This window comes from Sciurus vulgaris (assembly GCF_902686455.1).
Source record: "Sciurus vulgaris genome assembly, chromosome: 3".
NCBI lineage: Eukaryota > Metazoa > Chordata > Mammalia > Rodentia > Sciuridae > Sciurus > Sciurus vulgaris.
Window position 1 is genome coordinate 120747293 of NC_136463.1, and position 144179 is coordinate 120891471.

A 144179-nucleotide genomic window follows, 5' to 3' on the forward strand; every position below is an offset into this window, starting at 1 on the left:
AAGATGAATTGTATCCTGGGCCATAGAACAAGCCTCAGTACTCTTACAAGAATTGAAACTGTACATAAGGTGTTCTTTGGAGACAATGGATTTAAAATATAAATCAATAGCAAAAAACAACTGGAAAATTTCTAAACATCGCAATGAAACAACAAACAAAAATAACACATGGGTAAAAGATAATACCTTAAAAATAGTAAAAATATGTAGAACAGAATGAAAATAAATATGTATCAAAATATGTCAGACGCAACTAAAATAGAGTTATTAAGAAAATTTAAAGCATTAATACATAAGATAGGAAGAAATGTCTCAAATGAGTAATCTAATTCCCATCTCATGGAATTAGAAAATGAAAAACAAAATAAACATAAAACAAGAGTAAAGAAGGAAATACATTAGCATAAATCAATAAAATTGAAAAAAGGAAACAATAGGGTAAACCAATGAAACTAAAAACTGTTTTTAAAAAAATTCAATAAAATTGATAAACCTCTAAATAAAAGTGAATGCATCCCATATCAAATGACGAGAAGATTCAATATTGCTAATGAGGCAATAATCCCCAAAGATCTGTAAATTCAAAGTGGGTCCTATCAAAATCCCAGGTTACCTCTTTGCAGAAATTAACAAGCTGATCATAAATTGGTATGGAAACATGAGGGCCATAGAATAGCCTAGATTATCTTGAAAAAGAGACCAAGACTGCAGGACACAAACTTCCTTATTTCTAAGCCTATCACACAGCTTCTGTAATCAAAACAGTTTGGCACTGGCATTAGGGTAGACATAGAGGTCAAGGGAATAGATAGTTCAAAAATAAACTCTGTGTTCATGGTAAACAGAATTTCAAAAAGAATGCCAAGACAACTGAATGATGAACGAAGAGTCTTCAATTTATGGTGTCAGGACCACTGGATAGCCATACACATAAGTGTAACCTTAGGCTCCTTCCTCAAACCTTACATGCCAAAAATTAATTGAAAAGCATAAACCTAAATGTAAGGATTAAAACAGTTACAATCTCAAAAGAAAACAGTAGTAAATAATTGTGCACTTGGATTAGGCAAGCTTCTTAAATAAAATACTAAAATCATATGCAAAAGTTGGACTTCATCAAAATTTAAAAATTAACGTATTAAAAGACACAAGAAAGAGTACATGACACGTTATAGGCAAATATTTGAATATTTGCAAATATGACATCTGATACGTATGTACTGTATGAAAAACAATGATAGAAAAACAAAAAACTAAATTTAAAATGGGCCAAGAATTTGTGTAGACATTTCTCCAAAACAGATATATATAGATGAAGAGTAACATGAAAATGTGGTCGATATCATTAGCCACAAGGGAAATGCAAACAAAACTATAATGAAATATGGCACATTCATAGCATGGTTACAAACAAAATATAGATTGCAAGTGTTGGCAAGGATGGGGAAAATTGGAACTTTCATAATTTCTCCTAGGAATGTAAAATGGTGCAGCTACTTTGACAAGCAGAACAGAAATTTTCAAGTAATTAAATGTAGTGCTACCGATTCCACTTTTACGTGTGCAGCAAGGAGATTAGAAAACATGCTTTCATACAAAACTCGTGCTGTAATGTTCATAGTAGCATTATTCATCATAGCCCCATGTGGAAACCACCCAAATGTCCACTGAGTGATGAATGAATAAACAAAATAATGTATGCTATCACTACACAGAATAATATTATTCAACAGTAAAAAAGTATTGGCTTTGACATGGATGAAGTTTGAAATATTATGCTAAACAAAAGCAGCCAGTCACAAAAAGAAATCACATATTGTGTGATTCTACACATGTAAGCCATCTCTAATAGGTAAATCTATAAAGTAAATTAATGGTTGCCTAGGGTTGGGGGCAGGGTGGAATTAGGGGTGACTGTCAACAGTGATGAAAATATTCTAAATGTAGTTTAAGGTGATGCCTGTGCAACTCTGTTATATTCTAAAATCATTTAATCATGCACTTTATGGGGAGAATTTTGTTGTTAGTATATTTATTCTCAAAAATATTTCTTAAAAAGTGGTTGACTGCCAATATGGGCAGTCCAACATGTAAGATAGTCTTGGTTGGTGTCTGATAGAACACACTTAAAGTGTGCTTTTGAGTATCTCAACCTTAATGTTCTTGAGTTTTCAACATTTTTTCCCCTCATATGAATACACCCTAACTTCCAGGGTTACCCTCTTTGACCGTGAGTGCTTTTTGCATGAACCTACAAGAAGAGAGACATGATTTTTTTCCTCTTTTTTTTTTATTGTAAATAAATGGGATACATGTTGTTTCTCTGTTTGTACATGGAGTCAAGGCATACCATTTGTGTAATCATAAATTTATATAGGGTAATGTTGTTTGATTCATTCTGTTATTTTTTCCCTTCCCCCCACCCCTGCCACCCCTCTTCTCCCTCTATACAGTCCTTCCTTCCTCCATTCTTGCCCCCCTCCCTAACCCTAACTCTAACCCTAACACTAACCCCTCCCATACCCCATTATGTGTCATCATCGGCTTATCAGCAAGATCATTCGTCCTTTGGTTTTTTGAGATTGGCTTATCTCACTTAGCATGATATTCTCCAATTTCATCCATTTGCCTGCAAATGCCATGATTTTATCATTCTTCATGGCTGAGTAATATTCCATTGTATGTATATGTGTATATATATATATATATATATGTATATATCACAGTTTCTTTATCCATTCATCAATTGAAGGGCATCTAGGGTGTTTCCACAATATGGCTATTGTGAATTGAGCAGCTATGAACATTGATGTGGCTGTATCTCTGTAGTATGCTGATTTTAAGTCCTTTGGGTATAGGCCAAGGAGTGGGATAGCTGGGTCAAATGGTGGTTCCATTCCAAGTTTTCTAAGGAATCTCCACACTGCTTTCCAGAGTGGCTGCACTAATTTGCAGCCCCACCAGCAATGTATGAGTGTACCTTTCTCCCCACATCCTCTCCAACACCTGTTGTTGCTTGTATTCTTGATAATCGCCATTCTAATTGGTGTGACCAGACTTCCTCAACAGGACTCCCATAGCACAAGAAATAAAAGCAAGAATCAACAACTGGGATAGATTCAAACTAAAAAGCTTTCTCTCAGCAAAGGAAACTATCAGCAATGCGAAGAAAGAGCCTACAGAGTGGGAGAAAATCTTTGCCATTCATACTTCAGATAGAGCACTAATCTCCAGAATCTATAAAGAACTCAAAAAACTCTACACCAAGAATGCAAATAACCCAATCGACAAATGGGCTAAGGAAATGAACAGACACTTCACAGAAGAAGATCTACAAGCAACCAACAAACATATGGAAAAATGTTCAACATCTCTAGAAATAAGAGAAATGCAAATCAAAACCATGCTAAGAGACATAATTTTTATTAACAGTTTTTTAAACCTCTGTATTTGCTAGTATTTCAACTTTGAATTGAAATTCAACTTCATTATGTTCCCTGAAAACATCCCATCCTTTAAAGAACTCAGTTCAAGTCCTAGCTTTCCCATGAAGTTCAGTAAGACTTTCCACTACCTTCTTGTGAAGATTTCCATTATAGGAAAGAATTAAACAAATTGTTCCAATATATTTTACCTGTCACAGTAAAAAAAGGATCTTTTAAGGAAAAGGGCAATTTCCTTTATCTCTGAATTGGTGTGCTGAATTCCTAGGAGGTGCTCAAAAGATTTTTGTGAAAAGAAAAAAGGGAAAGAGAAAAGGAAAGATAGTTATGGAATTTTGCAAGAACTTGAATTCTGAACATATAGATCAACTGAACACTTTCACCTGGCCTATACTAGTATTCAGGAATACAGTGGTGGTGGGCCAACTGGATGGTTAATGGAAACTAGGGCTGGAGTTGAGAGAAAATTCTATGAGCTCAGATGTGATTTTTAGGTCAATGAAGATAAAGGTTTACATCCAGATAAGGAGATGAATAATGTCTGATCCTGAAAGTTATGGTTCACCTACCAAAGATGAAACAAATCCCTATTTGTGGATTTAACACTCAATTATTTGATGAAGTTCATTATTGACCATGTAGCTGAGAATGCACACCCAGTAGAGGGAGGAGAGAATTTAAGAACCAACAGGAAAATTAAGTATGTCTGAGAAGGGATTTGGGGTGCCCAGAGTAATTCTGCTCAAATTTTCTTACTAACCTCTGAGGTGCAAGATTCATCTCCTCCTTTTTGCATTCCTCACTCTATCTTCCAGTAGGAAGAACTCTGAGTTGTAACCCCAGGTGTCATCTCCATGGTGGACTCTTTGTAAAAGTCCCTCAGTGTGGAATGAAACTACTCACTAATTAAGAAAAATCTTCCTTTTTCTCCAGGGGTCCACTTTACTAACTTTATCTCCAATTTCCAATGTAGTACTCACCAATCCTTCATGTATATGTATTGCAATTCAGACCAATACTATAAAAATTACCATTTATTGTAACCAGTTGCAGGGTTATGCTTCCCCCTCATAGACAGTTAGCTCTTTAATCTGAGATTTGTCTTTCTATTTGAGTTTAAACTCTAAGTTTGTGCCTAGTATCGAGCATTTAATCTAGGTTGAGTATCTAGCATTTAATCTAGGTTGGATGAAAAAGACTTCTGTAGTTTTATCCCTTGTGCTTCTCTTCTTTACATTTTAAAATTCCCTTGATCAAAAGGGTTGGAGGAGGCGAGAGAGAGCGAGAAAGAGAGAGAGAGCGAGAGAGAGAGTAACCCATTAAATTCTGAAACTGAACTTTATTTTGTGTCCTGGCTTTGTCTCTTACAAGTTTTGTGTCTTATAAAAGCTGTTATAACCTTTCTAAGCCTATTGTTTTTGATTTATAAACTGAGAGTGGTCACTTCTTCATTCATGATAAATGCTTAGCACAAGGCTGGACATAGCTCCCAGCTGAGTAAATAATAACTATCACTGTTATCTTTAAAAACATTTCAAGTATATCATACTTATTAATAAAGAAGATATAAAATTTTTTGAAGAAACAAATTGATAACTAGCACACCAATAAATTTAATTCAGTATTCTATAAAGTGAATTTTAATAATTTTGAGCTATAGCTAGTAATATTGAAGTTATGATTTTGGTAAGAGGATTGATTTGTACATTTTGTCAATGTATAGGGGCCCTGGTAAGTATATTAACATTTACTTTACAAAATTAAGTGTGTTTCAAGGAAACCTAAGTGTTTCTAGTCCTAAATTTTGAGACTGAATAAAAGATTTTTGTGTAAAGGTTATTTTTTGTGATACCATAAAAATTGCCAATCTGACTTATCAAATAAAAAACAAACAAACAAATCTTACTGTGGTTAACATATTGTCTTTATTATTTTCTATAGTATGTAAAAAGTAGACTATGTTGTAATATTTTGTTAAAAATAAACCTTTACACAGTTTTTGGAAGGTTACTGGCAAACACAGTTTACAAGTAAAAGCGATAACTTTCAGACTTAAATCAGTTTTTTGGTCTTTGTGGAATTTATAGAAGCAAGTTATAATACAGTGTCAGTTTCTGAAGCAATTTCCATATTAAAGCATCCCAAGAAATGGAAAGCATAAAAACCTCAGTAAAGCACCAGCTGTTGCCATGTTATAAGTCAACACCGATTGCTCTCTGGACCCCATCTTGGGATGGAGAGCAAGAGAAGAAAGGAAAGGAATATATATAGAAAAAATGAACCCTGAAATTACATTTACTTAGGGGTCCCCCCAAAGGCATCTTGGTAAGGTTATTAAATTTCTGAGGAGCAAAAACATAATTGTTAAGGCTCAAGATCATGCATTCATAATAAAATACAATTACCAATATGTAAATAATAGTCAATGTCGTACTATATATTTAAAGCTCATTATTTAAGTCAACAGTATACAGATTTTCCTTTTTACTCCGTTAGGGCTTTATAGGCACACTGAAATCAGCTTTCATACAAATGGGGTAAATATCAGATTCTTGAACTACATGGATGTAAATGACTACTCTTTTATGAATAACTCCAAAACCAAATCTTTCTAACTCAGAATAATTTCAATGGTGAAAACTGATGTTTAAAATTCAAAAGTTTCTCAAATATAAAGTGTTTTACAGAGTACTTCTGTACATGATGAAATTAAAACAAAATACTTAGAAATGAGTAAGTGAAACTAACTGCATATACTCATGCTATAAAAGGATGACTTACACTCTCATTTCCTAATTCACAGCACTCAGAGTTTGAATGATGATTTCCTTTCTTTAAGCTATGAGGATATAAGTACAGTGAAAAGCACTTTGAAGTGCTTAGTTTCCCAATTAAGATCAAGACACAGAAAAATCCCTACACATACTGGTAGGCTTCAGCTCTTCTAATCCATATTATAGCCAAATGGTACTTGCCAAATGGTACATACTCAATGTTATATTAAGGATTAATGGAAAAAATATCAGTTTTATAATAAGGCAGTGCTGAGTTCATTAATGTATTACTTATGATATCATTTTAGTAAGTGTATACCTAAAAAAAAAAGTGTGAGATGAAAATGTAGGCCATAACAGCAGTTTCATGGATGTTTCTTGTTCTATGAATCCATTTTGCTGAAGAGCTGGGGCTTAGGTAGAATTAGCCAAAGAGATGAGAAACCAGGAACTAGAACAACGAACAGCATTAATCTCCACTACCAGTGTCCGGGCAGAAGCGGGGAAAACAAAGGAAAGGAAAGAAAGAAAACAAGAACAAACAAAAACAGAAGGTAGGGCTTCAGCCAGTCTTTCACAAACATGGATCTAATTAGCTCGAGAGTCTCTGGGATTTATTTCAAAGGCACTTCCTAAATAACTGCACCCTCCCTTGACCCAATTGGCATTGGTTTAGGCAAATTGATGATTTAATTTTGGCCTGTAGGATTTCACTAGTTTTAAAACACCATCCCATATTAAGAAAGCCCTTCTTTACCTGTAACAGAGTCATGGTAGGGCTACTAGAAGCCCATTAAAGCAGAAGTGAAATACACAAGGACACCTCCTTGGTTGCTAATTTTTACCACCACCTGCCTCCATCCTCTAGCATGGGCACACATCTAAGGAGCTATGCGGGGAAAACACTGGTTTGTCAAAAGGTCACTTACCTACTTCCACTGCAGCAATATTTAGGGACTGTCTTTCTTGATAGATTGGTTACATTGAACACATAGTGGTGAAAAAGTGGGTTTGGCATGAAGACTTGTGAACAGAAGCTTAACTTCCACCAAGTGTAAACAATTGATAGCTATCTTTACTCTCTCTGATGTTTAATTCCTTAAGCTTTTAGCATTTGAGGGATATATGAAGAAAGTAAAGAGGTGATAAATGTGATTAGATTTGGCTTTGAATAGTTGATTTTTCCTTAACTTTGTCAAAATAGATACCTTCTTTTGCAGCTTGAACATCTCCGTCACCATCTATTACGTGAACATCTGATGTATTTTTGTCATTTTGCCTCAAGCGGTAATTTTTATAAGCACGCTGAATAATGGTGGCTGAAACTGCCTCTTGTTTTCTTTTCAGAGTAGTTGTAATTGGTTCATACGTGATTTTAAAAGGGTTGGCTAGTACAAACCCTGATTCTACCTCCGAGAGGAGTTTTTCCACCCTCGCATCTTTTCCCATAACTCGTTTAGTAAAAGCAAGTAAGATGTCAAGGCAGTGGATTCTGTCTCCAACAGCCATGGGAAGATCCATAGCAATGAGCTGGCCCTTGTTTGGTTTTGCCATGAAAAGAGGAGGATCAAGAGCAGCTGCAAAGTCTGAAAGTTGGCTGGAGTCTATATACTGTGTCCTATCAGGGTCAAACCTTTTCCACACTTGAAAGAATTTCCTAAAATCATCTTCACTCAAGGTCCTAGCTTTTTTCTTAGAAGCAATACTTAAAAACTCCATGACCACAACAATATACATATTAACAATGACCAGCCATGCTATAAGGATATAACTGACAAAATAGAAAATCCCCACTGAAGGGTTACCACAATCACCTCTAACCTGAGTGCCAGGGTTAATTTTATCAGGATCACAGTCAGACCATTTACTGTTGAAAATTGCATTGAGCATACCATCCCAACCAGCAAATATTGTAACTTGAAAAAGACAGAGCATGCTGCTGCCAAACGTTTCAAAGTTGGACACATCATTGATTCCAGCTTCTTTTTTCACATAGGCAAAATTATACATTCCAAAGATCGCATAGATGAACATAATCAGGAAGATGAAAAGACCAATGTTCAACAATGCTGGGAGGGACAGCATCAGAGGAAACATCAGATTATGGAACACCTTTGGTCCTTTCCCAAGACGCAGGCTGTGGATGATCCGAGAGAGAAGAATCAGTTGAACAAGTGAAGGAGGCACAAGGTAGTATCCTACTGTCATAGGCAGTAACAGTCCTAGGTATGGGAAAAGAGAAAAGATGAAATAAAATTGTTCAAATACAAGTGTATTTGGAGGGACAAAAATTATTTTAATTTTAATTGCTTTTTTCTGTATTTTGTTACTCCTTTATTAATCCTTCATGTTAATCAGCATATGAAAAGTTTGGGGATTAGTCATATACTAATGGTGCTAATGATAAGTGTACCTAGGAAAATTTGGAGAGAATTCTCGTGAACTATCATCTTAAGAATTTTATGTATCAAGTCTTTCTAGAATCACAGATGATTTGAATTCATGATGTAGGACATTAGTCATATGTTTTTTCCTGATTACTTTTGGATCAAGAAAGTTGGTTCAATCCAACTTTCCACTGAAGGCTAATAAAGGAATCATGTAGACATGCAAAGATGAAGGACATGATTTCTATTCTCAAACACTCTGTAATCTGGTACCAGTTACAGACATTTAAAATAATTATAATGCAAGTTATAAAGACATAATTGATAAATATAATTAGAAAAATGTCTGGCATTCAGATTTCAATTTATTTGTTTGATAAGGTGTATTTGAATCCCAGGAGCTGAAGTGTGAACTGAATAAAGAAGTCTTTCCTTGGTACTTAGGGATGGTTTGCTTTGTGTTGAGGTGGTGTAGGGGAGAATCCTGAACAGTTTCTAAATGCTTGCTGACAGGAGACATCCTGCCTCACACTGCTGTTAAACTTGGTCATGACTTCAGGTGACCTTCTTCCAGCCACCCCCTCCTTTCTCTGCAGTGTTTTAGAGAATCTTCCACTCTCACCCAAAGTCTCATTTCTCCTCAATCTCCCAAACTCATCTTATGCAGGAAGTATCATTTAATTGTAAACAAATATCTTCACATTCTTACCATTAAATTTGAAAACTCCTTTTCTTTTCTAAATCTGACTTTATCCTTATGACATTATTTTCCAGGCACTAATTTCAAGTGCATGTAGCTCATCACCCACCCCTTTCAACTCCATGTTTCTCAGGGAAGAAAGATGGTATAGCATCTTTCTAGCTTTGCAGTGAGATTTCCAGACACTTCTCTTTCCCATTATTTTTCAGTTAAAACATAGAATAGATTTATGAAACTCTGGGTCACATCATTCAAGTACACCATTTCTACCATTCCCTGGCTCTGAAATCTACTCAGTGCGCTTCATTTATACTCATTGAAGACTTCAGTAACTGGGTCGCTTCTGTTTCACCTCAGAATCTTCTACAACAACTGGCTCAAAGGTCAGTCTCTGGGTCTCCAACCTTTCCAACTTTTATCATGTTTTTTATCATTTAACTTCAGTAGTAGTCCACATTTATAACCCCGTTCTTGACCCTGGATACTTGACCACCTTGAAATCTCAAACTTAGTTTTCTTTCGGTTATGTTGTTTTTTCCTGGTTCTCTGATTAAGTGACTTCCATTTCAGTCTTACAGGGCTCTTTAGTTCTTTAATTCACCTGTTTTCTTCCTGTTACCCCCTCCTGCCTTTATGTACTCTTCTATCAAGTTCTTATACTTTTTTCTCAATAAGTAGTTGCATTATTTCACTTATTGACTGAATTTTCTGGAAGTACAACTGGGCAGATTATTTATCTACATTTTCTAACAACAAATACATAGAACAGTGCTTGACACAATAAACTCTTAAATATCGTCCCCAGTCTCATGGAGTTTACATTCTCATGAGTGTGACATGGAGAAATAGACAATAAAGAAACATTTTTTCTGCCTGAAGCACTTTGCTTCTACATTCTTTGCTTGACTACCTCCTTATCCATAGGTTTCTATTTGAATTTTACAGTTTTCTCTGACCTCTACTTACTGTTTAGGTACTTCTCCCTGTTATGCTGCTATAGCGTCCTGAGCCTTCTTTACCAACCTTAATAGCACAGCATTTAAGTGCACTATTCAATTATGTGCAGCCTTTAATAGACTATGAACAAATTATACCCATCTTTTTGACCACTGTACTTTCCACATATAGTACAATATTTATTCACAAAAAGATAAACAAAAAAATGTTAAATAATTGAGAACTCCAAAGTAAGAGAAAACCAGGAAATAAAACCTAAAATTCATTAAAACCTAAAATTCTCATGTGTTAAAGTAGTAAACAGTGTTTTTTTTTTTTTTTTTTTTTTTTTTTTTTTTTTTTTTTTTTTTTTTTTTTACTATTAGAGGAAAGAGAACAACAGTGAGTTTGACAAGTCATATCATTCTAACACATAAAGATCCTTAAGTGTCAATCTGGAAAATGGATGCAGTTTTAAACTGAATGTATAATCAAGCATTTATCTGGTGGTTTGTGATATGAAGTCTATGTCACTGGTTCAAGAAATGTATTCTTCAAGATTTTATACCTGTTAGGCGTGTGCATATGTATGAAAGCAAAAATGTGAGGTTTTACTGTTGTAAATTTAAAAAAAAATCCCTACCTCTTTCGCTTAAGAGAACATATCTCTTAAGATAAGACATTTATTATGAGAGTTTTCTTGAACTGGTATTACTACAAGTGAAATTGTAACAAAGCAAATCTTACCTGTAATGGAGAAAATTACCACCATAAAATCAAAAATGTTCCATATGATTGTGAAGTAGTAGCAATGGAAAGAGATGAGTTTCAGTATACATTCTATAGTATACAACATAACAAAAATTGAGTTGATCCAGTAGACAGCTGTATCCATTTGTTGACTCTGTTCATCACTTTGGATCATAATGGTTATTGCTTGGACATAGATAAGAACCATGACGATAACATTAAAAACTTGATTTGTTACCAAATCAAAAATAAAGCCTTGGAACTTATTCTGTGAATAAAGAAAATAAGTTTAATAATCTTATTAGTAGGATAAATATTCATAGTTTTAGATTCTACAGCTTTCCTCCCAAAATAATTAGGAAAACAAACAAGAGTATAAATTTTTGCCAAACTAAAACTACAGTGTGTAGTCAAAACAATGCACATACAAAAATATGGTCCTTAAAGGCTTTGTTAAGGAATATATTTTACAAATATCATCAAAAGAATTTGTTAATAATTTTGGAAGCACAGTTTCCTTTGTAAAATATAATAAAGTAAATCTTTTTGAAGCTTCAAATAAAGATCTAGACTTTTTCTTACTCCTGGGCGAGGTACTGGTCTATGGGAGTCTTCATACATCAGCCTCTTCAGTTTACGGTATTGTTTCCTCTGTTTTACTGTTATAAAGATATTTGAGCCTCCTTGGTAAAGAATTGAAAGAAAAAGATATTAAAATGACATATAATCAAAATTTTCCCTTATAGAAAATTTGAGAATTATTGATCTAACTTTGCCAAAAGGCAATGTGAGGAGCTAAATCATGTTTGAACATTTCCAACTTTTCACAAAAGTACGTATAAAACATAATTCTGGCAATGAGTGATACTGAAAAATCTTTTTGTGTATTTCCTGTGTGCAGCCAATCGTATTTTTCTCTTTTCATTCTACTGAGGCCTTTCCTCTTTTCAGAAGACTTACTAAGAATGGCTGAACTCAGTAGATAAAAGGAAAGCTTATTTGTGCCTTTTAATAAGCAAGGATAAAGAGAATTTGCCAAATATCTATTTTCATATGTTTATATGTTGCTTTTATTTATAGATGCTATCAGAAAGTATTTTTATTATTATTCCAAAAGTACCTTGTACTGACTTCTTCATTGCATCATCTAGGGCTGAGTTGTTTTTGTGTTTCTAGTGCTAATTTCTGAAGCTTGTACAAAATATATAAAATGAATTATGTTATGCTAATGTAGGAATCAGGAATTGTTATATTTGGTGTATATACCAAATAAAAATGACATTGAGCTAAACTCAAAACTGATTAAATGAATCAGGGCATTTTTATAAATTTTTTTTCCAGTCATTGATGAACAATAAAATAATATTATACTTATCTTTATTTTATGCTTGTTGAAATTAGTAATAATAACACTGATCAGCATACTCAGAGGGAGAAATAATCCAAGGATAACGAAGCTGATAAAGTAACAATACATATAGAGGTTGTACTCAAAATCAGGCTGCATATTTACCTAAAATTGAAATTTTAAAAAATTAGTAAAATATTGATAATAATTTTTGAAAACCTGAGATTTATAAAACAATTTATGATAAGAAAATCTAAGAACGTTATTCAAGGTAATATTTTCTCTTTGTTCTCTGGTGAAAAATGCTTTGTTTGTTTATTTGATTGATTTAATTATTGTTTCAAAATATGGCAATCCCTCCAGTGGGCCTGTTGGATCTCATTCATTATGTATATTTCTGGAAGGATTTTGTTGCCCATGAAATACCCAACCTGAAAAAAATTTAATTTCTATAAATTACCACCTGTATCTTGTACTTGAGTTGCAAAAATGACTTTGCTTGAATCTTAAAAATGCCTTTAAGATTAAATGGTACTTACACCAACAGAATCAACTGCTGAATTCATAATGGTGATCCATCCATTAAATGTTGCCTATAAAAAATAAGATATATTTACTTCTTAGGGAAATCTATGTTTCATGGAAAATAAAAAGTACAATTCAATTTTCTATGAACACTGAAAAAATAGGGAATTGTATGGTAAACAAATACATGTTGCCAAAAGCCATAGTTACTGGTAGCTGTTATATGTGATTTTCTTGAGATAAATAAGAAAGAAATGTCCACAACCTAATATCTGCTAGATACTGGGTTTACTGAGTAGCCATTTCTAAAACTACTAAATGGAATAAAAATAACAGCAACTCAAACAGGACCAAAGAATTGTAGTCATGTGACCAGTCAGTGATGGTGGAAGCAGGTTTGGCCAACACCTGCTATTTCTGTTCAACACTACCTTCTCTCCATTTCTTCCTCCCAACTGGGCAGGCAACTGTCACCTTTGTCACATCAAAGTATAGTATGTCCCATAACACTTATGCATTAAATAGTTATTGCTAAAATATCTTATAACTGAATGTAATATTAGTCCATATTTTGTCCTTGACATTCAACTTACAATATGGATGAACATATAATTGATTAAAAAAAAAGTCAAAAAGTATACTCACTACTTGAAGCAGAGAGAGGAAACCATTTCCAACATTATCAAAGTTCAGTTTTGCATTCTCCCATGGCATGGATTCATTCAACACAAGATTTTCACATTGACTCCTATTCATGACTTCAGATACAGGAAACCTTTCCTCACTTGTTGGGTCAATGCATTCATAGAATGTGCCAGCAAATAAGTGTACTCCCATGATACTAAATACCAGCCAGATCATAAGGCAGACCAGAAACACATTCAGAGTGGATAAAGTTGTTTTTATCAAACCTCTCACAACAACCTAGCATAAAAAAATGAACATGCAAACTTTAGATCAGAAATGTGAAGTTACTTTAATTTCTAATTACACATATAATTTGTTATAGTTACAAAATTCTGCTTGTTTTCCACTATTTGGTTTAAAATCACAGGTAAATATTACCATATTGCAAACCTCCATGATATGGTTAATAAAATCTGTTTCATAAGTTATACTGTGTTTCTGTGTTATACTGTGTTATAGGTATATGATAATTAGAATCTTTCTGTATTTGCTACATAAACTATTTCTTCCCAAACTTCAGTAAATAAAATACATTTGAGGAATAGATAGATCAGACATAAGTCCTGTTATAATCAGGCTTAAGACCTGTTATAATGAGTCAACCAAAAATTCACATGAATTATAAAAATAATATCAATCACATACTTAGCATATATGTTAAAATATAATTAATGGGAGCTGGAGATGTAGCTTAGTAATAGGGCACTTACCTAGCATGTGAGAAGCCCTGAATTCAATCCCCAGAACCAACAAAAAACATACGCAAATGCTTATGAGTTACTTATGTGTATATATGTATACACTCATATAAAGATGTTACTATTAAAATGTCTGATTTTTAAAAATATATATTTCAAATTATATTTATTTCTATTTGAATTTCTCACTTCAATTTTGAAGTAAAAATGTTTTTTGATCAAGTGCAAAGAATTTAGTGTTATGGTTTCTTAACAAATGGCAGTTCAATGTTAAGATAAAGTATATATATTACAAAGATAATGCAGCGTAAACACAAACATGTTCCTTATTCAGTTCTATCATAGTATTGAAGGTGTAATAGTGGGTATTATTAATCAAGTACTGAGACTAATGTTAAGTAATTCACATAAATAAAAATACAAAGCCCATATATATGCAAATATGAAACAAAAGGTACAATTGGAATTTTCTTTAACTTCTGCACACAATTGACCACTGTTTATTTGCATACTTATACTATTCATGTTGTTCATAGTCTCCATTGATTTTTTTAGGTTGTCATATGGGATTTCTATTACAGGTGCAAAAGATGGAACCCTGGACATTTTATATGGATGAATCTATTAGTTCTATTCACATGGGTTAGAAAAGTCTTTAACATGGAAGTGGGGGAGAGATAGCAAGTAAAAATTAATAATTAGTGATGTCTGACTTTTGAAAGTTATTTATTTTAGAATTCAAGCTTTCCTTTATTAAATAACTACTTTGTGTGTACAATATTCTCACCTTAAAAATTTAGCTATCAAAGTTTCATTTTCTGACAGTTACATTTTCAAAAATTGAGACAACTTCACTAATATTTACTTATTTGAGTTAGAAATATGCTGTTTTTAGCTGGATGTGGTGGTGCATGCCTATAATCCCAGCAGCTAGGGAGGCTGAGACAGGAGGATTGCAAGTTCAAAGCCAGCCCCAGCAAAAGTGAGGAACTAAGCGACTCAGTGAGACCTTGTATCTAAATAAAATAAAAAAATAGGGCTGGGGATGTGGCTCAGTGGTGGAGTGCCCCTGAGTTCAATCCCCAGTACCCCACTACAAATACTATTTTTGAAACAATATTTTCCCTCTCAATGGTTATGTCCTGTTGGCTCAGCTTTATTAGTTTTCACATCTTATGAGCAATAATAACCTAAACTCTGAACAACCATAACAAATATACACATTCTCCTCTATTTTCATGCTCTAGAATATAAGGTTTTTGTTGTATTGAAATTGATGAAAAGACAACAAAGTCGGTTAATTCACAGAAATTTAGTAATCTCAAATAAAAACCCATATATCAGTTTAGAAACTTTAGATTTACCTTCATTCTTTCAAATTGAGATAGAACTCTGAGTGCACGAAGGAATTTAATGGAAGTTAGTGGTTTTAGATCTTCCCGAGTTTTGCCTAATAAGCTAAGACAAAACACCTGTAATATTTAAAAAGAGTTAATATGACTGTTTTAATTTAAATAATATGTAAAATGAACTTCGCATTTATTATAAAAACAATACAAAACTGGCCAATAAAACTTTGAAATATTTTAATATATATTTCAAAATGTTATTATTGGCAGAATAAATTATAACAAAATAATTGTTAAAATCACTTAAAAATATAAAAAAATTATTTTCTGTAATGAAGAGCATATAACAATATTGAGTCAGGTGTGGTGGTGCATGCCTGTAATCCCAGTTGCTGGGGAGGCTGAGGCAGGAGGATGGAGAGTTCAAAGCCACTGAATGAGACCCTGACTCTAAATAAAATACAAAAAAGGAAGGGATGTGGCTCAATGGCTGAATGACTCTGAGTTCAATCCATGGTAGCAAAACAAAACAAACAAACACAAAACTAACAACATTGAGATATTTACGTATTTTATATTCTTTATGATGAAGGAATAGATACCTAAGGACATTGTTAAATTTAAAATTAAAGAAGCAGTTTTATAATTATTTGTAATACAGTATTTGTGTACAATGTATGCATTGAAACAAGATTTGGCATATATTCACATATTCATCTGTGTGTAATTATGATTAATACAATATACACAATAAGATTTCAGAAGTCATGTCTCAAGAAGGATATGAATATTATTAAATCAAAAGTACAAATTACAAAAAGTGAAACTAGGTACTAAAGTAATTTTAAAAGTAAATATGTATGGATAAAAATGATTAAGGATTTGAGAAATATTAATCAAAATTGAGCAAGGTGATAGAGCTATGATTATAGTTGATTATATCTTCATATTTTCTAAATGTTCAAGCCAGCATAGATGGACATTGTTTAGGCTTTGAAGCATGGGAGTCATTTACGTAAGCACAGAGGGATGTAGGCATGTAAGAACAATGGCTAGAAAGCGGGAAGGTGAGTTTTGATATAGTGCAGTTTAAATGGAGTAGAGGGTTAATTTGTAAGAAGTAATTTAAAAGACAAGAGGTCAGTTATTGCAAGTCATTAATTGTAGACTGAGGAGCTTCGGCCATTGGCAATAGAATGGGAAGTCATTTGTTTCATTAAACACAAATTTAGAATCTACTGCAGTGATCCTAATGAGAACTTCCAGTTGCTTTAGGGAGCAGATATTTTCAAGATATTGTGCAACAAATCCATTCTGTTAGCAGTGGGTTCATAGGTATTACAATCATCCAGGAGCCTTAGTGCTGAACTTTTAAAATTTTAGAATGATGAGATAAGGATAGATGCTAAACACTGCAGGTAGAGAAAGACAGGATGTTGGTCATTGAAAATGTACAGAGAGGAAAACAGGAGTTAAAAGGAAGTAAAAGAATGAGAACAGGAAGAGTAAAAATAAGAGTAAATCAAATAGCTTTCAATTTTTTTTTTTCTGTAAAATACATACAATGACAACCATGAAGTCCAGCTTGTACCATACATTAGAGAAATAGGCTTTGAAACCATATGCCATCCACTTTAGAAGCATTTCCAGAATGAAGATGTAAGTGAAGATCATGTCTGCATATTCCAGTAAGATTTTAATAGTCTTTCGTTGATCAATATATATATCTTCAAAAGCCTGTGGGTAAAAAAATTAAGGATTTGCATAATACAATTTCTAAAACCTCTTTCACATATAAGGGAATCAAATTTTATCTTAACAATAAAATACATAACTAAAGAAGAAGGGCATTTCACAATGATCAAGGGATCAGTCTCATAAGAATAAATCCATGTGCACAAAATAATGGGTAAGAAAATATATTTAAAAGTGAAACTAGAGATTGCTCACTGACAGGTACCTATCATCCGTCATTTTCCCGCCTCTCGCCTGTCCATCGCCTGCCTTACACCTATCCATCACCCAACGTGCAAGGTTCACCTCCCAATCGTCCGACAACAGTCAGCAAACTGATCGCCAACCACCAGTGGAGCACCAGCTGCCTGCTGTCGCCTGGAAGCTCACTGTTAACAGTACCTGCAGGTTTGATTACACGTGACTGCCGCCATTTTGAGACAACAGCCAGGCCCCGTAGGACTCCTGGCTGGACTGACTGAGCCCCATCTCCAGGATTCCTCAGCCCAACCGATCACTCCCTGCCTCTGGGGCCCTCACATCGACTGACTGCTCCCTGCCTCCAGGACCCTCAGACCAACTGACTGCACCCTATCACAGGGACCCCAGACTGATTGCACCCGGCCTCCAGGATCCCACAACCACACCAAACACACCCAACCTCTAGGACCCCTGCTGGACCAACTGCATCCCGTCTCCAGGACCTCCAGCTGACCACGTCCACCCCTGAGCTGCAGCTCCCCATTTCCCAACACATTTGGAAGCCAGAGCGGCCATCTTGGATAATCCTGGAAGCCGTAGCTCCGATATTTGGGTGGGGCAAATCCCATCCTGCGATGCCTGCTGGAGGCTTTAAGCTCACTGTCAGGTACCTCTCGTGCATCAGGCTACTGAACACGGGGAGGTTTCATTAGTATATGACTGTTATACAGTAGATCTTCTTTTTTGTCCTTTTTAAAAATTTTAAGTTTTTATTTCTTTACTTTTCTTGCTCTCTTTTCCTTTTGTTTACCTGTTCCCTCAGAGTCTCTTTCTCCCTTTTTTGCATGCTAACATCTGATTTCTTTTGATTACACTCTCACCCTTTCTATTTTCTAGAACTTCTGTATATTCTTTTCTTATTCCATTAACAGCCACATTCTACATCCCTCTGCATCCTCTTTGTCCTCCACTAGAAACTGCAGACCTTATTGGAAACATGTTTGTTTTACCGAAGATAATATTTGAACTCATTTTGTTTACTATGACAATTTTGTTATTGTCCCCATAGGGGCTATTTGGTCTAGGATTGCATAGTGTCTGATTTAGGCACTGCTAATATTGATCTACCCTTAAAGAAAGGGTTTCGGAAACCTATAGGGCCACTCTAAGCCTATAAGGGAAAATCTGCAATACCCCAGATCTGCACTGCTAGAGCGGAAGATACATGAACAACATGAAAAAACAAGGAAAGAAAATGATCCAAACAAATCTAGATTCTATAGTAATAGAATCCAATGACAGTATGTTAGAAGAAATGTCAGAAAAGGACTTCAGATTATACATGATTAAGATGATTCATGAAGCAAAGGATGAGATAAGAGAGCAAATGCAGGCAATGAATGATAATACCAATAAGGTGAAAGAGCACCTGCAGGAAGCAAAAGATCATTTCAACAAAGAGACAGAGATTCTCCAAAAAAAAAAAAAAAAAAAAAAAACAACCAAACAGAAATCCTTGAAATGAAGGAGATACAAACCAAAGGAATGAACAACCTATTCAATGAAATAATATCAGAAAATTTCCAAAACCTGAAGAATGAAATGGAAAATCAAATACAAGAGGCTTACAGAACACCAAATGCACAGAATCACAACAGATCCACACCAAGACACATTATAATGAAAATGCCTAACATTCAAAATAAAGATAGGATTTTGAAGGCTGTGAGAGAAAAGCATCAGATTACATATAGGGGGAGACCAATAGGGATAGTAGCCGACTTCTCAACCCAGATTCTAAAAGCTAGAAGGGCCTGGACCAACATATTTCAAGCTCTGAAAGAACATGGTTGCCAACCAAGAATCCTGTACCCAGCAAAACTAACCTTCAGATTTGAAGATGCAATAAAATCCTTCCATGATAAACAAAAATTAAAAGAATTTACAAATAGAAAACCTGCACTACAGAATGTTCTCAACAAAATATTCCATGAGGAGGAAATGAAAAACAACAATGGAGATCAGCAAAGGGAGGAACTACCTTAGAGAAAAACCACTCAAAGGACTCAAACTTAAAAACCACTCAAAGGACTCAAACTTAAAAACCAAAAATAAGCCAAATGACTGGGAATACAAATCATATCTCAATAATAACCGTGAATGTTAATGGCCTAAACTCCTCAATCAAAAGACGTAGACTGGCAGAATGGGTTAAAAAGAAAGACCCAACAATATGCTGCCTGCAAGAGACTCATCTCATAGAAAAAGACATCCACAGACTAAAGGTGAAAGGATGAGAAAAACCTACCAACCACATGGACTCCGTAAAAAAGCGGGGGTTTCTATCCTTATATCAGTTAAAGTGGACTTCAAGACAAAGTTAGTCAGAAGGTATAAAGAAGGACATTTCATACTGCTTAAGGGAACCATCAATCAGGAAGACATAACGATAGTAAATATTTATGCCCCAAACAATGGTGCATCCCTGTACATCAAACAAATCCTTCTCAATTTCATGAATCACATAGACCACAACACAATAATTCTGGGCGACTTTAACGCACCACTGTCACCACTAGATAGATCTTCCAAACAAAATCCAACCAAAGAAACCATAGAACTCAATAACACAATCAATAACCTAGACTTAATAGACATATATAGAATATTCCATCCATCATTGAGCAGATTCACTTTCTTCTCAGCAGTACATGGAACCTTCTCGAAAATAGACCATATGTTATGCCACAAAGCAGCCCTTAGGAAATACAAAAAAATAGAGATACTGCCTTGTGTTCTATCAGATCATAATGGACTGAGAGTAGAAATCAATGACAAAGTAAAAAAAGGAAATTACTCCAACACCTGGAGACTAAATAATATGCTATTGAATGAAACATGGATAACAAAAAACATCAGGGAGGAGTTTAAAAAATTCTTAGAGGTCAATGAGAACGATGATACAACATATCAAAATCTCTGGGACACTCTGAAAGCAGTACTAAGAGGAAAATTCATTGCATGGAGTGCATTCCAGAGAAGAATGAAAAGTCAACAACTAAATGACCTAACATTACAGCTCAAAGCCCTAGAAAAAGAAGAACAGAATAACAGCAAAAGTAGTACAAGATAGGAAATAATTAAAATCAGAGCCAAAATCAATGAAATTGAAACAAAAGAAACTATTCAAAAAATTGACAAAAATAAAAAGTTGGTTCTTTCAGAAAGTAAACAAAACAGACAAACACTTAGCCACACTACCAAAGAGAAGGAAAGAGAAGACTCAAATTACTAAAATACATGATGCAAAAGGAAATATCACGACAGACACCACTGAGATACAGAACATAATGAGAAGCTACTTTGAAAATCTGTATTCCAACAAACTAGAAACTACCGAAGACATTGACAAATTTCTAGAGACATATGCTCCTCCCAAACTGAACCAGGAGAACATACACAATTTAAACAGATCAATATCAAGCAATGAAATAGAAGAAGCCATTAAAAATCTGCCATCCAAGAAAAGCCCAGGACCATATGGATTCTCAGCCGAGTTCTACAAGACCTTCAAAGAACTCATTCCAATACTTCTCAAAGTATTCCAGGAAATAGAAAAGGAGGGTATCCTACCGAACTCATTTTATGAAGCTAATTATCACCCTCATACCAAAACCAGGCAAAGACACATCAAGGAAAGAAAATTTTAGACAAATATCCTTGATGAATATAGATGCAAAGATCCTTAACAATATATTGGCAAACCATATCCAAAAACATATTAAGAAAATTGTGCACCACTATCAAGTGGGGTTCATCCCTGGAATGCAAGGATGGTTCAACATTTGTAAATCAATAAACATAATCCATCATGTCAAAAGACTTAAGGATAAGAATCATATGGTTATTTCAATTGACACAGAAAAAGCATTCGACAAAATACAACACCCTTTCATGCTCAAAACACTAGAAAAAATAGGGATAGTAGGAACATACCTGAACATTGTAAAGGCTATTTATGCTAAGCCCATGGCCAACATCATTCTTAATGGAGAAAAACTGAAACCATTTCCTTTAAAAATAGAAACAAGACAGGGATGTCCTCTTTCACCACTTCTATTCAACATTGTCCCCAAAACTCTAGCCAGAGCAATTAGGCAGACTAATGAAATTAAAGGGATACGAATAGGAAAAGAGAAACTTAAGCTGTCACTATTTGTGGATGACGTGATTCTATATTTAGCGGAGGCAAAAACCTCCTCCAGAAAACTTCTAGACCTCATCGATGAATTCAGCAAAATAGCAGGCTATAAAATCAACACGCATAAATCTAAAGCATTTTTATATGCAAACGACGAAACAGCTGAAAGGGAAATGAGGAAAACAACCCCATTTGCAATAGCCTAAAAAAAAAAAAAAAATAAATAAAATACTTGGGAATCAATCTAACCAAAGAGGTAAAAGATCCCTACAATGAAAACTACAAAACATTGAAGAAAGAAATTAAGGAAGACCTTAGAAGATGGAAAGATCTCCCATGTTCTTGGATAGGCAGAATTAATATTGTCAAAATGGCCATACTACCAAAAGTGCTATACAGATTCAATGCAATTCCAATTAAAAATCCCAATGATGTACCTTACAGAAATAGAGCAAGCAATCATGAACTTCATCTGGAAGAATAAAAAACCCAGAATAGCTAAAGCAATCCTTAGCAGGAAGAATGAAACAGGGGGTATTGCAATAACAGAACTTCAACTATACTACAAAGCAATAGTAACAAAAACAGCATGGTATTGGCACCAAAATAGAAAGGTAGATCAGTGGTACAGAATAGAGGACACGGACACAAACCCAAATAAATACAATTTTCTCATAGTAGACAAAGGTGCCAAAAATATGCAATGGAGAAAAGATAGCCTCTTCAACAAATGGTGCTGGGAAAACTGGAAATCCATATGCAGCAGAATGAAACTAAACCCCTATCTCTCACCCTGCACAAAAATCAACTCACAATGGATCAAGGACCTTGAAATCAGACCAGAGACCCTGTATCTCATAGAAGAAAAAATAGGTCCAAATTTTCACCTTGTTGGCTTAGGATTAGACTTCCTTAACAAGACTCCCATAGCACAAGAAATAAAAACAAGAATCAATAACTGGGATAGATTCAAACTAAATAGCTTTCTCTCAGCAAAGCAAACTATCAGCAATGGGAAGAGAGAGCCTACAGAGTGGGAGAATATCTTTGCCACTCATACTTCAGATAGAGCACTAATTTCCAGAATATATAAAGAACTCAAAAAACTCTACACCAAGAATACAAATAACCCAATCAACAAATGGGCTAAGGATATGAATAGACGCTTCACAGAAGAAGATCTACAAGCAATCAACACATATGAAAAAATGTTTACCATCTTTAGTAATAAGAGAAATGCAAATCAAAACTACACTAAGATTCCATCTCACCCCAATTAGAATGGCGATTATCAAGAACACAAGCAACAATAGGTGTTGGCGAGGATGTGGGGAAAAAGGTACACTCGTGCATTGCTGGTGGGGCTGCAAATTAGTGCAGCCACTCTGGAAAGCAATGTGGAGATTCCTTAGAAAACTTGGAATGGACCTACCATTTGACCCAGCTATCCCACTCCTTGGCCTATACCCAAAGGACTTAAAATCAGCATACTACAGAGATATAGCCACATCAATGTTCATAGCTGCTCAATTCACAATAGCCAGACTGTGTAACCAACCTAGATGCCCTTTAATTGATGAATGGATAAAGAAATTGTGGTATATATATATATATATATATAGATAGATAGATAGATAGATAGATAGATAGATATATACAATGGAATATTACTCAGCTATAAAGAATAGTAAAATTATGGCATTTGCAGGCAAATGGATGAAATTGGAGAATATCATGCTAAGTGAGATAATCCAATCTCAAAAATCCAAAAGGCAAATGATCTCACTGATTTTGCGGATGATGACACATAATGGGGGGGTGGGGGGGCAAGAATGGAGGAAGGAGGGACTGTATACAGGGAAAAGAGAGGTGGGGAGGTTGTGGGGAAGGAAAAAATAACAGAATCAATCAAATATCATTACTCTATGTAAATGTATGTATATCCAAATGGTGTGCTGTTACTCCATGTACAAACAGAAACAACATGTATCCCATTTGTTTACAATAAAAATAAATTAAAAAAAAGTGACACTAAAAAATCTAGAAAAAATGCTTCATAGTGGGAAAAATTTACCTTCTTTTTATAGCTAAAAGTACAACAGAAACCAAGTATTTACTACATCAGTAAGAATATAGCAGATAGATTCAACAGAAATAATAAATGACATAATTGTACCCAACACATCATACGACAGGATAATTTTCCAGAATTAAAACTGTTAGGTCAAAGGGTAAATAACATTCACAGTTCAAAGGCCCTTAAAAATCATATAATACTTCCTTTCTCTTATTGAATAGGAACTTGAGTACCAGCAAAATATTAGCAGTTTTGGACATCTAAATTATTAAGCTGTCTCACAATTAAAATGTTATTAAAATCAGAAGAATCAGTTATTTCTTTTTATTTCCTTTTCCTGTTGTAACTCATATATTTTGAAATGACATTATTGATTGAATTTTGATACTTAAATTTTATATTCATAGTAAATGATGCATTGTAGTCTCTAAAACTAAAATTACAGAATATGAAAACTGGTGCTATACTATGAATTCTGGGAAAAGAAATCTGGCAGGGTGACTTTCTGAAAGCAGAATTATGAAACATTTGTTCCCATTAAAATATCACTCACCCTATGTGCTCACTTACCAGGGCACCTGTGCTGAGCAGAGTTACAAGGCCAATGAAACACTTAAACCAACTGTTTTCTACTATCTTGCAGCAAGTTTTCCTTATGTTCTGCCAGATTTTTCCTTTCTTGGATACTCTACTGATTTGACCAGGTGAAGATCTCTGTTCAAAACCTGTCAAGAATGAAATCATCCAGAACAAGCATGTAGCAAATTCATGGAAAGAAACATCTCAAACCTTCTGCTCTATACCTCAGTAAATATTTATTTGTATATTCTAATACAGCTGGTCTCATATTTATAAACACTGGATTGTTACCTCTTCTGTACTGCATGTAATCAATAAGAAGAAAAAGAAAAGCTTAACTTGTTGGTTCATTTGTAGTAGGAGTAAAGGAGTTGGAAAAGGCAGGGTGACTTAGGCCATCCCCTCACCATGCAGGACAATCTGAGAGTAGAACCAATCCCTTGCTCCTACAATATCTTCTGAATGTTGCATTTGGATATCATGTAACATTCCTATTTAAAAACACAAGTACCTTTAAGATGTTAAGGGAATATAATATTAAGTGAATTGTTTCAATTTTAGTTCTTGGTTGGCATGGGAATGGCAAATTGGATTGTGGCAAATTGGTTTAAGGAGGCAACCGGATGATGGAGTACTCCGTGGGATGTGTGTACATGTTCAAAGCTGAACTTTGCTTTCCCGTCAAAAGGGCTGCAAGAAGAAAATGTGAGGCTTAAAAAGGGAGTGATTAACAGGTGAGAAAATGAAGAAATGGGTGTGGGTGGAATTTAAAGTAAAAACATTTCATTTTACAATTTTGCTCAGTGTCAAATTATACTTCTCTAGTCAAAAAATATAGGACATGTTACTTCCTTTGTCTTAGATGAAAAAATCCTAGAATTTAAGCTACTGAGAACAGATTATGATTTTGAAAATAGGAATTTGAGTACTTTAGCAGTTACCATTTTGATGACTTTCCAGTGATGTCAAATGTCCAAACCTGTGATAATTCATTAATATTGCTAGGAAACCAATTTGAATTGTAAGTCACTGAAAGTCACCTAGTGTGTCAGATAACTGACTGGAACCATATAGTAGACAATTCTTATTATTCATGTGAAATATAGAGGATCACCATCATTATTTGGTTTTCTATCAAAGTTGTAGGATATTTTCATGAAGATTTTAAATATTGACCCCAATTCATGAGATATAAAAATATTGATACTGCTGGTTATTGGTGACAAATTCTGCTTCCTCAAATGTTGAAGTTTTGAATGTTATAGAAGTGCTGAGGCAGGTGTAGAAAGCAGGTTTTATTTAAAAGGAGTGACACAGATTTCTCCTGGGAGGGAGAAGGCAGCCGTAAGTGGTGTCCTGGTATCCAATAAATGAGAGTGTCCTGCCCCTTTTATACATTTTAGACTTTCTTTGTTCTCCTACCCTCTTCCCCCTTATCTCTCTCCTTCCTGCATATGTGGCTAGGCCCAGAAGGTGCCGGTGGAATGCTCAAAAGATGAGAAGCAGATGGGAAGAGGGAAGGGCCAAATGGAGTGATCCAAACAGGGAGCAGCCCAGGAGGCATTACTTAACAACTCCCTGTCTGCAACCTTTTGGGAGGGGTAATACAGGCAGGTAATCTTGGTAATCAAAGGCTCTGGAGATATTAACATCCCAGTCTCCCAGGGGTGGTCTCCAACTTCCCAGATCCTAACTGGCCTCCGTTTTCTGGATCTGACCCAATCACAGTCTACACTAACTGCCTGTCTTTAATTTTGGCTTAAATACTTCACTCCAACTTCTATACAATATTACATACATATTCACTTCATTGTGTGTGTATGTATGTGTATATGTATATACACACACCTATATACATATATATATGCACATATATACTCATACATATATTTTCCAGTGCTCTAGTGTAATGCATGTAGTTGCATAATTAATAGTTAAAATTAAATATGGTCATCATGTGTTTTATAGTTCTTTATAGCATGATCAGTGGAATCAACATTATTATGAAATCACTCCTTTACCACCATTCATAGTTCTTTTCTCCATTAACTATGTCAACATCTCTATAAGATGATACAATGAAGGCTGCTGCTGCTGATGGTGGTAGTGATGATGATGATGGTGGTGGTGGTATTTTTGTTGAGTGCTACTTTTTTCTTGAGTCAGGTTCTCTTTTTCTTCTATGCACACATGAACATATACACTAATTTAATATTTTTAATAATCCCATGAGGCTTATCATTCTGGAGGTTAGGAACCAGAGAGAAGATAATTAAATAGTACACAGTTGTCTGATTCCAGAGTCAACCTTTGCAACCACTGCACTAGTCTCTCTGGGAAGTAGGCTCTTTCCCTCTTTCTACAATGTGGACTTTTTCTCTTGAAATTTTTATAAATGTCTGTCAGTATTTAGGTCGGTGTACATGCATGTTAATGTCTGTATCCCTTTGCAAAATTAATAAACTCTTTAAGATAAAAGTAAATCCAATATTTAGATTAAGAGGCATTTAGTCAGATTTCCATAAAATTACCAGAGACTTTTTTCTTACCATTTTTAAGATGCTTTGACTTTTCACATTCATATACCATTTCTTCTTCTTCAGAGATAGCAATATCAACTGTACTGCATTCAGATGAGCTAGATTGTTTTATTTTCTAAAAATAAAAGAATAAAATGAAGTCCGGCCATGAAATCATCAGTTTAATTTGCTCATTGTTTCTAAGGTTCATTTCATTTTCAGAAGTGAGAAAAAAATATGTACAGAAAGAATATTAAAGAGTTTAAAAGACTTCAGGCCAATTTCATGATTCATATTGAAATGTACATTTATTGGTGTGAGTTGATGTTTTAAACAAATAATATAAGCTAAAATGAATTTAGAGTAAAAAGACCATTTAATTAATAACACTTTGTTCCAAAAAAAGGTTCAAACTATCTCCCAAGTTATGACAGGATTTGGGATCCAAAGTTTTATTAAGACTATTAACAAGGGTGCCATATATGCTATTTCACTTAGAGGAGTAGCATCCAAGTAAATCATTCCTTGATGCTAAAGAAGAATAGACAACCATTAGTGTGAAGTACAGTCCAGACAGTCTTGTGTTTGTTGTCAGTTGATGGGATTGATGAGAGGCCACTGTGAAGTGAAAGGAGGGAAAGGCACAAGAAATGCACCCAGAAAAGACATGGGAAAGTGGCAGGAGCCCTGTGGAAAGAGCCTTTTGCAGAGATGAACCTTATTTCCCTCTCCACTTGTGACTGAAATTCAAGACTGGCGAAGCCAAGGGTGGTCTCTGCTTTGTACATAAGATAATAATGCAAATGACATGATATGTCTTTAATTAAAATAATTTTTATATAATGTTTCATTTTGCCTTATTTAAAAATGAATATGCAACATATCACCCAACAAGTCACCAAGATCCTAAAGTTAATGGCATATATTGGTATTTTATAACATTTGTAAGAAAACCACTGTTTCTTGGGTAGACTGCAAACAAAAGAGGAAATTATAAATATTTCGTCATGCCTTTTGGTTTTCACTAAGCATGAAGGAAATAACAGAAAGTTTTGCTTTAATCCTTATAATGCCAGTTGTAAGTAAATGATTATAGTGCTCAACTAAACAAAATTAAGCATCCAGAGAAATGTTACTCAATGAAATTGATTTTTAAAATGTTATTTCAATTCTCAGTTCTGTTCGTATTTTCTTTATTGATTTCTAATGAGATAAAAACTACAGAAATGTATTTATTTAAGAGTAGGGAATTAGTAAGAAACATAATATTTTGGCACTCAATTATTACAGTTATACACCTTACATTTATATTTTTGAGTTTTTAAAACCCTTGTTCATATACTCCTTGAAGTGAACTTAAAAATATTTTTGTAGTTATAGAGACATAGCATGCATTTTTTTTTATTTTTATGTGGTGCTGAGGATCAAACCCAGTGCCTCACATGTGTGAGGCAAGTGCTCTGCCACCAAGCTACAGCCCCAGTGCCTCTTGAAGGGAATTTTTCATAAAACCCTGTTTTCTAAATTTTAAAAATAAATTAAGGAAGATCAAAATTACAAATAATTTATTTTAGTAGATTACTTAATGGCATAAAAATTACCCTAATATATTGCTAGATTATAAAAAATTATAAAATCTGATGTAAAATGTATTATTTTACAGTAAATACATATTTTAATTAAAATTTAATTAAAATGCTAGAAGAACAAATATAAAAATATAACATTGTATGAATTATTGGATCACATGTATGTTTTATTCTTTGGTTTTCTTAGATCAACATATCCATATATACTGAATATAGAATCCAAAATCTGTCTGATTAATGAAATTATATGCATAACTAAACATAAAAGTAAATGAATACATTTCCTGGGAATAGTTAGTTAACCAATTAATAGGACTAAATAATTATGTAGTGTACATGACAACTTCTGGAATCTGAACACTTACAGTTATTTTTACTTTAGGCTTTCTCATTATTCTCATACTTCAGACTTTCTAATGATGCTGCGAGAAGTTTTCAGAAATCTGCCAATATGAATTTATATAGAGATGGATGGAAATTGAAGTCTTCAGAGATAATAGAGAAGGGTGTTTGGCAGGAATTTTCCCTGTCTTATATTAATGATATTAATTAAACATAAAGAAACCTGAGAATATTGAGTATGTTAAGGGGAGAAAATGTTTCTCTAACTAAAACAAAGTTGCTTTTGACAGGTGCTGGAAAGACCCTGAATAATTGATATTCAAGTTTTCTTAGAAGACCAATTTGAGAGGTCATTGTAGACAGGATCTGCCAAGCTAGGAAAGTTCTGGGGGAGAAGATGGTGTCAGAGGTGTTGAACTCCTGCAAGAGGCATTCCCTGTCCCTTCTCAGGGTTTTTGAGCAACCTGAAATGATTCCCCAGGTGGGTTCAAAGCAAAAAGTCCATAGTGTATTATGTGATCCTGTAGGTTTGGCTCTCTATTAGATCATACCTCTTATTAAGTCATTATGCTGCTTGCAAATGAAAACTATAAGAATTTTCCAGTAAGGTACATATTTTAGAAGCTAAGTAAACATCATTTGTTCCTTTAAACAACATAACCCCCTTTTTTAAAACCAGGGTTTACAAAGCTACCAACTATTCATCATTCAAATTGTTGGTTTTTCTTCTTCTTCTTTTAGTCTAACTTACTTACTTTATATGTTGCAGAAATGAAATGAGTAGAATCTTAGAATTTGAGCAAGCAAGAATCTTTGCTGTCTATTAATTCAGTCTCATATTTTGAAGATGATAAAGCCCAGGCAAGTTGATAATTTCTCCAATCACACACATTGATTTTGCAAACTCAATTCTTTGGAATGCTTTTCATCACTGTCTGCTTATTAATTTATAGAATTTCACAATTATATTAATGTTTCCTAAGTGATTATGATATATTAGGCATGGTTCTTTATACTATTGGACTATTTTTCTTACTTCTCCCTTGAGTCTTGTACTTCCTTAAGAAGTGCAACTTTATCCTTATTTACAGATGACAAAATTAAAGTTCAGAAGTGTAAGTAATTTAACTAACATGATCAAGAACATCAGTAGCTAGGAATGAAGCTAGAGTGGGGGAGCTAGGGTGGAAAAGGTAATCCAACTCCAAAATTTCAGCACAAACTGACTTCCTTATCAACAACACCATAAAGCAACAATAAGCGATCAGGAAAACAGAACATCTTACATCTCTGCTGTCTCCATTGCCCGACTTGCTCTGAATCTCCTTGTTATCCAGATTTTCTATGTCAGATTCTCCTGAAGCAATTGGTACAGTTTCTGAGACACTGGGGCTGGGGATAAGTGACTGACTCTCATTGTCAGTCATGGTGTTCTTCTCTGTGCCACTGCTTTTCTCCTTATCCTTGAAGAAATCTTGGGTGTTGCTGAGTTCAGAAAGCGTATGGTCAGAAATGTTCTCTTTAATGTATGTATCATTTACATGGTCCGTTGTTTCCTGTGGAACATTTTTCTTTTTGCACAATATTTTATGAAGCACATAGTTTACTCCTTTCTTAATCCTTGCCATTGCAAGCTGGATATTTTTTGCTTCATTGTTCTCTTCACTTGTTGAATCTTTGTATGAACTAAATGAGCTTACCAGTGCCAGAAACAGGTAAAGTATCTAAATGAAAAATAAAGAACAGTAGAATGAATTGGACATGGACATAATCACCCTATGTGTATATATGACTACATGATGGATGTGATTCTATATTGTGTACAACTAGGAAAGTGAGAATTTATACTCCATTTATGTATGATGTGTCAAAGTGCATTCTACTGTCATGTGTAACTAATTAGAACAAATGAAAGAAAAAAAAAGTAAAGGAGGTGAAATGTATCTCATGTGTTTATTTTAAAACAATAATAAGCAATCCTCTAAAAAGGATGACCTAAGACTTGAAGACTGAGCATGTGGACTACAGCCTGTTCAGTTCTTATTCACCATGGCAAGTGTTGTGCTGAACCTGTGTAACCAGGACACTTAGTTTTAAACTCATAACATTTTACGCAACATGATTTGTTTCTCATTTAGAAATGAAAAAAGGCAATGCTTACAGATGTCTAATATCAAAGGTCACACAGATTAGACTCAAGACTCTTAGTACAAAGCTTATTTTATCAGTCAGATTGTTTTGCTCAAGGTAAGAAAATGAGTTGCTGTTCTAGGTGGCTGTCTTCACTTTGAAGATATCCACATACTGAGTGAGAATTAAATGCCCATATGAAAATCAAATAATATGAAAAAGAAAATTTAAAAAATTTGTGAAGTAATTATTTTTCTGATTAATTATCAAGAAGTAAACATGCATAAAAGAGTGTAGCATATATTGAAATGTTTTATTTTAATATTATTCTAGTTATATCTTGACAAATATTTAATTTGGGAATATACACATATATATGGAATAATGCATAATTAGAATCAAATTGCAATTCTATTGTGTATTATTTTTAATTTCTTTACATATTTCAATGCCGTTTTACTGTTTATTTTCTGCAACCACAACCAGTATATTTCACTTGATGGCAGTTATCTAAATTGCAGGTAAAATACTTAGAAAAATATAGGACCTGGTAGGAATTGAAACTTCTAAATAATGTTAAATAATTAGCAACAACCTTTAGATTTGAGGCTGAAATTTTACAGTGTAGAGAAATGAAAATAAATGCTTATAAGCGATTTATTTACATGATGTTGAATAATTTTATTTAATTAATAACATTGTAGGCATGCATTATTATTGTGTTCATTTCTCCATTAAATAGTCAGGTTTAAAGAGGCTTAATAATATGCACAATATTCATAATATGCACTAGTTAGTAAGTGATGGAAACAGAATTTAAACCTATGTTTGTTTGGGTTTGCACTCTGTATTTTTCTACAACTCAACATGACAGCATTTAAAAAAGTATGTTGAATTCTTGCCTTTGCATATGATTTTTTAAACATTTGTATTTACAGCTCTGAATCACTCTTGGAATTTTATTAGGAGAATAAGACAAACTAACTTTGAAAAACTGCAGAATACCCTTTGGTTTATACCATGCACATTCTAAATGTGGAGGGTAAAAAAATCAACAACTTTACCAATTCTTCTCTTTCATTTTTTCCCCCTTTATTTACTCTTGTGTTATCATCATGGTGTCCCAGAGATGGATGACTGCTGAGAGAAATAAAGCTTAAAGGATTTAGAAAGAGAAGAAATAAGATTGTCAACAATTAGAAATGGAAGTTCATGACTTGAAGTTTCTGGTCAGTAGAAACAAGAAAAGTAGAGTGGAGTTCTCTTATTTGCTGATGTATTTCTGCTTCTTTGAGTTTAGACCACAAATGCAAGTGTGTGTGTGTGTGTGTGTGTGTGTGTGTGTGTGTGTGTGTGTGTTATTGTTGTTGCAGTTTCTTTTCTCAACAGCCATGGCCTTCCTTTCAGAGACAGAAATCTACATTTCATTTCACTTGGGCCATTGCCCTTTTCTCATTATTAGACATAGAACTTGGGTTTGGACTGATGCTATCTCTAGCTCCAAGGGAGGGAGGGCTTGAATTGCTTAACATAGGAAATTTATTCTACACCCTGGGCAATAGAGGTTAGTTCAGAAAAGATCATGTAACTCAGAGTTAATAAAATAATAGGAGAAATTTGCGGTGGCGTCTAGGAAAGGAATTCTCTTCTCCATTAGACGAGATATGATATGAAGATGTGAGGCTTTAGACTATAGCGGCTGTCTTGGTAAGACACAGGACACAAGGCATCAAGGAGCACAGGAAAGGCAGATTGGAGAGGTGCAGATCATTCCTATAATGACTCCATTTGAACCTCTGTGCCATACCTCCATGAAAACAAGACCTAGAACTGGTATTCTGAATTATGTATACTGATCTATCAACTTGGTTTTGTTTTCATCATTTAGAATAGTGTTATACATCACTGGGAGTTGGAAATGTATCAGTAGCTACAGAGGACAGAGGATATCGAAGCATTTCTCATGTTGGGCACTGTTCTAGACTTTGGGATATAGAGAAGTGCCATGGTCCCTTCTTTCATGGAGTTAATAGTTCAATAAGGAAATTGACAATCACATCAACAAATAAACACAATACCAATGTGATAAATATATAATACTAAGATTCCCGAGATGAAGTAGAAACAATAAGGAAGGGCACAGAAAAAATTCAGTCTGGCCTGTGATTTATTTTATTTTTTTCTAGTCCTTTGGAAAATGTATTTGATCTTTATGACACATGGGTAAAAAGCAAATATTGAGTCTTTTCTCCTCTAAGAATCATTTTTTATGAGATGCACCTTTTTCTTAGAAGCAGCGAAAGCCAGATTCAATTCACCCATTAAATCATTAGAAAATTTTAAAGTGAAACCTCCTCTTTTACTTAATGGATAACATTTTTATAGAATACTGGTTTACAGTCTCTGCTGCACTATTTAGTCAAGTTAGAATTAAAAAAAAATATTTTGATGACCAAGCTATGTCCACATATCAATAGCATCAGAATCTCTGGGAGTGGGTCCAAGGCATCAGCCTATTATCGCTAACTTACCTGGTAACTCCAATGCACTGGCAAATTTGACAGCCAGTAATAATTTAAGTGCTTCTTACAATTTAATGGGTACACAAATCACCTGAGAATAGTAATGTAGATTATGCCTCTATAGATCTAGGATGGAGTCTGAGTTCCACATTTCTATGCATCTCCCACATGATGATGATGATACTTTTAGTAACAAGGTTATAAAGTATTGCTATCCAAAAGAAATATGATGCAAGTCACATGTAATTTTAAACAAAAAAAAATGCAAAGAAAACCAGTTGAAATTAATTTTACTAATGCATTTAAGTAAATGTGTTTCAATAGAATCATCATTTTAAAATGCATTCAATAAAAATTACTGATAACATAATGTATATTATTTTAGGGATGAAGCCTCAAATTCAGAGTGTAGTTTACATTTCCTGCACATCTCAAATGAAACCAGTCATGTATCAACTGATAATAGCCACATGTGGCTAGTGGTTACCATTTTGGACAACACATTTACCAACCACTGAATCCCATTGGTCCACATTATGAAAACAACAACCTATATTACACCAATTTCTTCAAGGAAAATGTAAAAGCATGGAATACTTACCAGTAAGTTTCCAATTAAAATGACCATCATGTAAAAAGAAATGCACCAGGGTTGGCCTGCTACCTCCATGCAGTCCCACAAGGTTTCTATCCACTCTCCACAGAGAATTCGGAACACATTAAGGCAGGAGTGAAAGAAGTCATACATGTGCCAGCGTGGGAGATGACAATTTTCATCTATGCGGCAGACACATGCTTTGTAACTCCAACCAAACAACTTCATGCCAAATACAGCAGAAAAGAAGATGAATGTGAACAACAGCAGGATCAAGTCTTGCAGAGCCATCAGTGAGTTTCCAAGAGTCAGCATCAGAATTTCAAATGTTGGCCAATATTTCCCCAACTTGAAAATACGCAACTAATGGAGCAACAAAATAAGAGCAATACGAAGAAACAAATAAGAAAACCTAGTCGTTATTCGTTATGATGTAGATTTAAATTTTTATATGCATATTCACACATTATCACCTTCAAATTAATATTCAGTATTAAGCATTATTAATATACTTTAATAATATACTGAATATTTTACATAGGTTCTTAATGCATCTTAACATATTCTATAATTTTGTACACTGTTTATTAATATCCTTTTCTATTGATCTATTTGTCAGTTCCCATTTCATATTATGCTCTTCTTAAACTTATTTATTTTTTAGTTGGCAGCGGATCTTTATTTTATTTATTTATATGAGGTGCTGAGAATTGAATTCAGTGCCTCACATGTGCTAGGCAAGCACTCTACTACTGAGCCACAGCCATATTATGCTCTTACAATTACTATAGATTTATATTTTAATATCTGGTAGGACAATTATCCATTCTTTTTTTTAACCTTTCACAAACATTGGAAATTTTTCCACATTATGCATACAGATGATACTGAAAAGGTTTGTCAGGATCCACTGAATTCTGGCACTGAAGATCTTATTGTATATTTTTGTTTTAAAATTACATATCCAAGATCAAATGCAGCCCTCCAGGTTTAGTCTAAATATTCTTCATTTTTATTAGATTTTTAATTTGTATTCATATAGTATAAAATTACCATTTTTGGGTACTCCATCATAGTATACTTAGAGTCATTTAAAACCCTCACATAATTTTAACATGAGCTATACTGTCCCATCTTTTCTAGTATATAGTTAGTTTTCTGGACTCAAGAGTAAGGCTTTATGTTAATTGAAGTAAAATTTAACCATGTTAGATTCAGTCCATTAGTTACCCTTAAGATATTTCGATATTGTCTTTTAGCAGAAGTGCATTTGCCAGTCTTGTATCATTCATAAATTTGACGACTACATCTTGCATATATTTTTATTACCATGCTAACATTGATGGTGGAGGATTTAAGGCAGGGTTCTGAGGAAGCTATCCTCTAGGAAGTAATGATCTGGAGAAGCTCAACCTGCTTCATTGTTCCTGATTCCTGCTACATGCTTTAACCTCTCTCCAGGGTAGGATAAAACTACTTGTTGGGGCCTTAGCATTTCCATAAACACTATTCTAATACCATTGCTTCTTTGCCAAATTTTCTGCTCACTACCTCCCTACCTTGTAGACTAATATCTTCATACCATCTACTATTGTAAAGTAAGTTTAAGGTAAATTCTGCTATCTTACATTGAGAAACATTTGCCTGATTCTAGCTTCTTAGTCCCATGTGGGCAATCCACTTCGGGGACGTCTCATTGTCTTGCCTTTTTAAACTTATCCAGGTACCTTAGCACTGGTTCCTATCACTGTGTGTCAAACCTCTGTGGCCTTATCCATTTTAATACTAGGATCAAATAATAGTGTTGGGAACTACTTCTCCCCCCCCCCCCCATGAGGTCCTTTGTGCATTAATTTATTCATCTAATTAATGGGAACATTTTATGTTTGAATCATCTCATTTGATGTCTGAGGAAGCTTAGATACACTTTGATGAAACAAAAATCAAGCACTGGTTCTTTTGTACACTGTGAGTCGAAATGCATTCTGCTGTCACGTATAACTAATTAGAATAACAACAACAAAAAACCCCAGGCATTGATTGGATTCTACTTACTATCCTGAATGATCGAAAAAGAGCCAATCCTTCAACATTTGCCAGATAAAGTTCTGCTAAACCCTGGAACACAATTACACTATCAAAAATGTTCCAGCCAACTTGGAAATACCAATATGGTTGCATGGCAATTATTTTAAAAACCATTTCTGCTGTAAAAATTCCAACAAAAACCTAAGTAAAAACAAAACACATGGGTGAGAACAATTCTAATACCTGCATCAGAAACTTTAGGCACAGAAGCTTTAAGATACTATATCCAGTTATACCCTTGAATAAAAAACAAAAACAAAAAGCCTCCTTTTATGGTCTCTTTTTTTAAAAAAAGATACTGTATCAATTGTTCACTCTCATTCTTTATAGCTCCTCTCTCAAGAGCTAGTTTTAGAGTCTATGATGAAAGACTCATGTATTTTATTTACCAATTTAATGCAAAGTACCATATATGGAATCTCTGATTATTTCAATAAAAGTCACTGTTGAAGAAAACAAAAGAATATTTGAGAGTGAAACTTCTGATTTTTAAATAGTTTCTTTTGAAATCTAGGGGACATGTTAAGAAATTTAATTTTTCCATCTGTGAGAGAATTTTTTTTTAAAGTACACGCATGATCCAGGAAAATACCCTAAAGTAACCCTATGGCGACTGTCTTAAAAACTGTATTTGCAAGGTGGTGCACTCCTGAAATTCCAGTGGCTTGGGAAGCTGAGACAGGAGGAGCACACAAGTTCAAAGCCAGCCTCAGCTATTTAGCAAGGCCCTAAGCAACTCAGCAAGAACCTGTCTCAAAATAAAAAACAAAAAGAATAGGGGATGTGGTTCAGTGGTTGATCGCCCCTGGGTTCAATTCCCAGGTTAAATAAATAAACAAAACTGTACTGGCAGAAATAACCAAATTAATGCTTTAATATCGAGTAAATGTATAATTTGAAACTGATAGTCTTGTCTGTATTAGAACCAAGCAACTAGATGATGATAATAAAAGCAGAGAAATTTAAACAGTATACCATTTGTATATTGAATGTTTTTAAACTCACAGAAGCTTGTTCTGTATTTTGCATTGTATGTGAAAAAAGATAGGTAAATCTCAAAAATACCTTGCCAAAATGACAGGCTCCAATCTGAGATAAAGACATGTAGTTAAGACAGGGAGGGCCAGGTACTTTTAGAGATAGGATTCAGAATCCAGAGTTCAGATATCAGTGCCTGTTACTCCACCTGTACCCTACTCTGACCTATGGGGCAGTGGTATCAAGTGAATGAATGTATATTTGGGGAGGCAGAGGCAATGAATTAATTTAATTAATTAATTTCCACTTAATTTCACCATGAAGCCTCTGGTTAGAAATCTTTTTTTTTTTTTTTTTCATTCTTTTTTTTGCACCAGGTATTGAACCCAGGGGCACTTAACCACTGAGCCACATCCCCAGCTCTTTTAATTTATTTTTTTTTTAAATTTTTTTTATTTTGAGACAGGGTCCCACTAAGTTACGTAGGACCTTGCTAAGTTGCTGAGTCTGGCTTTGAACTTGTGATCCTCCTGCTTCAGCCTCCCAAATTGCTGGAATTACAGGTGTTTGCTACTGTGCCCAGCTATTGGAATTGCAAACTTAAATGACGGGATTTCAAACTCCAGTTGTAAATTTATTCAAAGATAAGAACATTTATAAGGTGGAGAAGTGGGGGTGTAGGACAGAACATGAATATATCATCTAATAATAATGTAAGGATGCATGCTTAAATATTTGGGTTATAAAATAATGGGGATAATGAAGAATAAAAAAATGGAATTTGCAAGTGAAAATAATGTACAATGAGGATCTTACCAAGTTGCCAATGCTGAGCAGACAGCTGTTGTCATCACTCATTGGATAGTGCTCCCATGTCAAAAAATATATGTTTAAAATTATACATATGAGAAGGAAAAGATCAGTAAATGGGTCTGTTATAAGCCTATGGACAAACTCTTTCAATTTTAACCAACAGGGTGAACAATTCCAGATCATGAAAGTTTTAGCAAATCTATGCCAATATAACGGGCACTTCTTCTGGGATTTTTTAAATTCTGAAATGAAAGTACAGAAAAGTTAAACATTAGAAAATGGTTTAAATTCTAACTAATAGGGAAATTTTGACTTTTTCATGGAAAGGGAACTAAACTTCTGATTTGGAATTATCAAATAGAAATATTCTATATGAATAAAAAGCAGAGGGAAACAAATTTGTCCTATTTTATTGATGCCTGCTGAGTTAGGCAAATGAAATGAAAATATATGAGAAGAAAAACATAGAAGTACCTCCCAAGAAAACATACATAAAATAACATCATTGAGAACATCAAGATTTAAAATTTCTAGACTTTTACAATTTACAAATAATGTCTTTCAATATTGCCCAAGTAAAGAATTTCCAGTTAAATGTAAAAATACCTAGAAGTGAGTCTAGAAAGGACCTTGAGATATTAATGTTATACAGTTTTACTTTGAACAATGTGGAGATTAGGGACAAAGACACTTGTGCATTCAAATATCCTGAAATGCAGTAAATTATATTCCATGCTGGTATGATAACATCAAATAATCCCCAATATTATTATAACCCTAATGCACTAATAGAAATATTTAAAAGCCAAGATATAACTTGACGGGCTTCAAACCTAAGTACTAATAGCCTCATGTTGACCAGAAGCTTACAGATAACATAAACATTCAATGAACACACAGTGTATATTTTATATGTATTATATATGCTAGAACTACAAGAGATCACTGTTTTCTAGATTTTTTATTGGTGCATTATACTTCTACATAATGGTGGGCTATTTTGCATGTGCAAAATATATAGCAGTATAATTTGGCCAATATAAAGAGACCACTTTTAGCTGTGATATGCACTTTACTGGAGAGACAAACTGCTCATGTGGAGATAAGCATCATATGACATTTTCAGCAGATGTTACCAACTGAGCTCACTGCAACAGCAACAGGAGGTGGCTACAGGATTATTACCATGGTACAATAGGTAATTTTATGCCATTATGATTTAATGTTACATTTTTACATTGTTTTACATTTTCTCAACAGCAAATGGCATCATGTGAGGTCTGTGTGTGTATATGTTTTGACAATTTTAACTTTTTATAATAGATTTGTAGATATTTTATGGTATTAAGCAATAAAATAGACCAAAAACACACATTTCAGACATTCATCAAATACCTTTTTCTTAATTGCTTTCAATATTTCTAGGCTATGAGTCACCTCTAAGGTTTTTAAAATTGTCATAAGTCTTCCCACAAATCTACATGTAAGTCGACCCACACAATTCAAATCTGTTATCAAGGGCCAGCTGTGTGCACTCCAATTTCTAATTTTAGTCACAATTTAATAGTTCAATATATTAAGATTTAGAGAAAATCCCACATTATTCTTTGATGACAAGTCACAATGTTCAAGACACTTTGCTTTTGAAGTTTGTATGTATTGTTCATCCTTATACTCTCACATTTTTCTTAAATTTTGGTTATTGTCATTTAAGATTTGTAAGCTACTGCTTCAGAAATTCTGGTAGCAAGATTTCTTTACAAGAAACTCTTATGAGAAGTAACTTCTATAGTTTGTCTGACTACTTTATCATGTTACCTTCTTTATGTTTGGGGGTATCTTCTTCTTCCAATACATCCAAAGATGTGTTAATGGAAGCTGATGATCTTTTCTTCAATTCTATTTGTGTGGTTTTACTCTGAAAAGAAAATTAGTTTAATACTGGTTTCTCCCTTTTATGCATCCAAGACTTCAACTACAAGAAGGTATCTCGCCCTTCTAAAATGATAATTTTTACCCCCAGGAGACTTTTTGGGTTTTATCATTTGCAATTATTTATATATTTTGGCAATATTAAACTAATTTAGAATTATTTGGAAAACAAATATTATAACTGCATCCAATAAAATTGTGTACTGTGAGCAAAACTATAAAAAGAGTAAATATCAGTGGGTTTTAGTGGTATTATTCATATCTGAGAAATAATTCAATATACAGTGTAGGATTATTGTGAAATGTCACTGAATAATAAGAATATTTTCTTAATATATTAAATTTTTTGTTTAAATATATGTTAGCTTTATGCCTTTGTAAATTATCTTAATAAAATAATGTGATTTGATTTTTGATGATGAAATAAGTCTCAAAGAATATCAGATGATGGAGTGAATTTTAAAGAGTTGCCTGGAATAGGCATAATTATATAAAGGTATCATTTCTTTCTCTTTCTCATGTCTCCTGAGTAATGTGTTTTTTTTTTTTTTTTTTTTTTAAGCGATGCTCTGCTTTACTGATCTTTTAAACAGGTTTAAATAATTCTTGCATTGGAAAGGTGCTCAAAAGTCCTAGGATTTGAGGTAGATGTTACAATTTTTATATATTACTAATAATCACGAGAAAGATCAAAGAAATTTCCAGTGATTATGTAAAAAATTGTACTCATATGACAATGAGTGGATATTACATGGTAGTGATTCCCAATGGTTTTTACATTGGGAGCACAAAGTATGACAATATTTGTGCATTTCTTAATGTGTTATAAATAGGTGAGACCAGCCTTGAATAGAGTCATGGGGGTTGCTGCTCCAGCACTGAGGAAATTGGTTGAGACTCACTGATAACACATACCCAGCACACTCTTGTTGGCAAGTGCTGCTATGGCATATCTGAAATGGCATAGTAGCTAGAAAGGGAAATATGACATTCAGTTCATTCAATATCAGCCAAATCTCCTTCAATTTCATAAATAGTAGAGTTAGAGGAGATTCAAACCACTCATACTGCATGCTGAGATTCATCAGGAAAATGGTAGACATTGTGAATCTACAGAGCTTCATTTACTCATGTAAAAAAATTTTGAAATGATAAGCTAAAACATTCAGGTTGTGAGATTAGTTTACTTACTAAAATGTACTTTTTCAGAAAATATATTTTAGCCAAATTACAAGGTTACACAAAATAGAAGTCAAAATGTATATAATTCCAAACTTCCATGAGATAAAGAGCAACAGAAGTAAAAATTCATTACTAAGCCTGATAGGAATTTTATATTTATTTTATTTTATGTTATTTTTATCACAAAGATGATATTTTGTGATACAGTGCAGAATATCTCAATTAATTCCTGAATTCACAGGAATTACTTCTTATGGAGTTACTGTTCAGATAGCAACAATGTTTGTTGGGATCACACCAATGAGAAATAAATTATCCAGCAAAGATAACTGCTATGTGTGAAAGGGAAGTCAGCAAGAATGTTACTACTACTCAGTTGAGGCTCAATTCTTTCCTAATTTAGCTTGAACTATGAAGATATTTTAGAATATAAAAAGAATGAAGCACATACAAGTTTAGTAATATATTTACCTTGACTGAGTTCCTTACAAATACTGGATGAATGCCCACACTTTGGCAAACTACTAAGGATATAGCTATTTACAATGCAATAGCTTTTTTTTTTTTTTAATGTAAGAGTTGATTTCCTGATTACACAAAATAGAAGTTATAACTTGCCTGAGCTTTAAACAACCCCACATCACAATTAGACTGAGGAAAGGGACTAGGATTCTTCTTTTCATAACTGGTTTAAATTTTCTTTGTTGGGGACTCATAAATGAGGAAGAACACAGGCCTCTTCTTGCACTTGGCCTGCTCTTCTCGTACTTGCTCTTCTGATACAGTCACAAAGGCCCTGCTAATGCTCCAACTCATCCTGCTCCTTTCTCTATTTAGCCTGGATGCTCTCTGCCACCTCTCAGCTCAAGTGTCAGCTTCTAAAAAAAAAAAAACCTTTTTGACTCAGACATCATTTATTAAAGGCTCTCAAAGCATGATGTCCCTCTGCTTTATTGCACTTGGTCCATTTTAATTAATATTTTTAAAAATAGAGGATAATACAGTGAATCACAATGTACCCAGTATCTAGCCTCAAGGAATTTTTTCACTTATTTTCACCCTATTTTTTTCTGAAATATTTTAAATAAAATTCAAACATCACATAATTTTCAGAAAAATCTTTTAAAAAGATATTTATCACAGTTTCATTATTACAATCAGCAAATTGGTAATTCTTTAATATCCAACACCTAGATCATACTATTTTCTTTCATTGCTCAAAAATATTGTTATAGTTGAATTGTTTCAATCAAAATACAAACAAGGTCCCCAGACTGTATTTAGTTCATAGATTTATTAATTATCTTGTGATTTTTATTTATTTTCTCTAATATGATTCATTTTTTAAAGACACTGTATGACCTCTAGTATAGAGTTTTTCATATTCTTTATTAGACATATTGTGTCCTTTCTGTGTAATTTAACAGATGCTTCTCTCTTCTGTCTTTTGTGAATAAAGGCAAAAGGATATACCAAAAGGCTGACTAGATTTAGCTCAGATCTCAGTAAGAATATAATGTACATGGGGCATTGTGTTTTCTATTCATCCTAATTTTTTGTTCCAGAGATACAATTTTATGTTTGTGACAATTTTATAGTTTCTCTCCCCATCAGACCAATAGCTTCCTGAAATAAACACTGTATTTGTATTTATTAAAATATTTTCATCTCCATTTCTTAGTTGAGTTGGAAACAATACATTAATTACTTGAGCTACAAAGATGTCAGTTTAGATGTGAAAATATTTTTTAAAATATTTATATTACTATGATTTTAAATATCTGATTCTCTTCCTGAGGGTTTTGCCAGTTGCAAACAGTAGGAAAGTTTCAGTTGCACACTGTGTAACTGGGGGAATGGTAGTGTCTCAGTGTTGGGCCTCCAGAACAAGGCAGCAAAGTAGGGAATGATGGGTTCTCCTCATTGTTGAGAAGCCTGATACCAGTGAGTGCAGATCACAATTAGAATGGGAACAATGAGGATTAAACTTGAGAATTCATGAGAGCATTTCATGTATCTGTCACACAAGCTAATGATTAATTAATTTGCTATTACTATTATTATTGCTCATGTTGTTTTAATTATGCATACATATGGTCAAAGACTTAAGAATTTTGTACTGATGAACATTTCTCCACTGGAAAAATGGTGCCCACTGGCTCTTTATAATCTTCATTGCATGTGAATTAAAGTTGACAGTGTACAACCATAAAAATTTTAATATTGGGTTTATATTATGGCTAGTTCTATATTTTCTTCTTTAGAGACAAAAACTCAATTTTCTCATATGAGATTTTGGGATAATTCCTATACCTCAAAGGGTTGTCATGTGGATAACATGATCATGTATGTAAATCTTCTGGCATAGAATTTGGCACAGAGTAAATGAACAATACATGTCACATGATATAATATTATATTGTTATGAAATAATTTACATCTGAAATGTGAGTTTATTTAAAGACAGATTTTTTTTCTATAAAGATCAAACGTCTTTAGTGTGGATTGTTGAGTGTGATAGTTTGGTTAAAAGCTATCTTTGATACCAACATATTATGATAATTTTATTAATATTTCCTTATACAAATTTTTATGTTGCTTAATATAGTCTAAACATGACAATATGCTTTACATGTATTTGTTTCATTTGGAATTCCCAAAGACCTATAAGACAGATATTATAATTATATATATCTGATATATATAAAAAAGTTGAAGTTTAGCAAAAATGATAGACTTGGAAAATATCATACAGCTATTAAGTGGCTAAAGTGGATTGAAATCTGTATTTATCTCATTGCAATATGACCTGCAACTTTCCTATCATGTGGGAGTATGAAGAATCTAAGCCATCTGCCTATAATTGCAGCATTGGAATTGGAATCTAATTGATCTTTAATCACATCAGTCATCTAAAGAATCCTTAGCATGTTACATTTTTAATTCTTCTCTCCCAGTATTTTCTTATATATAAAATAAAATAAATCTTAAGAAAATGTTTATTAACTCTCGCTTCCCAGAAAACCCTGCATGACAAAATGTTCTAAGCCTCTTCCAGGAAAAGAAATTCTTTAAAATTGGAAGATTTTAATTAAAACCAGGAAGGCTTTATGTGATCCTAAGTAGCAAAGTGAAAGGAGATATTGGGAAATATTCAGTTCTTTCATAATCAGAGCTAATAGAACATTTCATCGTGGGATAAGAGAACTATTGTTATACTCTTGGATACATTTGTGGGTGCCCACAAGTCCTTGAGATCCTGAAATGCCACTTCAGAACAAATTACGTATTCAGCATATCATTCAGACACTAATCATTCAATCTGAAGGACCCCGGACTCATTTTGGACACAGAAAGCTTCTGTAATTTGTTTTTTTTTTTCTGTGACTTACTCATGAGTGATAATAGCCTCCCTTTTATACGTGCTTTCTTCACAGAGTCCATACTTGCTTCTTGCTCAATGGTATGTACGTTACAGACACAAGTATCGATCAAGCCACTGGATATGATCGCACGTCCTGTCATTTAGGCTCCACCTTTGGATACAGTGATTTTGTGGACCTTCTACATTAATGGTGCCTTAATTTAAAACATTTATATTTGGGGGGGGAGTTAACACTGTCCCCATTTTGATTTAGAAGGGAACTTTGCTATTAATGAACCACACTCCTACACATCCCATTTGGTGTCAGAGTATAGGTTGGCCCTTTCCTTTTCTCTATCTCTTATCAGCTTTATGTGGAAGGGTTCTCAGGTATGGCTCCTCTCGATGTTTTGTCCTCTGCTTCAGCCCAGACCCTTTCCTCATTTATCAGAAAAGGGAAGAGCTGTGAGATTGCCTGAAAAATAATAGAAAGCTAACTATCAGTAATGTGAAGAGAGAGCCTACAGAGTGGGAGAAAATCTTTGCCACTCATACTTCAGATAGAGCGCTAATTTCCAGAATCTATAAAGAACACAAAAAACTCTACACCAAGAATACAAATAATCCAATCAACAAATGGGCTAAGGAAATGAGCAGACACTTCACAGAAGAAGATGTACAAGCAATCAACAGATATATGAAAAAATGTTCAACATCTCTAGTGATAAGAGAAATGCAAATCAAAACTACACTAAGATTTCATCTCACCCCAATTAGAATGGCAATTATCAAGAACAAAAGCAACAATAGGTGTTGGAGAGGATGTGGGGAAAAAGGTACACTCATACATTGCTGGTGGGGCTTCAAATTAGTGCAGCCACTCTGGAAAGCAGTATGGAGATTTCTCAGACAGCTTGGAATGGAACCACCATTTGACCCAGCTATCCCACTCCTTGGCCTATACCCAAAGGACTTAAAATCAGCATACTACAGAGATACAGCCACATCAATGTTCATAGCTGCTCAATTCACAATAGCCAGATTGTGGAACCAACCTAGATGCCCTTCAGTTGATGAATGGATAAAGAAACTGTGGCATACATATACAATGGAATGTTACTCTGCCATGAAGAATGATAAAATTATGGCATTTGCAGGCAAATGGATGAAATTGGAGGATATCATGCTAAGTGAGATAAGCCAATCTCAAAAAAACTAAAGGACGAATGATCTCGCTGATAAGAGGATGAGGACATATAATGGGGGGTGGGAGAGGTTAGCGTTAGGGTTAGGGTTAGGTTTAGGGTTAGGGATAAGGAGGGTGGTAAGAATGGAGGAAGGAAGGACTGTATAGAGGGAAAAGGGGTGGGAGGGGAGGGGGGAAAGGGAAAAAAATAACAGAATGAATCAAACAACATTGCCCTATGTAAATTTATGATTTTTAATAATAAAAAAAAAGAACAAAAAGAAACAATCTAAAGTCAGTATTGGTTTTTAAGAAGACACAAGCTATGGCGAGGTAAAGGGTATCACAGCGGGTGGGGTGGGGAGGGTACACACCTAGGTATAGGACTTCCGTTGGAAAGGGATAGGTTGGTAAGTGCCCCATATTTAGCAGAATGAAGGCTTAGAGATCAAGACTCAAAATATGAATTGTGGAGGTTAACTACTCTGAATTCAAAACAGTACATGAGACAGGTCTACAGACACAGGCTAAAATGAGGAATGAAAGTAAGATCTGAAAAATATTTGGAGAGCCAGAAAAGGGAGGCAGGCTGAGCAGAGGATATGGGGAAGATCGTGTTAGGGTATACGGGCAATGACCCAAAGTGACCAGATCCGCTCCTAGCAGGGGCTTATCTTCAGTCTTGGGCTGTGTGTAAAGACAGAAGATGACAAAAAAAAAAAAAAAAAAAAAAAAAAGAAAGAAAGAAAGAAATCTACTTCTGGCGGCTTTCTTCAGTCCTATTCTTTTTAGCACATTTTCAGCACTACTCAGATTTTTAAAATTGATTTTCCACAACTTCATTAATGTTATTCCATAAGAACTTGCATACTCACAGACTGAAATTTTTTGCTATGAGGCTAGTAATCTGAAAAATATTCAAATACAACATTAATTAAATATCAGAGCAAAAATATTTTTAGTTTTTACTACTCATGGATTTAATTATTCTGTGGGTAAAATAATTCCCTACATTATGAGGCACAGTGTATTTCCTCTTGAAGTAACTAGAAAAACCAGAATTTTCTTTTTTTGTGATTTTGGTACTGTGCTTTTAAATATTCTTTTAGTGCTTCACGTTTTCAAAGTTATGACAGACACTATCGCTTTTGAGTTGAACACAGACATTTTCCCAAGTTATTTAGAGGTGTTGGATGAACTAAATTTAAATTAATAAATTGTAGCTGTATTGGGAGAAGTTCAGTTCTAAAAACGTCTAATATCCACAGTTCAGCAGCAGCAACAATGTAAATTTTGAAACAAAAAAGTACATAAATTAAATATTAAAACATGTTGGTCACTATAACATAGCGTATCAAGAAAGTCAATTCATGTTTCAATTTCTATTATTGAAACCATTTTGATTTTTTGATTACATTCACACACAGATACGGGCATCAGAAAATGATAAACTCCAAGACCTTGAAACAATACCTCCAGCATTGTGATTCTCAGGAGTATAAAAAAGTCATACCTCAACTTCTTCTCTTCCTTCTTGAAGTTGTTTTATAGGCTGTTGAAATTTTGGTTCCCTCTTCTTAGATTTTCCAGCAGTTGCATGTTTTCCTTCTTCATAGACCATGGCAAGTGTGCCCAAGAACAAACTTGCCAAATAAAAAGCAAACCAAAAGCTGACCACAACAAAAAATATCATGTAGCTCTTCCCAGAAGCATAAAGAATCTAAGAAGAAGTGGAATGCAAGAAAAAGGGGAACATGTTAATCATCTTTAAGTATTCTCTTATTTTTAAATAAACAATGAAATTGAAAAATGAAACTAATTTAGTAATAAGTGCAATATTATCACAAGACCACTTACGTACTGGCTCTCTCTGAAGAAAAAAAGAAACAGTTCTTCAACTTTAGACATATCTATGATATAAAATATATGCTACAAAACCAAGGGATTAAATAATTTGATTAATTTAATTAAATTAATTTAGGATGAACAAAAATGAACAAAACAGGGTTCACCGTTATGGAATAGAATTGCATTTAACGGAGTAGCTAACATTTATTGTGTACCTGACATGTGAGTTTGTGGCATGAGCCTGAAGGCAGAGAGTAGGAAACTCAGTAGGGTACAACAAACAAGAAATTATGAGAAACTCTGATTTAGGAAACAGCAATATTTTTATTCATGTATGTGTGTATATATGTGTATAAACTCAAACAGTTTAGATAGTACATACTGGGATATTGCTAGAAGACAAATCTGATGAAGTATGTAGAAACTAGATCTTAAAGGGCACTATTTGTCATGTATAGGGAATTCAAACTTCATTCTATGGACATTTAGAAACCACTAAAGGAGTTTTAGAGGGAGGATAACATGCCAAATTTATTTTAGAAAAAAAAGCTCCTGGTGTTATGGAAAAAAACACCAATACTTGTCAAAAATATTAGGAAATAACAATAAAAATACTAATATAGCAAAATTTGAAAAACAGTTTAAATAAAGAAAAACCAGAAGGAGTAGTTGGGGGGAAGAGAGGAATGAAGGAACTTTGGATGGTGTGGAGGAAAATAGGGTGGGAAGGGGTTGGGGATGGAAAGATAGTAGAATGAAATAGACAGTATTATCCTATGTATATGTATGATTACATGAATGGTGTGAATCTACATTGTGTACAACAATAGAAATGAAAAGTTGTACCCCATTTGTGTACAATGAATCAAAATGCAGTCTGTAAAAATAAAAATTTTAATAATAAAGAAAAACATATTATTTGTAATATGTATTTCTTTTGTCACAATACAGTTATACTACATGTATGTTTAGTTAGGGACTATGCATACTGACTGTGGAATTGTTTTGAAGATTAAATAAGATAGCACACACAAAAGCAGACCTGGCATGGCAGCCAGCTTAGAGTTTGACAGTCACTAATTCTGGTTCTCTTTTCTTCTGTTTTCAAATTCTTCTCCACATAAAAATTTAATGAGTTGTCTTACATTTGATCATTAGTTTAGAAGGGAGTTTTTGGCCCAGTTTTAAGGGCAGTGAACATTCTCTCTGTTCTTACCTGGTGATAAAGTGCTTCAGGGTAATCCTGAGTCATTAATCGAAATAGAGCAAGTAAAGCCCACCCAAAGTTGTCAAAGTTTGTGTAGCCACGATCAGGATTTATGCCAGCTTTTACACACACATATCCTTCAGGACACTGACTAAAGGAGATGAAGAAAAAAAAATGCTTATTTTTAGGTGACTTTCAGATTATGGCCAAATCATAAATATAGGACATTTGCCCACGAATGATAGTGGACTCCCCTTTCCATAAGAAGTAATTAGTCTTCTCTCCAAAACTTTATAGCCAAAACAATGCATATGATTTTAAGTTGATGTACATGAATATTGTTAATCAAGCTAAAAAAAGGGGGTCCCCAAAACAGTTTTTGTGGTCTTTATTTTTTGCATCAATTCATTTAATATAAATGACAAAAACTATACTTTTATCAGGTACAACATGATGTTTGGAAATATATATACATTTTGGAATGGCTAAATCAAGCCAATTAATGTATGTATCACCTCACATATTTATTTTTTATGGTGAGGATACTTAAAATCTAATGCCTTAGCAATTTTCAAGAATACAATATACTCTTAACTATAGCTTTGCTATTCAAAATCAAGTGGGAAATATCTAAATGTCAAAATGAAAGTGCAACTGTTAGAAAATGATACCGATAAAATAAATATGCAGAGGTTGAGAGTTTAATTTTTCAAATGCTCTCTCCTCAAACCCTTAGATCATACTATTTAAGGGCGAGAAAACATTTATCACATCAATAATTGATAAGCGTAACTTGCACCTAGGGAGGATGATCAGATTAACTAATAATTTTCTTTCTTTTCAGGGAGTCCTCAAACTTTTATCTAGTGAGGCAGCTGGATGTTGTGGTGGATTATTATAGTATGGTGCCATAAGTCCTACTTCCTTCTTTCCAAGCCCTTGAATAGTTCCCTCCCACAATTTGGTCATGTCATATGTTTAGTATTTGTTAATGGAACAAGTAGGGTTTTAAAAAGTACTTGTACTTTGAGGTTTACTAAATTGCAGACCCACAGAATATGAGCAAATCAGCTTTTGTTGCTATATTGTCATTAACTCATGAGGTAGTTTACCATGTAATCAAGTATGATTGGTACAGGTGAAACATTCCATGACATTGTCTTCTCATCTTGAAATATATCATTGTGTTCTATATATTCATCCACAGGTACCTTCAAAATGCATTTCAGGTCTTATGAGAGTTAGGGATGCACATAAAAAGAGTTGAAGTAGGATGATACAGACACAAGATGGTTTCATGAATTGGATTTGAGAATATCATGGAAGCCCAGCAGCAACTGAATGAAAAGATTTGTGCTAAGTGGTGATAAAAGTGTGAATCATCTGAACTTAACTAAGCTATAAAACTAATGCTTCTTCCCCACAAATGCCTTTTGTCAATATCAGACATGGGTCCTAATGAAGAGTGGAGCCTGTGGATGAATGTCAAGTCATTTCAATTATGCAAAGCAACATGGGGAGATCCTCAAGTTCAACATTGCTGAGAAGTGCTCTGTTTCTACTTTTTTATTTGTTCCATTTGAAATTATAGGAGTATAAGACTTGAAAACTTTGTTATCTCACTGATCAATTATTTATAGTATTTCAATAACAATTTTATTAATGTAAATTTTAACCCTAAATGACATACAAGACATAAAAAGTGAAATCACAGCACATCTTTAATATTTATGTTCTTTAAAAACTTCAAACCAAAGAACAGATTTATATTGTCTTTCTTGGTATTTCTTATCTCACGAGGGCAGGAACACACTGGAAACAGATCAGACTATAGTTGAAGTTCTAGTTCTTCAATCTACTAAGTTTTAGACCTTGAATAAATCATTTCTGTAAAACTGAATGAATACTACCATATTGTATACTTTTGCTATGATCAAAATTCATATGCTGAATTCTTATCCCCACGTTGCAGCATTAAGGGGTGGAGTTTATAATAAATGATCAGGTCAGAGCAAGGCCTCACGAATATGATTAATGCCCTACAGCAAAAAAGGTACTTCTACAAGCCAATAAGTGGGCCCTTGCCAGACAACAAATTTGCTGGCGTTTTGATCAGAACTTTTCTGCCTCCTGTGAGGAGTAAATTGCTGTTGTTTTGGGAGATATATTTTGTTACATACCTCCCAAAGGGACTAAGAGAACTTCTTAGTCTGATTTAGATAATAAAATGAGATAATGTAATCAATTGGGAAGCAGCAATAAAAGGAATAATCACTCAATAAGTACTCTTGATGGATGTTCCTGACCTGAAAGAAGAAAACATTAGCACCACTCACCCAGCATCTGTTGTGTTGCCACAAAGGAGAGCATATTGTTCCCCTTCCAAGTAGTAAAAATTCTCTGTTTCTGGAAGATAAGAAAGACATGATGTTCTGTGTCTGATCTTGATTTAGCAGCTAATTGGACCTCCATAGAAGATGAGCACCTCTTTACAACTGAGAAGGAAGCAGCAAGTGTCTTGATCTTTTTTACCTACTATCTGATGGACATGCCAAAAGGCCTTTGAGAATGTGAAGCTTCACTGCCCTGGTAGTGAGAAGCTCCAAACAGAAAGGGGAAAATCTCATTCAAAATTAGAGTTCAGGAAAATCAATAAAACTGCCAGGTATGACCAGAGTTCTAAAGGAAAAAATCTCCAAGATTATATTGTTTGAAAACGGAGGACCTTTTCCCCTCAAGATTATTCCTGATGAGCTATGTGAGCAAGAAGTCCAGATTCCAGTATCCCAGTGTGTGATTTACATACTCTTCTCATCTTGAGGCTGATTCTACTACATTGATCCTACAGTGCCATCTATTTGTCACCATGTCTCATAATTTCAACCACAATTCTTGCTAATATAAGTCATAGTCCACAAAATTTATCCAGATACCTTAATCTGTCAATCAAACTATATCAAATGTAAATTGTGTATTTGTAGATAGTAGATACCAGGTCCCATGGTGGGAACATCTTGTTTAGGAGCATTGGCTTTTGATTTCTGAATTCAAAATACATAGACCAAGCACATGGGATGGATGGATGGATGGGGAGATTATACATATGTATGTGTATGTGTGTGTGTATGATTTATCCCAATTCAACTAATGTGACTTTAATTTGCCACCTAAAATAATTGTAGAAGAATTTTCAAGTTATAAATAGTTAAGTAACATTGATCAAGTTTTCTGAGTGGTAGTCACAAAGCAAATGAAAGTTGACATTAGTAGCACTGAATAATATAAAGTATTCTACATGCAAAAACTATGATATATCAATTGCATTAAAATGTTTTATGAACAAAATATTTTCTGTAGTTCTTAATATGTCATTTGAGGAACTGGAATAAATAGAGTTGAATAAATTTTAAAGTGGTAATCCTTAAAACTGATATTTAAAATTATAATATTGCATTTTAACAAATACGAAAAAAACCTGGACTCTGTTTTCTTAGCAATAACCAGACAAATAGCAAAATTGTTTATGGTTAGGTAATTAGCATATTTTTGGTCCAACATCCAAGAAAACAATTGCTATTTTAATTAGAATCTAAGCTTCATTTCCCCTTGTCTTCACTACTAGATTTAGATGATGACATAGATACAAGATATTCAAACATTTCACAAACTCATATACTAATAATTTTGTTACTTGCATCATAATCATATTATGCAAGAAAACAAATAGTAAAATTTGCTAATATGTACTTTAGAACTTAATATAATATGCAAATAAATTAATATAGCACAGTTACATGAGATTTGTTAATACATTATTCATAATAGTTGAAAAATAGGTTTTTATTTTTCCTAAACAATGTCAGGAAGAACTTGATAATCTTAATGTGAGACAAAAATGCAATAAAAAAGCATGACCTGGTGAATATGGAACAAGTTTTAAAGGCAGCTTGAGCTTGGACACAATCCCAGTTTTACTACCTAGTGGTTACAATGCCCTAGAACATTCGCTTAATTTCTCTGCATTCCTATTTCATCGTTTGCAATAAGGCAGGGGATATTATCTTTTCTCAAAAATTATGATGAATATATGAGGCTAAACATGTGAATAAAAGCTAATCAATGTTTTCCTGAATTACTGTTTTATGACTAAAATATTTTCATTACTTAGCAAAGTAGAACCCAAACTAAATGTGCAATAGTAACTGAAATCCAACAATAGTAAGAATTCATAATGTAGGAAAGTTTTTTATTTTTAAGTCATCTCAAAATTTTTAATGATTAAATTTTTATTTTCAATGAACTTTATTGAAAAAGGTTATATTATGAGGCTCATACTTTAACCTCTTTCCAATAAAATTGCAAATTAGACTTACATTATTTTAAAAAAATAATATTTGAAAATTTAGGTTTCCCTGATTTAACTTATCAAAGATTTGGAACTTTGCTATCTTGATCAAAAACAAAAGCAAAACAGACTCAAATTAATCATTCACATAGTCACAGCATTTAAATAATTAGCCCCGAAGTTGAGAGTTCAAACTTCTGTGAAGAGTATTCTGCCTTTAAGAAAGTTTTCATTTTTGACACAGATGACAGGTGATTCTTACCCCGAATATAATATGGGTTTCCAGTTCGGTTGTGCAGGGTTTCATTCTCATTTTCTTGGGGCCATCGCAAGCATTTATGCTTCAGGTTGCCCATGAAGAGTCCCATTCCAATTAGAGAAAATATGCTCAGAAAAAACAGAGTTAGGATAATGGCACCAAAAAGTTTCTTCAAGCACTGGATCAGGGTCTCTACAAGGGACTTCAGGCCTGGAAAAAGGAAGGTGTGCTCTGGTTAGAAAAAGAAATCTTAGTAAAGCGCCATTGACAAATACCTCTGAGGGCAAATGCATGATCCATTGAAATCAACAGATTAATTACCTAGATCTAGCAAAGTGAGTAAACATCAAACTTTGAAGTTTCTGTATTATAGCTAATTTATAACATCTGATGAAATAATTCAGATACAATATTTACTTATGATATTTTGTTTGTTTTTTTTCTCTTGACTAGAAGAAAAACAGCTTTCTCTCCTTTGCTGCTTGTCATGCCAGCCAACTGTGATGACAAGTACAAGCAAAGATGTAAAGTCACAAATCAAAATGTGCTGTAGATGCTAAAAAAAGAAAGTGTTTGAAATAGCATTATTCTATACCATTCTTTAATTTTATAAGAATTCAACTTTGGAGCTAATGAAATAAAATGTGTGACAATAAATTTAATGATTAGTAATGAGAACAACACAACTGTGATAAAAGGTAAATTTTGTATAAGAGGTTTCCTAAGTGAGAATTCCAACTTAAAGCTGGCTTTATTTAAGGATGTTCATTTTTTTTTCAATTATTAAGTAACATATGCTAATTCTGAAAATATAGGAAACAAGAGAAAAACAAAACTAATGTAATTATCCTTCGTAGTGGAAGCTGCTATTAATATTTTGGCGTGTAAATTAACTTTATTCCTCTCCCCTTCTCCTGGTCTTGGCTTCCTTTCTTCTTTCCTCTCCTGCTTCACCATCTGGCTGCCCTTGCTCTCTTCTTATTTGTCTGTATTAGAATCCTAATAGCTGCTCAATTCAACAATATAGGAGAGAATATAGTACTCTGTGACAATGACCAAGTTATCAATATTTCTAGGCCTCAAATTTATTAGCTATAAAATGAGAACACTATTTCTTTGCAGCCTTTTGGCTAAGATCAAGTGTAAAATGAGAGCACTATTTAATTTATTATCATGAGAATTGAAAATCAATTTTCTATTTTTTTTTTTTTTTTTTAAACAGTCTTGCTCTGTTGACCAGGCTGGTCTCGAACTTCTGGACTTCAGTGATTCTCCAGCTTCAGTCTCCCAAGTAGCTGGGACTAGAGGTGTTTGGCATTACACTTGAGGACTATTTTGATTTTTGTATATCTATATTTCCCTTCAAATTTACTGTGATTCCTGCTTTGAATAAACATTAATTTCTTTCCCTAGTATTTTCAAAAAAAATATATCTGTTTTAGAATTTCTGTCAAATTTAATTGTAGTTTTGAACCAACATGTAAATCTCTACATAAAAAAAGTAAGACAGAGCTGCGGGGGGGATTGTAGTTCAGTGGTGAAGTGCTTGCTTAGGATGCCCCAGGTCCTGAGTTCCATCCTCAGCACTGAAACAAACAAAGCAACAAACAAACAAAAAACTGTACCTACTCTAATTCATCTATAGAAGAAAAGAAAATGACCTATTTTTCCCATTTCTCTATTCCCATCTCTGAGTTTTTGTTAATATAAACAGACCTAATTAATACATTATTATATATTTTACCAGGAAACATTCAAATCTTCACAAGAGCTTAAGAGAAAAGTTAAATTCATTCAAATAGGGAGTTGAGAAGACATGGATGAAAACATTGAACTTAAAGGGGAAGCAGCTCTAACTAACAGGGTGTTGCCATTCAGGAATGTGGGTGGATCCATGCTGAATATACATGTGAGATAATTGAGATTTTAATGGAAATTACCACGTTTTTATAATGTTGGTATCTATTTGAAAGTTTTCTAAAACACAAATTGTCATTAACATTTTTTATTAAATTTAGAGTATTTTATTTTCATATTTTTTCCAGCAATTTTTCAGAACACTTGTAAAAATTAAGAAAACTTGCAGGAATGAGAATATTTTTCTGTTGACTTCACAAGTAATGAGGAGCAGGTATGAAATTCCAGTGCCACAACCTTCTGACCACAGTCCCCCACATTCTGAAACTGCCTCCTGATATTTAGTATCACCTTTACATAGAATCTGTTTCTCTACTTTATTGCTTGTAGGGTTCTTATTTTATTATTCTTTAATACTTAATAAAGTTTCATAGTATAAGTGTATCTTCTATTTTTATTTGCTAGTATCAGATGAACTCTTTCCATTTGTAAAGTTTTCCTCCAGTTAAGAAATTAAAAATTTAATTTTTGCTTGGTGTGGTGGCAGGTGCCTATAATCCCAGCAGCTGGGGAGGCTGAGGCAGGAGGATAGAGAGTTCAAAGTCATTCTCATTAAAGTGAGGTGCTAGGCAACTCAGTGAAACCCTATTTCTAAAAAAATAAAAAATGGAGCTGGGGATATGGTTCAGTGGTTGAGTATCCCTGAGTTCAATTCCTGGTACCAAAAAAAAAAAATTATTTTTCTCATATTTTTAAACAATTTTATTTTTATATTTATCCTGGCCTCTTTTTAAGGATTACCAATTATCCATAAATAAAACTTAGTTTTCTCTCCTTCATTAATCCATCTCATTTTTGGCTAATACAGAACTAGTGTTTCTTTACACAGTAAAGATGTTCTTTGATGTACTGGTAATAGTACATTTTACTGTTCCTATTTCCATTGAGTATTCCCTGAGAGCATTACATTTTTATAACTATTTTTTTATCTTCAAGCTATTTGTATTTGTCTATTTTACTAACTTATTTTTATCTTCTACCTGAAAAAGTCTGGGTTTCCTCCTGTTATGAATACAAAATGGATGATTTCTTTTGCTTGTTCCTATCTTCATGAATATTAAAATACTTCTCTCTGTATTGCAAAATATTTTTATGCACTCCATATTGCTGGCATGTGCCGGTGTATTCTCCTTTAAAAAAAATGCAGCAAGAGGTCCTTACCAGCTTGCATGCTCCCAACTCTGGTGAGTGTGTTCTTGTATTAGCTTAAATTCAACTGATTTCTTTTATAATGCTTACCTCTAACGTTAGATGAAGATGAAAGTGATGTGATTTTATGTTCTGATAATTTCTAGGGAGCTTGAGCTGTGGGTATTCTTACAAGGTGACTCGTTTGCCATGCCACAGACCATCTTTTGCTAAGCAACTTTATTGAAATGTAAGGCAGAAACCCTAGAATTCATCTGTTTCATGTGTACAATTCAGTGTTTTAGAATATTCACAGGTTACAAATATGCTATGATCTTCATTCTGTTTTTCTGTTTTGCTCATCCTGGACTCTTATGTATTTATTCATTCAGAACGACAATTAAGAAGATGTTGGTGGGCTCCTGCCAGTATATATTCAGAACAGAAGTTGTAAATTAGTCCTCTGTACCTCCCATTAATATGATCACTTTACATGGAGTTCCAACCTCCCTGCATTTTGTGGCACAGGAACTGCATCCTATCCAAGCACTTAGAGCAAAGAGGAATTTATCTTATTTCATTTTGTTAATTTCAACTGGTTTCTTGATACAACAAGGAAAAGAAGGAAGGATATTAGACATCCGTCTAGACTATTCCTCTTAGAAGTCTAAGGACAACTTTGTAAGTTCATATTTAGTATGTAAAAATAAATAATTATAGCTGATGAATTCATATATTGTGATCATAAGTATTGATCCTATGCCACATAAATGACAAATGTATTTTTTTCCTTGCCTTTCCTGGAGTGACAAATAAATTAAAAGATTAGACGAATCATTGGTTTCAAAGTGGAAACATGGCTTGATTTAACATTTTCTCTGAGCAGCGGTAATAGAATTCAAACAAATATATAGACATACATAAAATATGATGAGTAAAAAGAATTCAACTCCATTTCTTACCTTGGTTTAATGGAATAATTTTCAAAATTCTCAAAGTTCTTACAGTCTTAAGATTTAGAATGAAGTTTAGAGGTGAATACCTTATTATAATCCTGTGAAAGTAAATTAGAGTTATTTAGGAGTCATGTTGAATCTATGCCACTTATCTTTAGCTTTTTATGCTCTTTGAAAGCTACTTAAAAATTATACATCCAAGCATTTTCTTCACTTAGATTACTCCATTTTGCAAACTGTTTTATTATTGATTGGAAGACAAAAATTCTATAGAGCAAGATAGCCAGGTATCTAGAAACATAAGTTACTGGAGTTCCCAAAAAGTCCCAAAAAGTCAAAGGTCATATGTTTTTTCTGATCTGTGGAAGCTGATCCAAAATAAGCAGGTGGTGGGGGTTGAAAAAATAGAAGATTAGTGGACTAGACAAAGGGGATTGAAGAGGAGAAAGGAGGAACTGTGTAAAGGAAGAACAGCGGAATGAATCTGACCTAACTTTCCTATGTACATATATGAATATACCATAGTGAATCTCACCATCATGCATATCCACAAGACACTAATTAAAAATAAAACCTGTAAGTAAATAGTATAAAGATCAGTGGAGAGAATGGAAGGGGGAGGGTGGGGAGAAAGGAGAGAAGGGAAGCGGCAGTCCTAGGAACTGAATTAGAACAAATTATATTCCATGTTTTTATAATTATGCCAAAATGAATCCTAATGTTATATATAACTAAAAAGAACCAATAAAACAGTGTAATAAAAATTACTGGAGTTTATAACAGTTTCACACTGGATACTTTAAATTCTATGTCAAATATTCTATATCACATTCATAAAATTTTGTTATCTATTACTGAAAAGAGTTGAAATGAAATAAAAAACAGCTGCTTTTTGAACAAATGGGATTTATATTAAACATTTAAACTTCTGACAAGGGTGGTGATGGTGGAATGAGTTTGATGATACTGGGGACAGAGGTAGGCTGATGAGGGTTGTGATGGTAGTGAAGGAGGGTGACTGGGGAAGGCAGAATGTATGCTGGTTACGAGCATAGTTTCTGGAGCCAGACTTTGCATGGTGGTGCAGGCTCCACCACTTCCTAGCCATGTGGCAGAAAAGTTACTTAATACTGCTGCAGTCTCCTTAATTGTAAAGTAGGGACTTTATTTCTTGATTCAGAATCTTTTTGTGGGGAAAAAATGGGATAATATATGGAAAGTGCATAGACCAGCACCTTGCAACAGGAATAACAAAAATAATGGTAGTGGCAATAGAAGTAGTAAAGATAATATTTACAATAATGTTAGCTATTATTTTTAATTGCTTACAATATGGCAGGCACTGTTTTTATTCTTTTTTTTTTTTTTTTTTCATTTTTGGTACCGAAAATTGAACCTGGGGTACTTGACCACTAAAACACATCCCCAGTCCTTTTTATTTTTTCTGTTGAGAATGACTTACTAAGTTGCTGAGGCTGGCCTTGAACCTAAGATCCTCCTGCCTCAACCTCCTGAGTCGCTGGGATTACAGGCATGCACCACCACACCTCATCTTTGGTTTATACTCTTTATAAAGGTTTGTTTTTAATCTATTATTTTTGATTGCTTACAATATGGCAGACACTGCTTATACTCTTTAGAACTGTAATTTTTTGATTGACCAAAAACTATAATAATCATTTAAAATTATTTAAATAGAAATTTAAAGGTAGTAAATCATTTCTATAAATAGAAGCATTGAAAAAATATACAGAAATAATTAGAATTATAATAATACTATAAAAATGTGTGTGTTTAAAATATCTTATTCTGATATTTAGCACATTTACTTGCCTCAAGCAATGTAGCTAAATGAAATATTGACTGAGGACTGAGAATCAAATATGCTAGGAACTCCTAAGGCTTCAGAGAATTCTCTACTCACTAAAAAAAAAAAAAATCAATTAAAATGTACAAATTCAATTTTGTCATTTTTGCTCAAGATAGAAAACATCTCATTTCTTCCATTTTCTTTACATATTCTGGGGACTCACCCAGAGACAGTGCCTCAGAGACTCACTATGACTTTGACTTATGAATACTCTTTAATTGCTAAACTTTTGAAAGCAGAAATTTTTGTAGAACTTGATTTTTAAGTGAAAAGCATTTATTTAGCAAAAGATTTAAATGTTTGCAACTTGAAGAAATACTCACTCAAATAAGGTTACACTGAAATCAAGCCAGTTCCATAGATCCCCAAGGAAAGAAAAAGATCCTGCCCAGACGCCTCTTGCAATGATTTTGACAAGTATTTCAAATGTGTAAATTCCAAGTAAAGTATTCCTGCAGAGAAATTTTCACATAAATATTGAAAGTGAGAATAGCACACTGTCAGTTCTGAAATATATATCTGTGGTGACTATCTGATATTTGAAAACAAATCATCAGAATGGTGAAAACATGTCTGGTTGGCAGGCCAAAACAACCTATCAGACAACAATAAAAACAGCAAGTGCCCTTGAACTTGAGTATAGTTTTAGATAGGTCTCCTAGGATGGCTATGTTTTGTGGCATTAGCTGTGAAATTTGACTACCAACTTCTTTTAACTATTTCTAGCTCAGAGATGATAGTCTTTTCATTTATGTAAATGATAAAAATGTCAAATTTACTCAACAATAGGATTGCACAAATTAATAATAATTAAGGAAGTATGCAAAAATTAACTTTATTATACACATATATACACAAAAATTTCTTTAGTGAATCAGTATCAGAGTTACCTTCCAAAGTCAACCAACTTTAAGAATCACAGTTAAAGCTCAGGGGGTAACTACCCTAGAAAATTCAAAGGGTCTTTCCATCATTGTGGTCTAATGAAAGTCCAACAAGTCACACAGTAAAGGCGAGAGGAGCAGAACATTAACAATTCCTTTCTTTCTTTTTTTCCTGGTGCTGGATATTGAACCCAGGGTCTCTGATATACTAGGCAAGTGCTCTACCACTGAAGCATGCCCCCAGCCCTAACAATTTCTTAATAAATGAAAAGAAAAAAAAAGAGTTATTTGAGGTAAAAACAAACCAGGTTTTGGGTTACAATAGTAAAGACCCAAAGCACTGAAATATATTAATCATTAAAATTAAGTTTGAAATTAAACAATCCTTATATGTATTATGACATAAACATTAAACTGAAGTCTCAAGCATTTGTATTATGTTAATCTATTGAGAAATAGAGGTATTTTAAATCTAACTAAGAATAATCAAAGTGCAGAAAAATACTAGTTAGAGTCGACACATACATATGTTTGTTTTTATTTGAAGAATTCACTCATTGTGTTACATGTATAAATACATTATATATCATAAATATTCCATTATATATAAAAGTATAAATACTAAATCATCAAATGTTATAGTATATAATATATTGTATAATTTAATGTTATTACATCAAAATTACAATATGTTAAAAATAAAAATATAATTGTGTATAATACATATAATAAAATTATAGAACTTACTCAATTGCTGTTATCCATATTGACCAATTTTTCATAGACATAAATATGCAATCGATGAGGACACTAATTAAAATTAACAGTCGGAAAAAGGTAAGCTACAGTCAAGGAATAGTGGATAATAAATAATATTATAATCTAAATTTATATAAATTTATATAATCTAAATTTATGTAATTTAAATTTATATAAATACAATAAAATATTTTTGTAAATACTGAAAACACTGATGAAAAACAATGGCGATTAATGTTTGTTAATTTCTACTATTGTGCTACTTGGAAAATATATTTTGTATGTCTTTTCAAACATGAAATAACCAGTGGAGCATTACCCACATTTCAGTAACACTTAATATGAGATACTGATTTGAAAGAGAAAAGGTTGGCAGCAACAATTAAACACAGAATAGTTGAATTTAGTATCAATATAGTTTAAAACGGAGTTCACACAATCCAGTAGGAAAGGATATGGATGCACCAAAACTTTGATAGTTGTTCCTCGGATGGAACTGAAAGGAGACAACGTGCACAAGATGGAAGCAGCATTGAATCTGAAGATTGTTCTATTTTTATTTAACACCATGAAAGTCTATGAGGAGAAAAAATAAAAAATAAATTAGGTGAAACAAGAATGTGGGACTATAATTCCATGAATTATGTCACATTGCCAACTATCATTACCATCTGGGATTCTTCTTGATATCCTTTTACAGATTAAGTTGAATGATAAGATCTTTACTGTTTTCATTCATATTTACCTGCTCACCTACCATTTTCCTTCCGTTTCATCCTGCTGCTGTCATCTGCCTTATAGCACACCAGCAGGTCTCCACAGCACAGGCATAACAGGAAGAACACTATATCCTGATGGCCCATGAAGATGCACTTAGAAGTGCCAGAGGTGGCACATCTCAGGATGTAATGAATGTATAAAAGCTAATTTTATTAAAGAATAAATCAAATGTGGGTTTCAATAATAAGGAGAATTCAGTATATTAAAATATTATATTAGTCATTATTATCTGTTAAATAAAATCTAATTTATTTGATATCACTAACATAAATCTATCCAAAATTTTATATCATGGAAATCTAAGGTATTGGGATATTAAAGCATTAAAATCCCAACAAATGTAATGAATGATCAGAAGTGTCCTAAAATTGAAACTGAATCATATATTTCTATGTGTGTGTATGTTATTGTACATATTTGTATGTGTGTGTGTGTGTATATATATATATATATTTATATATATATTTATATTATGTGGGCACATTTTTATATTTATTTTACTGTAGATATATTCATTGAAATTATAAATACACATACACACACATACACACACACACACACACACACCATCTATGTCCATTGGGAATAGTATTCATTGTATGATGTGCATAAATACATTACAAATAGTAAATATTTAATATTAAATATAATTTATTATATATTCAACTTGTCTATTATATATCATATACAAAACAGAGCTAACTACTTATTTGTGGGTATATAGTAAAATAATTACTTAATACAAACATATACTCATCAGTGTTCCCAATGAAAACACGAGCTGTGCTGTAATTCTTATTTAAATGCATTTTCAACATAAAATCTGTGAATGCTTTTGGTCTGTTATTGTATTTTTCCCTTTTGATTTTAAATGTAAATAGAAAAAAATCTAAAAAGAGCTGAAGAAAATAATCTGATTACTTAAAATGTGTTTTCTATACTGTTTTCCAGAACAATTTCAAATTTTATACAAGTTATCATGTGTATTCAACCAGCAAATTTGTGTAATTGTAAGGAATGAATACTTGCAGATAAAATAATTTTCCAATTTTTCAGGGCTCAAATTTTTATTAATTTTATAATTATTTATTACTATCCTATCTTTAACAGAATAAAGTGAATATAACTCAAGAGTTAAATATCATGGTGTCCTTGATGACAGGACTTCTTACATGAAACTATCCTTGTGGATTTTGCCCCAGATGTTTCCTGACAACTAGATCATGAGTAAATCTGGGTCTTGCTCTATTTTTCAATAACCGTGCCTTTGTTTTCCATAACATGTCTACTTTTGCCTACCATGTTGTATACATGAAATAGTTCTCTTTTCTATGCTATATCACAGATACTAAGGCTACCGGGCCACAGCGATCTTATTACTTAGGCATACTAGTAACTGAATGCTGAGATAATTGTGATGAAAAATTAGGCTGTAAAAAGCACTCAAGATTATGCAGCTGACACATTTTTATTTTTCAACCATGAAAGATATTCCAGAGTTGTATTAATATAAAAAACAAACAAAAAACCACTTTGTCTTCTCTCCAGAGACTTCAGTTCAAATTCATTTCCCTTATTCTATAATATCTTTGAATATTCTACAGGAATATCAAATTACATTTGACCACGATAGAGCTAGACTTCATCTCCCCCAAACTTAACCTGCCTTATAATTTCATTTTTGTCAGTGGCTCCAACCATTCTTCCAAGCTGAAATTCCTGGCATTATTTATCAATCAGATTCTACTGTTTCTTCTCAGGTTTGTTCTCTCCCTCTTCTCTAAAAAACACTTCTATAATCTGGGTTTCAAATCCAGCAGTCTGGATTCTTCTCTTTTATTTCATCTTTCTGACTTTATGTAATAGTGATTTAGAAATCTGCCAAATTGACTTTACTTAATCATACCAGTTCTTTGATTACCACATTAAATCCACGTTGGCATCTTCATGATTTCATCCTATTTCCCACAACTGGCAACATAACTGTGTTTCAAGTTATAGAATCAGAATTTCTTTTCCACATTTCAGAATCAATCTCTGCTCTTGCCTGTTCCTAAAAGGACTTTCCTTTGTGTTATTAAAGCTTTAACTCAAATTTCACTTCCCCAGTGAGGACTTCCATCTTCATCATTTCATACAGATCTGTCTTTTCTAAGTACAATTATTTTCATGTTCAGCATTTTGTGCTTGTTCTGGGATATATTAATAGGTGCCACAAGTCTTTCTGGAATCAGTTGTCAATATATGAATGTATAAATGAGTAAAAATGAATTAAAAACCCCATATGGATTGGATTCACTTTCCTAACTCCTGAGTAAGCTCATTGTTGGTCATTTTAAATAGCGGTGTTTATTCTAAATATTTCACAAATATTTAAAAATTGATAACCATAAATAGCCAATCAGCTTTGCTCCCATAAAACAAATTGTTTCCATGAAGGCACGTTAGTATATATATTAAGAAATAAAGTAAACAATACAAGCTTCCCAACCAGTATATATAAATTTTGATAATATCTCTAATGTGTGCATTCCCCAAATAAAATATCTTAGTCAGGTCTATATAATACAAAATTATCTCTTTCCCTGTTCTCCTCTCTCTTTCTTATCCTATCTCAATTACAGCTTTTGAGTGCCTGGAACTAAAATAATAAAAAAGTAGTCACAATAATTTCAGTTAATTCTCACATTTTTTTTCACATAGTAATATGAGTCCACGTCTTCCAAGGGCTCTGACACCATTCCTCGAGAAAGGTCTCCATAAATGAATGGAAGCTCTTTGCCAACTTCCAAGGCAGGGTCTGGCTTTAAATCATCTTCTTCACATTCCTCGTTGTGATTTTTAGCAATATGCTGTTTTATAAGTTCAAGAGACTCTTCAGTGAAGGGAACAAGGCCCTTCGGTTCTGGAGAATCCAACATTTCCAGTTTTGTACCTGTAAGAAATTAGTTTTCTTCAGTTCCATAAAAAATTGGGTATATTAAGAAAACAATTTGTAAAACAGAATATTTTTAGAATAGAGAAGAGCAAATGGAATGCATATATTTATCGAGCACATCGCTAAATTCTATAGAAATCTGACTTGCTATAACTGAGTATTTTTGAACTTAATATTAAACTTCATTTGTAATTTCATGGGTGACTCAGTTGGCTTTATTCACTCATCATTTGAATGTTCTTTATTTTATTTAAATCTGTCTTTCAACTTCTGCATGCTAATAAGTGTTAAAAGTTTGCTAGAGATCTTTTTATTTTCCTGATCAAATCCGATTATTTTACAACTGATGTATATAACAACTGAACAACTTTTCTTCCCTAAATTTAACCTTCTTTGTTACTGAGCCATACTCTCCTGTATTGCTTTTTATATTTCTGATATTTCCCTTTTATCAATTTTAGTGAGTCAAATGTTAACAAACTTTAACTCTGATATCTTTGAAGTTCTGCTTTCTCCTATGTTATATCCATTATTTTAATGAAAACACCAAGAGTGTTAATTATTCTGTCAATATGGATATTTATCAAGTAAATTTTTCTAAACACTTTCTTTCCCCAAATGTCTCTGTGGGAATTTCACCAAAGGCAGTTATTTAACAGGTAAATGAAAAGTCATTGTCTTTCTGCACAACTATGACTACAATCACTCTTTAACCTCTGAGCCATTGTAACACACACACACACACACACACTTTAATACCTTGAAAATTATTAACATTTTCACTTCTGTAATCAACCTCTCTAACCAAAATAATTATTTGGCTAATTCGTCCTAGTCCACTTCTTGTCAAAATTTGCTATTCAATTGATCTTAATGCCAACTGACTGGTTTTCCTTTATTTATTTGCCTAATTATTTTCTGTAATTTTATTATTTCTGTTAAGAATAAGGAATTTTGTACTCAACGTTGTTTCATTTTTTATCTCTATGCTCTGTCTCTCTCACTAGCTGAATTCAGCACTATTTGAATTTCTTTTATAAGCGTTTTCAACAACAGAAATTACACTCACACAAGCACATGTGTCTGCTTCAGAATTTTCCACCATTGTGAAAAACTGAATTAATACTTTAACACATTGCTTGTCTATTGATCAGATGAAAAAGGCGAGTTAGTATTAATGGAATACCATTTATTGTAAAAGTTAGACATCTACCACCTGCTTAGGTAAATGGTGGATATAAACTGTTTTAAATAAGAAAGGTAACCTCATACATATTTAAGGGGAGAACAAGTTGTACATTTCTGAGTCATAAAAGTACTATAAAAAATCAAATACTGGGTTGACTACATATATCTTTCATGGGATCATAAGTTTTCTGGGTTTTGCATTGCTTTTCATGTTGCTTCATTCCACTGGAACAAAGCTTCCATTTTTACTTTTAAAAATGTACCTACATGAAAAACATTATCACAGTGCTAACTTCATTTAAGTTCCCACTGTGTACGTATAACCTGTGAGTCAAAAATATATGAATAAAAAGTTATTCTAATGGGCCTATCCCAGCCTATGGATTCATTTTCTCTTAAAATAATCATCTGGGCTGTGTTGTACCTCAGTGGTAGAGCACTTGATTAGCACGTGTGAGGCACTGAGTTCCATCCTCAGCATCACAGAAAAATAAAATAAAATAAAATAAAATAAAATAAAGATATTGTATCCATCTACAAGTAAAAAAAAAAAAAAAAAAATTACAAAAAAATCATCTGTGACCAGAAAGAGGGACAACTTCACTTTGGAAATGATTGCTTAGTCCCCAGTCTTCACGATATGTTTCAGGTATTGGTGTGGAACAAGTTTAAATAGGGGAATATGGACTAGGAAGATCAGCATATGTCTACTCAGAGCTTCTTTCCCAGAGTAATGATACAAAAACTCACTCATGCTCACCTTAAAATTTGCTTATTTTCCAAATGTCTTTGTTCAATATCATGCACAAAACTGACACTTACTGAAAGTTGCTAAGAATTATTCACATATATAACATGCAGATACATATGCACACAATAACGCTGTTGAAACTTTTTACTACTGCTTCAAGCTCATTGCTCCTTACTCATCTATTTTGGTCTTTTATATCCTTTCAGTTCACTTTCAGTAATTTATATGTGTTCAGAAATTTGTTTATTTCTTCTAGATTTTTTCATTTTATTGTCATATAATTTTTCAAAATATTCCCTAGTGATTCTATGAATGTCAATGGTATATGCTGTGACATTCCCTTTTTTCATCTCCTATTATATATGTAAGTTTTATCTCTCCTTTGGTAAGTTTAGCCAAGGGCTTGTTAATTTTACTTTTTTCTCCCAAAACCAAATCTATGTTTCATTTATTATTTATATTATTTTTTTTCAAAATTCTATTTCATTCCTGATATTATTATTTCTTTCTTTCTGCTGATTTTGGGTTTAGTGTGCTCTTGCATTTCTAAGACCTTAAAATGCATCATTAGGTTATTTATTTGAGATTTCTCTAACTATTAATGGAGGCACTCATAGCTATAAAATTCCCTCTAAGTATTGCTTTTGGTGTTCCATGGATTGTGGTATGTTGTGTTTGCCTTTTGATTGATTGCAGGAATTTTAAAAAATTTCCCTGAATTCTCCAATAACTCCCTCCCTGATCAATAAAAAGAGTGTTATTCAATATCCAGGTATTTGCATTATTTCTGCAGTTTCTCTTGAAATGACATTTTTAGTTTCTTTCCATAATGATTTGATAAAATGCAGATTTTTAAAAAAATTTTGAATTTGCTGATACTTGCTTTATGACCTAAAATATGACCTATTTTGGAAAAAAAGTCCAATATGATGTTGAAAAGAATGTATATTCTGTAGCTATTGAGTGCAATATTCTGTAGATGTGTGTTAAGTCCATTTGATATGTTGTGTAATTTAACAATCAAATTTCGTTGTTGGATTTTTTTTGTCTGGATGATCAATCTATTGGTGAGAGTGGAGTACTGGAGTCAAATACTATTATTATATGGAGTCTACCTTTCCCTTTTTGTCCAGTAGTGTTTGTTTTCTAAAATTAGGTTCTTCAATATTTAGAGCATCTATAATTGTTATAGTTCCTTGATGAATTCTTTTCCTTTTTATATTAATAGTGTTTGATTCTTCCCTAATTCTTACTTATCCACCATTCTAGATAAGATTTGTTCGTTCCATGCTCTCATGACAGTGTTTATCCTTCCTACTATTCCAGATGTAGAATTCTCTTAAGTATCTACTATAATGAGGATTTAGTGGTAATGAGTTCCTTTATGTTTTTGATTCTCATGGAAGGTCTTTATCATCTCCTTCAATTTTGAAGCATGAACTCTGTTGGATCTAGCAATCCAGGTTGGCAGTTAATCTCTTTCAGAACTTGAAGTACATCATTCAAACACTCTCCTGGCTTTAGAGATTCTGCTGAGGAGTCTGTTGTTATCATGATAGTTTTTCCTTTATCCCCCATTTATTTATTTATTTAGCAGTAAAAAATAAATAGCGTGCCTTACCAATGAGATACATCAACAACCTTTCATAAATTTTTAAAATATTTAGACAAGATCTCCCTTAAGTTGCTCAAGCTGGCCTTGAAGTTCTGATCCTCCTGCTCAGTCCCCAGATAGTTGGGATTATAGATGTGTGCCACTGTGGTCTGTGATTTTTGCCTTTAAATATGACTAAGCACTACACTTTTATAGATTTCTTTTTCCTGAGTTGAATGCTGAGTGTTATGGTTTGGATGTGAGGTATTCCCCAAAAGCTCACATTTGAGACAATGCAAGAAGGTTTGGAGGAGAAATGATTGGGTTAAGGCTCTCAGTGAATTAATCCCCTGATAGGGATTTACTGAGTGGTAACTGAAGTGGTAGGGTGTGGCTGGAGGAGGTGGGAATTGGGGCGTGGCTTGGGGTATATTTGTATCTAGGCATGGAATCGCTCTTCTTTCTAATCACCACGTGAGCTGCTTCCCTCCTCCACAATTTTCTGCAATGGAGTCCCGAGGAATGGATTGGCCTTCTGTGGACTTAAGATCTCTGAAACCATGAGCCCTCAAAGAAACTTCTCTTTCCTAAAATTGTTCCTGTTGGGTCTTTTTAGTCAAAGCCATGAAAAAGTTAAACATCCTGGATCTCACACATGTTAAGCAAGTGCTCTATCACTGAGTATCTACCTCCAGCCCCATTTCACTCTTTCAAAATTCTTTCTTTGTTCTGTACTTCTGGCAATTTGACTATAATATATTGTTGTGAAGCTCTCTTAGGGTCGTGTCTGTGTGGGGTCCTAAATGCCTGGATGTCTGTCTTTCTCAAGATTTGGGAAATTTTCTAATGCCGTATCAATGACTTAGTTTTCTGTGTCTTCAGCCTGTAGCTCTTCTCTCTTGTCTATTCCTATCATGTGCATGTCTGGTATTTTCATGGTGTCCCAGAGATCTTAAATGTTCTGTTCATTCTTTCTTACTGTATGAATGTGATAATTCCTCAACCTCATCCTCAAGTCCTGACAGTCTTTCTTTCACTTGATCTAGTCTACTGGTGAGGCTTTCAATGAAGTTTTTAATTTGACTTAAGAGCTTTATAATTTCTAAGATTGCTGTTTAGTTCTTTTCCAAAATATGTATCTCTTTATAGAATTCCTCTTTATATCCCAAATTGTCCTCTTTAATTCATTCGGCTGTTTAATGTATTCTCTTGGAAGTCATTGAACTTTAAAAAAAAATGTTGTTTTGAATTCTTTGTCATTTTATTGACATTGTGTCTCTGGAATCGGTTACTAGAGAGCCTTGAACTTTACAGGTACCATGTTGCCTTGTGTTTTCATACTTCTAGTGTGTCTTTGTTGAGATTTGCTCATTTATTGGGATGGCTATCTCTTACATTTTTATATGAGAGCTTTCTTTATAAGCAGCCTTCTTTTAATGATTTTCTCTGAATATCAATTTGTTCTGTAGTACTGACTTTAATTCCAATTGGACTTATAACATAGTTTCCCTGTTGCTTCTTTGGCTTTTATTAGTGAATGCTGACGCAATGCATACTGCATTGGAGCCTGAGCGACTCACTTTCTCTGTAGGTCGTGCACAAGAGGAATGCCTCTGGTAGTTCAGGCACTTGTGGTATGAACAGAATAATATATGGGTACACCCTGTATGGTTATTTCTTTAGTCTTGTCAGCAATGTGCAGTCTAAAAGGGCCCTCATAGATGTGGTACTCACAACCATTGTGTTATTTCTCTCTGCTGTTACTAAGGGTGAATATCAGGATTTCATGATCCTCAGTCATGCTCTTTGGGACCACATAAATGACTGGGGTTTTTTATTTCCTCTATTCCTTTTGTTTTTTGTACCAGGAATTGAATTCAGGGGCACTTGACTACTGAGTCACAGCCCCAGCCCTATTTTGTATTTTATTTAGAGACAGGGTCTTACTGAATTGTTTAGTATCTCACTTTTGCTGAGGCTGACTTTGAACTTGCAATTCTCCTGCCTCAGCCTCCAGAGCTGCTGGGATTATAGGCATGTGCCATCGTGCCCAGCCTATTTCCTGTATTCTTTGAGGTGGACTAATCACCAAGACTTGAACAGGGCTAGGTCATTGCTAGAGCATGGAGCAATTTCTCTAAGCTGGACTGGGAGTGTAGCTCAGCAGTGGAGCACCCACTCCATATGCTCAAGGTGCTGGTTGGATACCCAGGACTTCATAGAAAGAAGAAAACAAAAAATAATAAAAGCAACAAAACCAGAGAAAGGAGTAAAGTAAACTCCCACTAAAAAAACCCACAACAACAACAGAAAAGAGAGAGGAAAATAATTTAGAATAAACCAAAAAGTTAAAAAATAGTAAAAAGTAAAATTAATTGTGAAAGGAAGTAAAAAAGAAAAAAAAGAAAAATATTAAGTAGAATAAGGAGAAGAAAAAATACATATGTATATGAGTATATGTAAATATTTAATTCATATACATGTGTATATAAAAGATATACACATTATACAAAATATAACATATATAAAGTGTGTTGAGAAAGTAAAATTAATTTAAAAAGAAAGTTAAAAAGGGAAAAATTAAATATAAGGAGATGAAAAATAAAAATACAAATCTATGCATATAAACAAATATACATATTTGTATATATATTCATTATACATATATGTATACACACACACACACACACACACACACGCATATATATATATATATATGTATAACAAAAAGAGTATTAATGGGAAATAAAAATGTCCTCTCCAGCATGCTGGATTATACAGATAAGACTAGTTGTTTGTGACTTGTGCTTTTCGGAGTGTTTTTCCATGTCTTCTTAGGCTGTCACTCCTTCAAGGCTAGGGGTTACTCACCCTTCTTTCCTATGTGGTGCTTGCCAGGCAACAAGCAGAAGTGATCTGTTGCTGGAGTCAGTTGGAATAACTGAGTTGCTCTGAATGCCCGAATGAACTAGGGTGGAACTCAGAGGTCTCCAGGAGAAGATTTAGTCTGGATTTATTTGGCCTGTGCACTCCAAGAGTGCCACAGACACTGATATTGCAGCATGCCACTAAGCTAGTAGAGAGTGTGGAACTCATCTGATACAAGTACCCTCTGCACTGGGCACTAACAAGGCAGGGCTGATATTGGGCTTTTCAGTGTGTCAAGAACTCTGAGACCTTTTGCGCTGCACACACTGAGAGCAGGTAAAGGTTATGGAGTCACAACTATCTGTGCTAGGGGTTGGCAGCTGGTCCATGCAATCTACTGCCCATGACTGCTGTTCTGGACCTAGCTCCCATGCAAAATCACATGTTGACTGTTCCTTCCCTAGACTCCTGCAGCTGGCTTCCTGAACTGCCAGATTTAAAGTGGAAGCATCCTCAGTTCCAAGTCCAGTTTGCCAGTGCATATAGTTCTCAGCAGGTTTTCATCAGAGGCTCTCCCCAGGGTCAAAATGACTCTGGAGGCAGCTGCCTCCATTAGGTCACTGTAGTATTACCTTCATGTGGAACCAGAGGCTGGAAAATACAGGGACCTTTGACTCAGAACAGTAAGTCAGGAAGGACCTTCTCAAGAAAATTCCCTGAGAAAACACTGCTATGTGTAGAAAACTTCTTTAGAGCAGACTGGTATGTCCATCCCAGGTCTATTGCCTGTTTAAACTGTATCTCTGCAAGTAGTTGATTGCTTTCTGTTCTAGGGGGGCTCTTTGGGACTTTCCCTCTTCCACTTCTGTCCCCACCCTTTGCCACACTCCCTTCTGATGCTGGGGCATCATTTCACCCTCTGTTCCATTATCCAAAGGCCTTGGATTTCTCCAAATCTCTGTCACTATTGCACCTGGGTGTTCTTCCACAGGCACCACCTCTACGTGCTGCTCTCCAGGTGCTTTGATTCTGTCTCCCAGGAAGCAGGTGCTAGGTGCCTCTAATACATCATCTTCACAGATTCCTGTTGATGGACTTTTTCTTTTTACGGAAACCACTCCTATTTGTACTCAACATAGGCCTTGATTTTTTAATAAGGAAAATAAAATTAAATGTTTAGTAAATTAATTCTAAAAATGTCTCACAATATGAAAAATACATGCTGGATAAATACTGTAATAGGATAGGCTTGTAAGGAACTTTATCTAAAGATCCTTTAACCAACAAATATGACATACTAAAGCCTCTGGTTTTCTACATGACTTATCAGACATATCAATAAATCATGTTGTGAAGAAATAAATCAGTGGAATCAAATGAAACCACAACATCATGAACTTTGAAATTGGGTAGACCTACATTCAAATCTGAAACTATTACTAAAATCTGAGAGACGTCAGTCAAATATACTTACCTAATATATTTGAACCTGGCTTTTCAGTTATAAAATTGAGTTAAATAAGAATAATTTTTTAAATGGGTATAACTGGCACCCAGTGATTGGCACAGAATAGGTGGAGAATAAACGTGAATTTTAATTGTGATAAAATTTGATATCTTAGAATGGTGGACCAAATCTAATGAAATAATATACAAAAGCCAAACATATAAGAAATGGCAATGGCAATTTGTCCTAAATAAATCAATCTGCATAATCACAATAGAGAAAAGATGTGCTTTTGTGTCAGAGAAAGCTATCAAGGAATTTTACTTGATAGTAAAGAGAATATAAATCAATGCCAATTTGTGTTTGCCAAGAAAACTAATACAACTTTGTCTGTATTGATGAAAGATGAAGAGACAGTCCCTTTCTGCTCTCTTCTCAGTTTGTGGGTGTGCACAAAAACTTGAGGTTTTTATGTTTTCTTTTTCTTTACATTATTTTTTATTTGTTCTTTTCAGATATACATGATGATAGAGTGTATTTTGACGTTATACATACATGGATATAACTTCCCATACTTGTGGTTGTACATGATATGGAATTACACTTGTCATGTATTCATAGATGAGTATAGGAAAGTTATGTTTGATTCATTCTACTGTCTTTCCTATTTGGGGTATTTTTAAGCGAGGCCAGAATGTTGGTTAAATTAAAATGACTTCATAGAATAACCAGTTAAAAGAAGGAAGGATGTGTAATAGTTGAGGCTGAAAAGTTGCAAATGAACCTTTATTGTTTCCAGATAAGGAAGAAAAATTAGATGTCCATCTTATTAAGAAAGAATGAATTAGGATCATTGAGCTGAACCCAAAACAGATTTGGTTCAAGACAATAAAGAGTTTTCTCAATAGGTATCAAAAATGGAATGACTTGATTTGGGTAACAGACCTTTCTCTTAACTGGCACTGGGAAGCATGGACTTGACAGTTGGGTGGGATGATTGCAATGGATCCAAATATTTACTGGTAATATCAATATCATGTAATTTTGGAACCTTCTAATGTTAAGATTTTTGGATTGAATGTGTTGCACAGTATCAGGTGATCTAAAATTTTGGACTAAAATATTAGCTAGTTACCTATGCAGCATTGAATTAAGAAAATCAAAAGCATTTTTTATGTGGTTTTTCATTACAGTGAAGTACTTCTTAATGATGTTTTTAGGGATCTCGTTTGATGGCTAATCAATATTATTACACCTATGTATATAAAGAATATCATTCTTAAAAGTAGGCAAAAAGGGAGGTTTTAAACTTACTGCAAAGATGCTGCCATTAATGGAAAAAAAATCTATATATGTTTCATTGAAACCTCAAGATTCAATTTGCTAGCCTGCCTTCCTTTTATACATTGTCCATGTATAATCTCTCTTTGCTTTTTCTGTTATCACTCCACAGTAAAATAGTCTGACTCCTCATTTTGCTATCTACTAACTGTGAGACTTCAGTACCATCTCCCAAGTCTTACTTTTCTCCTATGTAGAATTTGGAAGCCCTTATATATCTCACAATGCTGTAAAGATTAAATCAGAAAACACAGAAATCATGAGACCAAATTACTGGCTTCATCAAAATGAATTCTCCTAACCCACTTATCTCAGATAACTCTTAGTGATAACTCTGATGCTGAATGGTATTAGTTGGATTGTTGACTAGAAGAATAATGGCTAGAAGACTTTGTCTTCTATGCCACTGCAAAGCAATGCAAGCATTTATCAAATGGAACTGGCATGCATCTGACTTCGAGATGGATGAGAGCAGATTGTAAATTATTAATCATTAAATCATAATTCAGTAAAAGCATTTCTGTGGGGTATTTATATAATATGGTCCAGGCACTATGCTTTCCAGTGAGCTATCTTAATACAGCATAGTCTAAAAAACAGAAAGATTAATAGTTAATCTGTCCATTAGACTGCCTTTCTAAAAAATTGAATAGCTAAAGTAAGTTTTTGGCAATAAATGCATCACCACAATTCAGAGTAGGACTCTAACAAGTTCTAGTTGTACCAATATTTTAAATTGTTGATTGAAGTGGAAATGATTTCTCTTTGATATCAGTTAAAAGTTGAACCTGCAAAATATGGAGTGAATTATCAAAGAAAAAATATTTTCCCTAAATTTCAAATTCAAGTATGAGCCCATATTCATCATAATATTTTGGCAATTGAAATTATTACCACTCTTACTGAATGATTACCCTTTTTGCAGTACCAGACTATGTTTTGAATCATATCATCCTCATGATTACCATTTCACAGATGTGGAGACAGAACTTGATCAGTTTCATGACTTCTCCATCATTGTGTAGCTGCTTAGGTTGTGGAGATGAATGCTAATCCAGTTGCATTAAAATCTAAATTTGGACACATCTAAATCATACCACAAAAATGCTAACAAACTGTAAATTCTTAGGGCAAGTCTACACAATTGACACTTCAGTTGGTCCTTTAGAAATGTTCACTTGGCCACCAACTTTTATCACTAAGTAGTAGTCAGGTTACTGTCAGATAACTTTAAGCAAATGTTAGCAAAGTCAAATATTTTCCATTTTGTAAAACTGAAGATAAGTGAGAACAATCAACATTAATTTGAAGAGGACAAGTTACTGCCTAACCTCTTAACCTCCATATTATTATTATTATTATTATTATTATTATTTAAATAAAGATCAAACCCAGGACTTTACATATGCAAGTCAATCACTGTACCCCTGGGCTATGTCTGCATCCTCTAACGCACTGAATAGATTTAGGGAAATTGTTATTTCATGGATCATGGTAGGAGATCTCCTGCAATAGAAGTGAAAAAAGTGAGCCAGATAATACAGAAAATCGTTTTTCTATTCTCTCATGAATTTAAGATGTGATCACATTTCTTCATCCAAGTCAATTAAATACACACACTCAAGATTTGGAATTTGGACCAAAAGATGTAAAGTAAGAGGGGCAATAGACAATTCATTTTTGCAAGACAGACAGAAGTTGCAGTAGCAACTTTTGGCAACTTCAGGAGCAATTGTAGCAGTGGCAGTGCCAAAGTGCTACATATTTGGCTGTTTGAGGCTGAAGTATCATTAATGTCCACAGGACTGGTTTTACCATTTGATAATGACTGTGATCTTGGCTATGACTTAGTCCTCTCTCTCTATTTTTCTTCTTTTGTACTGGGGAGTGAATCCAGGGGTGCTCAACCACTGAGTCACATCCCTAACCCTATTCTGTATTTTATTTAGAGACAGGGTCTCACTGAGTTGCTTAGGGCATCACTAATTTTCATAGTCTGACTTTGAACTCGTGATTCTCCTGACTTAGCCAAGGCTGGGGCTGCTGGGATTATAGTCCCCTGCCACCCCACGTCTGACTTAGTCTTCTCTTAAACTTAATTCTCTCTTAGACTAAAGACTATTCAAAGTTGGCTTTTAATCTGTCATTTGGTTTTCTTTTCCCATGCTGATTCTGTTACTGTCATTAAGCAGAACTTGAAGTACTAGTAGATATAATATACAATCTACAAAAACATGAAGGAGTTTGTCTCAAATTTGAGTGGAAAACAGAGGTTATTTAGTAACTGATACAAGGAAGTTTGTGGAAAATGCTCCCTCCAACCCTGAGTATTTTACAGTTAGGATGGGCATTCTCTTTCTGACAGTTATTTTAAAACAGTACTAGTCACCCTTCACCCTAGTGACATTCTCTCTCTTCCTTACTCCAATTTCCATAAAGGGTTTGGACCATGATGTAAAATAGAAATGGATTTGGTTTTGTTTTTCTTTTATAGCATTTTGAAATTTGAGCATCCTCTGCTCTCTGGTTATGTTGACAATGAGGTTTTTTTTTTTTTTTTTTTTCAGTTTTATTTGCTTTATCTTTTGTACTCCATTATTTGGGGAACATATATAGGAGGATTCAGAATTAGGTAATCCTATTAACCCTGGTTCCATATAATTTTTGTATCCAAGTAAATACTAGATGACTGTATTATTGATATGAAAAATAAAATTTAAATCAAAAACTAACCAATAAAACTTATAAAAGAAAGTATAAGTAAACTTATGTATAATGAAGTACTAGTTGAATAAAAAAAAAGTGCTGCTGAGGTCATGAGGAGATATTCTAGTAAGCATTTCTGGTAAATTGGTTTAACAGTTCTAGATGAAAATCTGGCACTAATAGTTTACGTTAAAATGTGTATACTTTTCTCTAAATAAGTTGAGTAATAGGTATTAACCCCTTAGGTACACATGTCAAACAATTTATATGGACAAGATTTTTCACAGTAGTGCAATTGTAATAAGAAGAAAAGCAGTCAACATGTATTTTAGGTGTAGTAACTAAAAATTTTATGGTATATCCTTATTAAGATTACTGTTAATTTCTATGTATCTGTAGTGACATCAATTTTTAAAGTATATGCAAATAGAAGTATTTAAAAATAGGAACAGGACTTAATTAGGAAATTATGTGCTTCCTAATAATTCCTTATAATTTTTAAAAACCCTAATAGTTAATTCCTAACTCTCTCTCTTGAGTTATGATAGTTTATAACATCTGGCTTATATGACTGACTGCCATTCATACAGGGAATGTGAGTTATTGGAGAAATACTGATTCACTGATTTAAAAATATCTTAATATTAAAGTATTAAAATATCCTAGTTGTTATCCTATAGCTTGGGAAAATGTTACCACTGGGGGAAAATAGGTAAAGGAAAAGGATTCTCTCCTTATCATATATTACAATTGCATGCATATTTAAAATCATTTTAGTAAGTGCCAATAATTATAAAAATGCATGATTTGAGGAATGCACAGATGGAGAGAGATGTGATAAAGTACCTACAAAATGGTAACTGAAGACATTAGCAGTTGATTGCACAGTCCTATCAAATTTTACATGTTTGAAATATTTTATGATAGATATTTTGGAAAAAAAATTAGTTCTGGAACTAGATTGTCTAGATTTAAATGTGGTACTTTCTATGACCTTAGACCAAGTTCTTAACCTCTCTATGCCTCAGTTTCCTCAACTATAAAATGGAATAGTAAGAACAACTACCTCTTAAAAAGTACTATAATTATGAATGGGTTACAAAATATATAGCCAGGTATGGTGGTGCATACCTGTAATATGAGCAGCTCGGGAGGCTGAGGCAGAAGGATTGCAAGTTCAAAGCCAGCCTCAGCAGTTGAGTGAGGCCCTAAGCAACTTAGCAAGACCCTGTCTCAAAATAAAAAATAACAGAGGGCTGGAGATGTGGCTCAGGGGTTAAGCACCCCTAGATTCAATCACCAGTATAAATAAATAAATAAATAAATAAATAAATAAATAAATAAATAAAAGTAGCACCTAGAAAAATGCCTAAATATAACCTCAGTAAATATTAGTCATTATTGTTTTTAATACTTTAAAGCACTATATTTATATGCTTAACCATCTTTTAAATTGAAATAATTGGGTAACTTATTAGAATTTACCCAAACACGTAGAATATAATTTAATTTCTTACTCATAGCTCAAAGTAATAACAAGAATCAGTTATAATGATCATATATAATACTGTGACCTTCTTGAATAGGTTTTAAATTTTCAAGGTCTTTTTTTTACATTTTCTTCTGCTTTATTTGTATCTCTCTTATCATCAGACTTTTAGATTTTATTCTTACTACTTTCAATTTGCTTGCATCTGTTTCCTCTTCTAACGATTGTCTGTATAACAATTGTCATACACCTATGCTTAAACACAATAATAATAGGCTGAGTGTCAAGCCAAGATGGTCAATGAAAAAAACCTACCATGCTATAAAAGTCTTAACTGTTTAGAAGCCTCCTTCCTCCTATCCTCTGCCCTACTCAATATGTCATTTTCTCCTGTCCTGAGACTCAGCTTGAAGGGTAGAGATTGGTGGATAATGACTCCTGAGAATTAAAAGTGGAGCATACTTCTCTGTGGACTCCCAGGTTCCAGTCAGATTTAGAAGAATCTGGTGATAATTTTTTTTTTAATTGTTAAGTATAATACAAACCATATCACAATTTTACTTAATGACTTCAAGTCCCCAAGTGTAGACCTATTTCTATGTGGAAAGATTAAAAGGCAGCCACCTGGACAGATCTAACATCTGGTAGGAAATGGTTATGTAATTCTGTACAAACCAAGCTCTAATCTCAGAATCTGCCCCCTCTGTTGCATAACTGGTTGATACTCTTGGGTTTCTTCTTGTATCTGCATCTCTTTAGCATGCTATCACTTTATTACAACTTTTTATTGTCCCTGAGATAATTTTTTCTTTTCCATTTTTAAGTAACTTTTGATTTATGTTTCTTATCTTTAGACTCTCTGGAATTGTGTTGTCCCCATAGTGTAAATTTTGGCCAAGGTTCCTAAATATATCTGCCTAATGTAAGATTCACCTACTCTTGTGTCCCAGTTCTGTGATTTTGCTGGTTCCAGATTTCCAGATTGCTTAACTCTATCTTCCTTACTTTCTTTGTTCTAATTCCTCCCAGACTCCTTGGAAAACACTGGAATAAGCTGTCTTTTGAAAAAAGTTGTAAACAAGTAAGTCTCTCTATAGTATAATCATATTCACTATTTTTTAGAACATCTTTATTTCAGATACATTAAAGTGAACTCCAATTTTTCCTTAAGTGACTGTTCTTGTAGTTTGATATGTCTTATCTGGCAATGAGTTTATCCATGGTGTTTTTATTTTTATGTATTTTTAATTATTGATTGACACATAATTTTTATACATATTTATAATGTATAATGTGAAGTTTTGATTCAGTCTATACTGGGTGTTGTTTGACATTCATTTGTGGAACACACAATTACTAAGTTCTAAGCATGATATCAGACAATAGTGCTATAAGTATTAATAAAGTAGAATGACTAAATTTAAGAAAAAATGGGAAACAGACTTGTGAACAAATTAGGATAAAGGCTTAATCCTTATTCATTTCTGAAAATGATTAAATCTTCAAGAGAAGCAGAGACTGAAATTAAAATTATCCCAAACACTGGATTGTCAAATTGTCCAATAGTCCAAGAACAATCAATTACTGACTATCTTCTTGTAGGTGAGAGCAAAGATACTAAGCTTTAGGATGGCACACTCAGTGGACATAAAAGGATTAGAAGAATTCAAACAGTGCCAGATAACCAAACCAAATCTCCCTACCTGCATCGGATTCCAATTTACAAGAGCAATGAGTGTAAAAAGAGCTTAGGGGCCACTGGAACACCAGGAAGGGGTGCAGATCAGTGGTGATAAGTCTCACTCAAGGGCCTTCTGCCCCAATAAGAAAGGTCACCAGAAAGTGAGTTTGCCAAGAATACAAAGCAAAGCTTGTTCAGCCTTAAATGTTGTCTTGAATTTTCCAAGACAACAAAGTCTTTGGTTCCTTATCAGTCACCCAGAGAAAGTGATCCAACCCAACATTCTAAAACACTTTGTTCCCGGACTTTCCCACATGTTCTCAACACATCCACTGCTTTGTGAAATCATTCTCTAGGATTTCTGAATTATCCCTTGTTATTCCACTAAAATGAGCAAGTTGTGAAGGAGCCAGTTTTGTCCTAGAATTCTATGTGTAGTGGACTGAGTCTGTTACATCCTTGACCAAAAATCCCTAGCCAGTGGCCATATTAGGGATCAAAAAATGAAAGAAAAGTGCCCTCTGTTGCTTACCAGAGAAATACAAAGGAGGCTCTGTCATGGAACCAGAATCTAAAATTTGTTTTTGATCTTGAAGTTCTTGATATAACCCCCTGAGTTGGAAGACCTGTCTTCTATTTCTATTTTAAAGTTCCAGAACTTTTGTCATCCCTGAAACTCTGGAGAAACTCTCAGAACCAGCTGACCTTGAATAGCCACTTAATCTGTGGGTACACTGCTAGATTTCCTTGAACCTTTATTATTGCTTAACTTCCCAGTAGTGGAGTTAGCTTATAAATCCATAAATTGTATCATAAGTCTATGACCAACAGGAGAGTTTTGAACCAGTTGTCAAATAAGTCCAAACAAAAACCGTTAACACCTAGTCTGGCTCTGTGTTAGCTTAGATGACATAAAACCTTCACAAAGGTACTAGACCTTGGGAAGAAGACTAGAAGTGATGTGTCAAATCTGTAGCTCATGAATTCTGGAGCCCTTGAAAAGCCTAAAATAATGGTGCATTCTTATTCACACCTTTGTACTGAGAGCTATGGAGAGAAAATTCTCTCTGTATATAGGTGATGAAGATTATACTAGCTCTTGTCTGTTCATTAGAAATCTCCCTGGGCTCGTATTAAAAACCTAGGAGCCAGTGGTCCAACCCAGACAACTTCAGAATATCTTTAATTAAGTTCCTTTGGATGAATCTGATGGAGGGTCCCAGGTAGAAGAAACCCAACTCAGAGCCAGGCATGATGGCACATACTTGTAATCCCAGCAGCTCAGGAGACTGAGGCATGGGGGATTACAAGTTCAAATTTAGAAGGCCTCTGCAATTTAGAAGGCCCTTCAAAACTTAGGAAGACCCTGTCTCAAAATAAAAAAAATAAAAAGGGCTGAAGATGTGACTCAGTGGTTAAGTGCTGTTGGGTTCAATTTCTGGTACCAAAAAAAAAAAAGAAGAACTCCAATCCTACTGGTAGATAACCATGCTTCACCCAACCATCTCTATAAAACAAGAAGATATCTTCATACATGTTTTTTTTTTTTTTCCTCATTAGATATCCTGACTTTGAGGATAAATGAAACAACAACAAAAATTTAGGAGAGTGGATCTATACAAGATAATATGCCAAATAGAAAGCAAAAATCAGAGTTACTGAGGCAAAATCCTGCTTAACAACATTCCTTAACAGAAGATCCATATTCTTTTCATCTCTTTAGACAGCTACTTCCCAACAGCTCTCCAGTATTTTTTTTTTTTTTCTCCAAGTGCTGGTTTGGCAATGACCTTACTGTGTTGTCATTCCTGCAACAGGGGTCTTGTGCAACACAGTTCTAAAGTTTGAAATCAAAAAAACACAATTAGGGGAAACAATTCTATCCTTTTACTTCTACTCTTTCATGTTCTTTTCAACCTATCTAATCCTATCTTTAAGTAGTGTGACCAAAAGTCCCAAGTTGTTGAGTAAAGTTGGAGCATGTGCCTGCCGTTCAGGACAAATTATTGTCTCCCTCTTTCCATAAGAACCCTGAGTGGAATGATGAATTGCATGGCCACCCAATCAGTGAAGCAGCTAGACTCTCTGTAGCTCAGATCCCAGGGAAGACCCAGTTTCAACAGCTTTCTCAACAACTACTGCTGTATCTTCTTAGAGATAATTAAAGGCAAAAAAGAAAGGGGATGCCAGAAGTCATCTTTCCTTCTCCCACCACCAATCGCTTCCTCTGTTCCTCAATGTGATTCCTGCTGTAATTCAGCCAGGCTGTGGAGACAGATTCTCCCCATATATTTCGTGGCCACCCAGCACTTCCAGACACTGTGCTCATTTTTTCCTACCTAAGAGAGTAGAAACTGTAGCATCTAAATAATCAATCTACATGCTCTCCAGAAACTGAAATTATTCAAGAGAAGAGAAAATACATGCTAGATTAACTTTGCCAGAGATAACTGTGCAATTGTGATATATCCTCTGTGAATCTACATATCCATCCATTCATTCATCCATCATCTAATGAATTTCAAGAAAAATCAGTTTAGCAGACAAGAATGTAAATCATAAAGCAAGATAAGAATAAAGAAATATGAAACAAAAAGTTAGGACAGTTGATCCATAGACTAAGGACAATATCCCAAAGGCCAATTTCATGATAACATGGAATAGGAAATAAGGATAAAACAACTTCTCACATAGTTTTTAAGGCATTTTAAACAATTGTGCACTGAATCAGACATGAATAGTGTACCAAGTCTACCACACTAATGACATTCAAATAATTCTAAAAATAATGATAATAGTAAGACCAATGAAATAAGTTAACTTGGAACTAAATATAGCATTTGCAAAAGTGAAAGATATGAAGGAAAGGCAATCACTAAATAGACTCTTTACTGTTGATAATGTAGGACCAACTTAGCCATTTAGTGACCAATTTAAATTGACCTTTATTGGATGGAGCTAATTCATTGCTGTTAGTATTATGGCTTGTATTTCACTCTTCCGACATTGCACAATGACTCACAGCTAAATTCTCTGATGCAAACCCTTTTCCCTTAAAGTACTCCTAACTGGAATTCTTTTTCCCCACAGGGTTTAGATCTCAAATGATATTAAATGCAATGCTCTATTTTTTTCTTTTACAGGAGGCTTCAAAAATATACTCATTGACTTCTAGGAAGCAGAAGCCTATGAAGAAATATGGCTGAAGCTAATGAAATTCAGAAGGGTATGGATAAATTAACATAATCAATAATTTTAATAGTAAAACTCTATAGAGGCTTAAGACAGACTCATCTCAGTGGACATGAATGACCTTTTGCAGGCTGGGCCATGGAGGTTACAGTACCCTCATTCAATACAGGTAAAAATGAAAATTGGTGGATTTCTTCTTCTTAAGGGAAACTTGTCAATACTTCGTTTTGTACCTTGACCCTACAATTGAAGTGCCTTATGAATTTTCTTGCAGAAGTTGGAGAAGTCACATCTGTAAGTATGTTTACAGTTCAAAAGAGTAGAAACATAATGCACACTATAAAGGGCTAATGTGATAAGTGCTCAGATGTTGCTATCATAGAATGCTAGTCAGTAAAAAAGAGGAGATATAGATACATCTGTGCTCATATGGAAAGATTTACCAAACTAATTATGAAGTGAAAAATGTAAAGTTAAGAACAAATTTTATCATTTGCTTCTTGGTAAGTTGTAAAAACTATTTTATTTTTTATTTTTGGTACTAGGGATTTAGTCCAGGGTCACTTTACCACTGAGCTACATCCCCATTTCTTTTTGTTTATTTATTTTTATTTTTAGACAGAATCTCACCAGGCCTCTGAGAACCTTGCTAAATTGCTGTGGCTGAACTTGTGATGCTCCTGTCTCACCTTCCCGAGTTGCTAGGATTATAGGCAAGTACCACCATACCTGTTAAAACTGGTAAATTGGCAATATCGTATGCTTTTGTTGTGTACAACATGATGTTTTAAAATATATATACATATATATTTTAAATGCAGAATGGTTACAACTAGCTAGCAACAAATGTATTAACTTAAATAGTTATTTTTTGTGGTGGTAGCACATAACATCCACTCTCTTTTACTTTTTTCAAGAAGTCATTAACTATGGTCAGCTTGTTGTCAAATAGATGTCTTGAAATTTACTCCTATCTAACTGCAGTACTCTGTGCCTAATATTTCCTGCTCTTGAAATAAATAAGCTATTATATCTTTGGAAAGAGACTGAACAGTTGCAGGAAATTCTGCCACTTTCCAGTTAACATTTTCATACTGCTTGAACACAACTCACAATGCATATGTATTTCCAAAGTCCAGAAATGAAAAGTTTGCACTGAAGTTTTGAGGAAAAATGACAGTTTGACTTAAATGGCACCAATTCACTTGGGATTTTGCATCTGCATGAACAAATGTTCTTTAAATTCTCCCTCATCTTCAGTTGACTTGACTTTCTGTTTTTGGAAAGCATTGTTTTTCCACTTGGATTGGTTACTTCCATTCTGACTTTGACTATCTGATGTGTAGTGTTTTACTTGTCCTTAGTAGACAGATTATCTAGCCTGACTTAGCTGACATTATCCACTTTGTTTCTTGATCTAGAATCTGCCTGCAGCTGGGTCCCAGGTCAAGCCATTTTGGCTGCAGGTCCTCTTCTTTAATTATTAGAATCCACTAATTTTGAACTCAACTCCCTCACTGTGAAAATTTCAGCCAACACATTCCTAGAGTATGTTATCTTGAGGAATAGAATTGTAAATAGTCAACCTTCTCAAAAACAAGTGTAAATTATCAGCTTTAAAATTTTTATTTTACCTTTAGTTGATAAATAATAATTGTCTATATTTGTGGGGTATAATGTTATGTTTGATATATGCATACTTTGTGGAACAATGAATTGAGCTGATTAATATATTATTTCTTTGTATGGAAATACTTAAAATATATTGTTTCAGCAATTTTGAAACATATACTACGTTATCGTTAACTATAGTTCCTGTGCTGTATATATCACTAAACTGTTCCTCCTGCCAAACTGAAACTATACATTTTGATTACATCACTTCCTCTTTCCCTGTCCACTTCCCCACCCCATCCACTGGTAGCCACCATTCTATTCCCTACCTTATGAGTTTAACTATTTTAGATTACATTTATATGTGAGATCATGTAGTACAGTAGGCCCTCTGTAGCCAAGGATCTGCAACTATAGATTCAACTAACAATGGATCAAAACCATTTGGAGAAAACCCACATCTGTATTGAGCATGGATGGACATTTTCTTATCATTATTTCCTAAACAATACAATATTACAGTTATTTTCATACATTTATACTGTATTACATATTATAAGTAATTTAGAGATGATTTAAAGAACATGGGAGGATGTACACAGATTACATGCAAACAGTACATAGTTTTATATGAGACTTGAGGGTCTGCAGATTTTGGTATCCACCAGGGATACAGGAACCAATTGCCTGAATACTAAGGGGTCACTACATTTTTTTTTCTATGCCTGGCAAATTTCATTTAGCATACAGTCATCTAGGTTCATTGATATTGGCAAAAAAAAATAGCATAAATTCAAAAGAATGGATATCCATATGTTTAGGAGATATCTGTACTACAGATACAGTAATACAATGCTGTATTACAGCATTATTTATAATAGCCAAGATATGGAAGGGACACAAATGTCCATCAACAAATGAACAAATAAAGAAAATGTAGTATATGTATACAACGGCATAACATTTAGTCTTAAAAAGAAGAAAAGTCTGTCATGTGCACTTTCATTTTGTTTTTATTATAATTCTTAATAATTTTCATCCAGAATTTCCTCTGAATTAAAAACGCAAAAGGAAATAGTTCAATAAACAAAAATTTCAAGGTACAGTTCCCATCTCTTCCCAAATACAAAAATAATCTTTTAAGGACTGAATTCCCCCCAAAGCTTAGTAAATTTAGATTCTATGGTGCTTTATTAATATAACCAGAAACTAAGGTCTTTGCAGATGTCTCCTGGGAGAAAGAGTGCAATCACAAATATTCCAAGGGGCATAGTCAACTTTCACTAGAAGACTAGACATAAGATAAACTCCTGGGAATAGCACCTGATTTCAAATTCAATTACAAGATAGAGTCCAAGGAAAGTTCTGTGGAAGTCTGAGTGTTTGGAGACCATAGCACAGGTAAAGTCTCTGTGGAAGATGAGTCTCCCCAGGGTGAACTTCGATGACTACTCAGACAAAGGGAGGCAGGGAAGGGTTCCAGAAACAAGAAAGAAAGCTGCCTGGTTTTAAGTATGTCCACTTAAACATCTCTATGAAAATCACATGGTTCACTAGTAGGGCCTTCTGTTTCCATTTTGTGCCTGTCCAGTCTACCAAAACAAGCATGTTGGGGACAAGCCAGAATCTTTTCAGAACTATTCCAATGACCCTAGTCAGTGAGACCCTTGACCAGAAGAATCTGGCCAGAGGCCATTTAAGAGCTCAAAAGGGAGGAATGTATTCTTGCCTTTACTAGAGTAATACAAAGGAGATCCTGTTGTGAATGCAACTTGTTTACTCACTAGCAACCCTGAGACCTTTTGGTCTACAGTTTTAGATGCCACTGGATCTACAGAATTCTTTTTTTTTTTTTTTTTTTCCCTTAAATTCCAGAATTGGCACATTTACTGGAACCCTGGAGGCCTGTTGGAACTATTTAGCTCTGCTCCTGATAACTATGAAAGAGTCTGCTTTTCTGATTTCCCCTGGGCCAACAAAAGCTACTCTAGATTTTCAAATGTGGAAACAAACATAATATATGCCCAATTCCTTCTCAAATAGGAGAGCAACTAGAGAGGAGTTTTGAAATGTATTGAGGTAAGCATGAGTTAGTTTTTATATCACTATAATTTGGGAAAAAAAAATTACCTTCCTTAAGGCTCATAGGGGAAAAAAAGCCAAAGTTCTAGCTTGTAATCAGGTTCTTAGAACACAGAGGCTCTGAGAACTTGGGAGAGTGAGAGACTGGTGGGCTGGAATACTTACCCTAACATTTAAAGCAGAAGGGATAGAATATTCCACTTAGCACAGTATATTAAACCAGAGACTTTGGTCCTTAGATCTGCATCATTTGAGGTTCTAGTTTAGAATCTGATATTCCATCCTAACCCTAATATCAGATATTAAATTTAGAATTTTCTTTCCTTCAGCTTTTCTATCAAGGTCTTTGATGCTGACTTTCACCACAGTCATAGCTGTCCACAGAGCTAGCTATTCTCATCCAACTTCAGGCTGAGTCAATCCAGTTAGAAATACCATGAAGACAACGGGGGTATCAGTTTGCTAGGATACTAGGTTGAAGTACAACAAGATGGAGCCTGGTTTATTAAAAAAAAGAAAAAAAGAAAAGCATTTTTAACAAATGTACAGAAACCATGATCTTAGATGGGTCAAGGGATGTTATCCCAGATTAAAAAAAAAAAATTTCTCTAGAAATGCACAGATGAAAACACTCCCTTCAGTTTCAAAGGCTCACTCTTTCTATGTTGCAGAGAGGAAACCTCAAAGCCCAAGCTAATGAAAAGTAGAAGACCAAGTCAGGGAAAAATGAGATGTTTCTATAAGTGAGTCCCATATGATGACAGGTAACAGTGCACTCCTGGTACCAGTGGTGATGGGTAAGGTTTACAGATGTCCTTCTCAATGACCAATAGTGAGAATGGCTATTGGAATCAGATTCCCAAAATTAAGATAGTCCATATTACTAATTCTTGCACCACAAGTTTTCAAGAGTCTCAGGTGGTAGGTAGAGGGTTGTAGATCAGTGTCTTAGTACCCTGGTTGCAATGCATATGCCATGTATGAGGTGTATCAGGATGCTTCTTCCCTAAATAGGAGATTGGATAAAATACCATTGTTTTAATTTCTAGTATGCTTAGACTTGCAATCATGCTACTTGGGTAAAATCAGTGAGCATGCACATCAATTATCCTACCAAATTCTTTACCACATAAGGTTTTGGGAAGAGGATTCCCAGTTTCCAACTATTTCACTCTTCCAGGTCTTCAATGGAGATCAATATGTAGCAATAGGTTTAGGGGTCTGGTCTTGTTTTCTGGGACCAGTTTAGCCCCTTTTCCAGAGCCTGTGTCCAATTTCAGATCTTTCTCCTATCACTTAAACACATCCATGGAGGAAAAAGGGGCTCATAGTACCTCTAGCCTGAGTGCAAGATTTCAAATAATAGAGTTCTATAGTCAAGAGTGTTTATGCCTAAACACTGATTTATTAATTAATGGACCAAATAAAGCCAGCAATAAGTAATACACTTGATGATTTCATTCCTAGGAAGTAACATCACATACCTAAAATATAATTTCAAACTAAAAATATAAGAGGGTAAAGCATATCTAGAGAATATGTAAAGGTTATTTAAGTATGAGTGGCTAGCCAAAGCACACCTTTTTGCAAGAAAAAAGGCTTACAGTTTGGAACATACTTATAACTGTACAAGTGGCAAGTGACAGTTTTGAGTTTCATTTCTTCTAGTCATTCCAGAGAGGGCAATTGAAAAACCTTTTCTTTTCATATTATACTAGACTTTGAGAACTAGAATGATGAAGTTAATAAAAGCACAAAATAATTCCCATATATGCAACAGTTACACAAAATTTTACTTTCATAAATAATACACATAATCATATAATCTCTATAAATTAATCCTGGGCAGGACTTTTTGATGTGTCATTTATAAATCAGGAAAATAAACCTTAATCAAGCTCAATAACTTACTTCATTTGTGCAAAAGTTTTATTATTCTAAATCCCAAAGATTTCTTCATTGAATTTACAGTTCTATTGTTAGATAATCTCATCAAACACTCCGTGTGGGCCTTATTTTCCTTATCTGCAAAGGTAGCAGCTGGATTACTTTAATTAAGGCTAGTCTTAGCAGGTACAGTGCCCAGAACTCTGTTTATTATTAGAGGGCCTAAATTTACCACAAATCATTCTCTTCAATGATTTCTTGGGTGAGAGCAGATACCCACAAAAAGGAACACCCAAACTTCCTCCTATTTCAAGATATTTTCCTGGCCAACATCCAAACTTCAGTTCATCATTTCCAAGAATGAAGGTAATCCATCAGTGGATAATTCCACATGGATTCAGCATTTGTTCTGCTTTGACCAGTGACCCAAGTACTGGAGGAACCTATACCAGAATCGCATCTGGTTAGTGTATATCAACTATCCTAACCAAATTCCTTACCACTTCTACAAAAAGTAAAACTTCCAGAAGGTATACATCCTACTAATCTAAACAATGCAAAAACAAAGAAACAAACAACGCAAAACAAAAAGATGCTGTTGAACAAAACCAAACCAAAGTACTCAGTGGTTAAGCATACATTTCCAAACACATTTATGCCTCTATTTTTATAGTGATGATTTTTCTGTGGAAAATACTAATCTTGAACTTACTGAGATGCTTAGAATAAGGAGAATGGATTCCTTAGAAGTGTTTTATTCCATCTCTAGTATCATGGTGTCATGTAATACAAAAGCCATTGCTATGGAGGGTGTCTAGAAATTCACTAACAGTGCTTTGGTTTCAGAAGCTTACCTGTTGGGACGAGAAAACTAGTCACACATACAATGCAGAACAAATACCCACAGACCACTAGTGCTCTTGGAGTACCTAGCTCTCTTAATTCATGGCCAAAATCTTGGTCTCAGTCCTGCTGGAGACCCCACGCGCGTGTATGGAGTGGGCAGCCAGGGTGGGTGGGAAATGCCGGCAGTAGATAGCAGCTATCACCATCCTCAGACTGGACACGATAGCAAGAAAAATCACTTACGTGCGACCCAGTGGCTGGTCTCCACCAGCACCCGAGGGAACCTGCGAAGCGCGGTTCCCTGGAGGCCTTTCCTCCTCCTGGGCTTGTTTCCTCACCGATCTCTGGTTTCCTCAGCTCTGGTTGCTTAGGAGGTGTTGCTAGCCTGGCGTCTGCCCTCGCCAGCTGCTGCCACCCGGGCCAGGATGGCTCGGCAGTAAACCGGCCCCACTGAATTGCCAGCTAGAAACTGAGTCAACTGGGGCGGTTCCCGAGCCACTGACCCAGAGACCCTCCTGCCCAAGTACTCAGTGGAGCCGCGCCTGCCCGCTGCTGCTTGGAAGCTGTTTTTGTCTCCTTCGCACTCCTCCTCCCCTCTCTCAGCCACGCCACTCTCTCCCCCGCCCTCATCTCCAGGCCAGTGCTCGACTTCCGAATCCAGATGGGGCGTGGGCGGGGTGATATTGACAGAGACCGGCTGCAAAGGCAATAGCAGCAGCAGCAGCAGCAGCAGCTGTGGCATTTGCGCCAACTACTGGGAAGGGAGGCAGCAGAGGAGTGGGGCCTGGGGATCAGGGAGGGGCGAGAACCTGCAGGGCGTGATGGAATAGAGTGACTGGAGAAGGTTGGAGAGGAGAGGAAGGCAGGACAGCTCAATTTGTGTTTGGTGGGAAAAGGGGGAGGGAGAGGAGTGGGAGAGGAAGAGAGAAACTCAGGGATTTTACTTCTAGTCATTTTCCTCCTGCACCGCCTAGCTGTCCCGACAGAGCACGCAAGGGTAATTGACCCACAGCATCCAAATCTGGACATAGCCGTAGATTAGAGTCTATGATGTTGATGTTGTGTGTAGGTGTGTAGCTGTTTGGGAAAGAATTGCTTAAACTACTTTAACTTTCTTGCTGTACGTGTCTTTCTACATCTGGTGAAACATGAGGTACAGATTAAAAACAACTCATATTTGAGAAAACTGGGGTGTACAATGGAGTTTGGAGGTGAAGGGAAGTGTTGGACCTCATTTCCCAAAGGGAGTTTGGAAAATTTTGCCACACCACAGAAAGTCACTTTATAACCCTATCTTGTCCAGACACCACACTGTTTTATACAAAATCATATCATTGTATGTCTTCGAATGATAAGCACTTTCAACCCAATACCATGATCATGTCTTAAATATAGCAATAATTATTTTGTAATGTCAAACAATCACTTGATTTCTTTTACATAGATAATGTATGCATTGCCAGCTTATCTTCCCTGCACTCTGAAGTGAAAATACAAGTACATTTCTAGTGCATGGAACTTTCTCTTGAAGCAATCTGACTTACACTCACCCAATAAGATTCTATGTATCTTTTAGTATATTCAAACATAACATAAACATAGTAATAGTTGACTATCTTAAAATGTACATAAAATATTTGAATTAAAAAGTATTGCTTTATACAATGTGCAGTGAACAGGCAACCAATTCTAAGATTTGTAAAAGAGAAATATAAACAAGGAAAATAAAGGAAAACCAAAGGTATTGAATATATATTCTAAGCTGGACGAACTTTTTGTTGTTCTGGAATGAATATTTTGTCAACACTGTCAGGTAATATTACTAGGCTGGATCTGAAACAGTTTGCAATGATTAAGCTCTTAATACTGACTTGTGGAGCCTCCTCCATTGAAAATATGTGCTCCAGCTTTTTCATCCTTTTCTTTTGATAACAGTCATCTGACTTTATGGACATTCCTCTTTATGAAGAACGCATTTTGTGCTTGACAGTCTTCCCCTCCATTCAAACTCTTGCTTTCATTCTTAAGAAACTTCTCATTCATTTAGATGCCAGTAGTGATTGGGATGAACTTCTAACAGTCTGATTTTATCTGTAATAGATTGTCCTTCCTTCACACCACCGCCACTCTTAATTCCTACACTCAGACTAAATCTCATCATAGAAAAATTGCTTTGCTCTTCTCCATAGCATTTATCTGACCTGTTAAATATCAATTGCTTATTTGTTTATTTTCTTCCATGTTATATTAGAATGCAAGCTTCATGAAAGTTGAGATGTGTTTATTCCCTATTATATAATTGTACTTTTAATAGAGGCTGCAATCTAGTAGGTACCTAGTTAATTTTCTAAAGGAATGATCAGCAAGCATGACCTAATCCACTACATTTTTTACATGGAAGAAAGGGGTAATTCACCATAGAGCACATGCAACATTCAGGACATGAGAATTGTTTGTTGATTTGATTTCATGCTGCTTAATCTGCTGTACAAACATTATTACTGCTATAATATATAGGTATGAAAATTTCTAACTTGCTCCAGAAACATAACACAAAGCACAGACTCACCTGAAAAGAAATGATAAAAATAAGGAAGTCCAAATTTGCATGTGGGTAATGCCAAGGGACTCAGAATAAGCACTCAAGATAAAACAGCAGCTCTGTTTTTTTTTTTTTTTTTTCTCATAGCCATTCTAACAGTAAAAGGCAATATCCTATTGTGATATCAAAAAGATGAAAGATAAAAAGTGTTGGAAAAGATGTGGAGAAAAGGCACACTTGTACACTGTTGATGGGAAAGTAAATTAGTACAGTTGTTTTGAGAAGGGTATGGAAATTCCTCAAAAAAAAAAATCCTAAAAATAATATTAACATGTGATCTATCATTCTCACTTTGGTATACAGCTAAAGGAACTGAAGTTGGTATGTCAAAGGGATATCTGTACTCCCATGTTCATTTTGGCATTATTCACAATACCTAAGAAATTACAACACTTAAGTATCCATTAATAGGTTAGTGGATAGAGTAAATGTGGTACATATACCCAATGCAAATCCATGCAGTCTTAACAAAGAAATTCTGTCATTCACAACAGTGTGGATGGAACAGGAGAAAATAATGCTAAATGAAATTAACTAGGTACAGATAGATGAATACTACAAGGTCATATTCAACTGTGGATATGGAAAAAATAAAATAAAATCAATCTCATAGAAACAGAAAGTTGAAGGTGTTTACCAGAGTTTAAGGGCAGGGAGGGGAAGGAAAGGGAAGATGTCGATGATAGAGTAGAACATTTTAATTAGATTGGAAGAAAAGTTTTAGTCACCTATTGCACTACCTGGTGACCCAGTTATTAAAAATGTATTATGTATTGCAAAACTGCTGAAAAATATATTGCTAATGTACTTACCACAAAAAATAAGTTGGAGAGGTGATAGATATGTTAAGTAACTTGGTTGAATCATTGTACAATGTGTGCATAAATCAAAACATCATGATGCCCCCCAGAAATATTCCCAATTATTATTTGTCAATTAATAAAACAAAATACCAAATTAAAAAGCTCTGTTTTCTAGTTCGTATTCAGGGGGTGAATGCTTCAGGACCACATGCTCTGCTTTGTGGAGAGAAAGCTGCTCTATCATGCTGTGCTTCAACCGTGTAGCTCCCCAGGAGCCTTACTCTCCTTGCAGCCTATTTAAGCCAAGACTCTTTATTGGGATCTCAAAGATATTGTTGGTGTGGGAAGTATAGGGATGCTTAGAAACTGGTTTTGGATTGTTTTCAAAATACAGGGCTACATCTTTTTGAAGATGAATAAAACACAAACATATTTTAGGAACTTTATCCTGTGCATTCGAATTTTGCAATTCTTTTTAAATTCATTTTTGTGGTGCTTAGGATCACACTCAGAGCCTTGCACATGTTAGGTAAGTGCTCTCCACTAAGCTACATACCCTAGCCCAGGATTTTGTCATTCTCAAGACTTCACATTTTCTTTGCAAATATCCACTGATTTTCCAAGTGTCATTCACAGCATCACTGGAAAATATCTATGATCCTTTGTTCCCAGTTTTTACCACTCTTACATACATACATAAAGACAGTGCAACAAAACCAGAATCAGTTACCTATTATTTTTAAGTGTATAATATTCTGCATGTGGTTCTTTTTGAGTTCCTGGAATTGTGCCAAGTAAACCTTGTCACAGTCTTCAAGCTTCAGAATTATAAGAATTTGGACCTGACAGTGAGAAAAACAATTGTAAAGAGCTGTCTGAAAATCACAGAGGAACAAAATAACAGCTTGTCTCTTAAGGATTCTCAGAAATGAAAGACTGGTCATTGATGGTAAGAGCCACTTGAACTTCTCTATAAAAGAGTAGGTAAGAACCCTTTCAGAGCATTAATTATCAGCAGAAAAATTTCTAAACTGGTTCCAATTTGTCAGATCTCCTGAGATGTACACACAAACACATTGCCTCAGGTTAACATTCCAAATATCTTCCAAACATAGGCTAATTCATAAAGCATTTAGAAAAAATATAAATTAAATATTGGAAATCAGAAGAAAAATATGTCAAACTTCTACTGGGAAAACACACACTCATATAGTATAAGTTGGACTGTTTTTTGCCTATATTTATTTAATAATATTGCTGTGGCCCCAGGAATCAAAAATCACGGACACATCAGGAGTTTATGTTCAAAATGTTCCTGACCACAATACATTCCATTTGCAATTTCATGTTCAACAATTATCTACCAAATAATTCCCAGCCAGGCTTGGCAGAATCCCAGAGTATTTTCCCATGAAAAACTAAAAGAAAAACAGATAATTTTAAAATTGCAATCTGTTGTCATTTATTTGAGAGCCCTGTTGTTGTCTTCATGAATATATGAGAAACAGTTGACATGTGCATATCCAGTGGAAAAGTCAGATTTGACAAAAATAGCAGCCACTGAAACACAACAGAAATTTTTTTCTCTCTAACCTGGTAGTCAGGTTTAAATAGACCTGGGCTATGAAATGCCAAGGAAATAAGCTCTTTCAGTCCTGTGAACTTGCCATCTCTAATGAATTACTATTGTTTGCATGATTTAGGTTTTTTACCAGGCAATGGAAAAAGGGAATAACCCAAAACAGATTTACTTTACATATTCTTTGAGTTCATATCTTATTGGTCAGAACATAATACCATACATACAACTGGTTGAAAGAAAGGCTGGGGAATAGCCAGCCTCTTCTGATGTCTATTCAGTGAGCAAAAAATTAAGGTTTCTACTAATATAGGAAAAGGTAACAGTACATTTTAGGGCCTTATAGCAATCTCTGCCATGCTATGTCTGCATCTGTAGTTGGCATTCTATTTAGACTGGATGACCCTGTGAAAGACCAAATTAGAACAATGTTGTAACTTTTAAAGATTTAACAACTTAGAAAAGCATAATCAAATTCACCAGAAGACATTCTTCCCCACATAAATTAGAATTATGAGGAAGGGATTGAGATTGAAGAACACCTAATTGAACAGTATAAAACAGATTCTAGTTATGTCCTTAAATTTATCAGGTTTCCCCACTTCTTCAACTAAAAATGAATAATATATTCCCCAGAAAATTTCAACATGGAGTCTTTGAAATCTAGGATATTAAACAGAGAGGATGAAGTAAAGAGTGGGGCTAAAAACAGGAACACACACTAAAAAGCTTATGTACTAAATAATGAGACTCCCTCTCTTGCTTCAGGTTCTTTCCCATACTCAATATCTAGAATGCTTGTTGTAACATTTTATTTTTCAGAAAGGAGATTCTAAAATTTTTCTCTGATATACTGATCTGCCCCAAAACATAGTCTCACTGGTACTGGCATTTTGATGTCCTCAAAAAAAGTTAAGTCATTACAAGATCATCTAGAAAAAAGACTTCTAGTTCATAGGATTTGCTCCTTGACTTTAAACATGCAGAAATTTACAGTGTCCAAATGGTTTCCTACTGATCACCAAACAAAAATCACTGGGCATTTGAGGAATGCCTTCTGCAGGGCAGAAAAGGAATTGAAAAAGAAACCTATTGAAAGAAGTAACTCTGTAGCGGTAGAAACAGTGGGGCACAGAAAGTAAATTTAAATAAAATCAAATGAAAGTAAGAAATGAGATATATAGATGCAAGTATTAGATGACCTCACTTATATGTGGAATATAAAAGACCTACCACAATAAAACAAAGAGTCAAAAATAGTGGTTGCCAAGGGTGGGGATATGGGCAATTGGGAGACTTTTGGTTAAAGGATTTAAATGTTGGTCAAAGGATATGAAATTTCAGTCATAAGATGCTATCGTTCAGCTGTGTTTTGTCCTCCAAAGGTTCATGTGCTGGAAGCTTGGTCTCCAGTGTAGCAATGTTGAGAAATGGAAGGTTGAATAGATGAAGACTAATGGTAAGAAATTAAGTTAGGGGTCACTGTCCTTAGAAGAGATTAAAAAGCCTATCTTCCAGGAATGGGTTAAGTCTCACATGACTAGTTATCATGAGAAGTGGTATGTTATAAAATGAGGTCATTTGAAACATAATGAAACAACAAAAATTGTGAACGTCACCAGAAAGACATGTGGACATCATGTTCCTCCTTTTAAGGCAGTAAGAGGATATCAATACCACTCCTGTGGTATTTTGCTCAATACACACAACCTCGATTTAATCTGAAGAACATGTCTGGAAAGCCCAAATTGAGAAATATTTTACAAAATAACTGGGCAGTACTCTTCAGAGGTGTTGAGGTCATGAAAAGCAAAGACCAAGAAACAGTTACAAAATAGAGGAGATTAAGGGGATATGACAATTATATACAATGTGAACTCTGGAATGGAATCCAAACCAGAGACAGATCATGGGTGGGAACCGATGAAACGCTAATAAAATCTATAGTTTAAAAACAACAACAAGGAATTGGGCTCTAAAGGGTATCAAATTTGTCAACAGCAGCATTGAAGTCCAGAGGACAGTGGAGTGGTATATTTGAATTCCTAGAGAAAAATGATTTCCATCTAATATTTCACACAGAGCCAAATCATCAATAGATATGAGAGAATACAAATAATTTTCGACATGGAAATTCTCAAAAATTTATTTTTTTATGAAATAAAGATAATCTCATGCATTCTTACTTAAGAAGTCATTAGGAAACATGATATATCCAAAGAGGAAGCAAAACAAAACGTTCCTGGTGCCTGGGAGTATAGCTCAGTGGTAGAGCACTTGCCTAGCATGAGGCCCTGGGTTCAGCCCCTAGTATTGCAAAAGCAACAAATAAAAATGTGCCCAGTATCTAATAAACAGGGTTTCTACAAAAGAGGAGTGCAAATGGGCATTCCCTAATGATAGGAGATGATGTGTGAATGTGTAACAGGTTCTGAGATCATCCAGTTCTGATTGCAGGTAAATATATATGCATTTTACAGAAAAAAATTGAAAGTGTGAAAATATTCAACTAAAAGTTTTCAAAATTCAGAAATTTTAGACGTTTTCCAAATATTAACTTTAAGTAAGAACATGTATATGTAAAGAAATATGATTATAGTACTCGCTGATCCAGCAGAATCAAAATTATGTATATATCCAAAGTAAAATTAACAAACATCATATACTCACATTGGAAGGACATTTGCATATAAAGAGAGTAAAAGAGAGAGGTAAAATGTTCATTTTCATAGTATAAATGGTATAGATAATATCTAAAACTAATGAATCATGAGAGATCAGCATTCATACATTATTTGTAAATTTGGTAGGACATTGTAGATGAAATAAAACAAAATAACTTACAGCATTGGTTATTGGGAAGAGAACTCAGGAAGATGAGAAATATTATTATTATTATTATTATTATTATTATTGTTATTTTTATTTGCTACAGGGGATTGAAGCCAGGGACACTTAACCACTGAGCCACATCCCCAGCCCTTTTTTAAAAATATTTATTTAGAGACAGGGTCTTGCTGAGTTGCTTAAGGCATCTCTAAACTGCTGAGGCTGACTTTGAATTTGTGATCCTCCTGCCTTAGCCTCCTAAACTGCTGGGATTACACGTATATGCCACCGTGCTCGGCAGATGAGAAAGTTCTGGTTGTCTTGTATGACCAACTTGTTAAACTAAGGCTTATGTTTTACTTAATAAAACAAAAAATAAATTACGAATGAATCTAATGTATAATTTACCAGGAAATTTTCATATGAGTATGAAATTTTCATACCAATAATCCTCTCAGCCTTATTGCTGTTTTATCTCTTTAATCCACCTGAAGGAAAAATAAACTTGGAGTTGTTTATTTCACAAAATGACTAAGGGTTGACTCTCCAAAGAAATAGTAAATATCCCTAATCTCCTCACCAGATCAGGAATGAGGGAAATTTCTAGAAAACCAGATATTTAATTGATTTCTGTCTTAAGTGTAGTTACATTTATAGCTATAGTCTGAAAAATTCCTCTCCATCCTCCTTTCAAACTCACCCCACAATCAGCAACGTTCTCCAGACAAACTGTAGGACCCCATCTTGTCCCCCACTCTGGGCTGGTAACTCTCCCAGAGGTGATTGCTTCCCTCAAAGAAATGGAATAGAATTTCCTTTTGGTGCTCCTTCCTCATTACAGTTGATCAAGGAACAAATCCTGAGTGGATCAGCCATCAATTTGGAGGACTGAAATACTCCAGGAGGGGCAATAGTATCTCAGTCTGCACAGCAAATATCAGCCAGGGTAAAAAGTTAATTATCTAATTCATCATTCTGAAATGTTTATAAGCAGATAAGAAATCAGATTTTTCTTTACAGCTTATTATACAAAAGCAAAAGAAATTAGCAGTCACTTAATCATGAGTCAGCTTTTTTTCTCCAAAGGTATTGCAAGCCATTTTGTCTCTTGCCTTAGTTTCCCTTCAATTATCCATTTATCCTTTTAAAAATCCTTAGGGAATCCTTTGCTATCTCCTACCAGCTCGGTTGTGGGATTTCATATTGCTTATTGCAGTTGCGTTATTAATCATGTAATTATTTGTTTCGTTTCTATCTTCTTTCCAGAATGTAACACCCAAAGAGTCAGAGAAGGTCATTCTTTCTTCCCATCTCAGTGTCTTAACCACCCTTATGCATGGTTGTTAGTTTTGACTAATGGATTCTAGGAGTACACAGCTAAAGTTACGAGCTTTGGAGATAGAAGACAATTGCATATATTAAGTCATCTGTACAAGAGATAATAATGTAATTATATCTAAAGTCATTGAGAAGATTTAAAGATGTAACTAATAGGCAGTTTTTGATATGCTAATTACTTAACAAATGTTATAGTTTATTACTATTGGAGTTTATTACAGGACAATCAGAGCAATAACAGAATAACAAAGTAATTTCCAAACATCTGATTCAGAGTAAAATCAATGTGAACAGATTTAAGGAAACAGTACTGCATTTTAATTAAACAGGCTTCTTAGGAACTGTGACTGCTTATTGTAAAGTACAATGAGGACTTTGAAGATGCTGGAGAAAGGTGAAAAATAAATTATGCATCATAAAGAGCAAATAAAAGTAAGATTCCCAACTGTACTAAATATTTTAAATCATTAAAGCTATAGTGCATCAAAGTCTGTCTTTGCATGGTTCTGGTCTTTGTAAAAATAAACACATAAGAATATGAAAACAGTAATGAGCACAATTGACTTATAAGTGCTTAATTAATAAACATTGATAAGTTGGTTTATAACTTGTTTACAAATATATTCTACAAAAGGTAACATGTTATTTCACAAGTATAATTTTCTATGTAGAGATTTTATTTAGGAAACATGTTTGAAGAAAGTTTGAGTGAAACTCTGTGAACAATGTCGTAGATTTTCTTGAACTGATTGTTCAGGGCTGTCCCTCTATGCATCTTCCTTCCTTCCCTTTGATGAACAAGACTGAGGCTTGTGTACTCTTTTCTAAGATTTTCTTCTCTCTCTTCCTGATTCCTTTCCTTACCTGCATCTGCTGGAACCTTGCTCAATTCGTTTTTGCTTCTTTTTCTTTATTTTCTATCCTAGAATGTTTTGTACTTGGTGTCATAAGATTTGTGAACCAAGGTGAGGTTCTTCAATCAACCTAAAGGTAGATGGTGCAGTGAAACAAACTCCTGGTCTTTCTGTGGGCTCCGATAATCTCTTTGGTATACCATCTTCTTAGAAGAATAGTTGAACCCAACATGGTGACAAATACCTGTGATTCCTGCTGTTGGGGAGGCTAAGGAAGAAGGATGGCAAGGTTGAGGCCAATCTGGGCAACAGAGTGAGATCCCATGTGTTCTGGATGGAGAACAGCTTGTACTTGAGGATTCTGCCTTCACCCATGCACTCCTTTCTTCTATTTGGGAATTGGGTGTTAGGCTTTTTCTATACTGAAATACTCTTGCAGGTCATCAATAAGAAAACCTTACATGAGGAAAATACCTTACAAAGGGTTTACAGAGAGTAGTTGATATCACTGTAAGGTGCCATATTAGTTTATCTTTCCTTCAGCATTTATTTTCACAGCTTTTGCAAAATTCACACTGTGAAAATTTCAGTTGGAAATGATTCCATGCTAACTAACTGATATTATGTACAGTTATAGCTTGCAACCACCTTGATTTTAAAAAATAACATTTCCCCACTGGAAAAGCACAACATCCTGTTAGGATATTGAGAAGTGGGAGGCACTGAATATAGTTATGGAAGAAGATTCCCTAAATGTCAAAACACTTTTGTGTTGTATTGTTTCCTTCTTGAAACTTTTTGTTTGCTGACACCATACTTTTCTGGCTCAATTCTCTGGCACATCTTCTCAAGAGATCTGTTTTTATTCTTGCTCTTTTTGTGGTTCAGTGCTAGCCAAAAGAATTTTCTATAATGATGGAAATATTCCGTACCTTCCAGTCTAATATAATAGTCACTAACCATATTGAGCATTTGCAATGTAAGCTAGTGAAACTGAAATTATTACATTTTAAATGCCTATGAACTGCCTGACCATTATTTCTTAAGGAATTTGCTCAACTTATTCCTCAAGAATCTGCATGGCGCTGGGGTTGTGGTTCAGTGGTAGAGTGCTTGCCTAGCACAGTGTTTGATCCTCAGCACCACATAAAAATAAATATATAAAATAAAGATATTTTGTTTATCTACAACTAAAAAAATTAAAGAAAAAAAAAAAAAAAAGAATCTGCACACAGTATTTCCTAAGCGTGTCTGACTGAAATTTTCAAATGAGGTTTTTCCTTATGGCAAAAATGCAGACTCTTCATTCTAAAAAATGGAATACTTTACTGCCCCCTGGTGTTCAAATTCAGCCTTATCTCTACCCAGTTAACAGTACACTGCCACACTCCCAGGTTTTATTTTTTCCTATTGGAGGTAAGGTGTTATACACAATTTTGGTCAGAAATCAGATATATTTTCATTCTAGCTATAAATTTGGTGAGATCAGTAAACACAGTCAATACTTTGGAATTTACTCAATTGGTATATCTGAACAAATTCCACTCTAAAATTCCTGATCTGGTGAGGAGATTAAGGATATTTACTATTTCGTTGGAGAGTCAACCTTTAAATAGTCATTTTGTGAAATAAACAACTCCAAGTTTATTTTTCCTTCAGGTGGATTAAAGAGATAAAGCAGCAATAAGGCTGAAAGGATTATTGGTAAGAAAATTTCATATTGGTATGAAAATTTCCTGGTAAATTATACATTAGCTTCATTCGTAATTTATGTTTTATTAAGTAAAACATAAGCCCTTACATTCCTTGCTGCTTTCCCCCTTCCCCCCATTAATTGCTCATTGTATTAGTCTTGTTGTATACGTGTATATAATTGGTTTATATGATTATGGAGGCTGAGACTCCCAAACTCTGCAGTCAGTGAAACTGAGACTCAGGGAATAGATGATATCATTCCACCTTGAGTCCAAGTCAAAAGGCAGGAGAAGATCAATGTGTCAGGTAGAAGATAGTCAGCTTTTTATTTTATTCTAGGAAAGAAGGAATTCCTTCTTAGCTTTCAGCAGACTGGAAGAGGCCCACCTGCATTGGGGAGGGCAATCTGCTTCAGTGTTCACTAACTCAAATGCTAACCTTATTCATAAACACCCTCGCAGACACCAAATGTTTCACCAAAAATCTGGGCATCCCAGGGTCCAGTCAATTTAACACATAAAATTAATCATTATGTTTAGTTTACATATATATCTATGAAAAATTTGAAGGATTCGTAAGAAGAAATTTGTTCTTTGATTCTCCTTTCAAACTAAGAAGGCAGAACAGAAATCATGTTATTCAGACATTCAGAGCTGACAATGATCTCTAGGCAACATTTAGTTCAACTTTCTCATTGAAGCACATGAAGATGTGTTTCATAAGGGACATTTAGGATAACAGGGTGTCAATAACAAGTTGCTAACATGTCCTTCTTACCTTAGGCCTTTTCTTTTTAATTCCCCAATGGCAAGCAGCAAGGAAGTTTTCATTGTTAATTTATAGTAATTTTGTTTCCATACTTTCTATGTACTTTAGATTGTGCTTGGCACAAAATAGACACCTTTGAAAGTCAAATAAAGGAAGCAGATAAATAAATAGGACTTGGAATGCAATGTGATAAGTGCATTAAAAGAACAAAAATGGTCAAGAATGGTGGTGTGCACCTGTAATTCCAGGTTATGATTGACTTATGATTCAGGAAGCTGAGGCAGGAGGATCTCAAGTTCAAGGTCAACCTCAGCAATGTAGTGAGACCCTGTCTCAAACAAAAAATTTTAAAAAGGGTGGAGGTATAGCTCAGTGTTTGCCTAGCATGTGTCTGAGTCTCTGGGTTCAATCTGCAGTAGTGCAAAAACAAACATTTTCTGAAGTGCTAAGCTTTGATGATTGTAGCCATTTCAACAATAAACCTCTAACAGTTGACTTGGTTAGGTCTGTAAGGGGATCTTACTGGGAGGTGTAAGAGCAAGGGGCTTATATTTCTAGACTATTTTTGTTTAGAAATAGTGGTCAATGTTTTAAAAAGAAAAAAAATGCCAGAATTTATTCTCTTCCTGATTGAATATTTGAGCCTCCCCTAACCCAGTAATAGGAAAGGTAAGGTAAAAGAGAGAAATGATTTGGCAGAAAGGACATTAGATGGCTTAAAAATCACTTCAGTGAAAAATAATAGCACTAAAGTGCTTCAGGGAAAGAACTGCATTTTGAAGTTCCAGGCAGACTATAGGGAATTTATATGAAATCAATGCTTAAACTTTATTTCAATAAGATAATTTGTTTTAAGAACTTGGAATGTAAGAAAATCTTCACTACAGTTTGGGAGGGAATAGTTGAAAGAAAAAGAGCCTTTATATTGGAATCTAGTTGAAAAAGAACAATGTATTAGGAGGCAGAATTAGGCACTAGTTCCAGATTTTATTTTTTTATAAAAGCTTGCTTTGGAAAATTATATTTTGTATTTTACTGATAATTGCAAATTTATCTTCTGAGACATCTACAATTGTGGATTTAAAAATTTCCACAAGTGCTATAATTGTGACAAAAAGAACTTTCTACATAAAATCGATTGCAATTGCTTTTTGGCTTCCACACACAGAGTCATTAAGAATAAATGTCAGTATTTGTAATGGTACAAAAATTAGTCTTGCTGCAATGGTAATGATTTTCAATAGTACAAGAGCAGGGAAGAAAAACTGAAAACACATTTAGAAGGTGAAGAGAATATAAGAGATATATTACTGCTCTAGTTGCTTCTGAGTCTTGGAGACTTTGAGACCAATAAGATGGTGATAGTTCAACTGAGAACTCAAGATCGTTGCTGAACACAATGACATTGTTGTATCTAAAATCAGTTGTTTAAAATGCTACCCATAGTTTTAAAATGTTTTGGTAATATTCTATACAATACATATTTCAGCTTAAACTGAGTTATGATAGGGGTTTGTTTCATGGAGGTTCAATTATTTATTGAAGTCAGAGGCATAATGGAATATGTACATAATGCAGTTTATTGTCAACTGAAAGAATTTGTTTGCTTAAACATAGCCAGATTCTCTTTTTGATGGCTCTACTCAATTCTAACCTAGTTCCTTCATTCTTTGTCCATCTAAGACCCTAATAGTCTTCTCTTGGAAATTTAAAGATCCTGAATTGTTTTGCATGGGTCCTAGTGATTTGGGGCATTTTGGCTTATGATCCTCTGACATTTAGCACAACTCAACAAAGATGCTTCTAATTAAGGAAGTCTAGGCTTTTCCATTTGTAGGGAAGTAACTAGACTATAATAGGTAGGCCTCTCGCCTCTGGGAAAATACAAAATACTTATTTTTTAAAACTAGTACATTCCCAATTCTGCAGACTTGAAACCCAGTTAACATGATCAGTGAGATTATCACCCCAGCCTAAATTCTGAGTTCAGGTAGATTGTCCCAGAGTCCTACTCCTAGCCTCTGGAGGACAACCTGTTAACCTTTAGATTCTAAGTTAAACTTAAACGTCAGTTTACATTAGAAACCTAGTAGATATGGAGTGGGGTCCAGGCATTTAAATTTTAAGGACAGGTTCAATGAGAAGTTTAAACTCACAAAAGTATAGTAATATACTTCTGAGCATCAGCATAATAAGAGAGTACGTAGATACTTGGGCACCTGCACAGCTAGCAGGTGGAGGAGGCACCTAACATCCCCCCTGCTTCCCACCAGCAGCTTTCTGTATCACTGTCCAGCACCAGCCAAGGCAAGCAAGCACCCTTCCAAGGACTTCTCTGTTTACTCAAGAAGAGTGGCCATGGCCTCTTCCAGATATTCACTTTTCCTAATGTAATAAGGGCTTTGGCCAAGCATTGACTGCTTCTTAGAATATTATGCCAAGAGTCGGAAGAACATAATCCTCCTCACAGGCCCACTGGGATTGCTGAGTGGAGAGTGTTGAAAAGCAGCTCCTTCCAAGCTTTACTAAGAGCCCTGAGTGGCAAGTTAAATTTGAATCCATTTCCTAAACACAATTAAATGAAGATGCTAAAAGGAAACAGCCAATTCTTATGGCAATATGATATTCAGCATTGTTGTACCTTAGATATGAAAGTGGAAATTGTAAAAGTGCAATTGTAAAGCAAATTAGCATAATGGTCATGATTATTCCTTCTTTCTAACTATCCACTCTATACTTTCAGATTTCTAAAAATTTATTTTCAATGTATATGTTTTGTAATCATTTCAAAAGAATCCAGTTTTAGTCATCACAGCAAATTTCATAATGTCTTAAAAGTGCATAGTATACTAAAAAATTAATGAGTGTATTTAAATGCTATAAAATATGAAACAAAACTGGGGTTGGGTAAAATTGATGGTTTTGATAAAGCTTGGCATTAACACTGTTCTTAGGAATATATTCAGAATTTCAATTTATGTTATATTTTCTGGAAGACTAATTACTGGGGATATTAACCTGCTAGGTTAACTGTTTTGCTCCAGATATTTAAAGTATAGTAGTACACAATTCACCAAAAAAAAAAAAAAAAAAAAAAAAAAAATAGTCAGGGAGTCAATACAACAGTGTTCCGAAGTATCACATTCAAAGCCAGATAATAATTTTATTCATTAATAAGGCAACACTGCAGACACATAGAATGTATTTCTAGTGCCTAACAAGCAAATCAGACTATTAAGCATATATCTGGCACCACTTATTACCATCTCAGGTTTCTTGACCTCATATGACTTTCCTAGACCAGTTCCTTGGTTCCAGTTGCTGTCAATCTACCAACTCTGTGTAGCTCTGTCCCAACTGTTGCAGCATCATCTACTGCCATCTTTTGTGACCCTTCCTCCTCCTATCACTACACATCCAGAGAAGGTCCCACATAGCAGTTGGAAGGATCTCCCTTCACTGACTGGAGCTGAAATGGTCAGATGAGCCATATGGAAGTGAAGGAAAGTCAATCTTCCAAGAGAAAAACTTTGACCAATGAGACATAGGAGTTCTGAGGTAGAATAAATTTCCTCTCAGCATCTTTCCTGATCTGACTATATGAGATTCATTAGTTCCATTCTGCTTCTATGGACCTATCCAGCAAGACAAAGCAAAAGACACTCTGCAACAAAGCTGTGGCCACACCAATCTTGTGCTCCTGTATGTGTTCTTCTGTCTTTACAGAAATCAGAACTTGAAGCAAGAGCTTATTTGCTTGTGCTGCAGTGGTGATTGCAATCTTCAAACTTATTCCCATTGGGATGCAATCGCCAGCACAACTCAGGCTCATTAAGATTTTACTTCGAGATCTATCTACATATTTTTACCCGAGACAATGTGACTGGCTAGAAATATTTCAATATTTAATGATATAATTTTAGTTCTAATGTAAGCTTCAATGGATGTAGGAGTTTGTTCAGCTCCCACCAGAGGAAGCATGGAAAGCTATACAGAAATTTACTTCACAAAGAATCCTGAATTAGAGAGTTCAGAAATTGATCCAATTGAAAAATTGTGTGCCCAACACTGCTTACTGAAAGCTGCCTGAGCATTTTTCTTAAAGTGTTTTTAATTGGTGCATTAGAATTATGTGTAATAGTGGGATTCACTGATATATATTTACCCATATACACAACATAACAGTATAGTTTGGTCAATTTTGTTTACCAGTATTGTTTAAGGAAAATTTGGTATTGTGGTTAAATAGACACCTTCATCTGAAATGAGCAAGGCTTTTGAAATTCAAAGGAAAGAAAATGACAATAATATGTAAGATGAAATTGGAAAAATCAGAAAACAAAATAGGCAAATGGTTCAGCTGAAAGAAGGGACTGACCAGGAAAAGGGAGTCTAGTATAAACCACTTGACCAGTGTCACACTCATCTTTGCATTCTTGCAAATATAACAATTTGATCACGGAGTGTCCTTTTTATACACTAAGTTTGATTTACTAACATTTTGCTCCGAGTATTTTGAGTATTTGCACCTATACTTACAAAATACACCAGCATATAATTTGTGTTTTTAGAAATATCCTTGTCATATATTGAACTCACAATTATACTGACCTTATAAAAAGAATAAAAGAATTCAAATAGTTTTATCTATTTTCTGAAAAGTTTATATATATGTGTATATATATATATAAACCATATATATCTCTATCTATCTATCTATATATATATTTCTAAAAAATTTCAAATGTGAAAACATTTGGACTTGGTGTTTTCTTTGGGAATATTGCTTTACTATCTTATTCAGTTTCCTAAATAGGTATAGAACTACTCATTTTTTCTATTCATTACCATGAAAAAGTTGAAAATGACATTTTAAAGAAATTTGCACTTTTTACCTAAATGTTTGACTTATTGGAATAAAGTTTATTTTACTTTTCCCTTAACATCTTATTCTTGTAGAATATGTAGTGATGCCCCATTATTAAATTTTTAATTTGGTAGTTTCCTTTTTCCTTGATCAGTTATATTAGTTTCCTTTTTTTAAATTTGCTTTAAGACATGTTTGGTTTTATTGAGTACTTTCCTGATCATGTTTTCTATTTCATGTTTGCAAACATCTTTATTATTTATTTTGTTCTATTTTATTTGCTGATATCCCCTTAACTTCTTGAGATTGATTCTTCAATTATCAATATTTAAACTTTCTTCTTTATCACAATATTACTTAAATCTATAAATTTCACTAAGCACTCTTCAGTTGCATTCCACAAGTTCTGCTTTTTTTCTATTTTCATATAGCTCAAAGTATTATCTTACTCCTTTGTCAATTTACTTATTCAATGGAACAATTAGAAATATATTACTTCATTGCTAAAGAGTTGAAAATATGTTTGCTGTTGTTATTTACTTGCAGCTTAATTCCATTCTGGTCAGAGAAATATTCTAAATGATTTTCAAACTTTTGGCTTTGTGGTCCAAGATGATTTGATTTGTTAAATATTCCATGCAACCTTGGGGAAAATATATATTCTAATTTTCCTGGGTAGAATGCTATTTATGTAGGTTGCATTATTTTAAATAATGGTGTATCAAATATTTTCCATACTTTCTGATTCTGTCCCTTTTATAATTGAGTTATTGAAAAAGATGTGGTGAAATGTTCTAATATGACTGTGGACTTGTGCATTTTTCTTTGATTTTTGTCAATATTTGTTCTCTATAACTGAAGATGTATTTCTGGTATACAGAGCTATAATCTTGCCATGTCCTCTTGTTAGGTTCAACTTTTAGTATTATACGTTATTCTCATTTCCAGTGGTGCTTCTAGCTTTAGCTTTTATAAATATGATTTTAGTATAGCTACATATTCTTCCTTTGGTTAATGAAACAGGGTATATCCTTTTGTACTCTTTTACTTTAATCTTTTCTTGTATTAGCTTTTTTTTTTTTTTTTTGTAATAATAAAGTAAGTTTATTTTCACTCCAACTGAATTGTCTCACCTTTTAGCATCATCACTGGTATATTTGGATCCAGATTATCTTGCTCTTTTTTCCATCTTTCCCTTTGTTCTTATTTCCTCTTTTGTCTTTTTCTCTTTCTTGGTTTATGAGTTAGTCAAATATATTTTAGAATTTTTCTGTTTCCCCTGTATTGTTAACTATAGATCGCATTGTGATTGCATGGATGGGGTGATGGATTCAGAAGATCATAATGAAATGGATCCTTAATTTATTGTCTCTTAAATTACTACTTTTCTCCTTCTGAATGGTCCAACTTCTAATCACACTTTAATTCTATTTACTCTATTACCAGTATTGGAGCTAACCGTATCATGTATTTTAGCTGTGTACATTGTCATTACTATTTTAATTAATATTGAGATTTGTTTAGATTTACTAACATATTTATAAAATACAGGTATACCAACATAGTTAACACATTCCAAAAAATTAGTCACTCAATAAATATGAGAAGAATATACAGAAGAAAATAATTATAACTTCAATATTGTTTGTTGTTTAAGAAAATTCCACTCAAGAAAATAATAGATCAAAACAACTTCAATCCTGCAGAATGAAGAGACTAATATTAGTAGAAGCATAAACTAATAATGAAATTTAAAGTAAATCAAAAGACACTGTAGGCTTGATCAATAAAACTCAATGAAAATAAATTAAAAAAAAAAAACCTCCTGCAAAGTTAAAATAAGGGTAAGTTGCAATAAAAGGTGAGGAATATTTTTAGTTGCATAAGTATTAAAAAGTATAAAGTAAACCATGTCAAGTCTAGAATGACAAATTAGAAATTATGGATGAATTTTTTTAAATGATAGAATAAATATTAGAGAAAGTATTGAAAATTTACAAAGATTGACCACTAATAATGAAACCAGTTCCAGCATATTTAAAGAGACTTCAACATATTTGTAGACAACAAGTAATTCCCACATAGAATGAAAAAGAATAAAGGAAGATATATTATAAATCTATTCTATAATAAAACACATTAAACCAATAATATATTATATCTAGATTGGGTTTACACCAGGATAGTAGCATGAGGTAACATTAAGAAATATGTGAATGCAGCCCTCTGTTATAATTCTGGGAAAAATAAAGTGATTATTTATTTGTTCCTTAATAAAATTCATTTTCACTTCTATTCAAAACTGAAGAATGTTATGAAATAGCTACTTCATTTTATGTACTAAATTAATATCCTAATGGTCATGTACTGGAAATATATTTTCAATTAAACACAAGACAATGATATCACTGCTGTTATTTAATGTTTAAATTTATTGGTCAATTAGAACTGACAAGACAGGAACAGTGATTTGAAAAGGAAGAGGTCTTACTAACATTATTTTAGTGGAATTGTATGCTAGGAATGCCAAATAGAGTGAATTAAAGCACTTATTACAAAACATAAGATGATGTGGGAAATTGCATTGAATGTTAACTTATAAAAATTAGCAATTTTCTTATATGCAAGAAACAGAAAAATGAAAAGAATGATACACTGTAATAGTAACAAAAAATAACTAAAAAATTCCAACAAAAATGTGCAAGATTAAATAATAATATAATATACATATTGGTAGATGTTAATAATGTTTTTATATAAAGACAGTGTGATAAAAACTTTATAAATATACGCTTTCAAAATCAATATATAAATGTAATACTACTTCAGTAAACATCAAACTTAATTTTAAGTGAGTGTGTTTATCCTAAGACTGCATAGTAAAATATAGATGAAAGAATGACTAAGAAATTCTTACTAACAGAGAACAATGAAACTGTATATAGCACTAAAATTATAGTACAAATTATAAAATTTGTACAAATTTGTACAAATATAGTACAAATTATAAAATTATAGTTACAAAATTATAGTATTTATGATCTTTTCCAGTGTCCAACTTTTGGCTCCATTAGTTTTCTCTATTTTTTATCCTTAATTCAATTTTATCTTCTACACCTATTAATGCTAATTTTCAGATTTACCATGTCTCTGCTCTAATCTTTTTTACTTCCTTTCTCCTGCCAGCTTTACATTTAGTTTGTTATTTATCTAGCTCCCTAAGTTGTGTAGTTAGGTTATTAATTTGAGATCTTCTGTTTTTTGAATGTAAGTGTAAGTCCCTGTATTTAAAGACTTCAACTTTATCCCAACTCTTTTATTCATACAGTGCAATTTCAGTCAAAATATCTAAGGATCATTTTTTAAATTGACAAAACAATTTTGAACTTATGTGGCAATGTCAATATCCAAGAACAAGGAAAATAATATTGACAAGAAAGCATATGATTGAACAATTTGTGCCATCAGACATGAAGATTTATTATAAAGTTACAAATAGGCATAAGGATACATGAATCAAACAATGTATCAGAATAGAAAGCCCCAAACCTATAGATATATGTTGATACAGAATAATTTATGATGATGTTGAGGCAAAAGATACATAGATAAAGTATGGTCTATTCAACAAATGGTGTGGGGTTAATCAGATATCTATATGGGGAATAAATGAATCTTGATTTCACACCACATATATGCAGAAAAATCCACATAATTATAGTAGCTCTAAATGTGGAAGTTATACTATAAAATATCTAGAAGACATTCTAAGAACATTTTTCTTCATGATCTTGTGGGAAATGTTCTTAAAGAGGACAGACTAGCATTAATCTTAAACATGAAGATATGCAAATTGAACTTCATTAAAATTTATGACTTTAATAAAAACATACCACTAACAGAGTAAAGTCACAAGCCTACAGAAAAAGAGGAGATATTTTCAACACGTATTTCCAACAGGATTCATATGTAGAATATATTAGAGTTAATATAAATTTACTAACAGAAAGATCACCAAGATTTTCTAGGAATGGGTAAACATCTTCAACAAAAATTTCACAAAGGGTATGCAAATTGCCAGTGAGGAATGTTACTTAATCTCATTTGCCATTAGGGAAATTAAAATTGAATCTACAACCAGGAAAGCCAGAACAAGGCTACAAGAATGGCAAAAATGTGAAGATCTGACAATGCCAGGTGATGATAATGCAAAATTTCACATTTTGTTGATGTGGATAAAATCTTTAAAACCACCCTAGAAAAGTGGTAGACAGTGTCTGCTAAAGATTAACAAACCTGTGACTCAGAAATTCAACTCCTTGATATATATCTAACTAATCTATACATACTTTCAAAGATAGATCTATTAAATAGATCTATCAGAAAGATAGATTGATCTGATAGATTTCTTTCTGTCTTTGAAGATATATATATATATATTTAAATGTCATAGAAGTAAATTCTTAATATTAAAAATATAGAAACTATCCACATGCACACTTAGGAAGGAATGGTTACATAAATTATGAGATATTCAAATTACTGATACATACAACTTAGATGAGTCTCTAGTATTGAGCTGAAGAACATAGGAGGAAAATAGAATATAAAAGTCTATTTCTATGAAGCTCAGCAATATCCTGAACAAATCTCTGATGACGAGAAAATCAGAATAGTGGTCTCTTTGGGGGATGGTGCTAGAGAGGGGGTTTCCTGAGTGGTAGTTAGCTCTCTATTTAAATCTGCATGTTAGTTGCTTGTTGTACTATATTCATGTTGTGAAATTCAATGAGGTATATACTTAAATATGTACTTTTCTGTATATATGTTACTGCATGTGTTCTGCTAATATATATTACACTGGTTTTAATAGCACCATATCTGGGATAACTTGTATAAGTCTTCCACACCCGGTGAATCAATCCCTGTGTTCACAGCATATTGAGCACATGTCTTTTTGAGCATTCATGAAGGAATAATGAAAAGTGCCAATTTAGTCAGCAGATTTATAAATGCATTGTTCTTTCTTCAAGGAGGGTTATGTAAAGTAAAATAGCAAAGCGATCCAAGTGATCACAGTAATCTGTTTTACAATTTATGCTCATAAAGGGAGAAAAATGTTAGCTATGTTCTCTTCAGCTCTGCTACAGACTTGCTGTGATCATCCTGGAGGTGGGAAATGGAAAGAGCTCATAGGGACTTGGGGAGACTTTCTTCAAGAGGAGGCTTACCGGCCTGAAATCTGGTTCCTGAAACCTTGCTGTTGCTTTTTTCTTAGTGCTAGAATCCTGCCAAAGTATTTATACCTCTTTATTCATTCCTCACTAACTTTACCAAGTAACCAAGGTTTGTGTTAAGTATGAGATCAAGAGAGAAGACTTTTTGAAGAAAGTTTTCTCCATATCCTATTTCAGCTTGTACTGATCTTTCAAAACATGAGCTCCTTGACTTATATCTCAGAGTAGATGTTTCTTCTCTCTAAACTCACAGGTATACTGCTTCTATCCTTCTTGTCTAAAGAGTTGTTATAAATTTTGCATGTGAATCCAAGTTCCTGTGCTACCTGTAGTGCAAGAAGGATGTCTTCTGCTGAAATACTGTCTCCTGATGCCAACCCTACAGACTTCCATAAGCTGGCAGTATTTCTGGGCTTCTTTAATACTTTCCATTCCTCTTCCATAGCAAGAATTTGTTGCTCTCTTAACCCAAGTTCCTTTTCTCCTTTTCATAGAACTACCTACACGTGTCTTCAGTCTTTGATGGAAAACATTTATTGCTAATATTCAAATTTCATAGCAGTAGCCAAGTCTCCAGGGATCCGGTATCAGAGAGCAAGCCAACATGGTGGCTTTAAATTCACTGAGGCACATCTACTTTTGACCTTCTTCTAGTCAAGAAAAACTCCTTGAAAAATTGTGTTTCCATGAAAGTTGGATTGAAAATATTTAGTTGCAGTTATACAGAGACTTGACTTTCTCTATGTAATGAAAATAAACACATGAAAAGAATAAGAGAAAACAGTGCCCAGAATTTTTAAAATTTCATCTATCTTGATAAACAACACTTCCTCCTAAATTACAGAGTAAGTCTGGTCAGCTTGTATGCCTTTTAATTGTAAATTTCAATCACCCCCATTCATAGTTAATCAGTAGTCTTGGCTCGTCTCTGTGTGATAGTTACAATTGTAAGTAAACTCTGCTTTCATTCTGAAGACACACTTATTAATGATAAATCCAAAACCAGTTTTTGGTCTCTTCCAGGCTTCCCGGGAATATGACTATTATCTATACAAAAAGGAACTCAGACCAGAAACCTAGAAGCCATCCATGGCACTTCATTCTCTTTGATCTTCACATCTGTTCCATCGTTCCTAAAGAAATCTACTGATTCCTCTCTTGTGTAGCTTCCAAATCCATATGCTCATTCACATTTACAGCATCATCACCCTATCTTGCTATTATCTGTTCTCATTTGCACTTACATACAGCCTTTTCCTGGTCCATCCACGTGTCCTCTTCTCCTAAAAGCAGTCGCTGAGGAAAACTCCAAACTTATGATGCTAACCTATTTCTCCTGTAGATAAAGAATAAAATTGTCAGCACTTACCTGGTGTGCATGATCTGACAGCGGTCTACCCTTGCAGCCTCCTTTCACACCTCCTGGCTGAATGCATCCCTGCCACATCCTTTAGTTCATAGAAGCAGCTGTGGAAACTTCCATGATCATCCCAACGCAGGGAAAGTGTTGTTGACTTTACCAAGTACATCAGACCCCCTGGTTTTGCCAGGAGGCAGTTTACACCTTAATAGTTTGATATGTATATGACTGATTAGTCACTCTATTTTGTCACCTTCCCTGAACAGAGACTAAATGCAGAAAGGGAGGTAATTGTGAGTTTCTTCACATAAATTCATATACCTAGAATAGGATCTGATTCGTAATTTTAGCTCATCAATGATTTGGTGATTGAATCAATGAAAAAATCGATTGCCTGGCAACTTCAAATAAATAATAATATTGAATAGAAGATTCTCTTAAACATTTGAAGGGCTCAGTATCTTAATAAGGCATGTTCTTAAAAATTACACCCTTATTTTCTGTCCTTCAATATTTATTACACCTCTCATCATCTCCACTTTTCTCTTTTCTCCACTTTCCTTCATTCTTTCTCAAGAGTATCTGTTTCTAGCTAAAGCATAGCTCCTAGCCTCTCTTCTCCAGCTTTCCCTTCCACTTACTATTAGGAAAAGTATGAGGCTTTTGGTTAGGAAATAACCAAAATTATCAAATTAAGAGAAGCCTGGATGAATGTATAAAGAAAATGTGGTATATATATATACACAATGGAAAATTACTTAGCCATAAAGAATACTGAAATTCTGGCACTTGCCTGTAAATGGATGGAAATGGAGACTATCATGCTAAGTGAACTAAGCCAATCTCAAAAAACCAAAGGATGAATTTTCTGATATGTGGACACTAAAACATAGTAAGGATGGGGAGGGAAGGAAGAACAGAAATTCAGTGAATTAGACAAAGGGAATAAAGGGAAGGGAGGGAGGATAGGAACAGGAAAGACAGTAGAATGAATTGGACAAATTTCCTATAGGAATACATGACCAGTGAAACAACCACAAGAATGGGATCCTAATTAGAATAAGGTATACTGCACATATGTATAATATGTCAAAGTGTACTCTATTGTCATTTATATCTAAGAAGAACAAATAAAAAATAAATAAGAGAGAACTGGGAAATTAGAATATTTATCATCTACTTAGGGACTGGTTTAAGCACTTTATATGGATTGGATTATTTAAACTGCAAAACAACTCATTAGGTAAAGGCCAAAACAATTATTGAGGAAAACCATGAGGCCCAAAGGGGTGAGTAATTTGTCAAGATCACAAGGATGATTAATGGCTGAGCAGCTGGCTGAACCAAAAAAAAATTGAGATCACTGTCAGTGATCTTCATTACTAAGCAGTATCATCTCCCTATAACAACAAAATAATTGTCAGAAGTAATGAGTATGGAAAAAGTTGTGCAATTGCAAGCATTTATAGTCTTTGTATTACTGTCCATCTAGAATTCAGCACAGATTCTTTCTAGGACAAAAAATATATTGACAGAATAAATTAATGAAAGAACACATAGCTTAGCTAATGAATCAGTCAGTCAAGGAGTATAACATCAGGGGTCACTTCAACAAAGTGATCTGATAAATGGTATGGTTTAGGAAAAATAAACTGTAGGACAGATTGTAGGGACAACCTTGAAAAAGCACTAGTAACTAGATATATGAGAATTTACATACAAAGTTGAGAAGCTTGGACTAGAACATTTGTGAAATTAATTGGAGAGGTACCCTTTATAAAATTTATTAATTGTGAAGTTCCTTACTGTTTTGTCTCTGTCTTGCATTTTCCTATCTGTAGAAGGATAGATAAGGCCGATAATGGCAAAGAGAAGGTAATATACATCTATAAATTGTTTATTTCTTGACACAAACTAAGACATTGCTGTCTAGAAAAAGACAGACTTCTTCCGCAACGGAATTATTTCCCATTAACTTCTCACAAGAATTGCTGTAACCTCTTTCAATGTAGTTTCAGCAGTAAGGAATTTAAACTGTTTCCAAAAGGACCTTTCTCTTCTTTCATCCATCTTTCTTTCTGTCCTTTAGACATGTTGGATTTAGACTCAGGCTTCTAAACGCTGCTATAGTAGAAAGAATAATGTTCTCTCTCCCCAAATTTCTACCTCCCAATCCTCTGACCTGTCAGTATGTTACTTTACCTGGCAAAATGGACTTGGCAGATGTGATTAAATGAAGGATCATGAGATAAGGAATTTATCCTGAAGTATCTTGGTAGGTTCAACAAAATTTAAAGGGGCCTTATGAGAGGGAGGCAGGGACAGCAGAATCAGAGATGCAGTTTTTGAGATGTATACAATTGGTTCTGAAGATGTAATAAGGAGCCATGAATTGAAAAAAAAATGCAGGGGGCTCTTGCTGGATAAAGGTAAGAAATAACCCCCCCCCCCCCCCAGTGATCCAGAAAGGATACAGCTGTAAGAACTTTGATTTTTAGGACTTCTGACCTCCAGAACTGCAAGATTATAAATTTGTTTTGTTTTTAAGGCACTGTATTCATGATAATTTGTTACAGAAGCAACAGATGTCTAATACCTCTATGCTATTAATTACTATTTTTCATCTTGAGGTTGGTAAAGGAGCAAAGAAGTAGTATTGATTCATCTCAACAAGTCAATTATTTTTCAGTTGCTGAGGCAGAAGATAGTTAAAGCAGCTCTTGGAATATAATAAGGTCAAAGAAATCCAAGGTTTTTATATTATTTTGTTTTTCAGAGATGCTTTAAGAAGCATATACCTTATTTTTTGAAAACTGGATTTAACCAAGAGGGTAAGAGATTAATAATGGGAGTAGGAGGGGCAGGCAAATGTAGAGTAAATACATGTAGATGTATTGATTTAGATATTTGCTTAATTTATGAATTAAGCAATTTATTTGTTAATTTATTTATAAGTTGCACAATTTTTACTCCATTATGTAAGAGTGTCATAGGAGGAAAAACAAGAGCTCCAGAGAGTTAAAAATTCATACAAACTTTTATCAGTTTGATATGTAAACCTTACTGCATAAAAGACATTTTGGAATCATATCATTCAAACCAAAATCTAATAAATTAGAAGCAATGTTTACATTCATATCTCTATTAATTACTTCCTTTTATGCATATTCTGAACTAAGATTTGTACTTCAAATTGTTTACTTCCAATATGTACTTATAATCTAAATATTTAATTTTTTCTTTCATACAATTGAGAGGTTTGTTGCTGATGTCATCTACCTGTCTGCTAGTCAGATCCTTTCCAAGGTCAATTGAATATATATTTAGTTACGGGTGATATAACCATGGTATAATCTTACATACAAAAAGAACAGATAGAAAAAAGAACCTTTTTTTATATTTTGTTACTGAGGCCGTGTAGACAAATGGAATAATTACCAAGTATCCCTTCACTGTACTTGTTAAATAATGTGTGCTTAGCAAGTTTCATTCCTCCAAGTAATTTAAGAAAGCACCTTCTACTTGCCAGACATCCCTCTCGCCTGTCACACTTACACAGGGAGAATTCTCACAACCCCAAGTTTCGCTTTCCCAGCAGCATAGAGTGCAAACTGACAGGCTGTGATCTCACTAGATGATTCCAAGAGAATCTGTTTTCCTGCCTGATTGTAGGAAGGCATGAGTTTTTGATTGATTTAGGCAAGAGCTCTAGGATATAGAAACTGAAAGAAGGAGCAGGTATTCACCAAAAGTGTCCCTGACAAAGAAGTTTCGTCCTCATCTCAGTTGCTTGTACGTCTGCCACCATTCTGTGTGCTTGAGTTAAACACTTCTTACATAGGGTTGAACATTTGCATTGGGCGAAGGCAAAATTGGTCACCATCCTTCCTTTTATGTGATTGCTCATGCATCAGTCATCAATTTGTAGTTGAACTTCATTATGTCAAACCAGTCATTTAAGTACTGACTACAAATGACCCTGACAATACATTCCACAGTCCTCTGCAATTTCAGAGTCTCATTAGATTCAACTCTAGCCTATTTCGTGGTCAGACTATAATTGGTTAGTTTTCTATCAACTTCATTTTAGGTAATCATTTAAGAAGCCTCTTAAGAGTTGTCAAATAGGGGTTGGGGAGAGCATCCAGCATACTTTATAGTTATTCTGCCTTTGGATATAGTCTAGGCAGTTGATAACATTTCAGAAACAATCTGCTCTCAAGTAACCTCAGGCACTTATAATTTCTGTTTCTTCTAATCAGGAGGCTTGAGTGAGTTTAATCAATCATTCTTTGCTCTTTGTGAACTTAACTAATTGAAATCAGACAGAGAGCTAGTCAGTATTAAAATAGGCTCAGAATTCTCACTAGGAAAGTCGGACTGAAGACTATGACGGCATATTGCTACTTTTATTTTGAGCCTAGAATTTAACACCTTCATGTCTGACCTGTCCAGGTGAATAAACTGGATGGGAGAGACCATACTTTTTCACCTTAATCCATAGAATTGACAAGAGCAAGCATTTGCTGCTTCTGGACGAAGTTCTTGCAGAAGGACAAGACAAAGTTGGTCCATGCTTCCTAGATTATAATGCTTGGGTCCTACACTCCTGTTTATGTGATGCAGGGAGAGAGAACTCAATACTGGTCAAAGCTGAAGGAGGGTGGGATGAAATGTCTCCTCCAACAGTCCTCTACACCCAGGAAAAATACCATCACATGCCAGGTGTATACCAACCTGGACCAAATATTTCTACATAGCTTTTCAAATTTGGATGCCTCATCACTATTTTATTCTTAAGTGAATGTCTTCTTCGTTTTGAAGTAAACTTGCTGATGAATTTACAGACAGATGGATAGTTTCTTAAAATTGGTATTAACTTTAACACAAGCATGACCCACAAGCCACATTCATGCTCCCATTCTCTCTCTTTTTAAACTTGTAAGCAAATTTGCACAGGAGCAGAGTCTATGGCTGCTTGTGAGCAACGTGCCAGAGTTAAGTGCTTTAAGACAGACACCACATGGTTCACAAACCTGAAAATATTTACTTTTGTATTCTTACATAGACATTTTGAACTCCTCCTAACTTCTGTGAAGGTATGTGAGACATCACAAGAGACTAACTTGGTTTTAAAAAACACTTACAGCAATTCAAAATTAGATGGAGCATCAAAACACTTTGTAAGATGTAAGAACAAAAATGTTAAATTGCCTGTGATTTAGGTTTCTGAGGCAGTCAGACTGGAAATTTTTCTGGGGTGACTTTGAACCATCCAACCAGACACCAACAGGATTTGTTTTATACCATTGTTTCTTAACAAAATGTTCTGAAGCAAATGAATTTTCTTTTTCATCTTTACTAAATTCTCTTTCCTCATTTCTTTGGGTTTGTTATTCTTTAACTAGTAGTTTAAGGTAAATATTGACCCCTTTATTTTCTACTCTTTCTTCATTAATAATGTAGTCACTTAACAGTATACCTTTTATTCTCAGTCCTGCTTTTCCTGTATCACATAGGTTTTGTAATAAATTATTCTTCTTTTCATTTTTTCAGCTAAGTGCATGATCAATTTTTCTAAATGTTACATAGAAACAATAAAGTTTATTCTTTACTTGATGGATTTAAGATTCTCTCAATATATCACTGTAGTTATGTAATCAGATATATTAATCATATCATTCATGTCCTCTGTGTCCTTAACTGGTTTCTGTCTACTATCTCAATTCAGTTACAAAATGGTGCACTGAAGTCTTCCAGGTGAGTCTAATAAAAGTGTAGTATGACCTCATTCATGCATATGTGAGATGATCCTTTTATGTGTGTGGCCTTTTTATTTTCAATTGTCATTGCCATCCTTGTCTTACATCAACATCATAATATTCTCATTTCCACCAAATCAGATGAAAATCTCAAGCCTTCCTAAGGAAGGAAGGCTGATATATAGATGAGTATTTCTATTGACCAGCCCACAGATTTCTTATTCAAAGAACGGGTTCTCTTGCATGGTTGTTCTTCATGACAGTAACTAAGAGACATCTCTTTCACTCTGCTGTTTTGAGTCAGCACCCAGTTTTATGCTAGCTGCACAATCTAGATCTAGATTAGGATGGATTTTTACTTTCAAAACGTGATTCCAATATAGAACACTAGGTGGAGCTAAAATCTCACTTAATGCTTCTCATAAGACACCCTGATTAGGGTTTTTGCTTAAACCCACCTCCAACTCTGATGTCAGTTGTTTTTGTCTGTGCCATTTTCTTGAGCCTCATATGCAGACTGCACTCCACAGTGATTTTTAAATCAACTTCAAGTTTCATGTCGCAGAAACTTATGTATACCTGAGAAAGAGAAGGCAATTTAAAGAGGGGTGAAATATCAAGCTTATTTACTCAGCTGCTTAGGTGTAACTAAGGCCAAAGAAATCTGAAGTCCACTGAGGATAAATGAACTTCAGATAGTGTTTGAAATTTGCTTATCAGTTTCCAAATCTTCATGGCCGAAAGTTCAGAAATTTTCTAAAACGAGATATGATTTACTTTGGGTAAGACTCCATTTGATTCATCCAGAGCTAATCATCCAAATTTCAGAATAGGAGAGAAAGAAATCAAGCAGTTGATACTTGTTCCTTACCTATTACCTATGTAGCACAATGCAAAAATTCAGCATTACAGTTTTGGGGAAGAAATCTGTTTTAAGACTTTTTTAAAGTTTATATTTTTCACAAATATTCAAATATATCTTTATTTAACCTGCAATACTATTGTTTTAATTTGTCTAGTGAAGAATAAAGAACTCGCTTGGGGCTATGGAAGGAGTTGGGAACACAGGAATACAGAATATCTTAAACCATCTATCCTGTCTTGCAGGAAGATAGATACATTGGCAATTTTTTAAAAAAAATAAAATTGAAGAGAAAGGTAGCAACCAGAAAACATTTGAATAGAATTTATGAATTTAACGACATAAAGAGAAATTTCATCTGTCAGGTGCAGGGGGAAAGCAAAGAAATAAATGAAAAAACAAAAGTTATTATAAATTTAAAAGTTATTATAAATCATTTATTATTAATTTATTATTATTTATTTAAATTATTTATTATTAATTTATTATTAATTTATTATTATTTATTAGTTATTTAAAAGTTATTATAAATTTAAAACATACAAAGTAACTTGAAAAAAATATATGCATTGGTTAGCTTGGACTGCCACAACAAAATACCATAGACTGGGTGGCTTAAACAACAGGAATTTGTTTATCCAATTCTGGAGACTGGCAAGTTCAAGATCAAGGTAGCTGTCAGTTTGTTTTCCTGGTGAAAGCTCTCTGTTTGACCAGCAGAGAGTAGTCTTCCTGATGTGTGTTCTCAGGTGGTTGGGAGAAAGGAAGCAAACTCTGGTATCTTTTCTTCTTAAGGCATTAATTCCATCATGAGGGTCCCGCCCTGTTGATCTTATCTGAGCTTTACCTCCCAAAAGCCTCATAGTCAAATAGAATCTCCCTGGGGGTTAGGGCTTCAGTATGTGAATTCAGGTGGGGAATGAAGGTAGGGAGGATTTAGTCTACAGCAATGCTATAAATTGTAACACAAAGTAATTGTAGTTTTTCTAGTGTACCCTAGTTGCTTTCTGTTTGCCTGTTTTGTTTTGTTGTGATACTGAGGATATAACCTAGGGATTTGCTCATGCTGGGCAAGTGCTCTACCACTGAGCTATACTGTCTGCTCCTTTAATATTTTCATTTTTGAGATAAGGTCGTAATAAATTGGCCAGTCTGGTCTTGAACTCACAATTATCCTGCCTTGTCTCCCTGGTAGCTGGGATTATAAGCATGCAATGTATTTTTTAAAAGTTCTAAATGAATTTCACTTGCTACTAAAGAGACAGGAACTCTAACTCTTTATATACTATACATATTATATATATATATGCGATACATATTATATATTTAAATGTACATGTTTAATATTTATATCATATAGTCCTATATATAGGTATAAAATATGATGATGAACATATGTATATAATATCTATATGTGATGTATTATATGAGGTTTTTAAAATTATACCTAGTATTTACATGACATATACCATGTATATAAGCAATTAGAAATATATATAACATATATTTTAAACCAATGATGCTGACTATATCAACTAAAAACCATCCGATTCTGCAAAATAGGAATCAACTAAGCAAGAATGCAGTGATTATTAAGAAAATTATTATAATAAGTTGATTAAAATATTTCAATAAGTAAAAAGGTATATTGCATTTATGTTTGAATGACACAAATAGAAAATATGTATTATAAATTCTTCTTCAGTAAACTCACAAATTCAATGTAATCCCCCCAAATTATTTTGAGTATGTCTTCTAACTGAATCAAGTTGTCATTTAAAAATTAAAGGAAACACAATAGAAACTTTGGAAATAGTTGCACACATTTTTGGAAATTTGATATGGAAGATAGTACCACAAAACAGTGGTTAAAATTCTTTAAAGGAGAAAAATAAGCCTGGGCCTTCCCTATACCTCATAACAAAAGCAGATTCTTAGTATGTTAAAAGGCAATACTTGTGAAATTTCGACCACGAGCAAAGAGAAGAAAATCAGAACAGCTTTGCAGACTATGGACAGAAAAGACTTCTTATGAAAGACCAAAGCACAAACTACAATATAATGAAACCAGCTGTTTTTAGATCATCTGCAGTTAGACTTTATGTTCAGTGAAGGATGCCATTGATAAATGGGCAAGCTGTTGGCTGAATTTAAAACTAATGGAGGATTGTTATCTGGCACATTAGAAATACTTCTGTTAATCAAAGAAAAGACAGAAACTCCAGTGGGGAGAAAAAGACCAATGAGAGAGAAAAACGACCGTAATTCCAACTACAACAGCATAACAGTGGGCAAAGAAACTCTCATATTCATAATCATAGAAATGCAGATTAAAACAGTGAAAAGTTGCTCTTGTCAGAAAGACTATAATTAAAAATGATAAAAATATCAAGTTCTAGTGAATGTGTATGGATTGCTAACTTTCATTTGCAATGGAAAGTATTTTGGAAAGTATTTTTTTCCAAACTAGTACTAATATGCCTATGAACTCATAATTTACATATGTACATCTCACAGAAATTCCAACAAAAGTCCATACATCATTGAGGATAATACTTTTTTTTTTTTTTCTTTTTGGATGCTAAGGATCAAATCCAGGATGTTGTGCATGTAAGAAGATAAGAATAATGACAGTGGCACTGTTTCTGTCAGAGAGAGATGAGATGGATGCTTTATTCATTCATTCATTCATTCATTCATTTATTCATTTTTATTGATGTTTTATAATTACACATAATAGTGGGATTTATTGTGAAATATTTGCACATGCACATAATTTGACCAATTTCATTTTCCACTATTTTCACTTATGCTCCTCTACTTCTTTTCCTACATCCCCTTTTTTTACCACATTGTTCTACCTTCTAATGTCATGAGATTCCTTTGTTTTTCCTATTTTTCTGTCTAGCTTTCACATGTGAGAAAAAAACATGACTCTTGATTTCCTGAGTCTTGCTTATTTTGTTCAATGTGATGCTCTTTATCTCCATTCATTTTCCTGCAAATCACATAATTTTTCATTCTTCTTTATGGCTGCATAAAACTCAATTGTATACATATATACAGTGTTTTCTTTATCCATTTATTTGTAGCTCAGTTGCTGACTTGGCTACTGTAAATTTTGCTGCTATAAACATGAATGTGGTGAAAGAGGGCATCTCTGCCTTGTTCCAGTTTTTAGGGGGAATGCTTTCAGTTTTTCACCATTTAGAATGATATTGGCCATGGGCTTTTCTAGCCAGAGCAATTAGACAGACCAAAGAAATTAAAGGGATACGAATAGGAAAAGAACTCAAACTATCCCTATTTGCTGATGACACAATTATATATTTAGAGGAACCAGGAAATTCCACCAAAAGACTTTTAGAACTCATAAGTGAATTCAGTAAAGTAGCAGGATATTAGATCAATGCTCATAAATCTGATGCATTTTTATACATAAGTGATGAATCTTCAGAAAGAGAAATTAGGAAAACTACCCCATTCACAATAGCCTCAAAAAAAATAAAATACTTGGGAATCAACCTAACAAAAGAGGTGAAAGACCTCTACAATGAGAACCACAGAACACTAAAGAAAGAAATTAAAGAAAACCTTAGAAGATGGAAAGATCTCCCATGTTCTTGGCTAGGCAGAATTAATATTGTCAAAATGGCCATACTACCAAAATTGCTATACAGATTCAATGCAATTCCAATTAAAATCCCAATGACGTACGTTACAGAAATTGAGCAAGCAATCATGAAATTCATCTGGAAGAATAAAGAACCCAGAATAGCTAAAACAATCCTTAGCAGGAAGAATGAAACAAGGGGTATCTCAATACCAGAACTTCAACAATAGTACAGAACAATAGTAACAAAAACGGCATGGTATTGGTACCAAAATAGGTAGATCAATGGTACAGAATACAGGATATGGACACAAATCCAAATAAATACAATTTTCTCATACTAGACAAAGGGGCCAAAAATATGCAATGGAGAAAAGATAGTCTCTTCAACAAATGGTGCTGGGAAAACTGGAAATCCATATGCAACAGAATGAAACTAAACCCCTATCTCTCACCCTGCAGAAAACTAAACTCAAAATGGATCAAGGACCTTGAAATCAGACCAGAGACCCCGCATCTTATAGAAGAAAAAGTAGGTTCAAATCTTCAGCATGTCTGCTTAGGATCAGACTTCCTTAATAGAACTCCCATAGCACAAGAAATAAAAGCAAGAATCAACAACTGGGATAGATTCAAACTAAATAGCTTTCTCTCAGCAACAGAAACTATCAGCAATGCAAAGAGAGAACCTACAGAGTGGGAGAGAATCTTTGCCACGCATACTTCAGATAGAGCACTAATTTCCAGAATATATAAAGAACTCAAAAAACTCTACACCAAGAATACAAATAACCCAATCAACAAATGGGCTAAGGAAATGAACAGACACTTCACAGAAGAAGATGTAAAAGCAATCAACAGATATATGAAAAAATGTTCAACATCTCTAGTAATAAGAGAAATGCAAATCAAAACTACCCTAAGATTCCATCTCACCCCAATTAGAATGGCGATTATCAAGAAAACTAGCAACAATAGGTATTGGGAGGAAGTGGGGAAAATGGTACACTCATCCATTGCTAGTGGGGTTGCAAATTAGTGCAGCCACTCTGGAAAGCAGTGTGGAGATTCCTTAGAAAGCTTGGAATGGAACCACCATTTGACCCAGCTATCCCACTCCTCAGCCAATACCCAAAGGACTTAAAATCAGCATACCACAGAGATACAGCCACAACAATGTTCATAGCTGCTCATTTCACAATAGCCAGATTGTGGAACCAACCTAGATGCCCTTCAATGGATGAATAAAGAAACTGTGGTATATATATATATATATATATATATAAATATATATATATATACAATGGGATATTACTCAGCCATAAATAATAATAAATTTATGGCATTTGCAGGCAAATGGATGAAACTGGAGAATATCATGCTAAGTGAGATAAGCCAATCTCAAAAAACCAAAGTATGAATGATCTCGCTGATAAGCAGATGATGATACATAATGTGGGTTGGGAGGGAGGCAAGAATGGAGGAAGGAGGGACTGTTTAGAGGGAAAAGAGGGGTGGGAGGGGTGGGGGGAGGAAAAATAACAGAATGAATCAAACAACATTACCCTATGTAAATGGATGTTTACACAAACGGTATGCCTTTACTCCATGTACAGAGAAACAACATGTATCCCAATTGTTTACAATAAAATAAATTAAAAAAAGACATGAAAGTGCTTGTATTGCTATATTACACTGACTTTCATTCTTTTGGAAAATACCAAGAAGTGGTATAGCTGGGTCATATGGCGGTTCCTTTCCTAGTCTGAGGAAATTTCATACTGATTTCCATAATTGCTATACTAATTTGCAATTCTACAAATATACACTTGTTCTTCCCCCCCACCTCTTTGCTAGCATTTGTTATTACTTGTGTTATTGGTAATTATAATTCTAACTAGAGTGAGGTGAAATCTCAGTATAGTTTTGATTTATACTTCCCTGATTGCTGAGATGTTGCATATTTTTTCATGTATTTGTTGGTCATTTGTGTTTCTTCTTTGGGGAAACATCTGTTTAACTTCTTTGCCCATCTATTGATTGGCTTATTTGGTTTATGTTGTTTGTGAGTTCTTTATATATTCTGGATATTAACCCCCTATTGGAAGAGTAACTGGCAAAGATTTCCTTCCATTCAATTGGCTCTCTCTTCACATTCTTGTTTCCTTTGTGGTATAGAAGATTTTTAATTTAATGGCTTCCCACTTAGTGATCCCTGACTTCTTTCTTGAACTTTAGAAGTTTTACTAAGGAAGTAGGTTCCTGCACCAACGTGTTGGAGTGTTGTGTTTTCTTCTAGTAGTTGCAGTGTTTCTGATTACTAGAACTGTGATCTGCTATATGTTGATTTTTGTGCAAGGTTAGAAATAGGGATCTAGTTTCATTCTTCTACATATGGTTACCTAGATGTCTCCGCATCATTTGTTAAAAAGGCTATATTTTCTCCAATATATGTTTATGGAAACTGTCGAAGATCAGATGAATGTGAGACTTTGTCTCTGTGACTTCTATTCCACTGGTCTTTGGGTATGCACTTATGCTAATACCATGTTGTTTTTGTTATTACAATTCTGTAGTATAAATTTGGAATCAGATATTGCAATGCCTCCAGGATTGCTCATTCTGCTCAGAATTTCTTTGCCTATTTTGGGTCTTTTGTTCTTCCAAATTAATTTAAAGACTATTTTTTTCTAGTTATGTAAAGAAAGATATTGGTATTTTCATGGTGATTTTATTGAATATGAGGTCATGTTTGGTAATGGTGTCTTTTCAAGAATATCAATTTTACCTATCCATGAACATGGGAGGTGTTTCTATCTTTTAAAGTCATCTTCTATTTTTTTTTATTTTTATTTTTTGTTGTTCTTAATTTTTATTGGAGAGAATTTTACCTCTTTGGTTAGATTTGTTCTTAATTTTTTTGAGGCTATCATGAATGGAATGTTTTACTGATTTCTTTTCCAGCAGAATTGCTATTGATATATAGTTAAGCTATTGATATTTGTATATTGATTTTTTATATTGTTACTTTACTGAATTTGTTCATCAACTACAGAAATATTTTGGTGGAGTATTTTTGTCATTGTCTTCTAGGTATTAAATTATATTATCTAAAGTGGTAATTGATGATTTCTTCCTTTTTATTTGTATTCCTTTCATTGTCTTCTCTTACATAATTGTTCTGGCTAAAATTTCAAGTACTGTGTTGAATAGGAATGGTGAAAGTGTACATCCTGTCTTGTTCCTGATTTTGGAGAAAATGCTTTCAGTTTTTCTCCATTCAGTGTAAGGTTCATGTTTTCCCCTATTCAATGAGTTTGGTATTTCTTATTTATAACATTTATAATGTTGATTTAAGTTCCTTCTATCCTTAGTTTCTTCAGTGTTTTTAACATGAATAGGTGCAAATTTTTATCAAAGGTGTTTTTCTGCATCTGTTGAGATGATGATATTATTTTTGTACTTGATTTTAAATATCTTTCAGATATTTTTATTGCTGAGTTATACAGAGTAGTGGGGTTCATTTTGACATAATCACATATACGTGGAGTATAATTTGCTCCACTTTAGTTCCCAGTACTTCTTTTTTCCCTCCTCTCCTCTCTCCCCCTGATTCCCTTCCTCAACTCTACTGGTTTTCCTTCTATTTATTGATTGATTTTCAAATTGTTGCCTTATAGATATACATAAAGGTGAAATTCATTGTGTTATATTTATATATGCAAATAACATACTTTAGCCATTTTCATTTCTCTGCTCCTCCTTTTTCCTGTCTCCTCTATTCCTCTCAATCCCCTTCCTATTTTCCACTGATTTCCCTTCAATTTTCAAGGGCACCCTTTTCCCCCTTATTTTGCTATACCATCTGCATATGAAAGAAAGTATTTAACCTTTTACTTTCTGAGTCCAGCTTCTTTCACTCAGCATCACATTCTTCAGTTCCACCCATTTACCAGCAAATGGCATAACACTCCCCTGTATGGCTGAACAAAACTCTGCTATGTATATATGCCATATTTTCTTTATACATTCATCCATTGATGGGCAGCTGGACTGGTACCATAACTTGGGTATTGTGAATTGTGCTGCTATAAACATTAACGTGGCTCTATCACTAGAGTATGCTGATTTTAGTTTCTTTGGATAAATGCTGTTATGGTTTAGATATGAAGTGTTCCCCAAAGGCTCATGTGTAAGATAATACAAGAATGTTTAGAGGTAAAGTGATTGGATTATGATAGCCTTAACCTGATGAGTGCTTTAATCTACTGATTGAGATTAACTGGACATAAATGTAGTTAGGTAGTGTGTGGCTGTAGGAGGTCGGTCACTGGGCTCATGCCATTGGGGTTTATATTTTGCCCTGATAAAGACAGCTCTCTCTCTCTCTCTCTCGCTCTCTCTCTCTCTCTCTCCCCCCTCCCCTTTTTTCTCCCTCCACCTCATGCTTCTTGGCACCATGATCTGAGCCACTTTCCTCCACCACACTCTTCCACTATGTTCTGCCTCACTTGGGTTCCCAAAGAATGAAGTTGATTGTCTATGGACTAAGACATCTGAAACCATGAGCCCCCAAATAGAACTTTTCTCCTCCATTTTGGTTACAGAGGCAAAAGAAGTTAACTAAAGCATATGCCAAGAAATGGGATAGCTAGGTTGTATAGTAGTTCCACACTCGATTTTATTTATGTGATGAATGGCATTTACTTATTTGTGTATGTTGAAACATCCTTGCATCATGGAATGAAACCAACTTGGTCATGGTATACACTTAATGTGTTGTTAAATATGGCTTGCTAATATTTTATGAAGGATTTTTTCATCTATGTTTGTCCGGGATATTGGTCTTTGTTTTTCTTATGTGTGTGTTCATATCTGGTTTTGTTATCAGGGGGATACTGGCTTCATAGAATGGGTTTGGAAATATTCCTTCCTTTCTATTTTTTGGGATAATTTGAGGAGAACTGCTGTTCTTCTTTAAACATCTGGTAGAATGCAGCTGAGAATCTAGCTGGTTAGGTCCTGAACTTTTCTTTGTTGGAAATATTTTTTATTTTTCTGCTTCCATTTTATGGCTTGTTATTGATCTGTTTAGGCTTTCAATATTCTCCTGGTTTGTTTTTGGTAGGTTGTATGTGCTTAGACACTTGTTAATTTCTTCCAGATATGATAGATATTTAAATGCAGTAGATGTTTTTTATGGTTCACTATAAAATAGTAAGAATAAGCAGACACATTTCAGCAGTACTGAAAGATCACTAATCAGAGATTTGGTAAGAAAAACAGAAAACTGGATGGAATTTACACAAAATAGGTAAACTAAAAATACATATATGGCTAAATTGTGGAACCAACCTAGTTGCCCTTCAATAGATGAATGTATAAAGAAACCATGATACATATACACAATGGAATATAACTCAGTCTTAAAGAAGGATAAAATTATGCCATTTGCAGGTAATGGATGGAGTTGGAGAATATCATGCTAAGTGAGATAAGCCAATCTCAAAAAACCAAAGACCAAATGTTTTCTCTGATAAGTAGATGCTGATGTTGGGGGTAAGTAAAGCATGGAGGAACTTTAGATTGTGCAGAGAGGAATGAGAGGAAGGGAGGGGGCAGTGAGTGGGTGGGAAAGATGGTGGAATGAGACAGACCTCATTACCCTATATACAAGTATGCACGAATGGTGTGACATTATATCACATAGAATCAGAGAAATGAAAAGTTGTACTCCATTTATATACAATGAATCAAAATGCATTCTGCTGCTGTGTATAACTAAGTAGAACAAAAATCAAAACGTTCACAGAATACTAAAATATAAAATAAAACTTGACCTTGAATGTACCATAACCTGAAATGATAATTGATTGTATTAAAAACTGCCTTCTTTCAGAAAAAAAAATATATCCACTAAACAATTTACATATTTTATAAAGTTATATTTAGGGGCACAGATTAAGCATGTTATTTATGAGATGAGAGGGATAAGAATGTTATCCATGAATGAAGAGCAAAAGTAAAAGGATGACTAGCAGAGGTAGATGATGGCAATGTTCTTTATAATTTAAAAGCTGATCAATGTGTACTAAGGTATCATAAGACAGAAATAAGAATTTCTTGTGTACTCATGTACAATAGGGTAACTACAGGTAACTATAATGCAGTGTTTGTTTCAAAAAGCTAGAGGAAAGGATTCTGAATGTTTTTACCATAAAGAAATGATTAATGTTTTATGAGGCAGATACATTTACACTGATTTAAATATTAGACAATGCACACATATATTGAAACATTACATGATACCCCACAAATGTGTACAACTTTTGTGGTTTTAGATACCCATTAAAATAAATCTGAATTTAAAAGTGTCATTAATTCAAATTCTTTGAAATTCAGTTCCAACAGAAAATCAAATGTAATTAAAAAGAAGAAGAAAGGCATATATGATATTTGCTACTCATAGTTCTGAGTTTTTCTTTCTTTTAAAAAAGACCATATTGAACATTTTAATTAGTTGGGATTTCCCAGGGAACAGGAAGCCTTGCCTCATGTTTCTCAATGTGAAATTTTAAAATTATTTATTCTTGCACCAGTTTTGTTACCAGTATTGTTTATTATTCCTTGAATAGCATTATATCACCACAATGCATTTATATACTGATTAATTCTGATTTATTCTGCTTGTCATTTCATGTGTACTTTCCATCAGAAGATTGATTTCATTTACACTAAAATATTCTCAGCCTTACCTCTTTGGGAATTGTTTGTTCAATATTTCCTCAGTTGTTTTTCTCATGCATTTCTACTAGAGATAAATCAGATCCTCTCAGAGTATCTGTCATTTGATATCTGTCTCTGAATTTCTTTTTTGTGCTTGTACTCTTCAGTTTACTAGCTTACATTCAATGTGGATTCTTCAAGACAACATTTAAACACTTGAAAACTTTCTTTGACTATGATCCTTTTTAGTTTCTTAATTTAAAAAAAAAAAAATTGTGGGGATTGAACCCAGGGAACTTAACTACTGAGCTACATTTCCAGTCTTTTTATTTTTTTATTTTGAGATCAGGGTCTCACTAAATTGCTGAAGGTCTTGCTAAATTGCTGAGGCTGGCCTTAAACTTGGCATCCTCCTGCCTCAGTCTCCAGATTAACTGAGTTTACAGACATGTACCACCACATCTGGCCTAATTTTTGAAATTCATTGATCACCTTTTTAATATGTAAGATTTTGAATAAGTACTTCTTCATAAAATCCTACTCTTATGATTCATGGTTTCCTTTCCATAGGCTTTTGGAAATATGTAATGTTTATTTAAGGTAATCTTAGATATACTATTTTATACTGTATCTGAAGTGACAATATCTTTTTTTAATTAAAAAAAATTAAATTTGTTCTAATTTGTTATACATGACTGTAGAATGCATTTTGACATATTGTACACAAATGGAGCACAATTTCTTCCTCTGGCTGAACATGGTGGAGAGTCACACTGGTAGTATAATTACACATGTATATGTGGAATAATGTTAGTCTCATTCCACTATCCTTCCTATCCCCCCTCACTTCCCTCTGCACAATCCCAAGTCCCTTCATTCTCCAGTCCCCAACATGAATCAGCATCCTCTTATCAGGGAAAACATTCAGGCTTTGGTTTTTTGGTTTTGGCTTACTTCACTTAGTGTGATTTTCTTCAGCTCCATCTATTTACCTGCAAATGCCATAATTTCATTCTTCTTTAAGGGTGAGTAATATTCCATTGTGTATATGTACCACATTTTCTTTACCCATTCATCTGTTGAAGGGCATCTAGGCTGGTTCCATAGGTTAACTACCGTGAACCAAGCTGCTATAAACATTGATGTAGCTATGTGAAGTGACAATATCTTGAAAGACCCATCTATAATGGCCTTTTTTTCTCTTTTTCTGTCCATTTGTTTCTCTCTTCCCTGCTCATGTTTATCCCTACCTGTAGTTTTGACTGTCTCAATTTGGCCTGTGTGGTCCTGTTATGTAAACAGACCTTATGGTGTCATGGCAGCACTGTAGTATCTGGGAATATTGAAGATATCCCAGATCAAGACATTGACTAGTAAACAACTTGGTACCAGACCTCAATGGGAAAATTTTTCTACTCTCACCCACATCTTTAGGTAGACTTCTATAGAGACGTCATTTCCCTGGGAAGAGTTATAATTTTTCTTTGCCCCTTCATGTGGGAGATTGGATTCAGCCTTTCCCTCCGTGGGGCTCGTTTAATCCCTGTCACTTCTGTCCTGTCTGATGCTGGAAGCACAGAACTTACTTTTTGGTTTTACATCTAATTCCCTTTGTGTTCCCATAGCTTAATGTTTTATTTTTGAGGACTGTTATGTGTTTTACTCAGCATTTTTGCTGCTGTGACTAAATGATCTGACTAGCACAACTGTAGAGGAAAGGTTTGAGGACTCACAGTTTCAGAGGTCTTAGTCCATAGAAGACTGGTTCCATTCCTTGAAGCTCAAGGTGAGGCAGAACATCATGGCAGAAGAGTGTGGCAGAGGGAAGCAGCTCACATCATCAGGAAGCAGAGAGAGAGAGACTCCACTCTCCAGATAAAAAACATGGACCTCATAGCCACTCCCCAATTCTCACCTCCTCCAACCCCACGCTCCCACTTCAATTAATCCCATCAGGGATTAACTCGCTGATAGGTTAAGGTCTTACAACCCAATCGTTTCTCCTCTGAAACTTCTTGCCTTGTCTCACATGTGAGCTTCCGCGGGACACCGCCAATCCGCACCATAGCACTATGCATTTTCATTTTTACCTTTCCAGATTATCCCTATAATCAATATTTGTTTGATGAGCAGAGCCTGTCTCAAAGAATGAACTGCTGTCCTTGTCATCTTTTTCATTTAAAACAAAACAAAATGTAAATAACTGTAAGGGTTAAGGGAGGTTCTTTTAGTCATTTAAAATAATTTTTTTAAAAAGCCTTAAAATATGTAACTATATTATAGTCTCCAGGTGGTGTTTCAAAATTATTCTCCTAAACTCATGCAAATTATTTTTAATCTGCTAGTTTCTAGTCAAGAAATTTGAAGTTTAAAATGACATAATTATAGCTTTTAAAAGAGTTAAGTCACTCTTCCTTTTGATGACGTGCTAGCAAAGCATAATTGCAAATAATATTGCTTAATAGACAGATTTATTTTAGTGGCTTAGTCAACTTATTTTAGTGCATTTATTTTGTAAAAATAAAACTTGAACACTGAATGTGCTTTTACTGAGTCATTAGTTCAGGACATTTTCTTCATTGGAAAGTGATTCCACACTAACCACTGGCAACTGATAAAATTTTGAGGTTACATTATAAGAAGGCAGTACTTAGAGTTTTACAGGAATATTTTGATCACAGAGAGTTAAATCTAGTTTAATATTCATGAGATACATTTGCTCAAATGTGTAATAGCTACTTGTACTGTGAGTTTTGTAAAACTGCTTTAAAAATAGTTGTTTCCATGAATCACACTTTTTGGATATTTCTCATAAGGGTATTTATATATTAATTTGTTTCTGAACTGCTTAGAGAATAGGGAATACATTTTTTTTTTTCAACAAAGACATTGCCAACTTAATCTTCTTAACAGGTAATAATGGTGAAATTAAAGATACTGAAAAGATCATTTTATTCCCTACAAGGCACAATCAAAATAAATTACTGTTTTAAATTAAATTGCATTGAGTGCTGTTAGTCTTCTTTTAGGTTTAAACAATTAGGTATTTTATAGCCTTTAATTCCAAATTTATATATATCATTTAATTCCAAATTTGTTCACTCAATTAAGTTAGCAAGTTTGTAACTACAAATACTCTAAGTCATCTTTTGTGGTCTTTAGGTTATTATTTTTTAATTTGCCATTACACTGGAAGAATAGCCTAGACATAGCTGGTTGCATAGAAACAAACCTTGCCAACTTTACATGAATTAAATATGAGGAAAAAATAGTCTCTGAAGTCAGAAAGACCTGAATTTGTATTCTGGCTACACCATTTAATGCCTGTATGACCTTAAAAAAGTTGTTTGGGCCTCAGTACCATCATCTGTGAAAGGCTGGAAATAGCATATAACTCCCAGGTTTGTTGGGGGATAAAATGAGATACTATAAGGCTGTTGGTTCAACATTTATCACATATCAGGGACCCAGGAAGGATTCTGTCAGACAGGAGAGTTCCAAATAATCAATTTCATTTGTTGGAACCAAAACATTTAAAGCAAAATGTTGTTATAAAAATATATACAGATTTCAATCACTAACTTTCGGAGTATTTACTGTAATATCTGTATAGTACTAGTTTTTGAAAGTGCAAACATGAACTTCAATTCTGACTCAGTAAGGGAGGACATTTATAATTTAAAGATTTTCCTAACTTCGAGTTGAAGGGCAGATGGAATGAGGTCATGAGAAGTGGAAATTAATAATCCTAAAACAATCTGACACTGTGGGGACAAGTATCCTTGTTTCTTGGTGTTCAGCTCTGAGTTTGTGTTTCCTTCCTCTCATGCCTGCTTTTCCTTGTAGCTCAGTTTCTTTCCTCTTTTTACTTGTACAGCAGATGTCTTTGTTGGAGGTGTTCACAGCAGCTAAGGGGCAGAGACAAGAGGCTATTTTGGTGTTAGGGATTACTGCTTCTAACTTCTCTGGGTAGCAACTCCATATACACCAAAGAATTTCCAGCTGGTCCAGATTTGACTGAATGACCACCCCTTTCAGTTAGCTGTGGTAGGTGACAAGGTCCTGGGGCAAAGCTGCTCACTCAGAAGCAGAGGAGAGGAACCAAGGATGTTTTCTATGCAGGTTGGGATGGTTTCTTATCATTAGTAATTTTTCTTTTTTTTTATTGAATTATTTATTTATTTTTAAATTTTTTACGGACTGCAATTTGATTCATTGTACACAAATGGGGTACATCATTTCGTTTCTATGGTTGTACACAATGTTAGATTCATACCTTTCATGTATTCATACATTTATATAGGGCAATGATGTCTGTCTCATTCCACCATTTTTCATACCCCCTCCCTCTCATTTCTTTCCACATAATCTAAAGGTCCCCCATTCTTCTCTCACCCCCCCCCCCATCATATATCATTCTCCACTTATCAGGAAAAACATTCGGCCTTTGGTTTTTTGGGATGACTTATTTCACTTAGCATGATATTCTCCAATTCCATTCATTTATTTGCAAATGCCATAATATTATTCTTCTTTATGGCTGAAAATATTCCATTGTATATCTAAACCACAGTTTCTTTATCCATTCATCTGTTGAAGTTCATCTACATTGATTCCACAATCTAGCTATTGTGAACTGAGCTGCTATAAACATTGATGTGGCTGCATCACTGTAGTATGCTAATTTTAAGTCCTGGCGTATAAACCGAGAAGTGGGATAACTGGGTCAAAAGGTGGGTCCATTCCAAGTTTTCTTAGGATTCTCCATACTGCTTTCCAGAGTAGCTGCACCAATTTGCAACTCTGCCAGCAATGTAAAAGTGTGCCTTTTTCCCCACATCCACACCAACATCTATGATTGTTTGTGTTCTTGATAATAGCCATTCTAATTGGAGAAAGATGAAATCTTAGAGTTGTTTTAATTTGCATTTCTCTAATTACTAAAGATGTTGAACACTTTTTCATATATTTATTCATTGCTTGTATGTCTTCTTCTGTAAAGTGTCTGTCCAGTTCCTTGGCCCATTTATTGATTGGGTTCTTTGTATTTTTGGTGTTAAGTTTTGTAAGTTCTTTATAAAGTTTGGAGATAAGTGCTCTACCGAAGTACATGTGGAAAAGATTTTCTCCCACTCTGTAGGATCTCTCTTCACATTCTTGATTGTGTCCTTTGCTGAGAAAAAACTTTTTAGTTTGAATCCATCTCATTTATTGATTCTTGCTTTGATTTCTTGTGCTATGGGAGTCCTGTTGAGGAAGTCTGATTCTAAGCCAACATGATGAAGATTCGGGCCTACTTTATCTTCAATTAGGTGCAGAGTCTCTGGTCTAATTCCTATATCCTTGATCCATTTTGAGTTGAGTTTTGTGCAGGGTGGGAGATAGAGGTTTAATTTCATTTTACTGCATATGGATTTCCAGTTTTGCCAGCACCATTTGTTGAACAGGCTCTTTCCTCCATTATATGTTTTTGGCTCTTTTGTCTAGTATGAGGTCACTGTATTTATGTGGTTTTGTCTCTGTGTCTTCTATTCTGTACCATTGGTCTGCCTGTCTATTTTGGTGCTAATACCATGCCGTTTTTGTTACTGTTGCTCTGTAGCATAGTTTACTGTCTGGTATTGTGATACCTCCTGCTTCACTTTTCCTGCTCAGGATTGTTTTGGCTATTCAAGTTCTCTTGTTCTTCCAGGTGAATTTCATGATTGCCTTCTCTATTTCTATGAGGAATGTCATTGGGATTTTTTTTTTTTTTTATCTTTCAAATGACCTTTTATTTTTTTTTTATTTTTTATTTTTTTAATTTATTTTTATTGTAAACAAATGGGATATATGTTGTTTCAGTTTGTACATGGAGTAACAGCATACCATTTGCATATTCATATATTTACATAGAGTAATGATGTTTGATTCATTCTGTTATTTTTTTCCTTCCCCCCCCACCCCTCCCACCTCTCTTTTCCCTCTTTACAGTCCCTCCTTCCTCCATTCTTGTCCCCCTCTCAACCCCATTAAGTGTCATCATCCGCTTATCAGTGAGATCATTCCTCTTTTGGATTGTTGAGATTGGCTTAACTCACTTAACATGATATTCTCCAATTTCATCCATTTACCTGCAAATGCCATAATTTTATTATTCTTTATAGCTGAGTAATATTCCATTATATAAATATTCCACAGTTTCTTTATCCATTCATCAATTGAAGGGCATCTAGGTTGGTTCTATAGTCTGGCTATTGTGAATTGAGCTGCTATGAACATTGATGTGGCTGTATCTCTGTAGTGTGCTGATTTTAAGTCCTTCAGGTATAGGCCGAGGAGTGGGACAGCTGGGTCAAATGGTAGGTCCATTCCAAGTTTTCTAAGGAATCTCCACACTGCTTTCCAGAGTGGCTGCACTAATTTGCAGTCCCACCAGCAATGTATGAGTGTACCTTTTCCTCACATCCTCTCCAACACCTATTGTTGCTTGTATTCTTGATAATCGCCATTCTAATTGGGGTGAGATGGAATCTTAGTGTAGTTTTGATTTGCATTTCTCTTATTACTAGAGATGTTGAACATTTTTTCATATATCTGTTGATTGCTTGTACATCTCCTGTGAAGTGTCTGTTCATTTCCTTAGCCCATTTGTTGATTGGGTTATTTGTATTCTTGGTGTAGAGTTTTTTGAGTTCTTTATATATTCTGGAAATTAGTGCTCTATCTGAAGTATGAATGGCAAAGATATTCTCCCACTCTGTTCTTCTTTTTCTAGGGCTTTGAGCTGTAATGTTAGGTCATTTAATTGTTGACTTTTCATTCTTTTCTGGAATGCGCTCCATGCAATGAATTTTCCTCTTAGTACCGCTTTCATCGTGTCCCAGAGATTTTGATATGTTGTATCATCATTCTCATTGACCTCTAAGCGTTTTTTAATCTCCTCCCTGATGTTTTTTGTTATCCATGTTTCATTCAATAGCATATTATTTAGTCTCCAGGTGTTGGAGTAATTTCCTTTTTTTACTTTGTCATTGATTTCTACTCTCAGTCCATTATGATCTGATAGAACACAAGGCAGTGTCTCTGTTTTTTTGCATTTCCTAAGGGCTGCTTTGTGGCATAACATATGGTCTATTTTTGAGAAGGTTCCATGTGCTGTTGAGAAGAAAGTGTATCTGCTCCTTGATGGATGGAATATTCTATAGATGTCTATTAAGTCTAGGTTATTGATTGTGTTATTGAGTTCTATGGTTTCTTTGGTTGGATTTTGTTTGGAAGATATATCTAGTGGTGACAGTGGTGCGTTAAAGTTGCCCAGAATTATTCTGTTGTGGTCTATGTGATTCTTGAAATTGAGAAGGATTTGTTTGATGTACAGGGATGCATCATTGTTTGGGGCATAAATATTTACTATTGTTATGTCTTCCTGATTTATGGTTCCCTTAAGCAGTATGAAATGTCCTTCTTTATCCCTTCTGACTAACTTTGGCTTGAAGTCCACTTTATCTGTTATGAGGATGGAAACCCCTGCTTTTTTACTGAGTCCATGTGTGTGGTAGGTTTTTTCCCATCCTTTCACCTTTAGTCTGTGGATGTCTTTTTCTATGAGATGAGTCTCTTGTAGGCAGCATATTGTTGGGTCTTTCTTTTTAATCCATTCTGCCAGTCTATGTCTTTTGATTGAGAGGTTTAGGCCATTAACGTTCAGGGTTATTATTGAGAAATGATTTGTATTCCCAATCATTTGGCTTATTTTTGGTTTTTAAGTTGGCTTGGTTTCTCCTTTGAGTGTTTTTTCTCTAAGGTAGTTCCTCCCTTTGCTGACCTCCATTGTTGTTTTTCATTTCCTCCTCATGGAATATTTTGTTGAGAACATTCTGTAGTGCAGGCTTTCTATTTTGTAAATTCTTTTAACTTTTGTTTATCATGGAAGGATTTTATTTCATCTTCAATTCTGAAGGTTAGTTTTGCTGGGTATAGGATTCTTGGTTGGCAACCATGTTCTTTCAGAGCTTGAAATATGTTGGTCCAGGCCCTTCTAGCTTTTAGAGTCTGGGTTGAGAAGTCGGCTGCTCTCCGTATTGGTCTCCCCCTATATGTAATCTGATGTTTTTCTCTCGTGGCCTTCAAAATCCAATCTTTATTTTGAATGTTAGGCATTTTCACCATAATGTGCCTTGGTGTGGATCTGTTGCGATTCTGTGCATTTGGTGTTCTGTAAGCCTCTTGTATTTGATTTTCCATTTCATTCTTCAGGTTTGGGAAATTTTCTGATATTATTTCATTGAATAGGTTGTTCATTCCTTTGGTTTGTATCTCTATGCCTTCCTCAATCCCAATAATTCTTAAAGTTGGTCTTTTCATGATGTCCCATAGTTCTTGGAGTTTCTTTTGATGATTTCTTACAATCTTCTCTGTTTGGGCAACTTTATTTTCAAGATTCAATATTTTGTCTTCATTGTCTGAGGTTCTGTCTTCCAAGTGGTCTAGTCTTTTGGTGATGCTTTCCATTGAGTTTTTTATTTGGTTTATTGTCTCCTTCATTTCAAGGATTTCCATTTGGTTTTTTTTTTTGAGAATCTCTATCTCTTTGTTGAAATGATCTTTTATTCCTGCAGGTGCTCTTTCACCTTATTGGTATTATCATTCATTGCCTGCATTTGCTCTCTTATCTCATCCTTTGCTTCATGAATCATCTTAATCATGTATAATCTGAAGTCCTTTTCTGACATTTCTTCTAACATACTGTCATTGGATTCTATTACTATAGAATCTAGATTTATTTGGATCATTTTCTTCCCTTGTTTTTTCATGTTGTTCATGTATCTTCCCCTCTAGTGCTGCAGATCTGGGGTATTGCAGAGTTCCCCCTATAGGCTTATAGTGGGATTTTAATTGGAATTGCATTGAATCTGTATAGTGCCTTTGGTAGAATGGCCATCTTGACAATGTTAATTCTGCCTATCACAGAACATGGGTGATCTTTTCATCTTCTAATGTTTTCTTTAATTCCTTTCTTTAATGTTCTGTAGTTTTCATTGTGGAGGTCTTTCATCTCTTCTGTTAGATTAATTCCCAAATATTTTATTTATTTATTTATTTTTTGAGGCTCTTGTGAATGGAGTAGTTTTCCTAATTTCTCTTTCAGAGGATTCATCACTTATGAATAGAAATGCATTAGATTTACACATATTGATTTTATATCCTGCTACTTTGCTGAATTCATTTATTAGTTTTAGAAGTTTTCTAGTGGAGTTTTTTTGATCTTCGAAATATAGGATCATGTCATCAGCAAATAGTGACAGCTTAAGTTTTTCTTTTCCTATTTGTATCCCTTTAATTTCTTTGGTCTAATTGATCTGGCAAGTGTTTTAAGGATGATGTTGAACAGAAGTGGTGAAAGAGGGCATTCCTGTCTTGTTCCAGTTTTTAGAGGGAATGGTTTCAGTTTTTCTCCATTAAGAATGATGTTGGCCATGGGCTTAGCATAGATAGACTTTACAATGTTGAGGTATGTTCCTATTATTCCTATTTTTTCTATGTTTTAAGCATGAAGGGATGCTGTATTTTATCAAATGCTTTCTCAGCATCTATTGAAATATTCATGTGATTCTTAACTTTAAGTCTATTGATGTGATGAATTACATTTATTGATTTCCAGATGTTGAACCAATCTTGCATTCCTGGGTTAAACCCCACTTGATCATGGTGCACTATCTTTTTAATATATTTTTGTATGCAGTTTGCCAGTATTTTGTTAAGGATTTTTGCATCTATGTTCATCAGGGGTATTTGTCTTAAGTTTTCTTTCCTTGATGAATCTTTGTCTGGTTTTGATATCAGAGTGACACTAGCTTCATAGAATGAGTTTGGAAGGGTTCCCTCCTTTTCTATTTCCTAAAATACTTTGAGGAGTATTGTTATTAGTTCTTCTTTAAAGGTCTTGTAGAATTCAACTGAGAATCCATCTGGTCCTGGGTTTTTCTTGGTTGGTAGACTTTTGAAGACTTCTTCTATTTTGGTGCTTGAAATTGATCTGCTTTGATTGTGTATGTCTTGCTGATTCAGTTTGGGAGGATCATGTCTCTAAAAATTTGTCAGTGTCTTTCATAATTTCTATTTTGTTGGGGTCTAGATTTTCAAAGTAGCTTCTAATTATATTATGTATTTCAATGATGTCTGTTGTGATTTTTCCTTTACTCACAAATTCTATTAATTTGAATTTTCTCTCTCCTTTCTTCTTTTGTGTGGCTAGGGGTTTATCAATTTTGCTTACTTTTTCAAAAAAACAACTTTTTGTTTTGTCAATTTTTTGAATTGTTTCTCTTGTTTCAATTTCATTGATTTCAGCTCTGATTTTAATTATTTCCTGTCTTCTACTATTTTTGGTATTGATCTTTTCTTCTTTTTCTAGGACTTTGAGATGCAATGTTAGGTCATTTAGTTGTTGACTTTTTATCTTTTTAATGTATGAGCACAATGTAATGAACTTTCCTCTTAGTACTGCTTTCAGAGTGTCCGAGAGATTTTGATATGTTGTGTCATTGTTCTCATTCACCTCTAAGAATTTTTTTTATTTCTTCCCTGATGTCTTCTGTAATCATTGCATTATTCAATAGCATATTATTTAGTCTCCAGGTGTATAAGTAGTTTTTGTTTTTTATTTTATAGTTGATTTCTAATTGCATTCCATTATGGTCTTTCTTATGGGATACAAGGTAATATCTCTATTTTTTTTGTGTTTACTAATGGCTTCTTTGTGGCATAGGCTATGGTCTATTTTGGAGAAGGATCCATGAGCTGCTGAGAAGAAAGTGTATTTGCTGGATGATGGATGAAATACTCTGTAAATGTCAATTAAGTCTATATCATTGATTGTATTATTTAGTTCTATAGTTTCTTTGTTCAGTTTTTGTTTGGAGGATCTATCCAGTGGTGAGAGCAGTGTGTTAAAGTTCCCCACTATTATTGTGTTTTGGTCTATTTGATTCTTAAAATTGAGAAGGGTTTGTTTGATATACATAGATGCTCCATTGTTTGGGGCATAAATATTTAAATATTTTATGTCTTGCTTTTTATGCTTCCCTTAAGTAATATGAAATGTCCTTCTTTATCCCTTCTGACTAACTTAGGTTTGAAGTCCAGTTTATCTGATATGAGGATGGAGATCCCTGCTTTGTTACTGGGTCCATGTGCATGGTACATTTTTCCCCATCCTTTCACCTTTAGTCTGTGGATGTCTTTTTCTTTGAGATGAGACTCTTGAAGGCAGCATATTGTTGGGTCTTTTTTTTTAAATACGATCTGCCAGTCTATGTCCTTTGATTATTGAGTTTAGGCCATTAACATAAAGGGTTATTATTGTGATAGAATTTGTATTTCTGGTCATTTTGGCTTATTTTTGGTTTTTAACTTGACTTGGTTTCTCCTTTGATTGGCTTTTCCTTTAGGATAGTTCCTCCCTTTTCTGACTTGTATTGTTGTTTTTCACTTACTTCTTATGAAATATTTTGCTGAGAATATTCTGTAGTGCGGGCTTTCTATTTGTAAATTCTTTTAACTTTTGTTTATCATGGAAAGATTTTATTTTATTGTCAAATCTGAAGGTTAGTTTTGCTGGGTATAGTATTTTTAGTTGGCATCTGTGTTCTTTCAGAGTTTGAAATATATTGTTCCATGCCCTTCTTGCTTTTAGAGTCTGGGCTGAGAAATCTGCTAATATCCGTACTGGTTTTCCCTTATATGTAATCTGAAGCTTTTCTCTCGCAGCCTTTAAAATCTTATCTTTTTCTTGTATGTGAGTTGTTTTCATTATAATGTATCTTGGTGTGGATATGTTGTGATTTTGTGCACCTGGTGTTCTGTATGCCTCTTGTATTTGAGTTTCCATTTCATTTTTCAGGTTTGAGAAATTTTTTGATATTATTTCATTGAACAGTTTGCTCATTCCTTTGGTTTGTATCTCTGTGCCTTCCTCAATCCCAATAATCTTAAATTTGGTCTTTTCATGAGATCCCATAATTCTTGGAGGTTCTGTTCATGACTTCTTAACATCTCAGTTTGTTCAACTTTATTTTCAAGATTAAATATTTTGTCTTCGTTGTCTGAGATTCTGTCTTCCATGAGATCTATTCTGTTGGTGATGCTTTCCATTGAGTTTTTTATTTGGTTTATAATTTCTTTCATTGCAAGTATTTCTGTTTGGTTTATATTCAGAATTTCTATCTTTTTATTGAAGTATTCTTTTGCTTCCTGCATTTTCTCTTTAAACTGTTTAATGATCATGCATTGCCTGCATTTGCTCTGTTATTTTTTGCTTCACAGATCATTTTAGGTATACAGATTCTAAACTCTTTTTCTGTCATTTCTACTGCCATGCTGTCATTGGATTCAATCACAATAGCATCTTGGTTTGTTAGGGACACTTTCTTCCCCTGTTTTTTCATATTGTTTCTATATATTCCCCTTTAGCAGTGAAGATCAGAGGTACTGAAGTTTCCCCCCCCTGCAGGCTTATTATGACCCTGCAATTTTCCAGTACCTCTCCTTTGAAGGGGAGATCAATACCAGTAGCACCCAATACAGCGAAAATGCAGACCTGAACCAAATAGCCCCTATAAAGACTTTAAAATTATTGTAATAAACAGGATGAGTTTGATTACTATTTATTGTGTTTCTAGTTGTGAACAAGAGGATGGGGAAGTGTGTAGGATGTATATGAGTAAATAGAGGTACCTCTCAGAGGGCCTCCAGTCTCCTGTAGATATCTTAGGAAGGGAGTTGCCCTTCCAATGATGATGGCCACGCCCTCTGGTATAATTCAAAATGCCTACACCAGCGTCCAAAGAAGCTGGAGAGCTGCAATGAAGGTGTGCTGAGTCAGCACAGGGGGTAGGAGCAGTATCCCTCTGCAGTGGGGGGGACAGGTGGGCTCAGTGACTGGCTTCTGTCCATGGTGTGGGGGCCGACCTTAGTAACTTTTCTTAAGAAAGGAAAATATAAAATTCAGAGATTAGGAACTTAAAAAATGCTAGCATAGAGTGACTAAAATAAAATCAAACATGTCATATTTACTTTCATCTAACTTTCCCCACATTAGGCATCTTACTATAATAAAGTGTCAAAAGGGGGCATATTCATCAGAGTTGAAGACACTATTATGTGAAGACAAAAATTTCCTGGCAAAGGCTTTGGAAATCTTGATAAAACGTAATAACTATACAAAGCCTTCTTTTGACACCTTTATAAACTGCATTATTTGTTAGCCCATTTTCTCCAAGCATTCTGCTTACATGAACAAAGACATGAAGAATTTGGCTGTACCCTATTCCACTGACACAAACTCTTCCCCAAATCTCAGGCAAATGGATTCTATGATCTGAATGATGACCTGGTTACTGTATGTACATGTGAATTTTTTCATGTCTGTTTCTTTGGCAATAGTTGAGAAAATATTTATGTTTGCTAATTCAATATCACATCATAATACATTACTCTAATATAAAAACATTTCAAGGGGCTGGGGGTATAGCTCAGTTGGTAGAGTGCCTGCCTCACATGCACAAGGCCCTGGGTTCAATCCCCAGCACCAAAAAAAAAAAACCCATTTCAAACCACCAAGATAGATAAAGGGCATCACTCCATACTATACTAAAGACCAACAGTATTATCTGGAATTTAGATCTAAGAAAAAAGATGCAACATTCAAAGACACAGAGTGAGACCAAAGATAGTTTAGGTTTATAACACTAATTCTGTAGTGAGGAATATAAAGTTTAAAGTATGGCAGTCCATTTAGAGAGAAGATCTTAAGTTTTAAAAATGTAGTTCTCAGGCTGTTTGCAATTATGTACACTAATAATATATAGCTTACATGTCTGAAACTCACTCTTTTACTTGAACCAAAATATCTTTAGTTAAATTCCAGTCAACCAATACTTAAAATTTCCTTCTCTATATAAGACTCTATGCTAGTTTTTGAGGATAAAGAATTAACAAATGTATAATGTCATTCTTTATTTAAATCATAATAGATGAGAAAGACATAAATGCACAGAATCACTGTTTCGGTATTACCTCCAGAATGGTAGCACGTG

General features: G+C 34.2%; 1 protein-coding gene across 4 annotated transcripts; it reads right to left on the minus strand.

Annotated features, from left to right (window-relative positions):
* Positions 1 to 5349: 5349 nt before the first annotated feature.
* On the minus strand, positions 5350 to 89792 carry SCN7A (sodium voltage-gated channel alpha subunit 7). Of its 4 annotated transcripts, XM_079134427.1 has the most exons (26): positions 89450 to 89792; positions 89073 to 89214; positions 64270 to 64517; positions 61260 to 61378; positions 60791 to 60880; positions 59483 to 59611; positions 57296 to 57387; positions 53292 to 53498; positions 51021 to 51090; positions 48694 to 48835; positions 47143 to 47349; positions 39784 to 39883; positions 37969 to 38207; positions 36142 to 36315; positions 34093 to 34449; positions 30126 to 30563; positions 26939 to 27044; positions 24381 to 24535; positions 17161 to 17334; positions 15613 to 15720; positions 13509 to 13787; positions 12878 to 12931; positions 12366 to 12503; positions 11573 to 11677; positions 10988 to 11258; positions 5350 to 8439 (listed from the first exon to the last, which is right to left on the minus strand). In XM_079134427.1, exons 3-26 carry the CDS (start codon positions 64501 to 64503, stop codon positions 7373 to 7375), a joined length of 5055 nt encoding a protein of 1684 aa, XP_078990553.1. In that variant the 5' UTR covers positions 64504 to 64517; positions 89073 to 89214; positions 89450 to 89792; the 3' UTR covers positions 5350 to 7372. The 4 variants fall into 4 exon arrangements, with proteins under 4 accessions (XP_078990553.1, XP_078990551.1, XP_078990554.1 ...); XM_079134425.1 differs by lacking the exon at positions 89073 to 89214; XM_079134428.1 differs by lacking the exon at positions 89073 to 89214 and having other exon boundaries at positions 11573 to 11670; positions 12362 to 12503.
* Between the last annotated feature and the right edge of the window lie 54387 nt (positions 89793 to 144179).

Coding starts and splice junctions, on each gene's coding strand:
- SCN7A (XM_079134425.1), bottom strand. CDS start 64,503: ATGTTGGATTCTCCAGAACCGAAGGGCCTTGTTCCCTTCACTGAAGAG. Junction 47,350..48,693: donor CTGAAGCACTTTATCACCAG/GTAAGAACAGAG, acceptor ACTTCTTCTTAG/ATTCTTTATGCTTCTGGGAA. Junction 30,564..34,092: donor TTTTAATTGGAAACTTACTG/GTAAGTATTCCA, acceptor TTTTTCATTTAG/ATACTTTACCTGTTTCTGGC.